The 138,633-nt window shown below is 66.1% G+C and overlaps 1 protein-coding gene across 5 annotated transcripts; it reads right to left on the bottom strand.

The window, feature by feature from the left end:
* Positions 1-2,124: 2,124 nt before the first annotated feature.
* Positions 2,125-97,809, bottom strand: RXRA (retinoid X receptor alpha). 5 transcript variants are annotated; one of them, XM_078436284.2, is made up of 10 exons: positions 97,679-97,809; positions 29,904-30,169; positions 24,438-24,588; positions 23,937-24,116; positions 15,991-16,160; positions 13,266-13,395; positions 11,359-11,491; positions 9,127-9,218; positions 7,323-7,428; positions 2,125-5,749 (listed from the first exon to the last, which is right to left on the bottom strand). In XM_078436284.2, the coding sequence occupies exons 1-10, from the start codon at positions 97,704-97,706 to the stop codon at positions 5,602-5,604; spliced, it is 1,404 nt and encodes a 467-aa protein (XP_078292410.1). In that variant the 5' UTR covers positions 97,707-97,809; the 3' UTR covers positions 2,125-5,601. The 5 variants fall into 5 exon arrangements, with proteins under 5 accessions (XP_078292410.1, XP_078292409.1, XP_078292412.1 ...); XM_078436283.2 differs by lacking the exon at positions 97,679-97,809 and adding an exon at positions 87,869-88,037; XM_078436286.2 differs by lacking the exon at positions 97,679-97,809 and adding an exon at positions 81,574-81,713.
* Positions 97,810-138,633: the final 40,824 nt, after the last annotated feature.

Consider the following 138,633-nt stretch of genomic DNA (forward strand, 5'->3'; position numbering starts at 1 on the left):
CCCTCTCCCGTTACCAACCCCAAGCCCTGCTGGGCCGATCCTGCTGGTGGCAAACCTATCAAGCCCAGCATCTCTGGTCCAGGTGACGGCCCCAGGCAGGTGTCACTGAGGCAGCTGGAGGCAGCGGGGAGGCCCGAGGCCAGGTGGCCGTGCTGTGTGGGCCCATGCGGAGCCCGGGGCCTCTGCTAGACTGCTGGAAACTCAATAGCGCACAGCGGTGCTCCCGCTCCGGGGGGTCACCAGGGCCCCTGCTCACCGCAGGAAGTTGGCGTCAGAACCTTGCCCACCTGGACTCACTTGCCTCCTGGCCCCATCCTTCAGCCTGACTCCTCTGTGCTCCCTCACCGGGATGGGGGGGGGGGGGCGGTAAGCACGCTGTCCCGGGTGTGCTCCCCAGAGCCTGCGTCCTGGAGAACCCTTGGGAGGACCCTGGGTTGGGGCAGGGTGGCCCCCACAGAGGTCAGCTCAGGCCCCCGGCCACCCGGGACTGACTCAGTCTGACAGAGAGGGCCAAGCAGCTCGGCCCCCGCCTGGAGCCCCCCCGCCCCGCCCTCCCCCCCCCCCCCCCCCCCCCGCCCCGGCTCATTAGGAAGACACAGGTCTGCCCTCCGAGCACCAGCGCAGGGCCTGGGGAATACTGCTTTCCTGGTCTCCCGCAAAGGACCCTCGAGGCCCCTCCTGGCTCTGCAGCTGTCCGGGCCGATCTCGGACGGGGACATTTACACCTGGGGCCCTCCCAGCCCACAGGAGCCCTGCCCACAGGACCACTCCCGAGGGCCTCGTCCAGAGCCGGGCTGGCACCTGCTCGGGGTACATGACCGCCGCTCAACAGTGGGTTTGGTCGCGTGGAAGGCAGGACAAGGGGTCCGTCAGCAGGGAGGAACCCTCCCAATTCTCCAGGCCCTCCCAGGACTGACCCTCCCTCCGGACCAAGGAAGCGGCCCCCCGTGGCTGGCATATACGTGCTTTTGACAGGAACAGAGCGTGGGCCAGTCCCGGCGAGGCCCAGAGTGGGGTGGCTGTGCTGCGGGGAGAGGTGGGGCTCCCCATGCCCGCCCCCTTCCAGGCTGAGCTTGTCCTGGCTGAGCTCCTGCGGGCAAGACCAAGGCCTTGACCCAGGGGAGGGTACACGGAGGGAGCAGCAGGCCTGACAGGCGTCTTAAACTGACATCAGACCACGTCGTCACTTGCTATAGTCCCACGGGTGCCCCCGACCCAGCCCTGGGGCCTGGGGAGCGACTCGAGGTGGCGGTGCGGCCGCCTCGTCAGTAAGCCCCGGGAGGGAGAAGGCGGGTGAGCCGCTCCCACTGCTACCGCCTCGCACGTCCTGGGGCTACTGAGGTCCTTGCACCCGTGTGCGGGTGTGTGCGTGTCCTGTGTGCACTGTGGGAACGTACGTGTGCGTGCACACGCGTGTCTTGCGGGTACGTGTCGCGTGGGGGGGCCAGTTGTGCACGTGCACACGTGGGTGAACACACGCACGTTGTGTGCTCGCGTGTCGTTTGTGTGCACGTGTGTGTGTGAGCACATTCGGGGGGGGGGTAACGAAAGGGGAGCCCCCGGCCTGTTGTCGGCTGCACGCGTTCCGGCCGGGAGCCGCCTTCACCCTCGGGCCAGCTGTCTGGTGCCACAGAGCAGGACCCCGCCCTCAGGGCTCGCAGAGCCTCCCTGGGAAGGTGCCCGCTAGACAGAGGGCACACGGGAGGGCACAGGCACCACCTCCAAACCGCGGCCCGGCCCGGCCCGCAGGCAGCGTGGACGCGAAGAGCATTTATCACACGGGACGCAGCAGACGGGGTGTCATCACCTCGTTATTAACGGGGCGGCGAGGTGACCTCCTTCGTCTTGTGGCCTGTGTGTGGACCGCTCCCCCCGTTCGGGCTCGGGCAGCCTGGGGCAAGGCAGGAGGCCGCTTGCCTGGTGCCCACGGATGTGGGGGGGGGGGGGCCCTCTCGGACCTCTGGCCCAGCCCCGGGGGATCCGGAGCCGAGCAGACCCAGGAAGGCCCCCCCCCACCGCAGCAGCCGGAGGCCCCGCTCGTGCGGCCGACTTCCAGACCCAAAGCGGGAGGCCTCCCCGCCCCCCCTCCCCGCCCCCAGAACAAACGAGAACCGAATGGGGATGTATTTTTAAACGCTCATATTTTGTTTCTCCTCTCAGTTTTTCTGTGTTTCTTTCCACGTTCTGACACCGTTGTTCGTCCGTGCCCGGCACCTGCGGTGCGGTGTTCAGAGAACGATCACGCAGGGAAGGAAGTTCACAGCCAAACAGAGTCTCGGGAAGGCCGGCTGGCAACGGGGGCGGGACAGCGCAAGGCTTTAAAGACCTCTCGGAAGGGGAAGAAAACCCTTGGACGTCTCGGGCCCACCCCCGCCCGAGGGGGACGTCTGCGCGCAGAGGTTCGTACAAAGCCCGTGCGCCGCGCCCCAGGCTTCGCGGGGGAAGCTGTCGCCTCCGTGTCCAGAAGCAGAAACAAAACAGGTCCCACCCCCCCATCATCCAAGTATACATGAGGGATAAAATTACATTTGTACAAAAATAGATTTTTTTTTTTTTTAACCTTTCCCGATGCTTTAGACGTTTTATCTCTGTATGTACTTGTCAACCTCTCTAAAGCGTTAGCTACGCGTCCCAGCTAAGGCATGGCTAAGGATTGGGGACTGATAAAGCTGCTTGCTCCAAAGCATCTTAAAATAGATGCACTCCTTGCCTTGACATATTCATTCGAACCCGGATTTCACCAGAGGAGGGGTCCTTATTACTTGCTTACGTGAAGCAAACGTACAGGAACACGGGAGGAGGGGGAAAGTCTGGATTAAAAATGAAAACAAAACGCTGGTAACTGCTACGCGTGTGCCGCGGGTCGACGGCGTGTGGCTCCACGCAGTTTCTCTCTGTACAGCACGGACATTTTACACCACACCCCTGCGAGGGCAGGGACCAGGCCACGCGCCCGAATTCCGTGATGGGGACAACATCAGCTGATTACCCACTGGCTGCACGTCCGGCCGGGCCCTCCTAGGGACCCCCGCAGAGGAGGGAGCCCTGCCGTGGCTCCCCGTGCTTGCCGCCGGCCCGAATCCTCTAGGAACGCCGAGACTTGGAAAGCCGAGGGCGTGGGGCCATCTTCCCCCAGAGACCGTGTGTTTCCAGGTGACAAGGGCAGGCTGGCTTCCAAGGAGACACTTGACGGGGGTTGTGGGGGGGGGGGGGGCAAGCCAGAGCCCGGCTTTGCGGACACCTTGCAGACGCGGGACGCGGTCATCTGGGCTCCTCTGCCGTGGGAACCCCGTCTGCATGTCAAAGTGGGGCAAGTGCGCGGAGGCACCTGCAGGCCGGGGCCCGGGCGGCGTCCAGCCCGGCCGAGGCGGGACGGGCAAGAGGTGGCTAACGAGCTGATGTTAGTGCTATCTTTAGAAAATTAAAGATTGTCCCACCAAAATAATAATAATAATAATAATAATAATAATTACAAAAAAAAATCACCTTAATGGAACCAGATTGGTAATACTATTAAAGGTCTGGTCACATAAAAATCCTACCTCTCTACTGAGCGACGGGCCGTCGCCCCATCTACCACCTTCTCAAACAGCACTGGATGGATGACAAGGACAGCAGACAGATGGAAGAGAAGGGCAGCCCAAGGGTCTGGGACGCTGTGCCTGCGGGCTGGGGGGGGGGGGGGGCGGGGCGCAGAGGGGCTGGGGGTTTCTGGCTGTCGAGGCAGCGGGAGCCCGGGGGCCTCAGTGCTTTACGGACTAACAGCCGGGGCCCCCGGGGCCCGGAACGATGACGTTCCCGCGTGCCCGAGGGGGCGGGATGGGGAGGACCGGGGGCACCAGGGATGCTGGGCGAGGGGCAGTCTACCACTTATTTCCACGACCGGGGACCCCGCGAGGGAGTCCCCAAGAGTCCCTGCGTCGCTGCTGGTCACAACGGAGCCCCCAAAGGCTGCTGAGATTTGGGGGAGCGTCTGGGAGCTGGGCAGGCCCCAGCACACCCCGCCTCTGCCGCCCGCCCAGCAGGGGACACCTCCCCACGTGATGGGGTGGACGGTGGAGAAAGGAGGGTTTTGTGCCACCTCAGGGCCTCTGCCTGGAGCCTCACTTTCCAGCTTGGCCGGGGACTCTGGAAGGAGAAGAGCCACAGCTACTTTCCCCACGGAGGCCTGAGGGCCAGCAGGCCTGCCTCTCCGCATCCTGCCTCAGGACCCCCCACCCAGGGTACAGGCCATCCCCTCAAGGGCCGAGAGGGCAGGAGCCGTCTGCATCCCCTCACCCCCCCATCCCTGCTCAGGCCCCCACCAGTGACAAACGCTGGGTTCGTGGAGTATGAGGCGTGAGAATGGAAAGTACTCAGACCAAAGGGAGGGCATTACAGTGCAAAAGAAGCCGGTTCAACCTGAGAGAGCCCCTGCACCCCCGAAGCTCGGAGCGTGCCCCCCCCCCCCCCCCCGCCCAGGAGGCAGCACCCCTGCCCGGGTCGGCAGAGAGGCTACGGAAGCAGGCGCTGGGCTGGACTGGGGAGCCATCAGCCGCAGCAGATGTCCGATGGAGCCCCGCGTAAGGCCGTTGCCCAGACAAGACAGCAGCCGGGCCGGCTGTCCCCGAGGGGCATCTAGCCACAGGCCCGAGGACGCTGGCACGCGACGTCCCCGATTCCGAGAGGCTCCTACACGCAACAGCCAGCCAGCCAAGGGGGCCGCTCTCCCAGCAGCTCCAGGAAGCGGCCCCACCGTCCTGCCGGGCCTCTGGCTCTCCATGCCCCCCCACCCCTGCGGGCCTCCCCTCCTCCCACCGCTGCGGGCCTCCCCGGAGGCCGTCTCTGCCCGCGAGGTCAGCTGAGTCACAGCAGCGTGGCCGGGACTTCTAGGAAGGCCGGGAAGCGGGCTCGCCCTCCAGGAACCGGGCGCGAGCCCGCCCCTCCTCACAGGCCGAAACAGAAGGCAGAACGGAGGACGGGCCACGCACCGGGTCTGGCTACCCTGGGTCGGACGGGGCTGTGCGAGCGAAGAAGCTGAAACCACGGTGATGCAGAGAGAAAACCGAGGTGGGAAGGTGGGCGACCCCGGTCCCGGCAGCCTCGAGGTGGCCCCAGAACCCTGCACGGAGGTCAGTTCCCGTTCCGGTCGGCTCGGGGGCCAAGTTGCAAGCCATCTTTGGGAAGGGGCTGCTGGCCCGTCCCTGCGAGGGAAGGGGAGCCCGGGGCCCCGGAGCCCCTCTCAAGTGCCCCGGGGCGGGGGGCGGTGCAGGTGGGGTCGTTGGCAGCCCACCACTGACGCCGGGCGGGGCGCGCTGGCTGGGGGGGCCCCTGACGGGTGGCGAAGGGGTCACTGCAGACACAGGAGGGTGGCGGGGATGTTCCGAACACCAGCGGCTGCTACAGCTCCAGGGCAGGCCGGCGGCCAGATGAGCCGCGCTGCCCTGAACGTAAGGAGGCGTCGGCAACTCTTAGGCTTAGCAGGCTGCGCCCCCACGTCGAACAGGCCAGGCGGAGAAGGGGCGGGGACGGGCCTCGGCCGGGACGAGCAGCTGGCGGCCAGGCGGGGTGGCCAGGCCGGGGGTGGGGGGGGCGGGCGGGCGCGAAGGACGGGCCGCGGGCCTAAGTCATTTGGTGTGGAGCTTCCAGCATCTCCATGAGGAAGGTGTCGATGGGCGTGTCCCCGATGAGTTTGAAGAAGAAAAGGTGTTCCAGGCACTTGAGGCCGATGGAGCGCAGAGCAGGAAGGCGCAGCAGCAGCTTGGCGAACCTGTGGGAGGGCCCGTGGAAGAGGAAGCGGTGGCCGCCTGCTGGGCGCCTGGGGACAGGACCCAGGTGGGTCCTGTGCCCACCGCCCACCGGTGCTGAGCCCGAGGGGGAGGTGGGGCCGCTCAGCCGGCCAGGGCCTGGGGGCGGGAACAGGCGGGGTGGACACAAGACCCCAAAGGAAGATCCAGGGAAGAGAGACCTGGGATGAAGAGTCAGGGCCAGGCAGTGGCTGGGCTGGTGCAGGCTGAGTCGGGCATTACGGGAAAGCTAAAATGTGTGGGTTCTCTCCAAGGGCAATAGGGAGCCACAGCAGGATTTTAAGTCGGGGAGAGAGCTACAAAAACGGATCTGAGTATCAGCAGTGCCTCTGGCCACAGCGGGGAGACTAAGGTGGGGCCGTTCGTGGGCCGGGCAGCAGGTCTGTGCTCGAGCAAGCCTCACCCCATAAAGCGCTGGCATCCCGGGTGCCCCATGCCAACGCCCACCCCTTCCCCAGAAATAGCTCTATTGGAGCTGGGCCAGAGGCATGATCCCCAGGCCCTGCCCGGCCCCTGGGGGTGGGGAGGGGCAGACTGACTGGGGGAGGGAAGGGGGAAGGCTGGGGCTCTTGGAGGAGGGTCACCAGGCTTAGCTGCTCTGCCACCAAGGATAGTGCCCTGTCCCCTCCGGGGATGTCCACAGCTGCCCCCCCCCAGCAACCACACGGACCCTCGAGAGGCTGCGGGGCCTCGTTAACTATTCACAGCGTCTGTATTTCAGGGGAGAAAGCCCTGGGGTTGGCTGCCATGCAACCCACGTTTTAAAGGCAAAAACGCAGCAGAGAGGCTGGACCGGGGCCAGAGAAAGCGGTTTTCTGCTGAGCTGGCGAGATGGGCTGCGGCGTGCAGCCAGGAAAAACAAGCAGGCCTGCCCTCCATCCTCCCCGGGAAGTTTCAGTTTAAACCAAACCAGATGAGGCTGGGAGGGAGCGGGGCACAGTCGGGTGCGCGAGCCAGCGGGCACCGCGGGGCGGGCGGCGGAGAGGGAGGTCTGGTGTCCGGGGCCGGGGGGCACACACCCTGCCAGGAGAGGCCCTTTCGGAGGGAGGGGCTAGAGTAGGACGACAGGCACAGCAGCAGCAAGCCACCTCCTGTGCGTCTGGCACTGTGGACCCAGAAATGAGGCCCAGCCCTTCCGGTGCCCCCCGTCAGGTGGGAGGCAAACTCTGAACACGTTTATGAGGCACCCGCTCTGTGCTGGCCTCCGTCCCTGCTGGGGGCTAGCACGCAAAGGCCCCGCCTCTAGGGGTTCCCTTCCGGGGCGGAGGAGACCACTGGCTTCGTTTTCATACCCCACGGAGACCAGCACCCGCCGCGTGCGGACCGTTTCCGGTGAGTTGCAGGGGTGTGACAGCGCATCCGCGGGGTCCCCACCCTCCGCACACCTTCCCTGACGGAGGCGGTGCCGCCTTCTAATTCCCACAGCCGTGCGGGAGAGCCGGTGGCAGTCCGGCCTGGGGCCGGGGGGTCTGGGGTGAGGCCCCGAGGGCCCCCGGGGCAGGGGGCCGGGGCAGGGGGCTGGGGCCGCGGGCTCACCTTCCCGGCTGCTCAGGGTACTTGTGTTTGCAGTATGCCTCCAGGGACGCGTAGACCTTCTCCCGCAGGGCCTCCACCTCCGCTGGGTTCGAGAGCCCCTTGGAGTCTGCAGGGGAAGGGGCTGCGGGTCAGAGGCCTTCGCCCAGGAGGCTGCACGGGACACCCGGGCACTCAGGCGAGCTCCCCGCTCGGACGAAGCCGGCAGCTGCGGGCGGGCTCTGGGTCCCGACTTGCCACTCGCTGGCCACGGGACCTCGGGCCCATCCCTGGACTTCGCGACACAGCTTCCCCATTGGGGCTCAAACGCAAGGGGACCGCCGTCCCCCCCCCCCCCCGGTTACCGTGGCAACCAGGCTAATGTCCCACCCTTGCTGCACTTGGGACTCCGTTCCTTTGAGGTGGATGAAAGCTCCGAACCTTCACCCCAGCAACACCCCAGAAACAGCCCCCCCCCCCCGAGTCCTGGGACCCTGAGGGCGGGAGCCCGGTCCGGAAGGGGCTCTGCCCGTGGACGGCGATGCCCGGGACCACAGCCACCAAAGCCTCCAGGGCCCGCCGGTGGGATCCGAGGCGCACAGGGTGTGCCGGGGCTCGGCTGGGTGAGCGTCGTGGGGCTTCCGGAACCAGTCAGAGCCCACCGGGCCAGGCAGCTCCGTCCAGCGTCCTCTCTGCCTCCTTGTCTCCCGGGGCTTCCCAAGGCCCCACAAGCCAACGTCAGACGAGCCCACCTCTCCCCGCAGCAGCCAGCACTTGGTGGTATCGCACTAGGGTTCACGAGGCCCTGGGTCTGGTCCCAGCCAAGTGTGGTCCAACCTGATGGCTTGGGGGCCGGAGGCTGGAGCCCACCACTGCCCGCTTGCTGCCGTCTGAAGCCGCCGCGGCCCCACAGCGGCTCAGCCACGGGACGGGCCTGCCGTCGGGTCGCCTTGGGCCCCGGGTCGGGGGGCGCTCACAGCAGCACTGCCCTGGCAGCCTGACATCCCAGCAGGTGCGCTGAGGTCCACGGCTTGAATGCCGCAGGAGGCCTGGGGTCCTGGGCCTCTCGGGGACGCGCCAGGCTTCTCCTTAGCTCAGCGCCCCCAGGCCCTGAGGAGGCCCCAGCTCCAGCCATCTCCTTCCTGTCCCCAGCAGCCCCACACCCAGGACTCGGGCAGCGAAGGGGCACCAGCGGCCGGGCCACGCACAACTTGAACGGGGACCCCACCCGGGCGGGGCCGAGATGTGTGGCCCGGCCTCCCATGCTGGCAGGATCACAGGCTTAGAGCATAAATCTGGGGGACAAGATGCCCCACAGAAACGGGGTCTCCCCTAAAGGAGACGTTCACGGATCCACAGGCGGATCCCTCAGCACTGGAGCGGCCGCCAGGCAGGAAGGCAGGGGGGCCCGCTAACCCCCCCCACCCCCGTCCCCGTCTTCACCACGGCCCGGCCAGCTCGCCCACCTCTCCCTAGAAGCCCGCGGCGGCCCCGAGCCTGCCCCCCTGCGTCCCCACCCGCCCCTGGCAGACCGTCCGGGCTCCAGACCTTCCCTACTAGAAGTCCACGAAGACGCTGCCGCTTCCAGTGACCGGGGTTCTGGCGGCCGGTGGTGCCACACCGCGGACGCGGGGCTCAGAGGGCTCGGCCACAGGCCACGCCGCACCGCGAAGGAGGAGCGCGAGTCACTGAGCCCCACTGCCCGCGGAGGCCGCCACGTTCTCACGCTCACGAGAGCCACGAGAAGAAGGCGGCGTGGCCGCTCCGCCAGCGAGGAGGCCACGAGCAATGGGCCGCGAGCGCCCGGGGCGAGCCAGGGGGGCCGTACCGGGGTTGAAGAGGACGATGGCGCGCAGGCAGCCCAGCTCCGTCTTGTCCATCTGCATGTCCCGCATCTTGGACACGAGCTCCGTCAGCACCCTGCGGAGGACGCAGCACCGCGGTCCCAGTCAGGCCGTGGCCTCGCCGGGGACCCCCGCGGCTTCCCCAGAGGACTCGCTCGGGAAGCGGCGTGGACGCCGGGCACAGCCGAGAACGGCCGGGCCACACCCGGGAGCCGCCCGGCCGGGGCCTGACGTCCCCCGCGCCCCCGCGTGTGGTCCCACCCGGAGACGGGCGGCTCCCTTTCCTTTCTCAGGACGGTCGGCAGGTGGCATTTGCCAGGAAGGGACCTGTGACAGCGGCACCGAGGGGAGCCAGGGACCCGGACACGGTGGGAAGAGTCCGCCGCCACGGCTCCCCACGGCTCGAAGCAGGGCCGTGGCGCACGGCACCCACACCGCTCCTGTGGGTCCCCAGGACGTGGCCCCCCCCTTGCTCCCTCCCAGGCGCCCGAGGGGGCTTCACTTCCAGACCAAGCCACGCCACCTGTCACAGGGCGAGCCCCGACCCAACCTCAGCTGGCCCAGCCCCTGCGGGCAGCGGGCTCCTGGGTCCCCGGGCTGCCTGCGCTCCCCGACCTCGTCGGCCTGCTCACTGGCCCCCAGAACTCGACGGCCGTGTCCAAGAAGTGGCAAGTGTCTGGCGAGGCTGGGCCACAGGGGACCAAGGACGGTGGCCTGGGAAGAACCTGGATGATGGCCCTGAGGAGCCGGGGAGCCCCCAAGGGTCTGCGGGCTGGAGAGGGGAAGATCCCAGGGAGCCTTGGGGACAGAGCGGGAGGGGACAGGCGCTTACACGCCCCACCACCTCTGCTGCGGCCAGCGGGGCCCCGAGGCAGGGGTCACCCGTTCCATTCGCTCGAAGGGCAAGGAGCGGATTCCTTCTGATGCCGCTCTGGGCCCACTCGGGGTACAGCCCCACGCCTCTGTCGCTGTCACCTCTCTAGCAGCTGTGACACAGAACTGGCGGCTGGGTGCACGGTTGGGGCTGCATTCCTAAAGCAAAGCAGATCCCAGCAGGCGATCCCCTCTAAAGAAGGCCTCTGTGGACAATGGTTGCACCCCGCAGCTGCCTTTGCTGGCACCTTGTACGTCAGCCTGTTAAAGGCCCTGAGAAGTCCTGCAGCAAAGACACACCTATATGCTGCTTAAACCAGCACTTGCCAGGGTACGTGGCCCCAGCCCCTGTTTGCACTTGACACATCCCGGGGAGCTCGAGGGCCGACTTCTTGGTTCTACCAGAACTGCCCTACAGGGCAGCGTGGTTCCTGCGTTTATTCTCCCGTGGGGGACGGCCGGGGGGCCCCGCTCACCTCTGACTTCAGGGCTCCCATACTCGGGCTCCCTGGGAGCCCTGCCACCACCTTCCCTCACTGCTCCCGTGCTGCGTCCCCCGCCCCAGGGAGACCCTACGACGCCTCTCCCAGCCCTTCCTCTGCAGCTGGCTCAACCAGACACCCAGGTGCCTGCAGCCGGGGACGGGCAGCTCCTGTCCTCCCTGCCGGGTGGAGCACAAGGGAGCTGTGTGTGTGGAGCGAGACTGGAGGCGTGGGGCTCCCCCACCCCTGCCAGCGCTGCCTCCCTGCGTGTATGCTACGGAGCGCAGGGGTGCGGGGAGGTGAAGGAGCAGCGGCCGACACGGCAGGGCGCTCTCAGGCTTCGACGTATTAAAAACACAGCAGCTGCTGTAAGACGGTGACTCCTCCTTTTCAGAAAGTGCAGTGCTCCTTCCGCAGCACAGGAGTTTAAAGAGAGCCAGGAGGGGACCCCCGGGGGGCTCCGTCGGTTAAGCTTCCGACTTCGGCTCGGGTCATGATCTCACGGTTCGTGGGTTCGAGCCCCGCGTCAGGCTCTGCGCTGACAGCTCGGAGCCCGGAGGCTGCTTCGGATTCTGTGTCTCCCTCCCTCTCTGCCCCTCCCCTGCTCGTTCTCCCTCTCTCTCCCTCTCTCTCTCTCTCTCTCAAAAATGAAAAACGTTAGAAAAAATTTTTTTAATAAAATAAAATAAAGAGAGGCGGGAGGAAATGCATCAAAACGTTAGGCTGCGGCTGCTGGGTGCCCCTCGCTGACAGACTTAGGGAGACGTGAACCTTCGTGCCTACACTTCCGTTTCCCCATCTGAAACCCGCGTGAACGGAACCCACGCTAAGCGGGACGGGAATGTGGGCCGGGGGCCCCACCTGTCAAAGATAGCGCCCACCCCGGCGCTGTGGGCGCTGTTCCGGTGGACGTGCAGCCCGGTGGCCAGGAGGATCCCGTCCTTCACGGCGATGGACCGGTGGGAGAAGGAGGCGATGAGCAGCTCGTTCCAGCCTGGGGGGAGGAGGGCGCAGGGTCACGCGGCTGCGTCCGGGCCCCGGGGCCACCCTTCCCCCCACGGGGCTGCCATCCAAAGGCAGCACGCTCTATCACAGGACCATCCCAAAGTGGGGTCTGGGGAACCCCTACACGAGCGTGCCACAGGAACAAGGTTCCCAAGCACCTATGTTTGGGAAATGCCTCTTTCTTCTACGATGCAAACTGGGGCAATAAAGGCCCTGAGAAGTCCTGCACAGAGCACCCGATTTGGCTCTGTTTAACCAGGTGCTCCCAAACTCATGTGCCCAGAGAAGTCTCTTCCCGCAAGGGTGCGCAAGCCACGGACGATGTGGGGGACTCTCTCCGGGGCGACCCCAGAGCTGCTTCCGCGAACCTTGTCTCAGCAGCGAACTCTCGCGTTAACGTGTGCCACCTGGGGCACCACCAAATAGTACGTTATCAAAGTGAAATAAGGCTGGGCCTCAGGCAAACCGGACCCTCTCTTTACATGAGTTCCCAGCGCAGACAGACCAGAGCAGGCATCTTGGGTCAGGAAATGGTACGGAAGAAAAAGCTGAAATGGAAACAATTTCTGTGCTTGGTTCTCACTGACTCCCGTGGAACTGGGAAGCCCGGAGCCTCTTCCCCAAGGACAGCGAAATTCACAGCCACACTCCCAAGGGCTCGGAAGGCTCCGGGCTCCGTGGCAGACGGGATCACGTGGACCATCCCGTTCAATACTGACTACAATCCTACAACAAAACCAGGAGTAGCCCCGTTTTACAGGAGGGGAAACTGAGGCACAGCAGGGGTTACCCCACCACAGTGAGTCAGGTCGAGAACGTGGGCCTCTGCCCACCTTTCCCCGATGGTTCTGGGTGTTGGGTTTTATGCCCCCACTAGAGTGGGAGCTCTTGGAGAAGGCGCCCCTCCCCTCCCCGCCAGGCTGGGGGCAGAGCCGGCCCCAAGAGCGCCTGTCCTCCCCAGCCGGCCCTAGCCCTGACACCGTGGGATCACTCAGGAGTCACTCTGCTCTCCCTGCTGCCCCGCGGGGCCTGCCCGGTCCCTTCCTACCTCTGGGCCTGGCTGCCTGCCTGGTCCCCTCCTACCTCTGGGCCCGGCTGCCCTCTGCCATTCGCTCAGGGCCCAGCCGGGGGCACGGCCGGGGTCAGGGTACGGCCTCAGCCGGTGGACACAGCACCACCCAGCATGTGCAGGTGGCCTGGTGGGGCAGGAGGCTGGCGGGGGGGGGGGGGGGGGGGTGCCCCTGCCAGCACCCTCTGAAGGAAGGCCCAGCATAGCTGGTTCCCCCGTCCCTGCTGTCCCTCTGGCAGGAACTTGCTCTGAGGACCCTAGTCTCACGGCAGAAACCGGTTTCCACCTGGCACGCCCATCACGTGTCAGGAACTGGGCCTGAGCTGAACCCCAGTGCCGACGCTCCCACCCACCTGCCGGCATCGCGACCCCCACCCACAGAAGGAGCTGAGGCCTCGGTGTGGGGAGAGGGCAGGACACACACACAACCCCCCCACCGGGGCAGCCCGTGACAGTCACAGGCCCCTCACCCTCTCCAGAGGTCCCCAGACAGCGCTTTACCTCTCAGAAGGCCGCTTAGAAACCCCAAACCCAATACCTCCTCCGGGAGGGCGGAGCGAGGCCAGACGGGGCAGGGAGCCCCGCGCTGCAGGAGGATGGGGCGTCCCGGGGTCTGGCCCAACCACGGGGCCCCAAGGCCCATGCCCTCTCCCCTCCGATGCCTTCCCCGGCCCCGACCGGACCGGCCACTTACCTGCCCTCAGCAGGATGACCTGGTCGTCTAGGGGCAGCTCTGAGAAGTGCGGGATCCGCTTGGCCCACTCGACCAGGGTAAAGAGCTGCTTGTCCGCTGCCTGGCAGATGTTGGTGACGGGGTCATTGGGCTGGGCGGGGGGGAGGGGCACACGGTGAGCGCCCTGCTGGGAACGAGGCCCGGACCGGGTCCCCCCACCCCCACCGCGGCACCTGCCCCGGGCTGAGGAAGGCCCCAAGACCAATGTGCGAACGGGGCCACTTTACATCTCCCTTTGGGGGCGTGCCCCGGTGGGACGACGACGACGGCGGAGGAGACCGGGTCAGAGACGGAGCGGTGAGCAGGAGAGACGCTCACTGGAGGACGCGAGCCAAGGACGCCTCCGGCACCCGGAAGGGCAAGGGGCGTCCTCCCCGGCAGGACCCAGCCCTGCCACACCCGACCCCAGTCCGCAGACGCGGATCAGGGACCGCGGCCCTCCAGGACCAGGACCGTAAGATACTAAGCACACTGCCGTCTCGAGCACTGGGTGCGGGGCCCGGTGACCCTGTGGCGCAATCAGGGAAAGAGCAAGGCAGGTGTGAAGCTGGACCTGGGCCGGGGGGCCCCGGGGGGCGGGGGACAGTGCTGGCCCCTCCGTGCCATTTCTTCCTCCCAGCTGTGGAGACGGTATCCAGATGCGGGCATCAGAGCCCCTTCTGCAAAGTTCTAGCCAGAAGGGACCTCTCCACTCATCGTCACCGATGAGGAAACGCAGGCAGGCCTCCCCGGCTCCTGGCAGGCGGAGCCTCGGGTCCTGAGCGAGGTGGGGCGGGGGCAGAAATCCGTCGCTCCGGGAACCACAAGGGCCGGGGCCCCCTGGCAGGGGCAAAGGCTCCTCTGAGGAGCTTCCCCAGACAGCGGCCACCTGCCCTAAAGGGAGGCGCGGTCTCAACACCCGGGGTCCCGCGGGAGGGGCCTGCTGAGGGCTTGCACGGGAAGCCGGGTGACAAACTGTCACAGAGGCCACCAGGCGGGGAAGGGCTGGGTGAGCAGGGCGGGACGCGGGCTGTAGGAATAGGCGTCAGCCAGGGCTTCTGGGGCTCATGGGACCCCCAGCCCAGGGTGACGGCCCCCAGCACACCCTTATACTTGCCCTCACCCCAAAATCCCTCTGCTGCTCAGGGCTGGCCTGCGTGGGGTCCCCAGCTCACGAGGGCGACACACCCAGTAGGTAGCCTTGTCCGAGGCCACCCCTGCCGGGCTCTGCGCCTCTGGCCCCGTCAGGTGGAAACGGGCCCGGGGAAGCCTTGTGGAGTGGGGGGGGGGGGGGGGGGGGGGCGGGGACGGACGTGGAGGAGCCTCAAAGCTCCTGGAGGCAGCCCAGGGAACCGGCCTCCCTGGCCACCGGCTGTTGGCCCCCTAGGAGCCCACGAGGGGCCCAGCGCAGCCCCTGAACCACTCCCGGGCAGTGGCCTCTGCAGCTGGCCGCACAGGTCACGTGTCCCAAGAGATGACAGCAGCCCCCCCCGCCCCCCGGCCCCAGGGTGCGAAAGGTACCCCTCCAGAGTGAGCCACCCTCCTGCTGCCTGAGGGACGGGGCCTAATGCGTTGTCCGAAGGGGGGCCAGGCCGACCCAGAGGAAGCTGTAACAAGGCCAGCCACAGGAAGGCAGGCTGGCGCCCCCCAATGCCAGCCCTCGGCACGGCCCGAAGCTCCCGGCCGGTTCTGAGGGCAGGGGGAGCAGGTGGCAGCTGGTTGTTCCTAATAACGTCTGCACTCGACAGAAGAAAAACGTTGGCAGCCCTTGGTCTATCTCCCGATTTTGTCCCGGAGCTTCTGTCCCACCGTGAACCCCTCGAAGCCGGCCCCCCCATCCCGGGGCCCTGAGGGGTGGGCTCGGTCCACAAGCAGAGTGCCGGATGCCTGCCTTCGGGCCCCGCGTGCACCTGCTCCCCGGTGGGCACCAGAGCGGAGGCCTGACAGGGGCTGTGGCCCTGGGCACCGGGCGCCCCCACGGGGGTCCAGGGAAGCCAGGTGGCCAGCCACGGTGGCCTCACAGTGCCGGGGCCTCATGAGCACACGGGACACGCGTAGCGGGGGTGAGGGCTGTGTGTCAGCACCCGCGGGCAGGCGGGGTCCCTGGCCGGGGCCGGAGAATTAACCCACCACGCACCCCGCCATCGGCTGCCGTGTGCCGGGGGCCGTGAAGGGAGCTCTGAGCCACGCCCTGGGGCCAGGCCCGCCTTCACAGGGCCGTAGAGGAAGGCCACAGGGGGCAAGGGCCCCGGGAAGAGAGACCCCTTAGCCCAGACAGACGCGTGAGGAGGAATCAGAGAGAGCTGCACGTGCAAGGGCCCTGGCGGTGCACTGGTGGACGAACAGGGCGTGTCCAGCACGGTGGGAGCCACGGCGAGCCGGGCGGAGGACGGAGGGAGAGAGGCCAGCGCCACCTCGGGGCTGGCCACAGGCTCTGGGCCCAGCCCCGACCCCCACGTGGGCGCACAGGCGAAACAGCAGAGTGGCCTGTACACCTGGGGCACATACGGGACCCCCGACACCCAGCTGAGCGCGGGCTGCAGGCCCCGTGGGGCAGGACAGCACGTGCGGGGTCCCGGGCATCAGCACGGCCGACAGATGGGGCCTCTCGCCCGCAACGCTCACAGGGGCCAGCGGTCCTCAGGCAACGCCGGCCCCTGCGGTCCCGGTGGGGAGAGGGGACCACGTGGGCAGGGGTGGCGCTCACCGAGTTGGGGTTCAGCCCCATGTTCGCGTCCACGTACGTCTCGGTCTTGGGCTCGACAGCCAGCTCCGCCTCCAGAATCTTCTCTACCGGCATGTCCTCGTTGGCACTGCTGGTGGACTCCACCTCATTCTCGTTCCGGTCCTTGCCCCGCTGCCTCTCCTCCTGCACGGCTGCAGGGTGAGGGAGGCCATGGTCAGCCCGCGACTCCCTGGGCAGCGCCCCCCCCACCCCGACCAGGGGCCAAGCCGTGTCGGCCCCGAGCCAGCGTGCCCGCCAGGGCCAGTGAGGGCCAGACCACGGCCCGGTCTCTGCCTCTCAGCAGCCACACACACTCACAGAGCACCCCGCCTCTCGTTAATTCGTCCGGCTAATTCCACATCAGGACCTGTCCGGGGCCAGGCATACACAGGCCAGGGCACACGGGGCCCAGCTCTCGTGCAGCTGACGGATGGTTCAGCAGGGAGCCTAACGTGCAGCGAGAAGGGTTTTGATGGACTATGGGCTCAGACAAAGCCAGGAAGGCTGCCCGGAAGAAGCGGCAAGAAAAGTAAAGAGGCACGAAAGACAAGGGCATAGGAGGCAGCGTGTGCAAAGGCCCAGAGCCAAATCAGAGATACTCCTGATGAATGGGCCTCTCACACCAGCTGGAGACCCAGTACAAGGGGTACACGGGAGCAGGGGCAAGTTCCTGTGCCACAGGAAAGGGACAGGATAGGACACACATCTCTGAAAGTCCCATCCAGCTGCAGAAAGAAAAGGGGGGCCCAGGGGAGACCAGGAGCTGGATGCCAACCCAGAGCATCAGCCAGGATGGCCTGGGGCAGCCCGGTAGGGAATGGGGCAGCCCTGGGGCTGGAGGGCTGAGCAGATGGGTGGACAGGGCATGGCCCAGTCCCCGGGAGCCCAGGGAGAGAAGCCGACGGAAGCAGGCAGAGAGGAGGGCATTCACTTGCACACTGCCCCAAGGAGACCCACGTGGACAGAAGGGAGGACGCCAGGGCACCGTGCGGATGGGCGTTTACAGACCTCAGACTTCAGAGTCCACGAAGCTCAAACTGCCCTTCCCAAGAGAGGCCGGGACCCAGGGGTCAGGCTGTCGACCCCACCCAGAGCCCCACAAGCACCCAAGATGGCTCCTCGGGGCTGCCGCAGCCTCCTGGGGGACCCCCACCTCCACCCCTCCTCTCCGGTAAGAGAACTAAGGGCCCTGGACTGGGGCAAACGAGTCAGCCGTAGGGAAAAGTCACAGCCTGCAGCCCGGTGCGGGGCCAGAAGGGCTGTCCACACGGCACTGTTTCAGCCTGAGCCAGCTAGGAGTGTCGGGAATGCCCAGATGCCGTCACAGCAGCGTCCCCCAGGCCCACCCTCCTATGGTCCCCCCTCCACCAGGCCCCTGGGGTGGCCTCGACCTCCTCAGGGCCGGCTCCTCGGCTCCCCCCGCCCCCAGACAAGGCCCTCGGTTTCTTGAAGACCCCATCACAGAGTGGGAGCTTGGTGAGGGGACTTCCAAGAGTGTAACACGGAGACCTTTGTCCCCAGGCCCATCTAAGCTGAGAGGAAGGGCCTGGAAACAGCCCCTCGCCACAGAGCCCAGAGGCAGGCCGACCCCTGGGAGGCCCCGAGGACCGAGAGAGCTGGACCCACCTCTTGCGGCCACATCCAAGCCCAGAGGGCTCCCAGTAAGAGGCAGAAGATAACCCTGGGCTGGGGGAGCCCCGCATGCCAGGCCCAGGTCCCCCACAGCACCCCAGGGGTACAGGCAGCTCACTCCCTTACTGGAAACCCGAGGGCTTTGAGACCTGGGCCGGTGCTCGTGGCACACAGTCCTCGGACTCAGCCCCTCGCAGCCCCCATGACTGCACCCGGCAGGCCGCTCTGCCGAGCCAAGTGCCCGACAAACCTCATGAGCCCCTCAGAACCCTCACCTGGATGGATGCCCAGACCACCCGACTCGGAGCAGCTCGCCTCACCATCCCGCTCCTGGATCGCAGGACCCGGGCCCCCACCGTCCCGCTCCTAGATCGCACCCTGAGCTGCAGCACCAGAGGCCCTGGCGAACGGCCAGCTCCTGGGGGGCCCGTGGGTAGAGCACGAAGATAAAATACAGTGACGTTTGCAAGGAGCCGAACCTGCAGCCCCCAGGTCACGCTCCTGCATAGGAGCCAGCTGAGGTCAGCTGACTCCAACCGCTGCAGGTCCTCTGGACCACTGCCCAGCTTCCGGCCAGCCCTGGAGGTGGGGGCTCAGCCAGGGGGCCTCACGGCCCTCCCGAGGATGCTGGCCAGACCCTCCTCCTCCAGCGGGCCTTTCCTTGTGCCATCCGGGTCTCCCACTCCCCATTGCTGACCAGTCCCTGATTTATATTCCCAAAGCCAGCTCAGAGCCCCTGCCCTGCAGACCTCAGCCCGGCATCCCGCCCTCACACCCTCACACTCTCAGGGCACTGCGCCCAGTGCCCTCTTTCCTGGTCCAATGTCCTGGGGCAGTGCCTTCTGGAGAGCGGAAGGTGCAGCCTGACCTGGGGCTTCCTGAGTCAATGGCCCCCTGGGCCTCAGATGGGCTCATTCTCCCCTCCAGGACATCTCTGTGGGGCACAGCACGTCCCCGGGTCTCACAGATGCCAGCTGTCACGAGACCACCTCCTTGAACCTCCAGACCCCACCCCGCTGCCCTGGCTCTGAGGGCCTGAACTCAGGCTGCCTTACCAAGTCCTCTCCCCTTTGGTTTCCTGATGGGTTTGGCAAATGCAACGGACGGGCAGGAGGGAGGAGGGCGGGAAGAGGCGTCCGTGGCTCTGGAGCCTCCACGCCCAGCCTCGGCTCTCACCTGCCACCTCCTCCCAAGGCCATGGCTCCTGGGGATCAGCCCTCCCCCGGGGATCCATGAGCCCCCGTTCCTCTCTCGCCGCTCCAGCCCGGGGGGCATGAGGGCTCCCTGACGGTGCTGGCCCCAAGGGTCCCACAGGCCTGCCTGGTTCCAGGAGCACAGCCCACAGTTCCCTGACAGCCCAAACGGACACCTCTGTACCACCCCGCGGGGCTCCCTGAGGGCAGGCGATGTCTGCCACGCTGGCCGGTGGCTATTTAGAGCCAACCCCGGGCCAGAGGCTATACTCTCCGAGACCCAGAGCACGGAAGAGGGCCTTTGCACTCACAGAGTGCGACTCAAGGACGGGGGCCAGCTCAGCGCCTGCAAATCACAGCAGCTGGGCCGAAGAGCCAGGCAGGAAGCCCAAGTCAGAGTTTCTGCAAGGCTGGCGCTTCCCAAAGGCCGACAGCAGGTGGGGGCTGCGGGGGGCGGGGGGAGCTCCAGCTGGCGCGCAGGTGGCGAGGAGGCACGGTCGTGCTCCGGGCCCTCTCCAGCCAGGCTTCCAGACCCCAACGTGTGGCAGGTGCCGGGCTGGGGCAGGGCACCTCCTCGTGGTCACCCTGCTGCCACCGTGCACGGACTGACACAGCCAGCAGCTGGGGTGACGGACACAGAGTCCAGGCAGGCCCGTGTCCCCGAGACCCTGGGGGGGGGGGGGGGTGGTCCCCGGGGGTCTGTGCTCTGGGCACAATCCGAAACCCTCAGGGCCAGCACACAGCCTAGAGGCATGCGCTTTGGCTCAACTGCCTCGTTCTTCCAGCTGGGGACGCAGGTCCAGAGCAGCACGGGGGCACGGCTGAGCTCACAGGACAGCGGGTGGCTCCGGGCGCCGTGGCCCTGCCCTGCCCCCGCCAGCTGTGTGGCCCCGCTTCCCCCCGCCCCGGAGGGAGCACCGCAGCCCCGGCCCCGGGCTGGCCCCGCGCGGCGCTCCCGCCTCCGGCCCCCACGCTCCCCACACGCCGGTCACAGATTTCCTCCCACTGCACAGGCGGGCGGACGGGGCGGCCCGAGTGTGGGGGCAGCGCCCGGGGTGGCAGCGGCGGGTGGGGGTCCCCGGCACCTGCCTCCTCGGCGGGGGCGGCGCGAATTAATTAGCCAATGCTTCGTGAAGCACTTTGAAGCCGTGGAGGGCCGGCACCTCTGAGCGGCATCATTATAAATATTATGGTTGTATTTGTAGATGGCGGAGGGGGCGGGAGGAGCCCGGGATTTATGTTTTGCCAGCTCAGTCACCTTCTAGACGTAGTCATGTTTGACTTACGTTCTGCCAGCGCCAAGGAGCCTCAGGCGGGAGGCGTCTGCGAGCACAGGGCCTCGTTCCCTGCCCCCCCCCCGCCCCCACCCTGGGCCTGAGCCTCCCCCCCCCCCCGAAGACCAGAGAGGGGGCCGCCAGACATGCGCCTGGGAGGGGGGCTCCACACCCGACAAGAGCGGGGTCCCAGGCATCAAGGGAGACGCTGACATGGGGGTCGGGGAGCGGGGGCCACCCCGACCCACTGCCGTGTCCGCTGCACCCCTGCGGGCCGTGGGGGCTGGGCGGGAAGCCAGGCGGGGGAGGGGGTGGCTATGGGAGCAGCACCCAGCCCCGCCGCCTCCTCTGTTTCCAGCACAGAGACAGGCAGGCCCGGCCCAACGCCCCTTCTTTAGCCGGGGCCACTGAGACCCAGAGAGGAGGTGTCCTGCCGGAGGGGCTCTCTAGCTCAGAGGACACGTTCCCCCTTCCTTCGGGACTCAATCCAGGACAGTCAAGGAGTCTATACTCGAGAGCAGCCACACACACACACACACACACACACACACACACACACACACGAGGCGCTGCCCTCTCTGCACCCCGGTCTTTGGGTTGGGAGACGGAGCACAGAAAGCAAAGGGAGGCAGGAAGGAAGCAGGGAGAGGCCTTCCTGGAGGAAGAAGAAGGAAGCAGAGAGGCATACAGAGGGGCGACCCCTCCAGCCTGGAACAGCACCACCCCTGGCGGGGGCCGGATCCCCCCGTCGGACCAGGAGTGCCAGCAGGCCCCCCGAGCCCTGCCCCCGCGTGCTCCAGCAGACAGGCCCGGGCTCAGCCTGGCGGACGGCTGGCACGTCCCCCCCGGAATGCCGTGGAGCGAGTCCCAGGTGGTGCGGGTACGTGCAGGCCCCGGCACTGCCCAACACAGACGGTATCTGCCTGCCTGCAGCGCCCCTCTCATCAGCCAGCACGCGGCAGGGCGGTCCCCATCCGTGCCCACCCCGACCGCGCCCTCCCGCACCGCACTGGGCAGCGCTGCCCGGGCCCGCGCCTGGGTCCGCACCCGTGACAGAGGCGTGATCGAGGGCCTCACTGACGGGCCCCGCGGCCCGGGCCAGCCTAGAAGCCAACGCCTCACATCCCACGCGCTCCTCTACGGCCCACGGTCCCGCTGCAGCAGCCTTGTCCCCAGAGCAGCAGACAGGAAAAGAGCTGTTTCGGGACCAGTTCCGGGGCGGGGGGGGGGGGAGCTGGGGGCAGTCCCCAGCCCCCGGTCACAGGCCTCTTGGCCTGGGAGACCGTGGAGCCCCCTGCGGGGCCAGCACTAAAGCCACACTGCGGCCACTGGTCACCCCTCCCAAGGGTGAGGCTGTGGCCTGGGCCCTGCCACAGAGCTACACACGGGAAAGCATGGGTAAGAGCGGCGTCTGAGGCACGACAGAGCTCCGGAGGAGGGTTTTTACTGCACGTTCGTGACTCATAAATCCAGTACGAGGCAAAGGGGAGGTGGGCCCTGACGGGATCAGGTATTTATCTAACGGCCCATAAATCAGGTCTCGAGGGCCGTGCGCCGCCTCGGGAATGCGCCCAAAGCACCAGACTTATCCGTCAGGCGAGGGAGACAAACGGGCTGGTGCCACCCCGGACCAAGCCAACGGCTGCAGACGGGATTCGGCCTGTGCTGGCCCGGAGACCCCCCAGGTGCCCACCCCTGCAGCCCGTCTCTCTGTGAGTGAAGTCAGGGCAGAATCCCCACACGACGGGCAAGGGGGCTAGAGCGAGTGTGGAGACGGGCCCGGTGCCCAGTGAGGCCCCGCACGAAGCAGCTGTTTCTAACAGCCGCTCGCAAGACCCGGTCACCGTGGGCGCCAGGAGGGGGGTCAGACCAGGTCTCCCCAGCCCTGGGACCCTGCAGCATCCACTCTCTCCCAGACCTTCGGGAGGTCAGGCAGCTGGGGTCTGAGGACGCTCAGGCTGAGGGGGCCCGAGAGGGATCCACATTTAGCAGACCGTCCCGGGGACCCACGGAGGGTGACTCTCTGGGGCCGGGAATGGCATCCAGGCCTCGCAGCATGCCGTATCTGCTGATGCCCTCGGCCTCTGCACACGCCATCCCTGCCGGCTAGGCACCCGGTCTACCCGACACCCTTCCGCTCTGAAGGCATCAGCCTGACATCTGCCTGCAGCTGGGTCACCGCCTCCTCTGTGTCCCCTGCCAGCGCTGAGCACACCTGGGGGCCCCGCCTGGTAACGTGACTATCCCTTGCAGTGGACGCATGCCCACGGCTCGCTGCTGCGTGCCCAGTGCCCAGCGTGGCGCCTGGCACCAGGAGCGCCGAGCTCGGCCAGTGAGTGGTCTCGGGCGCTGACCCGAGCTCGCTCTGTGCTGGGGTGTCCTCAAGGGAGCCCGAGCCTCCCCCCAGCCCGCTGGCACCTGGCCATCTGGCCAGTGCCCTACGCCCGGGGAACACACTCATCTACCACCCACCATGTGCCTGCCCCGCCCAAGTCCCCATCCCGGGAACACAGCTGCACGGGCCACCCCCGGCCAGCCCTCCCTGATTACAAAGGGCACCCAGAGGAACCAGGGCCGGGTGCACACCTCCTCTGGCCCCCTGGATAGCGTAAAGGAACCAGGACAGCACCGGGGGCCTGGGTCCCGCCTGGCATGTGGCCTCGGGCAAGCCCTGGGCCCTCTGGGCTTCAGCTCCTCCTCTGCCTGTCCGAGGAAGGGTGGGTGGGCAGACACTCCTCGAGGCCCCGGCCAGCCCCTGCAGCTCAGCGCTGCAGCTCCCGAGGCCCCTCCCTGGCCGGAAGCAGTGCCAGACGCGGGACATCCCGTCGTCCCGCTTGCCCTCGTGGCCTCGAGGAAGAGGTCCCACAGGACCACCTGGCCCGGCTGGGGTCTCAAGTTTCCTAACAAGGACGGGTGGGGTAAAACAGGAAATGAGACGAGAGCCGCAGGCACCCCGGGGGGACAGTCCTAGGTGGTGAGGCCCCACTGGAGGCCCCACGAGGAGGTCCGAGACCCACACCCTGACCCCAAGCAGCACTCCTCCAGCCCCGCGAGGCGCCGGCTGCGAGACTGAGCGCAGAGGCAGACTAACAGCGACCCAGGATGCAGGAGTCATCAAGCAGATGGGGAACCGAAGCCCACGGACGCACCGCAAGTTGGGGTCAAGGGCCCAGACCCAGGTCTGGCTGAACAACTGGAGATTTCAATGACCTCAGGTGACCTTCCCTACCTGCCCCGACCCCCTGCCCCTAACAAACAGTTGTCAATAAAATGGGCTCTGAATCCAAGGCGGAGACGCCCACTGAAGGAGGTCCGAGGGAGGGGAAGGCGGGGCGGGCCCCCCCCCCACCCCCCACCCCGCATGCAGCAGGGCTCAGCGGCACCCCCAGGGCGGCTGGGGCTCCCTGCTCCACTCCGCCCCCTCATCAGCGCTGTCCCCGCCACGGCGTCCCCGACTGTCCCCTTACCAGTCGGCTGCAACACGACCTCAGGACCCTCCCTCTCCCCATCTCCCACGTGCAGCCTCAGCCCTCGCCCGCCCAGGTCCCAGAGCCCACGCCCTGGGCCACCGGCACCTGAAGAGGCTTTGATCGCGTTCCCCGCGCGGGGCTGAGAGCCGCCAGCAGGCAGGATGGAGGCGGCCCCCGCTAAGCCCAGGGCCTGGCGAACAGCAGGCGCCGGGTGAAGAGCAGGCGGGCCTGGGCCCGGGGAGAGCCACGGGGGCTGGCCCCTGGAGGGAGGGAGCGAGCGCCCCGTCGGCTGCGGCAGCGGGCCGTGGGAGGGGCGGGGCCGTGGGAGGAGCTGCGGGGCCGGCACCGGGCGGGCCTACCTTCGCGCTTCATGCCCATGGCCAGGCACTTCTGGTAGCGGCAGTACTGGCAGCGGTTGCGTTGCCGCTTGTCGATCAGACAGTCCTTGTTGTCCCGGCAGGTGTAGGTCAGGTCCTTGCGCACCGTCCGCTTGAAGAAGCCCTTGCAGCCCTCGCAGCTGTACACCCCGTAGTGCTTGCCTGCGGGGAGCGGGGCCTTGAGCACGGCCCCCCGGGCGCGTGGGGCCTCCTCCAACCCCGCGGTCGGCGGCCGGGGTGCAGGGGCACGAGGCCGGGCCGGCCCCCTTCGCCGTCGACCCCCCCCCCCCCCCCCCCGCGACGGAGGCCTCCAGGCCCCGCCCACCGCCGTCCCCCTGCGGCCTCCCCTGCTCGCGATCCCTGTGCTGCGCAAAACCCCCTCCTGGGCCCAGCCAGCCGCCCGCCTCCCCGCACCGCTGCGCCCTGCCCGTGGTGGGGGGTGGGGGGGAGTCCTGCGGTCCCGCCGCAACCACGACGGCCTACCTGAGGAGCGGTCCCCGCAGATGGCACAGATGTGCTTGGTGAAGGACGCCATGTTCCCTGAGGGGTGGGCCGGGACTTTGAGGACACCATTGAGGCCCAGCGGGGGCTTGATGTCCTCGCTGCTGCTGACGGGGTTCATGGGCGAGCTGAGCTGAGGAGGGAAAACCGGGGGCGTCCAGGGGGGCACGTGCCAGCATCCCCCCCCACCAGCCCTACCGTAGGAAGGTGCCAATGAACCCCCCCCCCCACCTTGCAGAGAGGAAACCGAGGCTCAGAGAGGGGCGATGCCAGCCACGGGCCACACAGCACAGGAGCGGCAGGGCCCAGCCCCGCTGAGCCCTGCCCTGCCTTCAGGGACGACCCCCCCCCCCCCCCCCGCCATGGCCTCAGAGGAGGACCCCCCAGGGCCCTGCTTACACCCCGACTCTCACCCACCTCCCATCACTAAGCGAGCCCTGGACAGGGCAGCGTGAGCTCGCGCCCCTCCCCTGTGAGGCAGGCACTTTGTTTTGGGGACCCCCAACCCGCAGCTGGGCGCCGAGGCCTGGTCACAGCAAGGAAAGGGATCTGGGGTCCACCTCGGCAGCACACCGCCAGGTGGGGTGGGTGGGGGAAGCTCGGATCATGTGACCCAAGGAGAGCGGGACAGACAGCGCCCCGCCCCACCCGGAGGCTGACAGCCCGATGCTGCCCAGGAGGAAGCGTGGGAACCTCACCGTCACCCTGGCAACAGCTGCCGCTGCAATGACACAGCAGTTTTGGTTCCGCTGCATCCACCCCAGCTCTCCCGGCAGCGCTAGGGCCCAGGGGTGCTTCCCGCTGCGCCCACAGGCTGGCCTGTCTCCACTGGCGCCAGGACCCCGGCCCGGCGGCCCCCGGCCCCCCACTTCCGCAAACCCTGACAAAGGCGGAAACCGGGCGGTGTGCATGTCTCTGGGGAAGGACAGCAGGCGCCTGGCTGCCCCCGGGTAGCCCCGGGCCCCTCCTGCCAGCGGGAACCTCACCTCCTTCCTTCCCCATGGCCCCCGACCTCCACCGTTTTCTCACGGGGCAGCGAGAACTTGGTGCTCCGAGAACACGAAGCACAAGGCCCCCAATGCCTGTTTCCACGCTGGCCTGGGAGGCTGGGAGGGTCCTTCCAGCCCCCGTGGCTCTGGGGCCCTCCCCCGCCCGGGGCCCTGTGACTCTGAGTGCACTGACCACCCCCCCACCCCCCCCACCCGGGACTCCGGGGGGCTCCCAAGAAACCCCTGGGGGCCATCAGGTGAGAGGGCGCCACGGACCAGAGCGGCCTGTCCACTGGCACCAGGGCACTCTCTGCGCACCGTCCCCAGGCCTGGGAGCGTTTCCCACAGGAAAGGGGACAGAGAAGGGGCCGTTTGCGGAGGGCCCTGTGCCCAGGTGCGCCACACACGTTCGCCTCTGCCATGTCCCTGTCCCTTCCCAGATATGGATGTGGAGGCTCAGGAGGTCAGGGGCCCGGCAGGCAGGCCTCTGGGTAGCAGGCTGTGGGCACCAAGGCGATGCCCGCATGCTGCAGGGGGAACAGGCCCAGAGCCGCTCGGGGACCCCACCCGTCACACGCCATTCCCTAAGTGCCCAGCGACACAGGACATATAGCCCCGCGCAGCCCTGCAGAGCTCGCTGGCTCGGTGGGGACGGGGCGGAGGCGGGTGGTGGGGACAGCACAGCTTATGGCAGGGCCCCCGGATTATGCCCTCCTCCATCCACTGTGTGGCTTTGGGGAAATTATTCAATCATTCCGAGCCTGAGGTTCGTCGTGGGCCAAGCTGAGGGCCGCCGTCAGGAAAACTGAGCCGACACAGGGGCAGCTTGCTACACACACTCGGCCTCCAGGAGACGTCGCGGGCTGGGTCCCAGGCGGAGGGGCCGCTGAGCCGTTCGGGAAGGGCGCGACATGGGTGCAGAGGGGGCCGACGGGGGGGGGCGGGGGGGGGGGGGAGTCACTGAGGACATGGGAGCAGGAGGCCTGCCCCCGCTGCAGCCTTCCCCACGCTGTGGGAGCCCGGCCAGGACCCCACGTGGCTGGATCCACTCGAGGGCACCAGGGAGAGGAACCTGGGCATTTCCTCTTTCATGCTTGCCCACACCGTGCTGGGTGGGTGGCAGGCCACCTGCCCTGTCCCCCGTGTACATGCAGGCCCTAAGAACTGGTGACTGCCCTAGGTAAACTGAGGCAGGGCCACTGCAGTGAGGAAGGCAGGGCGGGCCCCACGTGGGAAGGAGCTCTAGGCGGGAAGGACCGTCAGTGCCGTGGCTGGCGGCCATGTGCCGGGGGCATCCCTGCCCTCCCGGCCTCAGGCTTCCCAGGGGCACAGCAGTCAGCCCAGAGGCCTCTGGGAGCCCTAGGAGACCCTGCACACGTGGGGAGACGAGGCTGGCTGTAGCCCCCACTCACCATAGGCCTGGGGCCACCCACATCGATCCTTTGCCTCAACTAGTAAACGGTGCCCATGAGGCCACCAGGGCCAGGCTGTGCGGGGTCAGGGGTCACACTTCGCCCTTCCCAGCTCCAAGCTGATGTGCCTTGGGCTGGCCCCCCCATTCTTTGAGGAGCTGTGCCCCCTCCCCCCTGCACCCCATCCACGGTGCCAATAGCCCCTGGCTAGGGCCTGGAGGCCATGTGGTGTGGCCAGGGTGGGGCCCAGTCCCATTTCCCCTTTCATATCCTTGGCATTTTTTTCAGTTCCCACTGGAGCCTACAGGACTCGCTGACAACCAGCAGCCTCATCAGGGCCCCGCCAGGGTCTCCTGCCGCCTCTGGAGGCTCCTCTCTTCTGCACCCACCACACTCTTCCTCCTGAGCCAACAGCAGGCTTCCCCCCCATCCGCGGCCAGAACTGGGGGTGGAGGCTCAGGCCTGCCGCTGCGAGACCAGGCCCTTGGCCTCGCCTGCCTCACAGGACCCGCGAGGCAGGGGCAAACCGTGGGGACGCCCTGTCCTTGAAGGCCTCACGGCCACGGGACTGCCGACAAAGAGCAGGCAGTGCCAGCCGGCCCACTGGCCTGAGCAGATCCCCCACCAGGGAAGGTCTGCTGGGCTGGCGAGGGCTACATGCTGTGGTGCCCACGGCAGGCCCGGTGGGGCCAGAGGGCTCTGGGGCGCGGTGGGGGTGCTCCTGGGCCCTGTGCTGAGCCCCCAGACCAGGAAAGAGGCACAGGGCATCCCGGGGGCCGGCGCCTGGGATCTGGACCCCCAGGCACCCATTTCTGGGCAGGGAGGGCAAAGCGAGGCAGACCGGGGGCGCTGGCGGGCCTTCTGGGCTGTGTGGACTCAAGCAGGCAGCCCTCGGCAGGGCGCCAGCCCTTCTCCGGCAGCAGAAATCGGAGAACCTCGCTGGTTCCGCCAACCATGACTTCGCGGTTGTGGTTTTGGGGCAGAGGGTGGGGCATGCCCCCCTTTGAACTCCACCCACACTCTTCGTGAATATGGGGAACCCCAGGTTTCCAGGATGAGCTGCTGAAGCCCAGAAGCTCCACTCACTCCAGGAAGGCGCTACCGGGAAACTGAGGCCTCGCCAGGACGGGCAGCCACAGGGGAGGCCGAGTGCGCGGCTCAGACCGTGGCAAAACTCACTGTGGCGCGACTGACTGATGGACAGAGGGACACGTGGGACGGGTGGCCACAGCACAGCAGTGACCATCTGGGGCACAGCGGGCTTGCTCCCCACACCCTCTCCCAGGCCTGACTCTTGCCCCGATCCCCTCATCAGCCTCAAGGGACCTGGGGCCCCTCACTCACACGCAACCTGGATTCAACCAGCACCACCAAGTGCCAGGAACCTGGCTGGGTGCCGAGAATAAGAGAGAACAGGACAGATGTGGTCCCCCAAACCCCTCACTCCCCAGTACTACCCCGCCCCCGCTCCCAGACGGGCAAACAGTGCCAAGTGGCAGGTGACCCCAAGGTCTGGGGGACACCACTGCCACGCCCAGGCTCCTGCTGTACACGAGCCCTCAGGGTGTCCAGGGCAGGTGGTAGGCCTACGACCAGCAAGGAGCCTCATGGGGCTGAGGGCCAGCAGGTGCCTGCCTCTGTCGCGGTCCCCAGGGGGGCAGGTGCAAGCTCAGTCTTCATCTGCCCCCTGGCTCGCTGTGCAGCCAGCAAGAATTGGGGGTGGGGCGGCTGTGCTAAAAATAACCTGGCCAGGCCCAGCAAAGCAGCCGAGCCTCCCTCAGGCCAGCACCTCAGGCCTCCTGCCTGCTCTGGGGGCCAGGTGATGCGAGAGGAGCACGGGAGCTCTGCACTGACACCTGAGACCCCAGCTCTTTTGCTCCCGTCCCCCAGACACAAAAGGTTGACAAGGTCACTCTGGAAAAGCCAGCAAGATTCTCCCCCCAAGGCCAGCTCTGGAGGCCCAGCGAGAGGGGCAGTGGGCTGGCTCCAGCTCGGTGGTACCCCGGGGCTAGCAGCGAAGGGGACTGCCCCGCAGGCAGGGGCTTGGGAGCCCATAGGATGTGGCTGTCACGAGGGCATGTGTGGCTCTGGACAGGGAAGCCTGCGCCCAAGTCTCTCCCCAGGAGGCTGTCCTGAGGCTCCGTGGAGATGTGCCCCGAGGCTCTCCACCACGGGGCTGTCATCTCGGGGCAAGAATGGCCGAACCCAGCCTTGGACTCGGACCTATTTCAGGAAGGACGGCTCGAGCCCCAGAGAGAGGGAGGTCCCGCTGGGATTCAGGCAGGCCCTCTGGCCACCCAGCAAGAAACCCAGCAGGAACCGCACGGAGCTGGGAGAGAGGACACCCCGCTGGGCCCCGGGGACCCGTCACCACCCAGGGATCTCCAGAAGAGCTCCGGACGGCTCTGCAGGGGTTTGGACGACAGGTGCCCAGGGGAGGGTGGACTGGGCCCCCATGGTCCCCACGGCAAGAACCAGACCGAGCCAGGCCCCGCCAGGCACCACTTCCTTCCTGATTCAGAAACAACCCTGAAAGCCAGACTGTTCCAAACCCACGCCCGTGGAAAATCCCACCGAGCCCTGACAGATGAGCTGAGGCCACCGTGGGGCCTGGGGCCCGGCCTGAGGAGGGCACATCGACACAGCGCCCGGAGACACCACCCGGGGCTCTGGGCCCGGGGTGCCGGAACCACCTGGTGTGGGCATGCGAGGCGGCCAGGAGGGAAGGGCCGAGAAGGGACAGGGGCTCAGGGGGGTGGGTGGGTGTGAATGCTGAGGAAGGCGGCACCCCGCCCTACAGAGCTCCGAGTCAGGGGAGCAAGGGAGCCCCCCGCGGGGTGGGGGTGGGGGGGGGCCACACTGGAGGAAACGACCAGCAGCGGGGAGGCCAGCTGATGACCTCGGAGAGTCGAGGGCCAGGGAGTCAGCCAGACCCGGGTCAAACTCAGGCCGAAGCCACCGCTCGCTCTGAGGCTCGGCTTCCCAGACATAAAGGGGGGAGAGGACCCCCCGAGGGTCCGCAGGATGGGGCCCGCCTCTGCGCTTACCTGGGGGCTGCTGGTGCCGAAGCCCAGGGTGGGCGTGGTGGGCACTGACATGGAGTGGGGGCCCATGGGGGAGCTGATGACCGAGAACGGTGGGCCCATGCCGTTGATGGGCGGGCTCAGGGTGCTGATGGGCGAGTGCAGCTGGCCGGGGGAGCCGAGCGAGGAGCCGATGCCGGGCCCCAGAGAGGGGTGCAGCGAGGGGGCGGCCATGGAGCCACGCCCCGTGGGGGAGTTGAGGGAAGAGGAGTTCACCTGGGTGGAGAAATCTGCAAGACAAGAACCCAGAGGCGGGCGGTCAGGAACCCACACGGCCCCGGCCTGCTCCACGCATGGCGCAGAGACCGCGGCGAGGCCGGGCCCCAGCGCCCCCGTGGCGATCGTAACGGCTCGGGCCGCAGATTCCCCCCAACACGAGGTCCGGCCGGGCCAGGGCGCCGGAAGCTCCCCCTCCGAGGTGGCCCCGGTGCCGGGGCTCAGGCTGGGCCGGGGGGGGGGGGGGGGGCGGGGGCAGACACCGAACAGGCAGGGAGATGGGAAGGCTGCCTGTCCGCCTGGGATGCCTGGTCACCACGAGCTGCCAGTCCCTTTGCCCAGATGCTCAAGGGGCTGAGGTAAAGGTGTGGGAACGACGGCACAAAGGACGAGACCGACGCCGTCAGGGTGCCCACGCCGTGGCAGAAACCAGTCCGTGTCCTCGGTGTACATTAATGCAAGGGAGGAGGGGGGAGGCCTGCGGCAGGCGCAATTATCACCCCATTTTACAGACGGCACATCCGGGCCTGTGTTCTTACAGTGCCCAGGGCACGGCGGCTCTGGCACCAGGAGGCGCCCCAGCAGCCGTGGCCCTCTGACCCACGAACCCCAGATAGATGCGCACTTCCTGTGTGCCCCAAATCCACGCGCTCCCGAGAGGGCCGGTGCTCAGAGCCGAGCAGCCCACGGAGGCTGTGGGGAGGGGCCGGGACCTCCCACACACAGACTTTCATCTCCGGGATTTCAAAGCCCGGCAAGCGCTAATTAGGCCTCCCCACCCCAGCCTGGGGGCTCAGCAGGAAGAAACCTCCCCGGAGGGGGGCTCTCAGGTGGCGAATGTGCTGCCCACAGGGCGAACACTCCAGCATTCCATCAGGAGGCCCGTGGACTCCACCTCCCCCCGGGCAAGCGGGGGCCCCTCTGGGCCTCAGCCTTCCCGTGGGCAAAATGTTCCCTCGGCCCTTCTCGCTCCAGCCCGCGGTGACCACAGGTGCTTCCGCCAGGTCGAGGGGGACCACAGACACGATGGCGTGGCCTCTGTCCACATGCACCCCAGGTCAGGGGGCTGCACCCCTCGACGGCCCCGTGGAAAACCCGCCTCCGCCAACCTTGCAGTGGCCGTGTCCTGAATGTTCCCTGTGCAAACGGTCTCGGGGGGGGGGGCGGGGGCATGCACCATCACACTTCAGGACAAAGCTGCCAACCGGCAGAGTCGGAGCCTGGCACTCGTGACTCCAGCCGAGACCCTCATGCAGGGATTTATGAACTTGTCCCTGGAGACGCTGGGGGGAGGGGGGGATCAGCCCAAAGGGCGCGGTGGGTGGCTCCGGCAGGAACACAGCAGGCTCTGCCACTCTGCCAGACGCCCTCCTCTGCGAGCCTATACCTGCCCCCATCGCGCAGCCCCCTGCCCGCTGGGCACTTCCCGCTCCGTGGAACCAGAGTCCCACAGTGGAGTCGGGGCTGGACGAGCCCGCCTGCCGCTGCTCGCCGTCCAACTCCACTAGTGGGCAGCTTCGTCCGATCCGTCTGAAATCCCAGCCGTTCACAAAAGTGGGGATCAACAGCTTTGCTGAACTTGAAAACCCAAACTGAAGAATTCCAGAGCCGGATGGTAGCAGCACCTGCTGGCAAGGATGGGTACTGCAGATCGGCCCTACTAGTCCTTAAGGGCCCCAGGTCCGCACCCGGGAACTCCCGCGGGAGGTCTGCGGTGGGGGGGGCAGGGCTGACGAGAGAGGACGGGCCGGGAGAGGCCAGGTGGTCGAGCACAGCAGACGCAGGCCCGGCTGCAGATCTTGGATCTCACGGAGCTCCCACGTCCCTGCCTACCCACTCGTGATAGCCGAGGATATTGAGGCACAGAGAAGGCGGCGGACCCGCCCAAAGACAGGAGCCCAGAAACCCGCAGCTGCCCCTGCACCAGGCGAGCACTGTGGCCTGCCTCTCCAGCCTGCAGTCGGAGGCTCGGCTTCCCCCTCCGCACGCCTGCTCCACAGGAGGTAGCCACGGCCTGGACCAAGGCTGTCCCCTCCACGCGGTCTAGAGAAGCACCTGTCCGACTTCTGGGTGGAAGGAAAAGGGGAGCAAGATGGACCCTGCAAAACAGGCTTGGCGGACGCCTCCCAGGGCAGCACAGAGAGAGAGGCAACGCAGCCAGGGGCGTCTGGGGCTCCCGGCCTCAGGACGGCGTCCCTGGGGGAGCCGCCCACCTTCCTTCCCACAAGTGGGAAGGAGACCATGATTCCAGGGCCGAGCAAGAGAAGCCACTCCTAGATTCCACCCCCCCTGCCAGGTACTCCTGGGGGCCCTTGGGCCCTGATCAGAGCAGGGCCCGCAGGGTTTCTCTGCGGCTGTCCTCCCTCCATAAGGGGCCGGGTGCAGCCGTAGCCACAGCCACCGGGAGGGGCCTCGGCTGCCACCAAGGCTCACAGCTGCAGGGGCCGGTGCCCCCCCCCCCCCCCGGGCTGCTGGTTGTTTGTTTGCTTGCTGCTCCCCCCCAGGAGAGGGAGGGAGAGGCAGGAGAAAGCTTGGCCGGAAGGGGGGAGGGCGGCAGGGAGGGAGGCCGGGAGGGAGGAGGCCTGTTTGACTGCCAGCTGCCAGCCTGCACCCCAAAGCTCCCCAGCCCCCCAAGGCATTGCCCGCACCCAGCCCGAGTCTGCGAACCAGGAGGAGGGGAGCCCACGGGGGAAGGAGCACCCCCCTCGAGCCTCTGCAGCAGGCACCCTGCCCACCCGGCCCGAGGCTGTGTGTTCAGTGTCCAGAAATCACTCCACCCTGCTGTGAGCCCCTGGGGCTGCTGGGTCCCAGGCCCCCACCCCCACCCCAGCCCGCCTCCTCAGGACCCCTGCTGCTCCCAGGCCCCCACTCTGGGTGCTTCCTGTTTACACAGAACATCCACAGAAGACACTTTCCCGGAGCCTGGGTGACAATGGGCTGGGTGTGTTTTCTGGAGTCTTCTGGAGAGAGACACTCTGGCCAGGAAGGGGAACATTAGAAAGAAAAGGCAAAAAAATGCCCAAACATCCTCGGCTCGCAGAGGTCCTGCCCACCCCCCTCCACGTGGGTGCAGGCCCCACCGCTGCCATCCGTCCCTACCCGCTGATAAGCGGAGGCGGCGATAAGGCCTTATTCTTTAAAAGTCATACTTTGGACCTGCTGGGGCCTTGTCACTGGCTGATCGCCACACACTTATCTGATCCTCGCTCAGTGGGGCTGGGGGTGGGGGGGGCGGGGCTGCAGGACATCAAGCTCAGACACGGGGGAGCCAGCTGACACCCGGCCCTCCCTGCCCAGGGGGGCGCAGAGGGGCGTGTGGGGAGGGGCGGCGCCCAAACGCCGAGCCTCACACCCTCAGCACCCCCGCACCTCACACCCCTTCCACCGCTCCCCGCCGCCATGCCCTCTTTGGGACGATGAGGCATCAGTGGGACTCGGGAGCTCATAGGGACCTCCACGAGACAGGCCTCTGTCCAAACGGACGGGAGGCCCAGCAGCCCCCGCACAGGCAAAGAGACCTGGACGGGCTGCCAGATTCAGTCCAGGAAGGCTGCACGGAAGAGGTGGTGGACGGATCTCTCCTTTAGCACAAAACATACTTGAGGCCACAAAACTGCATCTCACACACAAATACCTGGAAGGCAGCCTCAGAGCCACGGGCAGAGGTGGGAAGCCCTGGGCTCTCAGCCCCAGAGCAGGCGCCCAGAACCTCCCTGAGCCCCAGAGCCTGGGGGTTAAGAGCTACGCTTGATAAAGTTTGAAGCCGAGAACGGTCTCCTGGGGACCGACAACGGCACGGGCCGCTTCTTCGGGCGGTGGGCTCTCAGTCACGGCTGCTTACAAGCGGAAACCACTGCCACCACTCAGGAACAGGTGGCCTGAGGTCCCTTGGAGAGAGGGAAGAGACATCTCCGCTCTCCAAAATTCCACAGCCGCATGGGGTCCCGCCAGGACCCCCCCACCCTTGGGACCCCACGGCAGGAAGCCGGGGAAGCCCCACCGCCTCCTTTCCGGTGGCTGCATGGCAGGAGGGAGGCGGGGAGGAGGCAGGAAATGCCAGCCTCACCGCGGTGGGGTGGGGGCGTGCCCCGGGGGCTCCACCTCCCCCAGACAGCCAGGGAACCCCTGACTCTTAGAAAGGGGAGCTGGGGCTCCTCCAAGGCCCTTCTTGGCAGGACCGATCGGGGCAGGGTCCAAGCAGGCCACGGGCTGGGGCCGCGTGTTCAGTGGGAAGGAGGAGGACGCCGGGCGGGCCACGCAGGAAGCACAGAGTGGGGAGGGAGGGACAGGAGGTCCAAGTGAGGGAGCCCGGGGAGGGGTCCCACTTCGGGGAGGGGCAGGAAGGCCGGCGTGGGGGCGGGAGCGAAGGTGCCCAGGAGGAAGAGGGGCACAAATGTAGGGGAAGAACGTTGTAAGAACAAGAACAGTTCTGAGCACAAGCTCCCCCCACCCCTGCAACGCTGCGCCCCTGCCCGGGGACACCCCCCCCCCCGGAACCGAAACCCCACATCGAGGAGCTGGCAGGCCCTCAGGAGCGTCCCTAGACACCCACCTACAGCCCCCACCTTCCGGAAGGACTGCTTCCCCGAGGCCGCCAGGGGAGGGAGAAGTGGCGGCCTGGTGGGGACGCGGTGAGGACCGCGGCGCGTCTGGGTTTGGGGGAAGCTGCGAGTGGCTGGAACACAAGGAGGGGGAGGTGAGAAGCTCCCGCTGGCCCCACGGGGCGAGGGGCCTTCAGGAGCTGGGGCCGGCTGGGCAGATGGCCCCTGACATGCGGAGGCTCCAGCCGCAGGGAGAGCCGACCGCTGCCAGGACCCAGGGCCCCTGGCCTGTTTCCCCTTCTGCCAACAGAGTGCACCCAAGGCAGCAGCTACTGTGGTGGCCCCTGTGCCCCGTCCGTGCCTGCTTCCCACCCTGCAGAGGGTGGGCTGGGACCCAGGGGCCTGTTACCTCCAGCCCTCGGGGAGCATGGCCCACCCACGACCTCCTGGCCCAGTGTCAGCTTACGGCTCAGGTGGCTCAGGCTGAAATTTCAGCTCCTCTGGGGTCACTCTGCCCTCTCCCAAACCAGTGGTCCCAGCCCCAAGTCTCAGCCCCTGCTAAGGAGGACACAGGTGAGCTGGGCCTTTACAGAGGTGAGGAGAAACCCCAGCCTGCCTCTGTCCTGCCCCAAGCCCGGGGGCCTCGAGCACGAGGGTCTCTGTCCTGCCCCAAGCCCGGGGGCCTCGAGCAGGGTGGCGAATGTGCCAGGCAGGAAGCTTCGGGGGCCTCACCCTGCCGGGCTCAGCGAGCACACGGACCCAAGGGGGCCAGAACGTGGACCTGCCCAGCTCTACACAGGGTCCGGGGTGGCCCAGACCCACCCAGACCCCAGAGAAGAGAGGGAGGGAGAGGACGGGGACAGCAAGCCAAGACGTACATTCCTTCACCCTGCCCCCACGTGCCCACAGGAAACGGCCCCTGGGCACCCAACAGGGACTTCACCCCCATGGGTCCCATGGAGACCACCAGCTGGCCTCTCTAAAGTCCTATTTCCTGGCACGGCCCCACCCCGCCGTCTGCAACAGACAGGGATGCCTGGGGGCCCGGGAGGGGAGGGGTGGAGAGGGGGCAGGCAGGGTGGACACCGAAGGCCAAGGGACGGACATCATGACCCTGCCGGCCCCAAGGCCTTGTGTTGGCCCCAGAATGAGCAGCCACCATGGACCTAATAGGCAGAGGCTCTGCCCGAGACTCGGAAAGAGTCAGGGGCTCCTGAGAGCCTCAGGTGTCCTCACCTCAGAGTTGACGCCGGGTGGGCTGGGCCAGGTCAGGGCCCTGGGGCCCAGCTGAGCACGAGGCCTCAAGAACTCAGAAACGCCAAACCTGTCTTTAAGGCCCCCGACCCCCACCCACATCAGGCAAACCAGGGGCTCGGCTCCTTTCCCCACCCCAGAAGCAGCCACGCAGCTGGGCTCTCCTTCCTTGAATTCATACCCTGGCCCCCAGGATGTGATCAGGGGCTGAGAGCAGCAACGTCTGTGCTGATATCCACTGAGCACTCGATGACAGATACGTCTATATCATCACCATCACCATCACCACCATCACCATCATCACCATCAACCTCACCACCTAAGCAAACCCCTGTCCTGCCCCACGGCACGCATGAAAGCCTAAAGCCCAGAGAGACTGACGCTAAGTGGGTTTTGCCGCAAGCAGCGAAAGGGATGGGGTGTCGGGGTTCTGCTGGCCATACCGAGCAGGCCAGGGCTGGTGAGGGGCAGGGGAAGAAGAGTGGCGTGGCCGCCCTCGCCCAGCCACCTCGTACGGAAGGGGTATCGCAGCTGGGCCCGGGGGCGGCAGGTGTGGCTGGAGTCCAGCCACCGTGGAGGAAGTGAGCAGCACGGCCAAGTGGCAGGGGGTGGTCAGGAGGGGCTCCCCGTGAGCAGCCAGCCAGTGCCTGGGCCCGGGAGGTGCTGGAAAAAGAGCTGAGGACAGCACCAGTGCCCCGGGGCACTCCCGCGGGGGTCTTTGCCGGAGGCTGCCTGCCGGCGCCACACCAGGCCCAGCCACAGAGTCAACCAAATGCACCTGCACCCCTTCCCCTCATTCTGGCAGCAGGGGGTGTCATCACCCCCCCAGGCTGGCAGTGCTCTGATGGAGGCCCACGGCGAGCACTATCTGGGGTACCTGAGGACGAGCTGCACACCCAACCTAGGGAGGCACCGCTCGGACCACCACGGAGCAGAGAGGGCGGTGAGTCCCGGAGCGGCACACACCCCGAAGTCTTCGCAGCTTAGGGACACACGACACCAGGAGCACGGCGGGGCCGCGCTCCCGCCGGAGCCCTGCCTGTCTGGCCCAGCCCCGTCCTCGCCCGGCCACCCTTGTGTGCCCTGTGTGCCCGGGTGCGGCAGGGAGAAGACCCCACGGGCCGCTCACAGCTTCAAGGTAGCAGGTACCAGGACCTGTCGCACAGACAGCCCCAAACGCGGCTCAGGAAACCCCAACTCCCCACCTTCCCTTCCCTCTTCCCCGTGACTCCAGAGCCTCCCAGGACCCAGGGCAGGGCCGGTGTTTCCAGAAGCCACGTGACCACGGGCGATGGGCAGGGGGGCGCTGAGCACCAGCAGACAGGTGGTCTGCAGAGGCCTAGGGACTCGGAGGGGCAGTGGTCAGGACCGGCGGCGTCAGGTCAGTGGCTGTGGGACGGAAGTCCCATCCGAGGGCTCGGGCAGCCTCCTGTCCCCGGTGCCGTTCCTGCATCCATCCATCCATCCATCCAACAGGCAGAAACCTCAAAGATGCCCGGCCCCCGAGTGCAAGCCACACAGCCACCACCTAGGGCCCCCAAATCTTGAGGGGCTCCAAGGCATCTGATCTCACCAAGAGGTGCCCACATCCCTCCACCCCAGAGACAGACAGTCGAGGGGGCAACAAGGCTGCGGGTGGCCTCGCCGATGGGGCTACCCACCAGCCCAGCAACCCCGGCCAGCACTGCAGGGGGAGCCAGGAGAGGGCCCCAATCATCAGTGCAATGCTCCCAGGAAGATGCCAAGGAGCCCCGGACAGTCCACAGAGCTGGTTTCCAGCCCTGTGGCCAGAGACCCCCAGCAGGCTGGCCGGGCCCGCGTCCCCGGGCACAGCAGGCAGACCTCCCCACGCTGCGGCCAGACATCCAGGCCACGGCCCCGCTTGGCAGTCTAACACACGCTGCCTGCTGGACGGCCTGCCAGACGGGCCAAGAAGCAGCAGCCGTGGACGCCCCCAGACCTGCTGGAATGCCGGGGGAGGAGGCGCAGGGACAGAAACGGGGGGGGACAAGAGGAATGCAGAGGAACCGGCAGCCTGCCCGGATGAGCCTGCAGTCAGCACCCCGGCCGCTGCAAATCAGAGATCCCCACGCACGCGAGCCTGCCCCGCGGCCCCGCAGAGCGCTGTGCAGTCTCCCCGAAGACACCCCCGTATCGCAGAGGGCGAGTCTAAGCAGGACTCGACAGCACACCGGCCCCACACACCCCGTCTGATCACGGGAGCTCTCATCCAGCGTGCAGGGGGAGGGCTCGGTGGGAGAGGCTCCTCCCGAGCCAGAGCCAGAGCCCCCGGCCAGGACCCTTCACCCTCACGAAGACCCCCCCCCCCCCCACGGCCAGCGGGGCGACCGGGCACCGAGCCGCAGGCACAGAACCTGGCGCCCAGCAGCGACGCCCACTGTGGGGACGGAGCGCAGGGAGCGGGAAGCGCGCTCACCTCTCCGAGGCCAGGCGAGGGCTCCTGAGCTCCACGGCCTCCCCTCCAGGCTGTCCCTTCCACTGTCCCCAGCACCTGTGGGGCGCTGCCCAGACTGTGGAGGACGGTGGGCGGGAAGGGGGGATTCCTGGTGAAACCCCGCCTGCGGCGGGAGCGCTTGCGGGGGAGAGAGGGCCCCGAGTCTGCGGGCTGGTTGAACCAGTTTCTTCTCAACAGGAAAAGAAATGATTCTTGTTTCATTTTGAGCCACGTTGCCCTGGCTGGCGCAGAGGCCCTGCTCCGTCGGGGAACACGCCTGTGCGTCCTGCCCCGACAGCTGTTTGTTCTCACCCTCACGTGCATCCCCGTCGGGCCCTGGAACACATCTGCAGACACCAGGGCTGAGCCTGCCCACACCCCACCCGCCTGTGGTGGAGTGTGGGGGCCTCCAGGCAGGTGGCCGGGCAGGTCAGAGCTTTCCGGAAGGGCCAGGGAGAGGGGATGCTCCGGGTGAAACTCCTCTGGGCCTGGGGTGGGCTGGTCGCACCTGGAGACACTCCCACGTCCCCCCTCTGCCCAGGAGCACCACCGTTTCACGGCCGTGGACACGAATGCTCAGAGCCCGGGGCCGCACGGTGGGTGGGGCGGGGCCAGGCCAGGGGTCCCCGGGGAAGAGGGCGTCTGCTCAGCTCCCAAGGAGTTCCCGGAGGGCTTCCTTCCCATGACCCCCACTGCCACGTCCTGTGAGCCCTGGCCACGCTCCCCTCGGCAGAGGCTCACCCACGCCGCACCGACTCAGCCAGCGGCTCCCGGCCGGTGTCAGTCGCGTGCGGGGGCCCGCCTGGCGGGGCCCTGCAGACCGGAGACAGGGCCTCACCAGTGACACAGACCGAGAACCTGTCGTCTGCCTGCTGGAGCAGGGGCTTCCCCATCTCAGCTAGAGCCGGGGCACCTCCCTCCGCAGGCGAGGGCCTCTGTGGGTGCTCACCTGGATAGCACAAGCAGCCCAACCCCCGCTCCCCACCCACCGGGCCCTACAAGGCCAGGGCAGCCTCTTCAAAGGTCACCCTGGCACGCCACCCCCGCCCCACCCCTGCTGAAAACCCTGCCAGCTCTTCTCTGCTCTGGGCAAGAAGCTTCCGTGCAGGAGCCGCTCTGGGACCAGCACAGGCTGACCTGTGAGCCCCTCAGGGCCTGCGAGGCCGACGGGCTGGGCTGGGCTGGACTCCCAAGCTGAGATCTGCTGGGGACCCGCTGTGTGCCAGGCTCTGCCCATTACTTTCTCCTCTGGGCCCCCAGCAAGAGCAGGGAGCGGGGAGACAGAGGCCCCGAGGTGGCCGTGCGAGCACAGGGCCAGGCCCGGCTGACCCCAGAACCTCTACCCTGTCCTCACGATCCAACCACGCCCCCAGGACACTGACTCCTGATGTACCTGGGGAAGGGGGGGGGGGGGTGGTGAGGCCATGGAGAGGGACAGGCGGCATCTGTTCCCAAGCACCCAGGACAGGGCTACAGGGAGCACCCACGGGAGCGTCTAGCCCACAGGGTCCCCAGGCAGAAGCGGGGATAAAGAGACTGACAGACGGCCCAGGAGGGCTTCCTCCTGGGCTCTGGATGATCACGACCTCCATCTGCACAGCACTGCCCCCGGCAAACGCCCACCAGTCCCCCTGGTACAGAGACCCGGCCGCAGCCACCTCGGCACGGTGTCCCCATGGCCACCCCCGCCGCTGATCACCTGGCAGGATGGTCATGGTCCACCATCACTGCTAGAACCTACCATGGCTCCCCATTATACAGCCCCCAAATCCCAAAGCCCCCGGCCCATCCTGGAGCCCCGGGGAAGCCCCGTGGCTGCCCAGCGCTCCTGCCTGCTCGCCCCGCGGGGCCGGGGCCTCCACCCGCACACTCGCTGCCCCCGTGCCCCTTCCTGGCCCCCTCGGGCTCACCAACGTCCACTTCCCTGGGTGTCACGAGCAACCCCCAGGGGGTGGCCAAGGCCAGAGTCAATGTGGGGGAGGGAACCTGGGGAAAGTATGTTTCCACCGTTTGGTACTGTCCTTGGGAATATCTGAAAACAGCTTCTGCGAACTACCAACAACACGCGTTTTTGAATGCCTCGGGGTGGGGGGAGGGTAACAGGGCTGGGGGCCGGCCAGCCGCCACAAGACGAGTCAGGTGACCGAGTGTGCTCCCCGCGGCAGGGCTGAGGGGCCCAGGTGACCCGGGCCCCGCCCCGGGGCGCTGGAGCTCAGTGAGGCCGGGCGCAGAGGGCTGGGGGGAAGCCAGCCGGCAGACTGCTGCACCCAGCTCTCACCCCAGCCAGGGACAGCGGACGCCCTGTCAGCATGAGAGAGAAGCGGCGAGGGCCCAGAAACACGCCTTCTCAGACGTGGAACCCACCCCACTCCCCGAAACCCACACACAGTCCGTGCAGCAGCAGCCCCTGCCAAGTGGGAAAAGGGTCTGGATCCTTCCAGCAGACACACAGCTCGCCGGATGCCCGGGGAATCCCTACCACCTGGCCCCGCGGGCGCCCGGCTGTGTCAAGCTGGCTCCGTCAGAGATCTCCCACCCAGACGTCGGAAGACCCCATACCCAGGTGCAGAAACACCCCAGAGACAAGCAAAAAAAGCCTCAAGCACCCGCAACAGCCCCCACTGACGGACTCCAGGGCCCAAAACCCATGCACTCGACTCACGGAAGAAGTCCTTGCTCAGAGCCTGGGGACGCAACATCGCACACCAGGCGAACACGCCATTCCCCAGAGAATAAACGATCGGAAAGCACTAACCGTGGCAGCGAGAGGTGGGAGGTGGGGGACGATGGGATAAATCTAAACGTCCGACAAACGCCCAGCAGCCAGGCGCCCGCTCCAGGCAGACCCCGTGCTCACCTGCACGTGGCCGGAGCGATGTCCCCGAGCCGTCCGCAGGGGAGACAGCCAGCGGGCCCCGCGGGACACTTAGAAAGCCCGGCCCAGTCACCAAATGCCCACGATGACCCCTTGCCACGCACACGTGGGCTGCACCCACAACGCCCCGCTCGCACATCTCACACCCGCCTACCGCTTTCCAGCTGAGAGCCACCCAGCCGAGTGGGACGGGCTCGCCTGTCCCACATTGCCCAGCAGCAATGTTCTAACTTGGGTGCCAGGCCCAAAACCCATGGTTCCCAGAGACCGTCTTGCCCGGCGCCCGGCACTGTCCACACGGCACACCACGGGCCAGGCCACGGCCCTGGACACAGAGACGCAAGCAGGAGCCTGAGACGTTATGGGCTAAACGCCCACAAACCGCCAAAGGACTTTAATAAAAGGGCTGGAGGAGAAGGGTGCTTGGGCGGCTCAGTCAGCTGAGCGTCCGACTCCCGACTTGGGCTCAGGTCACGATCTCACAGTTCGTGAGTTCGAGCCCCCCGTCGGGCTCTGTGCTGACAGTGTGGAGCCGGCTTGGGATTCTCTCTCATCCTCCCTCTCTCTGCCCCTCCCCCACACACTGAGTAAATAAACTTAAGAAAAGGGCTGCAGGAGCAAGGTGGTCCGAGCTCCAGCCCCAGCCGCCCAGGTCTGTTTGAGCCCCTCGCAAGCCCCTATGTGGCCCTGGACAAGTCACCGCACGCCCCAGCCTCAGTTTCCCCTGAGCCTGGGCACAGAAGACGGCGTCCTCCCAGGGACGTCTAGGAAGGTAAGTCGGCAGCCTATACAGATCCTGGCACAGGTGAGGGATCAAGACGCAGGCATCCTCACAGCGAGCCGAAGAGACACACGGAGCGAGCCGGGAAGGCCAGAGGTGCACCCCCGTCACCACGAGGGGCTCGACTGGGAGCGGCTGGGGCTCCAGCCTCTCACTCCTCAGCAGAGAAGGGCTACCAGCCACCCCCACGGGCCTCCTCCCCACGTACCCCGCACTCAGGCCGCCGGGAATCCACACGCCCCGCCCCACCCCCGCCCCCGGTTAGACCCGTCCCACGGTCCCCATCTCATGTGCAAAAGGGGAGTGAGCCAGACCCCGAGGCGCCCTCCCCAGAGCTGGCCGCCCTCCCCGGAGCCCAGCGCGCACATATTGGGGGCAGGCCAGAAACCAGGAGTCCGAGCCCGAGGCCATCGGGTCTGCAGACCAGAGGACCCCAGTCACGGCCGTGCCCACGGGACCTCAGACGAGTCTCCTCGGTTTGCGCGTGTGAAGGACGAGGAGCTGAGAGAGGCAGCCAGGGATGCTGGTCAGAATCGGGAGGGAGCAAGATGCCCTCACCTGGGCCCCCAGGCAGACGTCCCACGAGCTGAGCCCCACACCCCGCAGGCAAGACACCGGCACCCTCCCAGGCCGGGTTGCCCCCAGGCCCGCCCGCCCGGCCCGGCCCTCACCTGCCGGCCACCTGCGGTCCCCTGCCCGCCAGGCCAGGCCCCCTCCCGAAAGAGAGGCCAGGAGGTGCAGCCTCATGGCGAGCGTGGGCGACAGGTCCCACCACGGGGGCGGCCCCATCAGCCCCCGGCCCGCTGGCTCGGGGTCCCACGGCCTCTGGCGGTGCAGTGTGGCGGCACACGAGCAGCGGGAGCTCGGGTGGGGAAGGAGGCCCGGGAGGACCGGCGTCTCTGCAAGGCAGCTGCGAGCCTCAGGAGCCAGTGGCGCTCACGCTGGCCCAGCGGGCGAGTTCCCCTTTCCCAGGGCCCGCCCGGCCCACCACCCTCACCCAGACACCTGTGACCACAGGCAGCTCCCATCGGCCGAAACCGGCACTTCTTGGAAGAGGACACGGACCCCAGCCTCGTTTCCTCAATCTGAGCCTGCAGATGGTGAGGCAGATGGGCAAACTGCCCGGCAGGGCCCGGGGCCGGCGGACGGGGCAAGGCCCCGACGCAGGCGGACCAGAGCCCCACCGGCTCCCCTGCCGGCCAGCTGCCGGCTGACCCGGCCAAGCCCCCTTCCCCGGCTGCACGCCGTGAGGATGGGGCGTGCTTGCCCACGTGGTGCCAGCCGCCCGGGGGGGGCTCCTTCGTCCTGACGGACCGTGCCCGTCCTGACCGACCTGCGATGCCGTCTTCCTGCACCCCAGCAGGAGTCACTGGGCACTGAGCCCTGGGAGTCTTCCTCTTGCGGGACTGAGTCCCAGCCAGGGCAGGGGGCGGAGGGGGGCGTGGGGGAGCAACGAGGAGCCCCACAGCCAGGGAAGCAGGGCCTGAGCCGGTCTGGGTGGACCCCACCTCCGGGGGCCACAGGGACTCAGCCTCTGAGGGGAGAGGGTCTTCGGGAAGGCTTCACGGCCCCCGGCCCCTCTTTCAGGCCACAGAATGCATCCCGGGGCCCATCAGCCCACGGCTCGGGGCCGGCGTTGGGAGTGGGGGCAGGGGGACCACAGCACGCAGACTTCGGCCCCACAGGCCCCCCGCCAGGCGAGGAGCCTGAGGCCCAACCAGGTCTATCCACGCGGGGCTGCCCTGCCCAGATGGCAGGGGCCCAGGCGGCCCCCAGACCACGCCAGCGCACCCCACACCTGTCCACCTGCTTGCACCACCCTCCGCCGGAAGGCCAGCCGGCCGTGGGACTGGGGCAGGCCCCTGCCCACGGGGCGCCCACCGGACTCCCGACGCCTGGCCCACCCCCAAGGCAGGCTCCCCCCGGCGCTCGCGTCCCCACGGCCTGTCACATCCTCCAAGCCGATCCTGTCACGTCACCAGGGACCCACGTCACGCTCAAGCCCCCATGAGTATCTGCCCAAGCTGGGGTTCCAGGATCCGGGGGGAAGGCCCCAGAAGTCGCACTGCAGACTGGAGGGGCCTGGGACTCCCACACCCACGGCGGGAAATGGCACGTCACTTCCTGCACTTCTTTTCGGTTTGCGTTTGGTTTGCGACGCACGTGTCGTTTTCATGACAGTGACACAAGCCACCTCTGCAGCAGCCTGACTTTAGCAAGACTCTGGCCACACACAAGACCCAGGCTACTGCTGTCCGCCCTCCAGGTTGGCCGCGATCCCTCATTCACTCCTGGTCGCACCCCCCAGCGCCCGTCCGCCTGGTTCAGGGCCCGGGACCATACCTGCGTAAGATCACCCGATGGACAGGTGCGGCGAGGCCCTGCCTGGAACCAGCACCACAAGCCCAGCCCAGGAGAGGCAACATGGCAGCCGAGCTGTGGCTGGTGGTCCACTGCGTGCCCCAGATCGTCCTCAGCTGCCTGTGGCCTGACCAGCAGGCCTACGCTCCCAGGGCAGGGCAGTCCCTGTGAGACCAGCCCCCTGGTCACCAGTCCCCACCGTGGCCCGCCCGTGTGCGGACACCTGGGGAGGCCAGCCGCCACCCACCCCCTCCCAACATACGCACACGAGCAACATCCATGTGGGTCACGTGGCCCCAGAGTCCTACCAGCACAGCCCCCGGGGCTCTCCCCCAACCAGACCCCGCCTTGAGTGGGCCCATCCAAAGGCACTCAAACAGTCGGCAAATGCCAGGAATGTGGTAGGTGCTAAGCAGAACCGGGAGTCTGGGGGGCGGACAGAAAAGCGGCAGGGGTGGGGGTGGGGGTGCCGCCCAGTGGGTGCGCATCTCCTCCGGGTAGGCGTTTCGCGACGTGAGACATCGTCCGTGGCTTGAGGTCGGCCGCGGAAGCATTCGCAGCACAGAAACCAGGAGACACCCCAGATCAGAGCTCCCCCACCCCACCCCACCCCGGAACCATGGGGACACCCCCTGCCGGCCTCAGCTTCCCTGTCTGTAACCAGAGGGGGTTGGCGGGACCTGAAAGGCTCCTCCCATCCCCCCAGCGCCCCTCAAGGCCGCAGACCCACTGTTCCTCCCGGGCTCAGGGCCCCTTCTCAGCCAGTCCCCTGCCTCCGGTCCGCCCGGCCAATGCGGCCACGTCCAAGATGGCGGCCCAGAGGCCTTCTGCCCACTCAGGCCCGCGGCCCAGCCTCCCCCTCCCACCAGCGGGCCAGATCCGCCCCAGCACCAGGCCCCAGCACCAGGCCCCGGGCCCCTGCAGCCCCCGCCGCCCGCCCCGGCCCCCGCGCCCTCCCGGCCCGGGTGCCCCGTGAACAGCAAACCGGACCTCAGCTTCCTTCCTCTGCACACGCGGCGGCCGTGAGGGAGCGGCGAGAAGGGCGAGGGCTGGGCAGGAGGTGCCAACCCCACCGCAGCCACTTGCTCCCGTGCTGCCAGGGGCGGGGGCTGCCGCACAGGCCAGCTGGCCTCCCCCATTCCCCCAGGGCCGGGGGGGTGAGGACTTGCCCGGGGAGGGTCCGGGACAGCTGTGCCCAAACAGCCCCCACGGAGGACCCCCTCAAGGCAGGGAGCCACCCCTCAAAGCCCTGACCAGGGCTGTTGAAGACCGCTGACCATCAGCTTGGAAACCTCAAATTCACCCAGGGGTCTCCCGTCCATCACCCGCACCAGGGCCAGCCCACCTCCCTCTCTCAGAGGGGCCACGGGGGCCTAGCCCCCCAGCCCTCTCCAGTCAGTATGCCCATGGGCCCCTCCTAGCCCCAGCCCTGGCCCTCTGAGCAGGCACAATCATTCACTGTGGGTCTTCCTGCCAGGAACACCTCCTCCAGGAAGCCCCCCTGCCCCAGCCAGAGTAAATGGCTGGGACAGAGCCTCAGCCCCAAAACCCTCTCAGAACACCAACTCCTACCCTGTGGTCGCCGGCTTAGGTCTGAGCCCAACAGCCCAGGCTGGTCATCTCCCACCCCCGCCCCTAGCCCAAGCTCGGCCCTCTGGTCACCACTCCCAGCCATCTACCTCTCGAAAACCTCTGAACCTCAGATCTGCTCCAGCTGCCCCCCTCCCCTCCAGGACCTCCCTCAACCAGCCCGGCCCACGTCTGCCCTTCACAGAGGTACCCGGATGGCCCTCCGAAGGTCTGGGGCTCTTTCCTGAAAAGCTGTGCCCAGGTCACAGAGCCGGCAAGAGGTTCTGCCAGGCTCAGGCCCTTACCGGTCTGTACCTCTCCCCACAGTGGGGGAGCACGAGCCTTCCGGCCCGCCCTTCAGGGGCTCTGCTGTCTCTGCAGCAAAGAGGGCCTTCAGCACAAGCTGTGGCTACCGTCTACCTTGGGACCTGCCGCTCCAAGGCCCCCGATCCCAGGACTGGTGGCCCTGAGCCCTGCAGAGGGCCTCTTCTGGCCCCTGGCCCCCAGAACCAGGTGCAAGGGATTGGCAGAAGGTGAGGCTACCTGGCCAGTTTTATCCCTGCCCGGCCCAGGAACAGGAGTGGGGCAGCACAGGGCTGGTAGCCGTGGGGCACAGGCCCAGGAGCCCACCCTTCAGGCCCACCGCACTGCCATACCTGCCCCCTGCACAACCAAGGACGCTGACCCACCCGACCCAGGGGCCAGACTCCGTGTTTTCTGCCTTCCTGCCTTCCCTCCTCCCTGCCCCATGGGCTTGCTGCCTAATCGTAAGGTGGGCGCAAAGCAGCCTCTGCTCCTTGGGCGGCACCGACCCGGGAGGCACCAACTTCTCACAACCAACCGCCCGGCCTCCCCGGCCCACAAGAGAGCCCCCCACCTCCCACCGCACAGCCTGGTGGGAGGCGGGGTCTCTGAGAGGGAGGCCACGCGCAGGCCCCCACACACCCGCTCCCCCTACTCCCCCGTGCCAGGTCAGCGGCACGTCTCAGCACGTTACCCCACAGCCTGGCCCCTGCCACCCCCGCTCCTAGGATCAGCGTGACTCACGGGGCTGGAACGCCGCCTGGCCCCCAACGCAGGCGGCCGCCCTCTGCACACACACCTGTCCAGACTCGATGCTGGCAGATGGCAGGAGGGCCCGGGAACTGGGTGTCCCCAATGCTGTGGGGCCGGCCAAGCACCGTGTCACGGAGGGGCTCCCAGGAGGGACGCGGGAAGGTCGTGTTCGGGCAAGTGGCTCAGGAAACGCAGCCCCTACAGGGCTGGAGGCCCGATCCCGAAAGCCCGAAGGCCCAAGGGCCTCCATGAAAGGGCCTAGAACTCAGATGGGGCCACCGCCTCCTTGACTCACCCGACCCAGAGGCCAGCAGGCCGACCGAGCAGGGAGGGTCCCAGACCCTCCAAGTCCAGGCACAGGGGCCACTGCCTCCCCCCACAGGAGGCCAGGCTTCAATCTAGGGGGCCAAGCAGATCTACAGGCCCCACCCCCACATGGAGTTTCCGCTCAGGCCAGGCCAAGGTCTCAGCTGTCCATCAGGGGTGTCCCCGTCACCTCCTGGGAACGAGGGAAGCTTAGAAGGGGCAAGAGACAGGAGAGCAAAGCCCAGCCAGCAGTCAGGGGCACATGGGAACACCCCCAAGCGGGCAGCCACATCTTGGCTCAAAGGGCCAGAGCTGGCCTCTGACACACAAGGGCCACCGACAGCAATGCCCATCACCCTGACTCACCACCTCAAAGGTGGGGGGCCACTGCGGCCCCTCCTGACCACAGGCCCCCCCAGGCCGTCCCTATAGATGGCCAGAGAACAAGGGAGTCCCCGTCCCGGGATGCCTCCAGGAGCACAGAGTGCCGGCCACCCAGGTCTCCCGTGCATGGGTCACAAAGGTGTCCTGAGATGGCCCCGACTTCACCCTTGGGGAGCCCACGGGAAGTGGGCAGAGACCTTGGAGGAAGATCTAAGGGGCCTCACTTAGTGCGGGTGAACGGGGCCAGGGACTGAAGGAGAAAAAAAGGAGAAGGTACGGGAAAGAATACGGCCAAGGACAAACAGGACAGGGATCAGCCAGGCATCCGGTCCTACTGCACACCTACGGCCCCCCTGGGCCGGTGAGACAGGAGGGGGCCAGGAGCCTGGCCCCAGGCCCCAGGAGCTGCGCCAGCAGGAGAGCCACTGACCGGGTGGTGAGCCCTGGCAGCAGGCCCTGCCCCACCCACACCCCCCGGGGAGGGAAGGAGAGGGGCTCACAGCCCCGCCCAAGGACAGAAGCGGGCCTCTCTTCCGGGCACAGGATGGAGTAGGACAATCTGACTCGAGGAAACAAAACAAAGTCACAGCCAAGGGCAGCCCTGCTCCCACCCTCCGCTCAGCTTGAGGGACTCACACAGGCAGCACGTGGCCAGGGGGCCAGGACGGCCGCCTGCGTGCAGGACCTCCGGTGACGGCTGGAGACAGACGGACGCACGGTCAGGCCAGCGCACCTCTGGGATCCGGAGCCCTCGGCGTGCAGAGAACAAGCCTCCCTCAGCAAACCCTGACTCTGAGGAGAGCCGCAGGGCAGTGCACCACCTGGGGGTCAGGGGGCCCCCTCTCCCTGGCTGGTGAACCTCGGCCCTGAGCTGGCGCTGGATGGGGAGGTGGGGGGGACCGCCACCTCCACCTGACCCGGGGCACTGCCACGGTCTGGCTGGCATCTACCGCCCTCCCAGCGGACAGCACCAGGGGACAGGGAACAACGCGCCCCAGCGTCCGGCTGCAAGCAAACAAACCAGCAAGTATCCTCAGTTCTCTCCAGGCCACGGTCCCCCCAGGGCAGACTATCACTTCCGCTCCACCTTGAGACAGGAGGGTGCAACCCGCCTGGGGTGGGGGTGGGGGGGTGGCATTAAAGCAGAGGAAGGTGTGGGGCCAGGGTCCCAGTGCAGGGCCCTGTGCATAACCATCACACTCGCAGTGGCCAGGCACCCCCGGGAGCTCAGGCCCTCGCCCGCACTCTCTCCCTGCCCTGGCCCTGCCGGGATCGCAGCTTCCTGCTGAGGGCGCCCCTAATCCCCAAAGGCAGTCGGCCAGGCCATGCCATCGGCAGCCCCACACCGGCCCTGCCACCCCTGCATTTCCCCAGGCCCCCTGGGGCCTTGCTCAGTGCCCCATCGCCTCCCCAGTGAGGCTGCGACCAATGAACACACACACACACACACACACACACACACACACACACACACGGGAGCAGAAAGGAGAGAGCAGAAGCCGTGAACAAAAACTCTAGATCTCCGGGAGAACAGGGCAAGATCCAACCAGGGGGAGACGGCACATGTGGACCAGGCCACGCAAGACTCTGCTTCGACCCACGGTGACGACACTGGGGGCAGGCTCCCCCGCAACCCCCCCCCCCCCAAAACAGACACCCAGCGTGGAGCCCGCGGCCATGGCGGAGAAGGCGGCGGTGCCCAGACCCCGGGGCCACCAGGCCGGCACAGGGCGGGCCTCACCAGGCACAGTCCTGCCTCCAGCACCAAGGACACTCACACACCACACCGCACAGGCAAGGGCTTCAGTAAGGACAGACACCTCAAGAGGCCCTTGACGTGAGGTCCAAGAAGAGACAGGGACACAGGGCGACAGCTGCTGTGATGCAGGTGATGGGGTTGGTGGGGGCCGTGTGGGGTCCCCAGGCCAAGAGGTCCCCAGAGCCGCACACAAGTGGGATGGATGTGCAGTGTTCATGGTGAGCACGTTCGGCCCCGAAGCAAGGGGCCGGCTGCCCACGGGGGCTGCACAACGGGGACCCTGCCCCGGAGCGAGCCCCTCGGTCAGGTGATCAGGAACTCGGGCCACCGCCCCTGCGCTAGGGGACGGCACAGGGTGACCGGGGGGTACCGGCCCAGCCCGTCAGTGGCCTGATATCCCGGGAACAGAGGAAGGGCCCCCCGGTCCCACAGCTCAGAAGCAACAAGCCTAGGGTTCCGCCCCCGCCAGGTCCCAGGCGCTAACCAAGACTGGCCGGGGCCCCTGCTCTCCGGTGCCGGCCCCTCACTAGGCTCGCCTCCAGGCCGGGGGTCTCAGGGCCCCCAGCAGGACCCGCCGGCCCCAGTCAGGGACAGCAGCCGAGAGTGCGCCGGGGAGGAAGGGAGGGTGTGGGCCCAGGACGCACAGACCACGCTCGGCCTGGAGGTGAACTCAGGCCAGCCCACCCGCCCGGCCAGCCACGGCAAAGTGAGGGTGGCCCGCAGCCACTCCAGCCCTCCACAGGCCCAGAAACTCCAGGGCCCCTGGCCCTCACTGCGGCTTCCGGCCTCTCTTGAACCCCACAGACAACGTGAAACCTACCGCCCCTCAGAGCCCAGACGGCTCGTTGGTCTCAGGTGCAGGATGCTGGCCAGGTCCTTCCCGCAAGCCCCTGTGCCCTCAGATGGCAAAAATGCGCCTGCCAGGTGCCCCAACGGCTCCTGTAAATGCCAGCCGGAGGGGTGCCAGAGTCCCCGGACTATCCCTGATGCGCAGGACCCCGCACTGGACGCTTTGGAACGTGCACCTCATTGAGGTCTTTCGAACGCTCTACGGGCATCACCGTCTTTTTACAGACACAGAGAGCGAGGCTCCGTCACACAAAGTTCAACCTACCCAAGGCACACAGCTGGTCAGTATGGGCCACACTATGAGATCAAGGCTGCCCGGGCAAAGGGGCGGGGGTGGGGGGGGGGGCAGGAGACAGCCGTGTTAGGAGACACAGCAGAGCGGGCAGCAGGGGCGCCGACGTGAGGGGTGCCGGCGGGAGCCTGTGCCCTCACGGGTGGGTGGAGACGACTGAGGCAGGGCAGTGAGGCCTAGACAGGCATGAGCACACGCACACGCCCCACAGGCACACCCTGCTGGGGGTCCGGTAGCCCCTGGAAACCCCAACCCCGGGCGAGGCCCTCGGGGAAGCGGGAGGGCAGCGACCAGCACGGGACCCCCAGGGTCCTGGGTCCTCTCCAGGAGCACCCTGGTCCTGTCCTCCACTGTCCATGAGTCCTACCAAAAGGCCAGGTCTCCTTCCTCCCCCAAAAGAGGGCAGGCCGCTTCTATGCAACCTCCCAACTTTGACAGAAACCAAAAATCTGGACTCCGTTTTTGTTTCAAACGTAAACGCCGGGATATGCCACGATCTGTCTGCGCTCGAGAAAGAGGCCGACCCCAAGCAAGACGCCCGCGGCACTAACCTTGGCGGTGGGGGGGGACGCGGTGGCTGCTTTTCGCTTTAGAGTCACAGGGTGGTTGGTGTGGGGTTTTGGGGGGGGGGGGGAGTGCTGTATAGAATCTCAGCATCCCCCTGTCAGCCGGCCCCTGGCACAAACCCCCGACCTAAAGCCCCTCCACACCAACACATATTTGATTTTCCCCAAAACTCCACCCACCCAGGAGCCCCTCCAACCCCGCCCCCAGGTGAGTTGGAAGAAGCCCTGGGAGCTCCCTGCCCGGACCCCCGCCCACTCGCCTCCCCCGGCCCGTGGTCCTCGGCCGTCAGGAGGAGAGGCCGCTCGGCAAACTCGAACGCCAGCCCATCCGAATGGTCCCTGCCTGGGCTGACCCAGACGTGAACCGGGGTTTACTCTGGGCCGGGGCCCGCGGGGGGGGGGGGGGGGGGGCGGCCTCTGCCAGCTGTCCAGGGCCAGCTCCCCCCAGCATGACCCAGAACTCCAGAAAGGGCCAAGGCCCACGAGGAGAACCCTCCCCCCCCCCGCCCCGCCCCGCCCCACCTCCCAGACCCAGACCGCACCAGCTGAGCACCCAAGAGCCGCTCCAATTCTGGAAGCAGGAAGGTTTCCTGTGGTACCCGGGCCGACCACGGCCACAGCGGCCACCACCCCACCCCCGCCCCCTGCCCTCCTCTTGCTCGTGCTGTCTGGGCCTGCCCACTCTCCTCCCCCAGCCTTGGGAACCAGGTCACTTCCAGGAACACGCCAGCTCTCTGGCCTCTAGGCTTGGACAGGGTGTTCCCTGGGCCGAAATTCCCTCTACGTGTCTCCTGGCTCTCTCCAACCCAATTTAAACAACACCTCCTCCAGGACGCCCTTATGATCCTCTTAGCCAGAGCAGGGACCCCCTCTACCACATACCCCTGAGAGGGCCCCCCTGCTGGCTTGTCTGAGGCTGCCAAGGTCTGGGGGCTCCTGAGGGTAGGAGCCCCAACTGGTCCACCAGGCGTCCCTGGGGCCTGGCGCGCAGAGGTCCCCCATGAAGTCTTCCAAATACGTGGACAGGGTGGTGGTGAGAGAGGTAGGAACGAGCCAGGGCAGAATGCAGGATTCACCAAGAACCAGCCAAGCAAGCAGCAGGTTTTAAAGAGATCCCAAAGCACCGACAAGCTGTGCAACCCCCAGCAGTTAAACAGCCCCTCTGAGTTTTTATTTCCTCTTCTGCAAAGAGAGGCCATCACACATGAAGAAAAGGGACTAGGACGCAAGCGGAGGAGACGAGGGGCCACAAAGCTGGCCTTTCCTCATCCGTCCCCACAGACGGTGAACACAGGTGGAGAGCGGCCAGCGGCCCACAGCCAGCAGACCGGGGCTCCACTCCTGGCCACATGACTCGTGGCCAGGTGGGGCCGCAGGCATCTGACTCAACCCCACTGGTCTCAGAGCCCCTGTCCTCAGAAAGGCTTCTGCTCCCTTCACACATCACGGAGTGCCCGCCAATGAGACACCTGCTCCCCACTGACACCCGTGCTAGGAATAGGCAGATAAACAAGGCCGGGCCCTGCCCCGGGACGCGTAGTCCAGACTCACACGGAGACCCTTCCAGGAGCCCACAGAGAAAAGGTACTCTTATCTGAGAGCAGACATCAAGGAAGGCTTCCTGTAAGAGGAACCACTTGCCTTCCTCCAGCTATAACACAGTAGATTCCTATGTTCCCCTCCAAACCAACCCCTGCACTCTGTGCAAACGGGACAGACACCCCTGCCACAACCCCAGGGAGGCCGGCAGACAGATGCAGGGACCCCTGCTAGCAGGAGGCATTGAGACCAGGCCCCAAGTCCCGTCCTACCCCCTCCTGGCCATAAGCCACAGGGAACGACGTCACCCCCCCTGGGCTAGGACGTTCTCATCTGGAACACAGTTCAGGACGGAAGCGGGGTGGCTGAGCGCGGCCCTGGCGCACGGCAGGTGCTCAATAACCAGGAGCCACTCCGGGGGCCACGGGCCTTCCCACCACGGCAGTCCCAGCCCAAGTGTCACCCACATCCTCCCCACCCCAACCACAGGGACTCCCACCTTACCAGAGCCCAGGTCTCCCGACACCCCCTTCTCCACGGCCCCAGGCTTGGCGGTTGCCTCGCTGTGTGGCCCAGACCCAGCCCATCATCGTCTCTGGGCACCTGCTTCCTCCTCCATAAGAGACCAGTCTCCAGCGCCCCTCCCCTGCTGACGAGCGACAGTCAGACGCCACAGCCAGGGTGAGGCCTGACCACAGGTTCCCAGAAGCCCGGGCCCCTCCGTCCCCGCAGCAGGGGCCTCGTTGTCCTGTGAGGCCCTGTCCTGCTCGCCTACACCCAGAGAGCCAGACCTTGGAAGTGTTCTCAACCAACTCTGTGCCCGGGTTGGCAGAGTCCCCGTGGGGACCCTGGGCCACTCGCCCGAGGTGGCCCACCTCAGAAGGGCAGAGCTGGGGTGTGCCCCCGAGATCACACTCTCCCACCATACCGTGTCCTCGCGGTCTGACCCAGAAGAACCCCAGGGAGGGTGGCCTTCACCGTCCAGAAGTGTGGGCGGGGTTTCCTGCCCACTGGCGGTGTGACCCCAGCAGGTCACTTGGGCTCTCGAAGCCCCATTTCCCCCCTAAACACCAAGCATGAGCATGCAAACCCTAGGGGTTATGGGAAGGCTCCACGATCCCCTCAAAGTCAAGGGCCTGGAGCACAGGGGGTGACCAGTCACCACAGCCATCGCGGCCGCTGTCTGCCCTCTTGCAGGGCGGTCCCAGGCACCAGGCCCTGCTCCAGGGCCCCCACTTTCCACCATCTCCTCAACAGGAGGTCGGCCCAGAAAGGGGCCCACGCTCAGCCAGGCCAGTCCCCAGGGGGCGCAGGGGCCGGGACCCTCGGCTGCACCATCGGCTACCTGACTGGTGCACGCCCACCAGGCTGGAGAGATGTCCTCGGGCTGCCTCCGCTCCTCCTTTCCTTTCCCTTCCCTTCCCTTCCCTTCTCCTCCCTGCCCTGCAGGCCGCAGCAGCACAGGCTCCAAGCTCTGGGTTCAAATCCTGCCCTTTCCCCCAGTCCAAAGCCCAGTGATCTATGGAAGATGGGCAGGTCACAAGGACTACGTGGGCCCGGAGTAATGTCACCCCCTCCTGATGCCACGAGCGCTGCCAGAGCCCCGGGCGGCCTCTCCTTGTCTCCTCGGGGAGGAAGCGGGGAGCCGGGCACCCCGGACAGGGAGGCGCAGGCTGCACCAGGCTCCCGACACCGGGTCCTGTGACGGGCTGGCAGGATGTTGGGAAACCCGTGAGCACTTATTTCAACACCACGGGCCACGTCAGCGACTGGTTTCAACACGCAGGCACCCGGGAAGGGCCATTGCCATCCTGTCAGGCCACCCGCCTGCCACGCCGTGCCACGCAGGGGGGATGCTGGCCTCGGGCACAGCGCTCTCGGCCCCCTCCCCTCACCGTCCCCCAACTTGGGTGATATCCTTGGTCCTCAGGGACTCGCGGACACAAGGGTTGGGTCATTTCAAAGGTGCAGAGGCCACCCCCAAAGCCGGTTTGCCACACCCCTGCACCGGGCTGCAGGCCCAGTGAGCCAGGGGGCACCAGGCCTAGCATCAGCCACCAGGCTCTGTCCCAGGCCTGTGAGCCACGGCTGTGAAACAGCGACAGGAGTCCCCTGCGGGCCTGCCGGGGCAAGGTCGGGGCCTCGGGGCACCCTGCCAGCCCAGACCTCGCCAGGCCATCTCAGCTGACACGGCGGCCGGTCAAGTTGAGCGAACACGCGCCCCTCTGCACAGCCCAGCCCAGGGCCTGCTTGAGGCCTATACCGCTTTGCTGAGTTATAAGCAAAATGAGAGTGGGGCCTGTGCTCCAGGAAAACGGTCCCACTGAACTCTCAGGGAGGTCCCGCCCCACAGAGGAGGACACTGAGGCCCCGCGAGGGCAAGGGACTCCCCCAAGGACATACCTGTAGGAGGGGGCCGGCAGGGACCCCACTCTGACCCACACCCAGCTGCCTCCATGGGGCCAGCTGGAGGGCAAAAATGTGGTTGGGGTGGGGGTCGGGTGGGAAAGCAGATCAGCTTTAGGGGTAAATCCCTGGGGAGCGGGGACCGTCTGCTACCGGCCTAGGGTCCTGCCACCTGCTGACCCCAGAGCCGGCCCAGGGGCCCCAGCTGCAACCAACTCCCCCCCCAGCTGTATCTCCAGCTCGGGGGCTAAGGTTCCCGGCACCGCCACCCACCATTCAGCTGGACGTGGCCTTGCCCCAGGCCCCTGGTACGCATCGCATCCCGAATGAGCTAGCAGAGCGGACCCCGGGCTGGCCACTGCCTCCCTCCGTGACTGCGGTACGCCCTCCACCACCTCCCCTCTTGGCCGTGTCCTCTCCTAGCAGGGCTGGCCCAGGAGCGTCCCTCCCTCCAACCCCCCCCCCCCCCCCCCAGCCCCCAGAGCCTGCCTCCGCCGGCCCCGCCCACCCTGCAGCCTCACCACCGGCTCCAAGGGGCCACATGTCTGTCTGGGCGCCCCCACCCCTGCGTCCCACACAAAGCACAGACGACTGCCGGGGACAGCTCAGGGTGACGAAGAAGGATGACTGGGGCTGCCAAGCTGCAACTGGCTCCCTGAAATCCCCAAGGGCTCAGCACAGCCAGGCTGCACCAACAGAGAGACACAGAACTCCAAACGAGGGGTGACTGGCCTGCCCTCCACACCCGATGGGGGGACACGGCAGAAAGCCCACTGCGGGAGACAGAGGGTGAACCAGCACGCAAAGGAGGGAATTAGGGGTCGAGGGGCAGGGAGGCCCGGTGTGGTTCTGGGGACCCGGAAGGGCTTCACGGAGAACCGGGAACAGGAGGGGCCGGTGGGGCCGAAGGCAGCCCGGCGCTCAGGGCAGGGGAGCAGCCGGCCAGAGGGGAGCCTGTGGGGGGAGAGCAGGCTCTGCCAGGCGGCAGTGGAGCCAGGGTTCAAGCTCAGGTCCGAGGACATCCAAACCATCAGCCCACACGGCCCCCTGAGGCCCCTGAAGGCATCCGCTGGTGAGGACGGGCGGGCCTCCTTCCTGTCCCCACATCAGGAGACCGAGGCCAGATCCAGGGAGTCAGGCAGTCAGGCGCCCCCCGCCACACGCCCAGCCGAGGCTGCCACCTGCTCCTCACACCGGCCCACGCGAGTCGGGGTCCCCGTGCGAGCGTACGTGTGTGTGTGCGTGCGTGCACACCCATGTGTTTGCGTGCAAGCTTCCGGGTTAGATGGGGCCTCGAGCTGGGAGGAGGGGTCTCCCGATTCGGCCTCCCCGACCCCCCTTGCCGCCTCCAGGCCATAAGGCTGCAGGAGGCGGTGGGGCAGCGTGGGGTCGGAGGCCCGCCTGGCCCGGGGGGAATGCGCTAAGGTCACCCAGCCGCCCCTGGTGGAACCGTGGACCAGGCCCATGACTCCCAAGCCCAGGCAGCACGTGCGGGGAAGGGGGCCCTGGGTGGGGAGCTCGTGGGGACAGCAGGGCCCAAAAGGCCCTCAGAGGTGTGGCGGCCACCAACCCCCACAGCCACACGTGCACACACACACGTGTGCACCACCCACAGAACAGCACACCTGCTCTCTCTCTCGAGGCAAGACAGCCAACTTTCCGGAACCTTCTGCTGCCTGGGCCTTTTCACTCCACAGGGAGCATCTCTACCGCATCAGAGCACAGGGAGGCCCCCTGGCAGGGGGTGACCGGCGCTGGGAGGGAGCCCCCAGGCCCACAGGGGCACCCTCATCAGAGCCCTGGGACTGCTGCCCTTCTTTCTGGAAGGAGGCCTGGCCACGCCCCCGTCAAGCCCTGAGCAGCCCTTCGAGGAGCCTGTGGGGGCACCAGGCAGCGAGGGAGCAAGAGCTGGGAGCAGGTAGGGCCACACACCCAGGCGTGTGGCCTCCCTCCCTCCTTCACTGGGAGGAGGCCGCTGCAGGGACAGGGGCCCGCTGAGACAAGGTCCACGACGAGGTGTAGTTTTACGGGGACCACCGCCCTGCTGTTCATCTTCTGCAGGCTGCTATTCCCCAGGATGGGGCTGGGGAAGCCCCCTGCTTCACCCCTCAGACACTGGGAAGAGTCCCCAGGGGCTGGGGAGACCTCCCCCACCAGATCCATACCCGCTGCAGCCAGGCTCCCGGGCGTCGCAGAAGCGGGGTGCCCTCGCGGGGCAGCCCAGGCCTGGAGTACAACCACACAGGCGGCCTCTCCGAGGAGGGGAGAGGTGGCCCCAGAGCGAGCCAAGCGGTGTTTGTTTAATGACAAATTACGCCAAGCAGGCAGAGAGCGTCTTATCGCAGAGTCTCCCGCAAGGCCGATACCATCAACTGATGTCAGGGAGCTCTGGGAACTATTAGCTTAATTAGCAGTTCCTGCCGGGTCAGCGAAAAGTGCTGGCTGAGCGGGGCTGCCAGAACCGGGCTGGGCAGGTCCTGGGGTGGCGCCTGGTGAGGGAGAAGCCGGCACGGCGTCGCCCCTCGAAGCCCTCCACCCGCCGGCGCTAAGGACGCGCTGTGTCCCTGGGCGGGTGTGTGCGCCCACACACGCCCACTGCCCGGGGGGCGGGGGGGGGGGGGGGGGCAAGTGAAGGCAGGCTCCACGCCCAGGACACACCCCAAAGGCCCCCGACGGCCTGGCAGGGGGCTAAGAGCCCGCCTGGGTTCACACCCGGTCTCCGGCGGCGGGTCCTGCTCTGCACCGCCCGCCCACCAAGGCCCAAGGCCGCCGCCCCGGCTGCCCCTCCAGGGCGCACGGCGTCCACAGCCCCGCAGGGCCCGCCGGGGCACTGCTCGGCCTCAAGCGAGGGATCCACCTCTCTGGGGCTCAGTTCCCCGCACGCCCACGTCGTCGCAGCTGTCGCGGGGACAGTGTCTCCGGGGCCCTTCACACCCTGAGGCTGGATTTCCAGGCGCTACTCCCCCGAAGCTGGAAGACCAGGCCAACAGAGACCCTCTCCAGCCCCACCGGGCTCCTCATGGGCGGGGAGGGGGGCACACCCCCTGGGGAGGGACGGTCGTCCCCGCCCTCCCACGGCCACACTGGCCCCAGGCCGGCCTCTCCCGTCCAGAGGGGCCCGGGGCTGGGGGGGGGGCGGGGGGGGGGGGCAGCCGCGGCCGGTGCTGGGGAGGGGGCCGCTTCCGCTGCCCCGGGAGCCCGCCGCGGCCGGCCGCTGTGCCGCCGACACCCCGAGGTAATGCGATCCAGATGTGGCCGGTGGTGCGAGAGGGGAGCGGCCCCGCGCCCTGCTGAGGGAGCTGGAAGGGGCCTGAGATAATGTGGGATTCCTGAGCCCGCGCCCAGGCCCGTGGACCCGGGAGGGTGGGAGAGCACAGGCCGCTGCCCCGCCCCACGCGTGCGCGCCCGAGACCACCCAGGCGGCACGGGAGCAGAGACACCCCCCACCCCGGGACCGCAGCCCCTCCGCTGCGGCCCCCGCGTCTCCGAGCCTCAGTCTCCCGTCTGTGCCCGGCAGGGGCACCTCTCCCGGGCTGCTGCTGAAGCACCCGGGGGCTGGCCCGAGATGCTGAGGAGGTGCCCACCCAACCCCTCCAGGAAGGAGGGGGTGCCAGCAAAATCCCGTGGTCTTGAGGCTCCAGCCAGGACAGAATACTGCTCCTAGAGGTCACTCACCTGACCCCTGACCCCCGATCCACCCCCCATAGAGGACCCAGCTTCATTGCTGAGCATTTGCATGTACCTCCCTGGCCAGCCCCACCCCACATGGGACTCTTTCCCCAAATCAGGCCTGAGCTGGGCAGGATGATGGGGTGGGGGGATTCTTCCTGCCTGACACATCTTCCTTTCCTTCCAAGTGCCCCTACTTGAGTCTGCCTGGCCCCTCACAGCCACGCCTGGCCAGGGTCTGCAGCCACTAAGGTCAAACCAACTGTCCCATCCCAGGTGCACTGAGGGTCAGTAAGAGCCCGGTCCACACACGGCACAAACCCCGGGGCCTGGCACTGGCCTCGTCCAGCTAGCAACAGCTGAAGAGGGTGGAGCAGGGGGCCTGGCCACACACGGCCCCAGAGCGCCCCATCCACGCTGAGGCCGGTGTGTGTAAGACCCCGGATGAGCCACGAACGGTCAGCTCTCTCGGAACGCGCGGTACAGCTGCTTTTCTCGGAGCAGGTGCACCTGCCGAAGTGTCCCCGAGGCTGGGATGGCTGATGCTCCGGGTGCTACCTCTCTGGCTCACCCGCCCAGGTACCACTGCCCCCAAAGCAAAGAACAGGTGGGCAGAGGGCCTTCTGGCCAGCTGCTGGTGGGCTACTGGGCTGTGGCCCTGAGTCTCCACCTCTTCGTCTTTAAAGGGGGTTCTCGGGAGGACCCTGTGAGACGGCACGCATGGATGCTCTCCCCGAGGCCTGGGGCGCAACCTGCACCCCGACCCCAGCTCCGTTCCCCACCCGAACCCGCACAGCCTTCACCATAGGAACCACCCCCCCCCCCCCCAGACACTGCAGGACTGGCCTTTCACACAGGGTGCCCGGGCACAGGGCACAGCTCTCTCCGGCCTGCCTGCTCTCCTCTGAGAGGCAGGGGAAGCAGCGAGAGGGGACAGACGTCCTCATCCATAATGCTCTCCAGCCGGGGCCAGGAGGCCAGCTCCGCCTCGGGCACTCAGGGCCCACCGCCACCACCTCCCTGACCCCGACCCAGGTCACCTCCAGCAGGAAGCCACCCAGAAGTCCCAGAGGAGGCGGAGGCCAAGGCCAGGCGAGCAGGACAAGGCCCCAGTGAGAATCCCAGTCCCACCCGTCGGGGCCTCAGCTTCCAAACTGTAAACTGCCCCGTTAGGCTGTTGCCACCCGAGCAGGGACAGTGCCCGTGACAGGCAGGTACCCGAAAGGGGCTTCTGTCATTAGTGTCAGCAAAGGCCCATCCTGGATCCTCTTAGCAGATCACCTGGCCTGTCCCCACTGGGGTTCCAGGCCCCCGCACGTCGGACGCTCACCTGACCTTCTGCCCCGCCCGGGGCCCATGAGGTCCCGCCCCACGGCTCCTACACCCTGTCCCTGAGCACCTGCACCTCCGACAAGACGCCGTGAACCTTGGAAGCTCAGCTCAGTGAGAAGAGGCCTTAATTCAGCTTGACATTTGGAGGGAAAGAAAGATCAGTCACAACACCACTCCTAAAACGAGTGGGGATTACAGAACGTAGGGAGCCCGAGGCTCACTCCAGAGTCCGCGGCCTGAACCCGCGTGCGCTGGAAAGCGGGCGCCGCCCTGGACGTGAGGAGGCCCAGCGCGCCCTCCCGACCGGGCGCCCTCAGCGTCCGCGTCCGCGTCAGCAAGGGGCAGCGCGGGGCCGTCCCGAGGACCCAGGGGCCACGCCGACCGCGCCCAGGCAGACGGGCAGCCGTGCCACCGCATTAGCCGAGCGCCGACGCGCACTCAGTACCCGGCCCGGCTCGGGATGCCCGGCTCCTGGCGGCGTCCTCGCCGCAGCTTCACACGGCCCTGTGGCCGCGGGCACCACCTGGGGCCTTCCTGGAGATGGTGGCAGAAAGTCACAGAACCCAGACGGCAGCAAACAGCCACGCAGACACAGGAGCCCCCGCAGGGGTGAGGGGTGAGAAGCGGGCCAGAACTCGGTAGAGAGCCTGCGTGCCGGGTCCACCTCGAGCCCGCCAGGGATGGGCGCTCAGACGGGAAACCGGTGAGCGGCGAAATCAGCGGATCCTCTAAATGGGCGCTTTCCACCCCTCCCCTCCTGGCAGGGAAGGGGTGGGCGGACGGCCCCGTGGGCTCCGCAGGGAAGGGGACGCCTCGGAAGCAGGCCGGCCGTGGCTGGATGTGTGGGGACGGAGAGCCACGAGGTCCTGCCGCCCCACTGGCCCGCAGCCATCACTCGGGTTACACCCATCACCAGACATGGTGCCCCCCGGCTGGGTCTGTGTCCCCAGGCGGAGCGCTGCAGAAACGAGCACCCGGCACCGCCAGGAGGGGAGGCGGGTGGGAGGGAGGGGCTCCTGGTGGTATAACAGTGTCAGCAGAGCCTGGTCAGGAAGAAAGGGGTGTGGGAGGGAGGCAGGGCACGGGCTCGGGTGGGCGGTGAGAGCGAGGTGAAGTCCCATGGCCTGGCTCAGCTACGGCCAGCAAGGGCCACACAGAAAGTGGTGGTGGGCCCGGCTCCCACACAGACCCCAAGTCTCACTCCGGAGGGGCCTCTTGCCTCTCCTGCTCAGAGGGACTGGCCGCAGGGGCCCCTGTGCCCAGCCTGGCGTGGCTCCTGCCCCCTCGGGGCTCACAGCCAGGTGGGGACAAGCCACCAAAGCCATGGAGCTTGGGACACAAGGGAGAGATGCTGGGGGCTGTGGGAGCATCCGACGGGGACCCCAACTTGGGAAGGGGTCCAGGAGATGCCCCATCCAGCAGAGCCCCCTGTGGGGCTGGTCCAGGCTGCGGGACGCGTGCACCTGGGCTGAGGCTCCAGGCGGGGCAGGGGCTAGGGATGCAGGTTAGCCCAAGGACAACGGGGACCCACAGAAGGCAGGCGGGGCGGCACCACCGCAGCATGGACAAGCACCGCTCGCCATCCGTCCGGAGCCGCGTCCCCTCCCAACCCACACGGGAAGTGGGACAAAGGCCAGGAGAGGCGGTGCCAGCCAGGGGCGAGCTCAGGGCTGGGAGCGGGCCAAGTTCGATGGCTGCACTGCGGGGCTGTCCCTACAGGAGCCAAGACGCCCGCCCAGCAAGGCTGTGGGAGCATCCCGGCTCCCCAGGGTGCTCGCTGCAGGGGACACTGTTGTCCCCAGTCTGCAGACTGGCAGGGGAATCTCCAGCCCGGGTTAGACCAGGAGGACACCCAAGGTGCCCAGGCTCTGAGCTCTTGTTCTGGAAGCTTCTACCACCACCTGGTCACTTAGGCGGAAGGAAGGCAGCCCTGAGAGCCACAAGCCTGTTCCCAAACAAGGAACCTCCAGAGCCATTAGGTGCTTGCTTGGCAATTAAGAGGCACAGATTATGGTGCCACAAAGCTCGTTACCAACGAATGACCGTGTGACCACCAGCAGCAAACAGTCCCTGATGAATTGTGTTAGAGGCGTTCGTCGCCGGGAGCCCGAGCACCTCCATGCCTGCAGCCCTATCTGTCACCTGCACCCGCCCGACACTGTGTCCCAGCCCCAGACAGCCCGCACCCCCCACCGGAGGGACCGGGGCTGGATGGAGCATGGACGCCACACGGGGACATTTAGGGAGAGAAGGATGCGGTGGGATGCACGGGACAGTGGGGCAGGTCCTCAGATGAGCCTCTGCACGCAGTAGGCCCTCAGCTCGAGCTGGTCATGGGACCCAGGGTGGTGTCCGGGGGGGGGGGGGGGGGGGGAACAGCACAGAGACAGCCACCTGCCTCGAGGGAGGCCTCAGTTTCCCCATCTGTGAAATGAGAACAGGATCTCTGAGTTCCCCTCTGGCTCTGAGACCAGGTGCCTGACCCAGAGAAAGTTCCAGAATCATTAGCCGATAAACAAATCAGCAAAACGGTTACTGCGTTAACGTGATGAGTCAGATGGCAGGGCACATGGGAAAGTCAAGTCTGACACCAAAAGGCCCGCTCTCTGCCATCAGATAAGACCTGGCGAGAGCCGGGGAGAGGAGGAGCTTACGAAAGGCAGTGGGGGGCCCAAGCCAGGCACGGTGTGGGGGCTCCTCCGGCTAGAGGCACCCCAGAAAACTTGCCAGGCTTCCTGGATTCCAAGACCACCCGGAGGGGGCTCCCGGACCCCAGACCAGAAAGACAGGGCTCAGCCGGGGCTCTGACAGCCACTGGGGAAGGGACCCCTCCCCCCAGCCTCCCGTGCCCCAGATCGCGGTCCCAGCGGGCCCTGCCTTCCTGAGCGCCCAGCGCCCACTGGGGCCTGCCCACCTCAGCCCGGATGGAGGTCCCAGGCCGTGGCCCTGCTGGGGGCAGCCCCTGCTCACACTGCCCCCCAGGGCCTGGATGGTGAGACCCCAGCCAGCGGCCTCAGATCCCAGGTCTGGCCCCACACGAGGCAGGCCCGGCGGCCAAAGCGCCGCCTGCCCGACGCCCGAGCAGGTTCCTCCGTCGCTAATGAAGCTTCCACACACCCGAGCCGTGAGCCACGGTGGCAGCGGCACCTGCAGGGGCGTGGGCACCCACACCGGGGAAAGGAAGCGGGCTCAGAGGGGCCACACTCGCACCCGAGGCTGGTGCAGGGCCACCGGGCACCATCCCGCGACCAGCAGGGGTGGCAGTGGGAAAGAACAGCTGCTTCCTGCCCGCTCTGCCCCCACCCCTGACAACAGGCGAGTGTGCGGCGAGTACGACGCTGGCCCAGCACCCCGCGGTTCCCGGGGATCCCGGGCCACCCCCAGGCAAGGCGCGGTGAAAGCAGGGCCTCAGGGAAAGGCCTCCTCCAAAGTGGCCGAGAGGAAACCGGCCTGCCGTGTGCAGCCTGCAGCGGCACTTAGCCCTGGGAATGACGTCACTGCACCACTGCCCTGCCTGGCTCCCCGCCCCCTTGCCGGCCTTGGGACCCCGGGCAGCTCCAGAACCTTCTGCCGCCCTTTGGTGGGGCGATGAGGAAGCCGGGCTGCACGAGCCCCTTCCCTGCACAGGCCAGGCCCGTCCAGGGCCCCTTCCAGGCTGCCCTGCCCGAGAGGGAAACAGATGGGAGGCGGCCTGGGGCCCGGGCCAGGGCACCAAGAGCTGTCACAGGACCTTCCACACCCCAGTGAGAGCGGGGGTGCAGCCTGCCAGCTGCTCCCACCAGGGCTCAACCCTACCTTGTCCTGGACCCCGATGCCACACGCACCCAGCCCTCTCCTGGGATTCGGGCCACAAACGATTCTCTGTATTCAGCGGACTCAGTGAGCCGTCTTCATCCAGGCCAGGAAAAACCAATCCAGGCCCACTGATGGGGAGAGGGGGTTAGCTACCTCCCCGGGGGTCCCACCCTCAGTGGCCCAGCACCTCTAGCAGACAGAGCCACACTCCAGCGTCCCCTGAGGCGAGAATGAGGGGCTGGGGGGCTGGGAGAGGGCAACCACCATGACTAATTAGCTCATTACTGCCGCGTAATTATCTCAGGGCCGCACTCCAAAACACAAGAGGCCCAAGGGCGCCCCGTCAAAGCCACTGAACCCGACACGCCCTCGTCAGGGTCTGCATGGCCTTGGGTGTCCCCTGCTGGGCCTCAGTTTCCCCAGCTGCAGAGTGAGACCAGTGGCTTTCAAATCTGGCCCTAAGGTGCCCTCAGATGGAGCAGGGACCCCCCCCCCCCCCCAGAGCCCAACCCAAAGGAACACTTGCCCCCTCGCTCTCACCTACGATGGCCCGGGACAGCTCTCCACGGCCACTTCTGCACCTTGCTCCTCACCCAGCCCCCACCCGGCCCCCCGACTCTCTGGCTGCAGACCCGAACTCTTCCTGGGCCTTCCCCAAGCTTCTCCCGTACCCAGGCATGCTCAGTAAATGCCCCCTGAACAGAACGGGCCCCACTGTCATGGCGGGGGTCGGGGGAGGCTTGGCCCACGAGGGCTCCACCTGCACCTCCCTTCTCCTGTCCTGGGACCCCCACCCCTCCCCTGAGCCCAGGGCCGCCCATCGCAGGGCTTCCGCTCCCCCCACCCCCACCCCGCTGCCTGAGCAGCACGTTCTCACACACAGGCCAGGCTCAGACCTGCCAACACTCCCAAGGCGGCCGCGCCACCTCGCGGAGACCCCAGCCCTGGCCCAGGCCCGCCCCAGGAACAGCCTGTCTCCGCCAGGGCTGAAGGGGCTGACTGATGACCAGGCCCAGGAGAGCGAGGGAGGGAGGGCCCAAGGCAGCTCTTCTCTGCTGGAACCACACCCAAACAGAAGCCTGGAAAGCCAGATCCCGGGATTCCTGGAGAATTCTCTGCGACTGGACCGTCTGGTCCCCGCACACAACGCTTCCACGATTCCCGCAGGGTCAAGTCCAGACTTCATACGGGGCCCCTGAGACCTGCCAGGCCTCAGCTCTTGACCTCCCCGCGCACACCCAGGACTCCTCTCTGCACAGGCCTCTGCATAGGCTGCTCCCTCGTCTGGACCTACTGTCGCTTCTTCCAGGAAGCCTTCCCAAAAGCTCCACCCCAGCCCAGGTTAGCGGAGACGCTTTTGCCCAAGTCCCGTCCCTCACCTCAACTACACCCTGCACCCTTGCCCACCTCCTGCCTGAAGACGGTGGCCGCTGACAGTCTGACGGGCCTCTCGGCCGGCTTGCGGCTCATTGAGGCGGGATCCTCACCGGGCAAGGACACCCCGGCCAGGCTGGACAGTCTGCGACTTCAGCCCCGACGGGGAAAAGAGCTCACTCGTGGCCCAGGACGGGGGTGGGGCACCAGGGTGGCCTCTCAGAAGCGACACGCGGCCTCCTGTGGGGACCGCCGTGAAGGAGAGGACCCTCGGGTGGCGGGTGACCAGGGTCTGTCCATGGGAACGCACGGAGGCATCACCGCTCACTCCAGCCATGTCCCAGACTATCAAAAGGATCCCACGATCCATTTCCCCCACGCTAGCAGACAGAGCCACACTCCAGCCACTCCGTGTCCCCGGGGCACCCTTTCACTGGGTGGCCCAGGTCACAGTTGGTATCTTCTGCCTCCTCCTCGGCTGTCACTTCTCCCTGCTAAACTCGGGTTTGCTACAAACTGTCCCCGAGGTCTTGTCCTATGATAAGACAGGTCAAAGGTCACCAGGGCAAAACTGATAAACTTACTAAGAAACCATGATTTACGAGTTTCTAAGAACAGAGGATCCGAGCTGAGGGTAGCCCTTTTTGCCTCCTTCTGGCACATGTCTGTGTTCCAGAAGGTTCTAACAGAAATCTGACTTCTGGCTGGGTAGGGCATTTTCTACCCCAAATCTGCTCTCGATTATGTCCACCAGCCAGTCCCCTGCTCTGTGCAAAGCCCCCTTTCTCAGGACCCGCAAGGAGCCTACATGAGCCGCCCGCTCTAGGCAGTGACCTCCGGCCAGGTTCTTCCCTCCACCCCGGGCAGGAACCAAACCTGTCCGACTGGCCCAGACAGTCCTCGCCTGACAACTATCTCTCCATCGCATTTCCCCACGGCACCAAGCAAGAGATTGCAACAGGCCCCGGAACAGATAAGAAGACTCAGGGTGTGGGCTGGGGGCTGGGGGCGGATTCTTGTTTTGTTCTCTTTCTGCCCTAGATGCACCTCCACTGCTCCCCAGCCCTGCGAGGGGCCCGAGGCCTCCTGGGGGTGCCCTGCAGGAGCCTGGGTGCTGGGGCTCCGGGGCCGCCTGCCCGCTGGGTGCCGGGTAGGGAGGAGACAGGCGAGCGGGCCCCAGGGAGCCGCCCTCCGTGACAAGCTGGGGGCTGAGCCAGCCCCAGGGCAGGGTGAGGCTGGCGCGGTGTGGCCATACCCCTGAGAAAGCAGCTCTTTCCCAACTGTGAGGACACACCTGCCACCAGCCACGCGGTGCCCTTCCCTTCCAGCTGGCCCACGATGAGAAGGTCCACCATATGCCCAGTCTGGGGCTCTAGGGTGTCGGGTCCAAGAGCCACCGAACAGGACCATCACCAGCGCTCTCAGGCCCTTCACTGGGGGACAGGGGCTGGTGCCCTCGGGTGAGGCACTAACTCTCCCCGAGCCTTCTCTGGATAGAGGGGCGTCTGGCCCAGGCACGCTCACCTGCACGGCTCTGCGGCGGGTACACAGCGGGGTCCCTCGGCCCCCTTGGTCTGGAGGTCCGTCAGGGACCGTTCTCATGGGCCCGGCCCGACCGCCCGCATGTGTCCCAGGCATGAGCTGGACAATTCCTTTCCACTCGACAAAAACCCAACACACAACTCTTTTCCCCCCAGTTCACTGCTGAGGAAAGCCTGGCTCAGGCCGTCTGAGTCACCTGCCCACACGCCCTGCTCCCCAGTGGGGGTCGCCCACAACAGACCGACGTAGTCCACAGGGTGGGGTGCTGGGAAGTCGGGTGAAGGTGGGGCGGCTCCCAAGGAAAGCCCCCGCCTGCCCCAGCCCCCAGCCCCCCAGGACGGCCAGCAGGGTTCGTGGTCTTCCAGCCCCGAGAGGAGGGAGACCTGGCCTCGGACAGGCCCTGCCGCTCTGCGGGAGGGCGGGAGGGCAGGGGGGCGGGGGGGGGGGGGGTGTTACATCAAGGCCCAGCAGCCGTCCCCGAGGGCAGGTGGCCACTCCAGAACCCAGCCACAGTCCAGCCTCCCCCACTCAGGGCTTCTCTGACCCTTGGGAGCAGGCCGACCTCAAAACCTCCGGTCTCCCAGGACCAGGGTGCCACAAAGCTTTCCAAAATGTGCAGACTCCTGGGCAGGGCAGAGCTCAGGGCCCCGGGAGGAAACCCCAGCAGCGTTCCAACCTGTACGAGACAGCCGGGTCCCTACCTGCCTCCGTGGTGTGGCAAGGGCCCGCCGCCCTTCCAGGCTGCCGTGCATGGAAATAGAAGCTGGGTGCGTCCCCCCACCCCCAACAGCCCTCATCCGGCCCTGGCCACAGAGGGCACTCTGAAACCTCCCTGCGGACAGCTGCTTCACCAAGCCCCTTGTTCTGGGCCTGGGCCTCTCCCTCCCTGCGCCAGCCGGGACGTGCAGCCCCGGGGAGGAGAGAGTGACCCACACTGACCAACAGCGACCCCTGGGCCGGGCTGAGCCGTGAGCACTCGAGCATCGTTCGCCAACCCAGCCCTCCCGAGGGCAAGACCAGGACGCGGAGGCCAGGAAGGCACGGGGGTGAGGGTGCTTTCCAACACCTCCTAGACCCACAGCGAGGCTCGGGCTGGTTTTCGCTGACAGGCCGGGGCCCGCCGGACAAGGGCTCCCTGCCCCCTCCAAGCTGGACAAGCCGCATGTCCCACCCAGCACTGCTCGCGCTGACCCGGGGAACCCGCGGCACAGATCCCAGGGCCAGGGGACCGCGCTTCTGCCAGATGAGGACGGACCCGGGGGGGGGGGGGGGGGGGGGGAAAGAGACAGAGACACGGGCAGCGGGGGCCTCCCCAGCAAAGCCGCTGCCCCTCTCACCCGGGGGTGGTGCCCAAGCACTGTGCAGGCAGAGGGGAGCCCGACATAGAGGAGGGCTCAGGGATGCCCAGCCCCAGCCCCACCCTGGACCCCAAAGGCCAACATGGGCAGATGAGAGAGGGATATGCGTTCTTCACGGAATTCTGCGTCCTGAGCCTTTCTACGACGGAGACCCCACACATGCAGCTTCCTGAGAGCAGGGACGCCAGTCTCTCTGGGGGTCACTCTGGTCCAAACACGCCAGAACTCTGGGGCAGGCTCCCAAACTCCCCAGTGACACTTCCTGTGGCCCCTGCAAGGACAGAGTGCACGGATCCACAGACAGAAGCCACAGATGGAGGGCTGGGATAATCATCGCCTGAGGAACACGGAGGGCCCGGGGCCCGGGAGGGCGGTCTGACCCAGATCTGAGGCTCACGGCGACAACAGAGCTCCTGAAGACTGGAATCTCACGGATGCCCGGCGCTCACGCGGAGCCGTGCAGAGGGCGCCCAGGAACGCGACCCGGATGCCCTGAGCCGGTGGGTCTCGGCCTGATGGCACGTTAGGACCCGTCAGGGAGTCGCCGAGAAGCCCCAGCGCCCAGGAGCATCCCCGGGGCTGCCGGTCTAGTAGGTGTGGGGTATGGCCCGGGCACAGGGTGCTTTGCAAACTCCACCCGTGGCCCCGAAGGGCAGCCACGGCGAGCGCCACGGGCTGGCCCACGCGAGGCTGCAGTTAGGGCGGGAGATCCGTTCACCCCGGCACCTCCTCTGGAAGGCCTCCTCCGCCGGGCTGCTCGAGGACAGAGGACGTGGAACCTGAGGCAGTGAGCAGCTGACGATTCTGCACGAGACAGGACGACGGACACAGCCCCCTGGCTCAGCTCTCGGTGGAGGAGCCCGGCTGCAGGAGCAGCGGGGGGCCGAGGACCCCGGCCAGCCCCGCAGGGCACGTGCCTCTTCCTGTGCCGTCCTCCCGGGCACACGCCGCCAACCTGGCACGGCACACCCTCCTGCCAGGGCCCAGACCCAGACTCCTCGCTGCTGAGCCCCGTTTATTCAGCCCACCGGAGCAAGGGTGCCGGCCGCACGCGCCTACTGTCTTCCCAGGTAGAGGCGTGGGGGCAGACATGTTATGGAGGCAAGAGGTCACGGTCTAGTCCTGGCTCTCTTTCTCCAGGGGCCTGGGGGCCACTGCTCTCGGAGGCGGCACCTCCCCCTCACCCCGACCTTATCCAAACCAGCACCTTCGGAACACTTTCCCCCGACCGGCAAGGACCGTGGATGTGTGCGGAGCCGTCCCCGAGTCTGGCCAACGTCACCCGGCCCAACAGAGGTCAGGAATCCCGGGGGGCTTGACTTACCAAAAAGGTCCACCCAGCCCTGTGAACGGATCCCGTTCCGAAGGCACCCCTTCCCTTCCCGAGGCCTGGCATCACCCACACAGAGGGCCCCTCGAGCCCCCTGCCCAGAGACAGACCAGGAGGGGCGGACCACCTGCTGACCTGGAGAAGGAGGGGCGTGCCCAGGCGCCACCTCCAGGAGGCCCGGAGCGTGCTGGGGACGCACAGGTTCCAAGAAGGTGACAGGACACCTCTGGGTAAAGCCAGCGCTCTTGAAAGCAGGTGAAGGTCTGCTTAAAGCAAGGAATGCCAGGCCGCGAGAAGGGAGACCGGCCCAACGCGTACAAGCGTGAGCACACGTGCACGTGGACAGACGTAGGCACGCACGTGCACAGGTGCACGCCTACAGCCCAGGCCACCCGGGCTCCCCAGGACCCCACAGCCCAGGCCGCCAGCATCTCGGCCTCCCGGGGACGTTCGGGAGCACACCTCCAGCACCCCTTCCCCGCCGAGCCAGCTCAGGGGGACCCCGGCCCCCAGAGCCCCCTCTGGGCCTGCCCTGCCCAGCCTGCGCCACACGGCCCGAACCCCCGCGCTCGGCGACCAAAACCGCAGGACCCGCCAGGTGTAAAATGCCCGGTGACGCCCACGACAGGAAGAGGGGCTGAGTCCCCAGGGAAAGAAAACAAAGGCAAGGAGAAGGCGGGACCGCGGGCTCCCTGCTGCAGGTACGGGTACGGTCGGGAGAAAGAGCAAATGTGCACCAGCCCCGCTTCGGGTGACTCGGCCCCCACCTCCCCCTACCCGCCAGAGAGGCCAACCGAGGCCTCAACGTCCCCAAAGGGAGTGGGGCCCCCTTGCTCTCCCAGCTGACTGTGCAAACAGCAAGCAGGACCCTCTCTGCGCCCCCGCAGGACACACACGTGGACATTAAGAACTGAACGCAGAGCCGCACCCCCAGGCGGGCACCGCCCCCCCCCCCCCCCCCCCGCCCCAACCCCTCGGCACCTGCACCGGGAAACCGATGCCCCGCCCGTCAGCAGCCAGGATCGGCTCCAACCGGCCGAAGGAAAACAAGAGAGGCCCAGCAGGAGAATGGCTGGAGGCTGGGTGGTCCAGACAGTCAGCCTTCTGCAGTCTGCTGCCTGGCGAGGGGCCACTTCTGCCCGCCGCTGGGCAGGAGGGAGGCGGGGAGGGGCAGGGCAGCCCGGCCAAGCCCGGCGCGCCCGCCGGGGGGCCTGGAGCGGGGCCCCTGCACCCTCCCTGGTGCCTGAGATGCACCCAGGGGCCCTGATGCCGTCTTTCGGACGCCCCCGGCAAGCAGCCACCTGGCTGGATGCCCCCACCTCCGTGTCCTCCTGACCCGGCGCACCCGACAGGAACCCTGACGTGCTCTCCTGGAGCGGTGGCACTTCCCATTCAAGCACAAGCTCCCGAGGCCTGGAGGCCGCGTGTCAGCCGGCCAGCCCCTCTGGTCTTGCCAGGCACCCGTCAATCCACCTGGGCAGCCCCGGAAAGAGGCCTTCTCTCCCTCGGCCCCAGGGCCCAGAACACCGTCCCCCTGCTGCACCCGAGCCCTGACTACCCTTCCCACATCACACCTGGGACCCTCACCGTCCCCAAGCTGCCCGTGTGACCTCACGCCCCCCTGGAGGGCTGCCAGGGCTCCGGCTCTCCGGGCGCCAGGCCACGCAGGCACGACAGGTCTCCCGACTGGCGGGAAGCCAGACCTCAGCCACCCAGGCCCTCTCCAGCCCCACACGTGCACACGCACAGACGTGCTCACACACAGAGACTGGACTCTCCCACCCAACCCTACGTATATGCACAGACCAGAACGACCCCACCAACGCGTGCCAGCACGCGCCCAGGCCCCACCACAGCCTCTGCGTGGCCTCCACCGAAGACTCGCAGGCCCCCCCGCACGCCCGCTCTGACAGCCCTCCTGTGCACCGTCGCCTCTCGCTCGTCCGGACGGTCAAGGATTCATTCACGGCAGCAGATTGGTTCTTACGTCTTAATTAAAGAAGGCCGCGCAACGGCATTTTCAACAGCGACGTCACATTCTAAGAGACATGGCTCCGTCACCGAGAAAGATGCTCCAACGGGCCGGACACAGAGGCGGCGCCCCTCCTCCGCCCTCCGGGAGCAGCCCTGCTTCAATTTTTAATCCGTTGATGAAATATTCACAGGCCAGGGAGGGGATCGCATTTCCCGAGGTGTCGGTTCCCTGCCCTCTCCAGGGGCTCCCCCAGCCAGGAGGACACCAAGTTCGGGGGGATGAGGTCAGGGCGGCCTGGGGGAGCAGAGCCCAGGGGGCAGAGGCTAGATGCCCGCTGGCCCCACAGCCAGCATCCCGCCCGTCACCTGGGTCGTGGGTGCTGCCTTTCCCGTGTCCCGGCTCTGGGTGCCTCGCGAGCCGTGCCAGTGGTCGGGGGCCTCTAGTGGGTGAGTCCCCGCGGGGAGTCTCCAGCAAGACCTCCCTGGCCACAGTCCTGCCACGGCTGGACCTCCGACGCCAGCCCGACCCTCCGGAAGGACCAGCCCCATTCCTAGCACCGCAGTTTCCGAAGCAAAGCGTCACAGGGCCTGGCCCCTAATGCCAACACTCCCTCACGATCGGTCAGTTACGCCTCAAGGTTGAGTGCGCTGTCCCTGTTTTACGGGAGGGGACACTGAGGCAGGAGAAGAGAGGCCCTGCCCGCCGTCCCTGGGCGCCTGCCCAGCCTTGCCGAGGAGCAGAAGCATGGCCAAGCTGTCAAGTGCGGGCCCTGTCCCCTCACAGAGCCACCACACGGCCCACAGGGGACGGTGCTTCAACCGGCAGTGGGACCCTCAGCTCCCCAGAACGTGTCCCCACGTGCACTGGTAGCAGGGCAAGGACACCCGGCCTCCCTCCCTCCCACCTCCACCTCTCAGCAGAGAACAAAAACATCTCAGATGAGCAGCCCCTAGTGTGGCCAGGAGACTCCCGCCTGGAAGGAGAGGAGGGGGAGGGGGAGGAGAGGGAGGAGGAAGGGGAGGAGGGGGGAGGGGAGGGGGAGGAGAAGAGGGAGGGGAGGAGGGAGAGGATGGGAGGAGGGGGAAGTGGAAGGGGAAGAGCAGGAGGGGAGGGGAGGAGGGGGGAGAACAGAGACGAGGGGGAGGGGGGAGGACGGAGAGGAGGGGGAGGGAGAGGAGAGGGAGGAGGAAGGGAGGAGGGGGAGGGGGAGGGGAAGAGGGAGGGGAGGAGGGAGAGGATGGGAGGAGGGGGACGAGGACGGGGAAGAGCAGGAGGGGAGGGGAGGAGGGAGCGGGGGAGAAGGGGACGGAGGGGGAGGACAGAGACGAGGGGGAGGGGGGAGGACGGAGAGGAGGAGGAAGGGGGAGGACGGAGAGGAGGAGGAGGGAGAGGAGAGGGAGGAGGAAGGGGAGGAGGGGGGAGGGGGAGGGGAAGAGGGAGGGGAGGAGGGAGAGGATGGGAGGAGGGGGAGGAGGACGGGGAAGAGCGGGGGGGGAGGGGAGGAGGGAGCGGGGGAGAAGGGGGCGGAGGGGGAGGACAGAGACGAGGGGGAGGGGGGGGACGGAGAGGAGGGGGAGGGGGGAGGACGGAGAGGAGGGGGAGGGGGGAGGACGGAGAGGAGGGGGAGCAGCGGCAGCGGTGGCGGAAGGACAGGTGGAGCAGAGCCATGCTGCAGCCCAGGCCGCCCGGAGAGCAGGGCTCCCCACGCGGCAAGCGCCCCCCACTTCCGCACAGGCACCCGGAGCCGGGCCCGGGGGACACAGCCGCCGGCCCCGCGCAACCCTTCCCGGGCCGTCACCAGGTCCTCACCGGACAGAAACCACGGGCCTCCAAGGAGGAGCACGAGCCCCTCCAGCCGCCGACACACCGTCCACACGGTTCCGCACCGCCTGTCGAGACGCCCTCCCTTGCAGATGGGGAAACTGAGACTCCGAGGGGCAAAGGGCCCCCCGAGTCCCAGCTGGTCAGTGGGGGCCAGGGCCCGGGCCCGGGGTCTCTGATGCCCACCCCCTCCCTCACCGGCCTCACTCCCTCCCTGCCAGGCGCCGGGCGGCTTCCACGCCTCCTGCCACGCGAGCCTGACGCTGACCAGCTGCCCAGTCACCCCGGACGGGTCGTTCAATCAAAGCGCGCGGTGGGCGTGACGCCTCCTGGTACCTTCGGGCAGAGGAGCCCGGCCGGCCATCTGCTGGGCCCGCTTTTCCCCGCGCCCACGGACCCCGGGCCCGCGCGTGCTCCGGACAGAGGCGTGAGTCAGGGCTCCGGGGTGCAGGGCAGGGGCCCAGCAGTGCCAGGGACCTCCAGGCAGGCCAGGCCAGGAGGACAGGGGACTGCTGGGGTCGGGACTCTGCCACAGACGACCGCCGGCCCGCCTCTGGGCAGCCTTCCGCAGCGGGCGGCACTCGCGGGCTCGGATCCGTGCACACACAGCCGCGGCTCGGCGTGTCCCGTGGCCAAATACGCACCCAGACCCCAGGGCGCAGGCAGCCCCAGGTGGGGCTACGGACCCCCAACGTCGCGAGACCAGATGGCTGGCCGGAGGGATCCGCGCCCTCCCGATCTTGCCGGCCTGCCCCACGCACGCCCAGCCAGACGCTGGCGCCGGTCCCCGCATGCCCTCTGCTCATGAAGAGCTTCAGGGGCTGAGGGACCCCCGCCCCCAGCCCCACCGCCGTGGTCACCACCGCCTCTCAGATGCAGGCACTTCGCACCCAGAGGCACGACTCCCTCAGTCCCACGGAACCTCAGAGGCACAGCTCATGAGGGCACCGGCCCCCCCCCCCACCCCGGCCCCGGGGCACACCCCAGCCCCCCAGCCGAGGCCCACCGACACACAGCCCACCCGAGCAGCCCGCCTTCCTTCGCTCCCTCCCAGACACCGGCCCCCGCCTCCAGAGCCCCCCACAGGCCTGGTCCACGCCCCACTTCCCCGCCCACGGGTGCCCTCTCTCCGCTCCCACCAAACCTGGCCAAGCCCATCACCCGGGCCGAGGTGCTCCCTGCCCAGAGCTCCCCTGATCGGAACCACCAACAACGCACAGGTGACGAGGCACAAGGCCCGCGGACTGTCACCAGGCACGACCCACCTGGGGCACGACCGGGTCTCCGACGTGCCTGCGCCCCTGGCCCCCGGAGCCTCTCTCCGTGGTGAGACGGCACGGCCCACGCTCAGCCAGGCAGAGCCGGTGTCGGGGGAGAAGCCCGCCCTCGCCGGGGCCCGGCTGCGCCCCTCGGTGCCCCGCATCCCCGGGAGGTGCCCCAGCGAGCTTCCGCTGCCTGACAGCCAAGGGCCAGACACACCAGAGCCCCGGGACCCCCGGACCAGGCGCGGGTCTGACGCGCGGGAGCGACCTCTCTCAGGAGGGGAGGTGACTGTCTGAGGAAGAGTCCCCACAGCCGCCGACCTCCGCTAAACCGAGCTCCACGGTGCGTGTGGCTTCCCCGGCCACGACCCACCCCAAACTGCGGCCACCCTCCCCGCACCCATCCCCCCACGGACACCGCGCCACCACGCCAGCAAAGGCCGCTGCCACTCTCCGGAGTCAGCGGACAGAACGCCGCCCCTAGAACATTCTGCGCTCTGACCGCAGACCCCGGAGTCCCAAGCCCGGGCGGCGACGGCTGCTGCTCCAGCCTCCACGTGGCCCCGTGAGGCCCTGCCGTCCCCAAGGCCCACCCAGAACGCCGGACCCCGCCCCCGCCACACCCCACAAACAGCACCCCCACCCGGACCCAAACCTCTCAGGCAGCTCAAGCCCCCGGAACCCCGCCCTGGCCTGTCGATCGTGGCTCTAATGACAGCCCGGGTTCACGAGCCACCCCCCGCCACCTCCTCACAGCCTCTCACCCAGGCCAGGGTCCCCCAGACTCCCGCAGAGTCCCGCTCCCCGCTGAGCCCCATGAGGACTTTGCATGGCTCTCGGGACAGGCCCAGCAGCCCCACCTGTACCCCAGCCGGCTTCGTCTCCCGCCGGCCCCGGCCCCTGCCCCCGCCTCGTGGGGGGACCTGGCATCCGCCTGCACGCTGACCCTCGCAGGCCGGGCTCGCTCCCATGTCAGGGCCTTTGCACGTGCTGCCTCTCAGCCCGGAATGCTCTTCCTCCACGCCTCTGCCTGCCACCTCTTCCCCTGCTGCAACCCCACCGCGAACATCACCCCCACACACCCGGGGCTTGACCATAGTCACCACAGGCCCCGGGGCCGTCTTGGCCTAGCCCCTGAGCTCCTCTGGAGACGGGGGTGCAGGAGTCAGCGGAGAGCCTCCTTCTGGGGCCTTCCTCCTCAGCAGATGCCCCAACGCTCCCGCGGCGGCCCCTGGCGCTCCGGCTCCCCGACCGTCCGGGCGGAGGGCGTGGTACCTGCCCCTCGCTCTCTGGCCCCCAGGGCCGGCAGAAGCACCAGGCTCAGGGGCGTGGAGACAAAGGCAGGCTGACCACCAGGAGCCCACAATTAATCTTGGTCAACACCACGGTGAGGTGGGTCGTCCTCCGCCCCACGATTTACATTTTTATTAAATCACGACGGAAAATTAGAAATACGATGACTTCGCTCAATTTTTAACCCCTTCTCCACCAGGCTCTGCACCCAGCTGCCCGTGCCATCCGTCCAAGAGCGATTCCTAGGCTCCCACCTCACCTCTGCCTGCCTATCGCCTCCACGGTGACCTCCTGGGGCCCTCCCCGTGACCTCAGTGATGGCCAGGGGCCCTCCCCCACAGCCCAGGTCCAGCCCAGGACGTGCAGCCGGGAGGCGGCTCCTCTCAAACCCTCCCCCGAGGCCTCAATCCAGGCCAAACACCTCCCCTTCAGGCCTCAGTTTCCCCCTTCTACAAACTAAGAATCAGGACGTGGGTGGAGGGGTCCCGGCCAGGCCCCCCGCGTCTCTCATCTATCCAGACACTGCCCAGCTCGGCCTCCCGAACCCCCGAGGCCCCCGAGAGCGCTCACTACGCAGAGCCCAGCAATGCTGCGTGGGCCGTCTGCCAGAGGCAGCACCTTCCCTTCACCCCTCCCGAAGGGCACCCCACGGTCTCGGCAAGGTTACGAGCGGGAGGAGGCAGAGGGCAGGGGCAGTCGCAGACCCCAGAAGTGGGGGCTCAGCCGCGTTCTCGCTGCACCCACCGTGAAGACGTGTGGATGCCAGGATACAGGCCAGGATACGGTCCCTGGGGCGGCCACAGTCCCAGAGCACACCCGCCAGTCAGGGGGACAGACGGCAGCCCCATCAACAAACCCTCAGAGGCTGAGGTGGCTGAGGTTCACGGTGGGGGTGAGGCCACGGCAGTGAAGGGGTCTGTGGGGGGGCGACACCCAAGCGAGACCAGAAGGAAGGAAATGGGCCACAGGGCGATACGAGGAAGGGCATTCGGGGAAGGCGCAGCACGTGCAAAGGCCATGAGCAAGGAGAGGGCTGGGAACATTCTAGCAACAGAGAGCAGGTCAGTACAGCTGGTCCACCCCCCAGCAGGGACGAGTGCCAGGGCCAGAGCTGGGACTCCAACCTAAGGACCATGCCAGCGTGGGAGAGATCTAAAACGCACGGCACGATCAGGGCCAAGCGGTCGGGGACAAGTGTGCAATGCAAGCAGGGGGTCCCTAACAGCACATCACGCCCCCACGTGCCCCCCCAGAGCTGCTGCCTGCCCCCAACTTGGTCCCTACGGGGAAGGCGGGGAAAAGACACCACCAGAGGCAGAAGACACTGGGCCTCCGGGGTGGGGAAGAGCCTCCCAAGTGGGGGTTATCGAGGAGGGCTTCCTGTAGGAGGGGGCACCTGGGCACAGCACGCCAAGCGGGTGCGGTCGCCCTGCCGCTGTCCCGCCGTGCGGCGCCCGCTCGTGCTTATCTGTGCCGGGAGCTGACCCAGATTTAGTCATGAATGAAGCGAGTGAGTCGAGACTCTAATTACGTTTCACTCTCCCTCGTCACGCATCGCGCACTGACGGTGAGTGGGGGGGCGGGGGGAGGAAAACCATGCAGCGCAACTCATTTCAGCTTCAGTCGTTCCCTCCCTCCTTGCGCAGGCCAACCCCCCACCCCGGGGAAGAACCTGTTTTAGCTCATGTTTTGCGAATACCTTAAGGGATCAAGCAGGCAGCTGGCACCGTGGGGGTTGGGGGGGGGGGGCACTCAAGCGGCCATCAGGCACGGAATCAAGACCCGCAGGCGCGGCCAGGCCCAGAACGCGAGGTCAGAGTGACAATGGCACGTACCCACCAGACCCTGCTTGCGGGGGGCCACCCAGACCCCGAATGCAGCTCTTCAAACCCAGGCTCCACACCCGGCACGGCCACCCCCACGCTGGTCCCAGGGTGGTCACGAGGTGCGCCCACCGCTGGTGGCCACGGGGCCGCGAAACCCCGTCTCTGCATTGAGCCCAAACCCTCAACCTCCTCCCCAGCACCTCCACCCCCAGGAGCAGGTGCAGCCCCAGGCAGTGCGGACATGGGCCCCAAGACACCCCGACGGGGGCTGGTCTCCCCACCTGACAGTGTGGAAAGTGAGGCCCTTGCCCCAAACCGCCCCCTACCGAGTACTCACGGACGACCCCTGGGGCGCATCCACGTCCCTCCCCTCCGCAGACCCTCCGTCGGTGGTCCAGACAGAGGAGCCACCACACACACTGGACTGGGGCAGACGGAGCCTCAGGGGGCCGGAGGCACCCTCTCCAAGGAGCTCGAGCAAAGGTCCTGTGACCACCAGCCCAAATGCCCTGCTGGGCAGCCCCAGGCCCCAGGAGGCTGGCCCCGCTAGAGGGCTTCAACGCTCCCTTCCACACGTACGTCTGACCATGGGGTCCAGCACGGACGCCGAGGGGGCTCCGAGCCCCACCCTGCCACTACCACCGGGGTGATGGTTCGCCATCACTGCTGCTGAGGGCCGGAGGAGACCCAGCCCGGGAGGGCCCCTCCGAGGAGGCCGCGTACGTGCGCACCGGACAGAGCAGGAAGCTTGCAGGTGAGGAGGCGCGGGGCCCAGAGGCAGAAGCAAGCCTTGCTCCTGAAGACCGAGGGGTGTCCCAGGTGGCGGCAGGAGGGGCAGGGCGGGCAGAAGGAGAGCCAGGCCGGGAGGCAGTGAGAACTTCCTCCTGTGAGCACTGGGGAGCCACAGAGGGTGGTACGCAGGGGAAGGGCAGTCGGGGGTCGGGGGTCGGGGGGACACCCTGGCTCCAGCCCCAGCCCCCATCTTCTGCTGGGAACCCAGGGGCAGGAAGCAACCCCACTTCCCACCTTGGAGAGAGCAATCTGGGCCCTGTGGCGGATGCCCAGGGTTGGGGTTTTTGTGGAGAAACCTCCGGTTTCCCCTACCCTGCGGCTGCTGAGTCAGGAGCACAGGGGTGGGACCCGAATCACAGACCCTTCCAGCCGTGTGGGCAGGAAGCCAAGTCCGCTGGCCCCAGGCCCTGCCAAGCACCCACAGCACGCTAGCCAGATCCCAGCTGAGCGAGCCAGCTCCGGGCCCCCTGCCACCACAGCGGCCACCCCCCACCCCGAGGACCATAAGCCACACCGTCCTGGCTCCTCAGCGCCGGACGGGAACGCCTGGGGCTGGGGAAACTGAGGCGCGGGGTGAGCCAAGGCAGACTTGTCCGCGTGTGGCCCGATCCCCTCCCGGGGCGCGGAGCAGAGGTGCGGTGGCAGGGACCCTCACAGGGCAGGGACACGCAGCTCAGGTCCGGGGACCAGCTGCAAGGGGGGGAGGAGGCTCACTGGAATCGGGGTGCAGGGCTGGAAGAGCCGGGGCCGGGCAGGCACGCCCAGCAGAGGGAAGGGCCTGCTCAAAGGCTCAGAGGTGGGAGCGGCCAGAGAGAGGCTCGCTCTGCCAGCGGGGACCCCCGGGAGACCGCCAGGTCCCGGCCAAGGGGGACCTGGGCCGCCCTGGTGGGGCCGTGAGGACGGGCAAAGGGCGGGAGGGCACTGCTGGAAGGAGGGCAGGAGGGCAGGAGGGCAGGAGGGCGGGGGACGTCACATCTGCTGACCAAGCCCCCACCCCCGCCCGCCTTCGGGGAGAAATGCTCTTTCCCACAGTTACGAAAGATCCTCTTTGCTTTGCCGGAAGAAGGGGAACCCAACCCAGAATCACTCCCCTGCAGGGCTCGGTGCTCGCTCCCTGAAGCTGGGGGCCGGGACGCTGCACAGGGAGAGACCCGCGGGGACTACACGGGGGACGGACCCCCCAAGTCCATGCCAAGGTCACACCAGGCAACGGGTCTCGCTTCCCGCCCCCGGAGATCCCTGGTGCCCGGGATGGTTCTGGAGCCAGCTGCCCCTGAAACCGCCCCCTCCTAGGGGAGAACTCTGGCCCAGCCCGACACCGAGTGCCCCCCACCTTCCTGGTGCCACCGGGCACTGACGGGCAATCCCTCCCAGGCCCGGGCCCCAGAGCGAGAAACTCCTCTCCCCACCCCACAGACGAGGACACCGAGGTTCAGAGGGGCCCCCTGCCACCAATCCTCCCTGCTCCCAGGCAAGAACTGAAGGTCTGTCCCTACTCAGGCCCTCCCCAGTGGCCAGTGTCACTGCCCCACCTCACAGGTTTTAACAAAGTCCAGGCCCCGAGAGGGCGATACTGGCCCAGGCCACACAGCTAAGGTGTGACTGCAGCTGCCCCAGCTCCCCAGGGCCACCCGACCCACACAGGGCTTCCCAGGCCCCAGGAGCCCCCCACCCTGTAGACCCACCGCCCAGATGTCCCCTGCCCACATACGCCACCTCCCAAGGGCAGGGCGGGGATAAATCCCGTCATCTCTGGGCCCCTCCAGGGAGGGAGCACCCCTCACCCGCCGCAGCTGCGGGATTCGGTCTCCTGGCCACTAACCGAAGGGATCACCAACAGTCCCGGCACCCACACGTGCACCCGAGAGCCACCCACATCACCCACACGGTGGGATCTCGGCCGAGGACTCTCCCGAGCCAGCCAGGACAGGAAGGGCCAGGAGGGAGGCCGGGCAGGCCCGTCCACTGCCTCCTGGGGCCAGAAGCCCCCAGACCCACGCGGCAGGCCTGAGCGCCGCTGGGGCTCCCACGTCAGCCCGGGAGACCACACCTGTGCCCTGCAGAAAACGGGCCGCAGGCCCTACCTGGAGCTCACCCCGCCCCTCCAGGATGGCAGAGGGTCCCAGTGGACCTCGGCAGGGTGCAGTTCGGGACCCGTGGCCTCTCGGCACCCGTCGCTACCGCCAGTGATGGAGAAACAGAGACAAACAGGCACCCCCGGGGCGGGGCCAGACCCGGACAGCCCCACACCAAGCCTGTGTCCTTCATCAGTCACCCCGGCAGCCCCCCCGACCATGGAGCCCTAAGCCCCCGTCCAGACCCACCCGTCCGCTCTCCGGCCGGCCCCCGGCCACCTGGTCCGGCTCGCACCACGAGCATCGGCAGGGTGGGCCTGTCCGCGTGGGAAACGTCTGTATCCCGTGTCCCCATCCGGGCAAGCAGCGCCCCGACGTCAGGGCCACGCAGGCCTTCCATTCTGATGCTGCAGCCCTCCACCTCGTGCGTGGCCCCCAGCAGGTCCTGGGTAAACCTGCTGCCTTCCCTCAAGCCCCTCCCCCACCCACCACCACCACCAAAGGCCCGGCACGGGCAGCACGGGGCGGGGTCCCAAGCTGCCACCCGTGGGACCGTGGCAGCAGCATTCCGGCTTCCTAGGCCTCAGCTTCCTGGTCTGACGAAGGAGACAAGGAGAGGGCGGGGACGGCCACCCCACACCCCGAGCTGTGTGACCTTGAGAATCTGCCCAGCCTCTCTGAGCCCAGGCCTCACCTGCAGCAGCTCTGGCACCGGCCGCACCAGGCACCTGGTGGGCTACAGCCTGGCTGGTCCCGCACCCCAGCCCCACTCAGCCTGGGAGCCCGGAGGGTCGGGTGCCTTCTCTGGCCTGGTCTCACAGTTCGGGACCCCAATCCAGCAAATGCCGGCACACCACCCAGCTGTGCTCACACAGGCAGGTACGGTCCCCAAGGCCCCTCACCCCAGGCTGGGCCACGAGCCCCCGGGGAGTCGCCCCCTAACCTGAGGTCTCCACGTGGCCCCTAGCCAGCAGCACCCACCTCCGATGCTCCAACAACCCCCACCCTGGGGCGGGGGGCTTTACTGGCCCCACAGCATGGCCGGTCTCTCAGCAGGTTGGCCCAGGGCCCTTGGTGGACACGGTCTGAACAAGGCCAAGTCCAGCCCTGCCCTCGGCCCGCCCTGTCCAGTCCAAGGCAGGCACATGGCACATTTATTCACCCACGTGTCCACAGCCCACCCCACCCAGCACACACACCTATACCGGTCCTGCCTTCCCCTCTGTCACGGCCACCGCCGGCCTCAACCTCCAGCTGAGAACCAGGCAGGGGTGTGAGGTGACTGAGTCACGCACCAAGGCGCCCCCGCCCCCCCCCCCCCCCCCCCCCGGCAACCCCGCCGGTGGCTGGTTTCAGAGGATGCAAAGGGGCCACTATGGAACTGTCTGGAGAGGGAGTGAGCTCCCCATCGCCAAGTGAGTGCAAGCCAAGGCCAGAGTCCCTCCCTCCACCCGGAGCCACACACACTCATCTTCTCTGAGGCCCCAGGCCCGGGCCAGGAAGCCGGGTGGAGCCTGGAGGGCGGGGGCCTATCTGACCCAGAGCTGCTAAAAAGAGCCAACGGGGAAGTAAAAATAGGAAATAAAAATAAAATTGCTCCAGCCAGCCCCGGCTGTTTGTGTAGGAAACAAGGCATCTACGGCCCCACCGGGCGGGCTCAGCCACCGGGCCCCTCCCAGACGAGGAATGTCTCCCCCAGCCTCCAGCTGCCACCAAGACGTGCCTCAAAGAGGAATCCCGAGAACCCCGTTCAAACCCCAGCTCTGCCACCAACCAGCCGGGTGGCCCTGGGCAAGGAGCCGAGCCCCCCTTGTCACCAGTGGGGTACAAACCCACCTCCTGGGTACCGAGAAAGGCACCACATGCAAGGTTCCTGGTACCCCACACGCCTCTCCGCCAGGTTCTCCCCCAGGTGTGTTCCCCTCTGCCAGTTCCCCATCGGCTCGCTCACCCCACCGCCCCAGGGGGGCAGTCAGAAAATAAGAGCGCCGGCTAGAGTAAGACATTGAACCTGGCCCCCGGCTTGGCCAGCTCACCACGGACGGGGCAATCGGACCTAAATGTCCTCACAGAACAATCGGAGGAAACCTGCCTTCCTATCCTTTCCTACTGGGCCCATCCAGGATGGGCACTAGGCTCATTCATACTAAAGTGAGCATGACTGACCCTACCTGCAGGACTGGCTCGCCCTCCAGGGTGTATAGACCTAGCTGCCCGGAAGACGGTGAGCGGATCCTGGAGCTGAGACACCCAGCCAGAGGGCAAGGGGGGTCCACCTGGGCCGAGGCACAGCTCATGCGTGCGGCCCCCTCCCCCTCCTCAGCTCTGTGAGGACCCTCCCCTACTGGCTCCATTCAGTAAGGCACCCGCTGGGTCAGTGCTCACCGACTGGTCGAGGGTGCCAAGGCGGGAGCTCAAAGGGGCTCTGAGGGCGGCCCCCGGCCAGCGATGCTTGCCACAGCCTGGGCCCGCGGCAGTGGGCACGCGCCACGGGCGGGCCCCAGCAGCCCCCATTACTCCCAGGAGCCCTCGCGGGCCACCACTGGATCTGACGCTCACAGCCCCCTCCCGGGGGGGAACTAACGTAGGCTCCGGGGGGCGGGGGGGGCTGGCCAGGGAAGTCTAACGGGGAGGCGCCCAGCCTCACCCAGCGTCAGCCGGCCCCAAAGCGCCCTCCCTGCGACGGTCTGCCAGCTTCCCAGAACACACCTCTGCTTCCGACCCTCTCCATCCTCTGGCCTCCACGAGTAAACCCCAGGTCTTCACGCAGCTCAGCCGCCCGCCAGCCCCCACCCGGCTCACGCCTGCCCGGCCTCCCGGCAGACACCTGTCAGCCCTCGCCGAGGGAGCCAGCCCACAGGGCGGGGGCGAGCCCGTGTGCTGCCCGGCCAGCAGGAGGTAGGGGCAGAGGGCACACGGGACACACACACACGTGCACACTCAGGCACGCACACTCCTACGGGCTCACGCACTCACACGTTCTCGCACACGTGCGTGCAGCGCGCTGACTCCAGACAGGGGTGACCCTGCCGGGTCCCCCTGCCCCGTGTGGCTCTGCCTCCGAGTCCCTGAGGAGAGTCTGGGAAGGACGGGGGCCCCCAAGGGTGGGGGTGGGGAAGAAAGACGGAGCGGTGGGCAACGTGCCCTCCACCCGATCCCGGCCTTTCTGCCCAGCACCCTCCAGCCGACAGACCCTCGGCACCTGCCGGAAAATGTGGGGCAGGAGCCCCCATGGCTGGGAGCAGAGGACAAGAGGTAGACCCTGGGCCCCGTGACCGCCGGGTCCTGAGGCCAAGCCTGGGGTCAGAGACACCAGCAGCCCACCTACCCCAGGCACGTGGGCTGGGGACCCAGATCCCAGCTTGCGGTCCCAGGTGCTGGCTGGTGTGGGCCACCAAGCACCAAGCGTGAGTCCAGGCAGCCAGGGGGACAGCAGTGGTGACAGCAGTCACCTTGTTCTCTGAAACTGGGGGGGGGGGGGGGGGGGGGGGGGGAGAGGGGCGGACACCCAGAGACGGAAAGTCAGCAGGGCAGGGAGGCCCAGGCCCAGGCCAGACCATCTCCTCGCTCTGGGGTCCCTGAGACACCCCCAGGTCCCCACGAGGTCTGATCGCTACCCCAAGGCCATGATCTGCCCGGCCCCTGCCCCTCTCCCACCGGGCTGAACGGGACACAGGGCCCGACCTCCATGCAGGACCGTAGTGATGGCCAAGGGGGTGAGGGACACTGGCCGGCCCCTCCGATAAGAAGCTCTGCGGCTTATCGGCCACGTCCAGGGTCAGCGTGGGCTCCGGAGCCGCCCCTCCCCCACTCGGGCCCAGTGCAGGACACGCAGTAACTGCCCATGAGCAGATAGGTCTCAGGGACGGGCTGTGGGCAGGGAGGGCACTCGGGAGGGCACGCCTCTCCCAAGACTTGCAGCCAGCGAAGGCGTAAGGAGACGTGACCTCGCCCTGTGACCCTGGGGCCGGTGGGAGGGGCCAGGGATACGGCCGGGGCTGGGGGCCGGTCAACCTGGAGCGAGCGCTGCCCGCGGTCCCATGCTGGGAGGACTCAGCCCTAACTCCTGACGGCCGTGGCCTGTTCTCTAAATTCCACCAGACGCAGCCAGAGGTGGTCGGCAGGAATCACCCGCCTGGCGGTGGTGGGTTCCGGGCGGAGGGCCAGGCCCGCAGGCCCGCCCACCCCTCCAGCCCGAGGAGGGTCACCGGGAGAGGCTGTGCTCCCCACTGGGCCTGCAGCGCCCCGTGTCCTATAACCCTCAGGCACCCTGGAGCTCGCGTGACCCTACGTGCAGGTGTGGACCCTAAGCTGGGACCCAAACCAGGCCGCGAGGCCAAGGCGCGTGCTCCGCACTGCCCAGCTGCCTGGGCTCAGGTGGCCGCGGCCCGGGACAGTTCTCCCGCGTCTCAGGTGCCTGGGGCTGGCCCTCCCGGCACGCGCCAGAGAGGCGCCCGGTGAGGAGCGTGCCGGGTGCGGTGCAGGGGGACCCGGTGTCCGGCCCGGTGACCCAGGACGCGCCACACTCTGGCGGTGACCCCAGCTGTAGCGGGGGGGGGGGGGGGAACAACCTCTCTCGCGACAGCTGCCACATTCTTCCAACGGGCCATCAAAGAGCAGAGATCCTGGGCTGGGGGCAGAGGGGACGAGGCACGGGAGCCCCGCCGGCGCGGAGGGAAGTCCCAGCACGTCTCCGCACCCCTCCTCAGGGTGGGGCCGGGGGGGCTGCCTCTAGGAAGAGGCCACTGCAGCTCTGTGGCCACAGACCCACGAGTACCATGGGCACAACTCCCCAGCAGGTGCCGAGAAATGAAAGGGAAAGGGGAGGGGGGTCCGGGGGGGTCCCGCCTCCAAGGCCCGGCTCAAACAGCACCTCTCCCTGCAGGCGCAGCCCGGTGGGGGGGGGGGGGGGGGGGGGGGGGTCCCACCCCAGCTGGGTTCAGGACCGCCCCTCCGGGTACCCCCTCCCGCCGCCTGGGCTTGCCGACCCCTGGGGCACCGCCCACCACGGCCCGGGCCTCTCCCCCGCACTGCGGGCCCACACGGCCACTGCCTGACCTCTCCCGGGGGTCAGAACACCTCCCCGGCCAACAACCCGACCGCCCCCCAGACCTGCCCCCTCTACCGCTCTCCTTGTCTGGTAAAAGGCACATCATTCTTTCAGGCACTCGGGCCAAGAGCCCCGAGACCACGGCCGCCCGGCTAGGCTCCCCCGGCCTGCGCTCCGGCCCCGCTCCTCACACAGCCGCAGAGCCTCCTAGGAAGCACAGGCCAGTGCCGCCCTCCCTGGCCCAGGAGCCTCCCCTGGCTCCAACTCCCTGGAGGCAGAGGACGCAGAGCCTCCCCCATGCCCTCTGATCCCTGCTCCGCTCCGCTCTAGCCACACAGGCGGATTCAGGGAGCTGCGCTCTGGGGTGGCCCCTGACAAAACAAAGCTCGCGTGCACGTCTGAAGACACAGAAACCGACTTCTCGCAGGTAAACTCCCATTCATCCCTCACGACCCAACTCACAGGGCCCAACCCACCACACGCCAGGGCAGGCTGGTAACACTTCTTCTGTGCCCCGCCTGCCCTCGGTACCTCTTCCTACCGGACTCACACCATCTCCTTCCCCAGAAGGAGAGCAGGGATCACATCAGGCCAGTCAGCCTCAGCTCCCCTCTCACTCCAGGCGACCTGCCCCGACACACCAGCGGCCCCACTTTGCAGACAAGAAAACCGAGGCCCCGAAAGGCTTTAAACATCGGGCCCAAGGCGACCCGCTGTCGACTGGCAGCACTGGGTCCCTCCCTGTTCTCTGACCCCATCGGGGGATGGGCCTCACTCAACTCTGCCTCCCCAGCAGGGCCAGATGTCCACGGACACACAGCCAGTCAGACGAACAGACAAGAACAGCAGGCGGGCGGGAGATTTGCTCCGGACCTCTTGGCCGGGCCTTAATCCCCTCCCCCCCCCCCCCAACGACCCAGTTTCAACAAGACGTGCTGAGCAGCAGAGGAAGGAACCGGGTCCCGACAGGGCTGGTCATGGGGGGGCTGAGGGGCCTTCCCCACATGCATCTGTGCACCTGGGCCCACGGGAAACCCAAGATCTCCCCGGCAGCGGGCAGCCGCCGGCATCTACGGGGGTCCACCGGGGGGCTCGCCCCGTGGGCAGGAACGCACACGGCCGCAGGCTCCCTCAAGGGCGCCCAGGGGACCCTCCAGGGCAGGGGCCTGGCCCACTGTCCGGCCTCTCCCTGCCCCCCTCCCAGGCTACACACAACGGGACCCCCCTCCCTCGACAGCCGGCAGACCCTGGAAAAAGAGTGATTCGCGCCACAGCAGCAATTGTGAAAGCCAACTTCGTGAGGGGCAGGCTCCCCCCACCACCTCTCTGAAGGGCAGAGGGCAGGGGAGGCACCTGCGGGAAGCACTAATTCAATCAACAAACATTTCGCAAGGCTGGGCAGCGCCTGGCACCGTGGCTTCGGCCGCAAACGGGACCAGAAGCCACCCCACGGATGAGGAGGGGCGCTCCACGGGCCGGGGGCCCGCGGGGGGCAGAGCCGCTCCCAGGCAGCACGGCTGCCAAGGGTCCCGGCCGGGAGCAGCCGCCAGCCGCCGCACTTCCCACCTCCGGCCCCGACATCCTTCCTTCCATTTGACAAACGAGGAAACCCAGATAAAGAGGGAGGAAGTAACGTGCTCCCTGTCACAGAGTTCACGTGGCAGAGCCGGAACGGGACAGGCAGGCGGGCCACCCGTCCCCCGGGGCCCCCGGTCTCGAGGGGTCAGCCTCTCGGGGGTAAGGCTCCCTGGGGTCCCAGCCTTGGGGGCAGGCGGGCCCCGCAGGTCAGGAGGGCTGGTACCCTGACCCCGTATCCCCGAGACAGAAGAAGGAAGAGGGAGGTCCCGGCTGCCCTCCCCTGGCTGACCCCCCATTTGGGCCCAGGAAGGCCGAAGCCAGCACTGCCCTGCCCCAGGGGTCACGCACCCAAGGCCTGTGGTCCCCACCTCCCAGCCCTCCTCCCGACCTTGGTCCTAGGCAGAAAGTCCAGGAGCAGGGGTGGGGTGAGCCACCTCCCGTGGACTCTGGCCCCATCGGTTTTCTCCTCCAGGCAGTGCTCACGCAGGAGGCCCCTGGGAAATGACACCTAGCTGCCACGGGGGAAGGGGCAGGCGTGCAGCAGGGGGCACCGCGGGGATGGACCAGGGATACGGGGACGGCCAGGCGGGGTGGGGAAGGGACCCCCGGCACCTCCACCCGGAGGGGGACGCGGCAACGGCCACTCACCCCGGGAACCAGAGCTCTGCGCCGGCGTAACACGCGGTGGGCCAGCACGGGTCATGCTCCGGACAGGGGCATGTCAGGGCCTGGAGGTAGAGGGGACATGCGGCCAGCGGGCAACCGGCTCCGAGGGGCTGCCTACAGCCGGAATGGGGTCCAGCAGGTGAGAGCCAGGCCTACCGCCACCCTTGACTCCTCACGGGGTTAATTATTCCCAGACCAGCTGACCAACCCCTCCCCCCCAAACCAATGCTCCCATGGTTCCTCACCAGCACAGACAGACCTGAAACCCAGCCATCACGGGGCAAGCCGCAGGGGCCCGGCCACACAGTCGGATCCTTCCGAAGTTCTCCAGGGAGAACGCCCGGCCACACGGGCATCCCCTCCCCACACCCTTGGCTGGAGCCAGAAATCCCCAGGGAGAGTCCACCCCTTCTCTCTACCTGGACTCCCTTCCCAAGCCTACCCAGCAAACTCCTATTCGTGCCTCAAAACCCAACTGCAATAATACCTTTTCCGTGAAGCCTCCCCAGGCGGTTTACAGGTGAGGAAACTGAAGGCCAGACAGGCAAATCTGCCAACCCGGGGCCACACAGCCCCCACCTCAGAGCTGGCACTCACTCCTCACACAGGACGGCCTTCGCCAGCAAGCTACAAACACGAGAGGGCGAGGAAGAAGGAGTGGTGCTTCATGAGGCCGGAGAGGCTACGGAGCCACGCGCCACTGAGCAGAGGCCTGGCCTCCATGCTGGGGGCAATGGGGAGCCATGGAGTGTTCCAGGCAGGGGAGGTCAGAGCCCAGGAAGAGCCTGGCTTGGCCTCGGGTGGTGACAGCATGCCCCCGCCGCCCCCTACGATGCCCAGCCGTTCCTAAGGCTCACCATTTCCCCATTACGAGCAGCTCACCCCGAAGTGTTTGGCCCTAACTCTCCCAGCTCAGAACCAGAGCCCCACCCCTAGCCAGCTCAGAGCCCACGCTTCCCAGCACACGGGCAGCCCACCCCCAGCCCGGGGCCCGTCCCCCTCGGCCCAGGGAGGGCACAGAGCCAGTTCCGGAGAAGCTGGTCCACAGCTGTGACGCCCCAATCAGACGGCCACGAGCTTACGGGAACAAGGCCAAGGTGCCAGGAGGGAAGGGCAGAAGCCTCCGGCAGCCAGAGAAGCCCAGGGAAACCGAGGCCAAGAAGGAAGAAGGCGCCTGCCCAGGCATGCAGCAAGCCGGTTCGGGGAGCACGGCACCGCCCACCCCAGCCCTGCGCCGCACCTCTGCAGGAAGCGGCTCTTGGGCCCCGAGGAGGCAGGGGTGGGCGACCAGCCACCCACCCGAGCGGGCTGAGACAAGGGGGCTCCAGGGACGCCCCCCACCCAGCGCCCCTCCCGAGAGCGGCAGCCACAGCCTCCGCCGGGAGGACCCCAAAGTTGTTCTGGACAAAGCCAAGCCACAGGGGGTACCAGGTGGGCACCAACTGTCCCAGGGAAGGACGCCCGCCTCGCCTCAGACCCCGGAGCTAGCCTTCGGGGCCAACCTTCCCGAGCCTGAAACCTCCACCGCAGAATACAGATGAAACAGCCCCCACGCACGGGACCGTCCACGGACACGGCTGAGCGGGAACACGGCTCAGGACGTGGCCCCCACGGCGGCCACCGCCGTCACCTCGACGGTCACTGGCCAACGCTGCCCGTGCCCGGCCCCGCCTCTGAGGGGCCAACAACCAGCAAAGCGGGTCCCGCGGGCACGAGGCCTGGGTTCACTGGAGAGTGGGGGCCAGACCCACCCCCCCAGCCCCTCGCCAGGACACTGGGTGCGGCCCGCACAGCGTGGGAATCCAGCTGCCGCCGACAGTCAGTCGCGGGGTCTTCTCCGTCCTGGTCCTGAATCAGCCGGGCGCTGCCTGGACCCCCGTGCCGGGGGCCGCGTGACTGCACACGCCTGAAAGGGCCCTGCTCTCAGGAAGCCTCGGGGACCACGGAAGGCGGGGTGGGCGGCCAGCACGTCAGGAGCCCCCAGCAGGCGGCCTCTAGTCCCCCGAGCGCACCGAGCCGGCTCACCCTCCCGGGTCCCCACGAGGCAGCACGATGGCCCCGCGACGGGCACGGGGGAACGGCAGGGCCAAGGGCCGGGGGTCCGACGGCGGGGCCCGAGCGCCCAGCACGACTGCACTCTGTGCACAAACCGGCTCAGGCTGGGGCAACACGCGGGCCTCCAGAAGGCCACGGCTGAGGACGCGACTTTAGGGCAGATGCCACAGACAGCGCGGGGGGGGCGGGGGGTGTCCAGGCGGGGGGCACGGCACCAGCCAGGCCTGACGCGCGCCTGCTCCCCAGAGCTTCGGACGAGGCGGCCGTCCATCGGGAGCCCGCGAGCGCAGCGACTCGGGCCACCTGGGCTGTCACCGCCTGACCTCTGCCCGGGGCCGGTGCGGACACTTAAGCTAAATTGGTCAATTATGGGATACTTAGATCCCTCCCCGGGGCTTCCCAGCCTCCCTCGGTTCTGGGCCGCAGCACCAGGAAGCCTGTTGAATCAGTAACCTCATTACAGCCGGGCGGCCGCACCCGGGCCCGGCTTTGAACTCCACGGGTTTATCCGCTGCGCTGCAGGATTTACACGCCGCCTGGCCCAGGCCCAACGCGCGCTCCCCTTCTCTTGTCTCCCCTCTCCTGAGGCCCATCGCCACCAGCACTGCGTCCCAAGCACCTCAGGGAAACCGAGGCACGGCTGGAAACCACCGCTGCTCAGATGGGCCCACGGAGGTGCAGAGAGGCTAGGGCCAGGCCCTCAGTCACCCCAGGAGCAGGGTCTCAGACCAAGGGTTCCCCTTTTCACCCCCAGCCCCAGCTAGCAGAGGTAGAGTCCTCAGGAACTCAGAGCCAAGGGCCAATTGTGAACATCTCAGGAGGGGACCTGGACGTAATGCCTCACACTGAGGCCCCAGGGGCTCCAGCCCCACAAAAGCCTCCCAGTGTCCCATTCCTCGGCCCCAAGGCCAGTCCCAACACGGCCCTCGGGTACCTGCTCTGACCCCAGGAGGCCCGGCCACCCTGCCCGCCATGGTCACCCCATCCCCTCAACTTGATCGGGTATGCTGGGCCTGACTCCTCTTCCGGGACTGGGCTTGAGCCCTCTTGACCACCCTAGTGTCTCATTCTCTTTCCCAGAGCCCCACTAGCACCCCAGGCCCTGGGACATCTCAGTTAACGTAGGGCAGGGAGCACGGGCTGGAGGGCATTGCCCCTGAAGGACAGGCCAAGGGCCCCAGGGCCCGGAAGGAGGGGAGCAGGGGTGGGGAGGGAGACAACCACTCTCCCAACCCCGTGACCAGGGGAAGGCAGAGAGACCCGCAGCCAGCCCAGAGGCCCGGCCTGACCCTCAGGAGGCTGCTACTCGGGGCGGCCCGGCCAGGGCAAGGTCAGCAGCCCACACCCGCCACGTCAGGTTCCAGGCCCACCTGGGACCCCTCCTCCTTCCAGCCCCGGCCTGCCTCCGGCCCACCCTCTGCACAGAGCTGGACGCCTAATTCCGGCCGCAAACATCACCATGCCCACGGTGCCCCGTGGCCCCGGGCCCCCACACATCTACCTGCATCCCAGGCCCTCGCCGGGACACGTGACATGCCGTCTCCTTTCACAAGCCACCATGTCTCCCAGCTGCAGCCACGCAGGCCTGGAGGACTGGCCTCGGGCCTTTGCCTGGGCTGTCCCTGCCACCTGGAGTCCCCTCCCCTTGCCACCTGTTGCAAGGCCGCCTCTCCTCCAGACTCACGACAGGGACCAGCTCCAACAGGAAACTCTGCCTGCCCTCTGCTCCTCAGGCCCACCCCGGTGGGACGGCAGGACAGGCCAGCACCCAGCAGGTACAGCCCAGGTGCCGTGCAGACCGAGTCCAGCCAGCAGGCCCGGGTCCCCCTAAGGAAAAGCTCGTGGAGACTTTGTTAGGATAGGCCGGCAAGGCCCGGCGTGTGCACGTGTGCCTGCATTTGAGTGAGCGCGCGTGTGTGTGCATGTGCACGCGTGCGTATAAACGCGTGTTGGCGGGTGTGTGCAAGTGTGCATCTGTGGGCACGCACCTGTGCGTGCATACGCGTGTGTTTGTGTGTGCGCAGGCATGCGTGCACACGGGGGTGCATACGCGTGTGTGCACGTGCCCGTGTTTATGTGTGTGCGCTCGTGTGTGCGTGTATGCACATGCGTCTCCGTGCACGCGTACTTCACGCGTGTGAGTGTGTGCGCGGGCAATGGTGATCACAGAGACAACCAAGGCCCCGCCCTGCCCCGGAGGCCCGGTGTGGCCATTCTAGCCCAGCGACCACCACGCAGTTCCCTCAGGAATTTGTTCCTGGACGGCTCGGTCCTGGCGGGGTGAGGAGGCGGGCACCGGGCCACAGGGGTCCTCAGGCTGTGCCTCTGGCTGCCGACCCCACCCACGGCTTTCTGGCCCATCAACAGCCCCTATCCTGCCCCACCTCCAGCCAAGGACAACCCTGGATGAGGATCGGGGGGGGGGGGGGGGGGTCTCTGCTGCCCAGAGAGCCTTCAGTGGGTACAAGGGGACAGAAGGGACACAGTGAAGTTTCAGTCCTCCCCCAAGTCCCACGGAACAGAGCACTCATTCACCTGTGGGCCCAAGATCCGTAACAGAGCTCCTAGGCAGCCCAGTCGGGGCACAGATCCGGGCCCCAGGACGCAGCCTGAGGGCCCCAGCGTCTTCTGAAAATGCTACCTGACGCTCAAGAGGCCTGAGGGAACAGCACTCCCGATCCTGGGGAACGGTCCTGACCCAGAGGCCCAGCAAAGGCCACATCAGCCCTCATGGGAGAGCTCAATTTCCCCATGTGCTCAGTGGGCCTGCCTCCTTGCAGCCTCCATGAGGTCCTGAAAATCAAGTCCCAAGGACACAGCAGGTGCCCCAAGACCGGAGCCATCAGCACCCTCGAAAGGGGCAGCCCAGGGCCCAGAACTCGGGAGAGGTTCAGACAAACGGGGTGGGCAGGGACCACGGAGGCCCGTCTGGCTTCTGGAGATGAGGAAATCAGGCCCCCAGCGGCCCCCTCGCTCACCCGGGGGCACAGAGACCCAGAGATGCAGGGACGCGGGGACACAGATCTCAGGGACACGGAACACCTCCTGGTGGAGCACCGGGCAGGGCCCGGCTGCGAGGGCCAGAGCCATCGGACAGGGAGAATGTGAGCGTGAGCGTGCACACATCCGGGCCCTGCACGCTCGTGTGCGCCGCCCCCCCCCACCCCCCCAGGCCAGGCCGATCTCATCTAGCTGCTTTCTGCCCCATTTCGCGCTCGCTCAACTGCCGAGCGCCATAACTGCTCTGTAACTCCAGGGTGCGATCTCCCCGTGCGTGCGGCCCCGGGCACAACCGTGAGCCTCAGAACGCCTCGCGCCAGGATGGGAGGACGGGGAGGGGTGCCCGCGTGTCCGCTGCCCCACCCGCCTGCCGGGGGCCTCCAGGAGAGGGCCGGGGGTGAAGGCGCCCGGCAGAGGGGCCACAGCGCTCACTCAACTCACCGAGGCCGGGGCGGCCCTCCCTTCCGCGTCTGCTGCCTGCACGTGAGAGCACCGGCCGTGGTCTCCGCTCCGGGGTCCCGTGGGATCCAGCTCTCCGGGCCCGGGCCCGCCCCGACCCAGGCAGAAGTCCCGGGGAGCCCTTGGCCACAGACCTCACCGTCGAAGCGGGGCCGTCAGGACGAAACGGGCTGCCTTCCCCAGCACCCGCGTCCATTTTACAGATGCACGCCGAGGCTTGAAAGACAGACAGGCAGGCCCCACGCACACACACGGCAAAGAGAGGACCGGACCCCTGGCGCGTGACCACCGGCCCAGCAACAGGACACAGACCCCCACGAACGTGCTGCTCCTGGTCCCTCCCACCCCCAGGGACGGTCGGGTCGTTCCAGAGAGAGCAGGCGTGGGGAGCAAGTGACAGAGTGGCGTGATAGGAGGGGGGGGAGGAGACGGAGGGGAGGGGGCTGGAACTGCATCGCACCGAACATAAATGTCGCGGGCAGGGCTGCACAGAGGAGGGAATGTACAGGCGGGACCAGCTCTCCCCACCCCCGCTTCCATAGCATCCCTCAAATCAACACGCTTAATGGTGTCCGGACAAAGGTCTGGAAGGGGGTCCCCAAAGGGGCACCAGCCCACCAGCCACCCAGGCTCTGAGTCCACACACACAGGGTTGGAGGGCCCGGACCCCTTCCCCATCCGTAGCACCACCAGTGGCCAGTTCCCATGGGAATGGACACCTCAAAGCCCCAGCCACCAAAGCCCACAACGGAAGACACACTTGGAGCCAGCAGAGAAGGGAAGGAGCAGGTCTAGGCTTACAAAGCCTCAGCCCGATGACGGCGCCCAGACTGGGCCGGCTCAGCGGCCCCTGCCCTGTGTCTAGCGGAGAGCAGCTGAGCTGGGCCCAGGAGCCCCTTCCAGAGGACGGGCCTCCCTCGCCACTCGAGACCACGGCCCTAAAACACACCGTGGTGGCAAGAGCCACGAGGCCCAAGATGCTAGAACTCTGTGGGAGGCTCCACGGGGTCTGGGCCTTTAGGGGATTTTAGGACCCCCCCCCCCCCCGCCCCACGCCACCTCTGTGCTGCCCAAGTCTGGCCCACCTGGAATCACCGCGGGGCCACTGTCCTGACGCCCAAGCCCCTGGCATGGGCACCCGGCCCCGCCCCATCACCCACTCTGTGCCCGCACAGTCCCCTCCCAGGAGAGGAAACAGAGGGAGTGAGGTGGGGGCCAGGGAGAGCAGGTAGAGGGCTTCCTGGAGGAGGTTCAGTTCCCCCACAGGCCCCGAAGGACGCGCACAGCTGGAAACACGACCCAAACTCCCCAGCAGCCGCCCCTGTGCGAGCAAGTCCACTGGCTCAACCCTGCCTAACCCCAGCTCCCGGCCGACGGCGCTCCCAGCACGGCCCTTCCCGGGGCCAGCCCATTCCACCCACGTCTGGGCAGAGGGGGTCAGGGGTGCACGCCGGGCCCAGGCCCGACAGCTAGATGCAGGCAAGTACGCAGGCCGCAAGGCCTCGGCCACGGTCAGGCCGCACCGAGGGCTGTTTTTCTCGCCCTGACACTTCTCCTGTCAACAAACAGAGCCCCCTCCGGAGTTTACCAAAACAAACGCCCCAACAGTCGGCAGTGCCCAGGCCTAGACAGAACTGCCTCAGCAGGCCGGACTCCAAGCCCGGACTCCAAGCCCAGCCTCCCAAGAGTCATGTGACCCTGTTATTTCGGGAGGCCCCGGAATGTGCTCTATTTTGGGTCCCTCGGGGCCCTGACGTTACCAGAAGCCCCTCACCAGGGCTCCCAGCTCACTCGGGTCCCTGAGAGTCCCCCAGAGGATGGCCGGGGGGGGGGCCTATCACTCTGCTACTGGCTGCCCCATCCCCCCGGGCAAGTGAGCCACTACCAGCCCAGCGGGGTCTGGCCAGGCCTGAGACCTCTGGCTGCCTGTGCAGGCCCGGCCTTCTAGCCCCACCGCCCAGGTGGGTGCCAATGCAGGCCTCCTCCGTGGGTTGTGGGGGGCACCGAGGGGCAGGGGCAGGAAGCAGGGGTTGCCCTGGGCCACTTACCAGCACCAGTATCTGTACCTTGGGCTCGTCCCTGCCCTCACCAGGGAGCTCAGCGGGCAGTAGCTGGGGGACACCCAGGGAGGTGACGGCCAAGTGCCCAGACCCGCCAAGCCTGGAGAGGCCCTCTCTGCCCAGGGCCCGACACGAGAACGAGGCAGGTGGGTCAGCCTTCCCAGCAGCGCAGGGCTGACCTAGGGTGCCAGCCGGGCCCCGGACGAGTGCGCGGGGCCTTCCGAAACTCACCCCAGGAGGGATCAGGCCGTGTTTACAAAAGAGCCTGGGCAAGTAGCTGCTTCAACAGGCCTTCAACCCCACTACACTTCAGAGCAGGCCACAGCTCAGAAAACAAATAAAATGTCATCAGAGCCCAGGACTCTCCACTCAAGCCTGGGGCTGGGACTCCTGGGCAGGCCACCAGCCTGGTGGAGGCGAAGCCCGAGTCTCTGAGGGACCCGTCCAGGTTCCCGGGGCCAGGGCTCAGAGGCAGGACCTCGCCTCTTCGGGGGGACTCCAGCACGGCAATCCTGCAACCTGGGCCCTGCACATGTCAAGTCCCAGGACCCTCCCAGGACGTCAGAGACCCAGACCTTTCCTGCTCCCAGTACCCAGCCAGGGCCCTGCCACGTTGGGGGCGGGGAGCCAAGACAGAGCAGAGCATTCTTGTTCCAGAAAGGACCCTCCAGGACAGCCTAGCTCTGTGTGCGTGCGAGCGCGCAAAGCTTTCACGGGGGAAACGGAGCCGCTGTCGGCCCACACGGGGCCCCGCCACCCCACACTTAGCTTTCTTTTCTCTTCCCCACACACCGGCACCCACCTAGGGGTGCGGATCCAAAATTTACCACTTTGTATCCTGTGGCCTCAGTTTCTCAAAGCCAGTCTGCAAAATGGGCAGGAGTGCCCACCCCTGGGGGCTCTGGGAGGAGCTTGGCGCCTGCAGAAGTCATCACCTTAGAGGCAGAGAGGGGGTGTTCCCAGATCTGACCACCCGTATCCCAGTGTCCCTGCAGCGCGCCCTGTTTGTGAGGTGGGGGCGGGGGGCGGCTGGGGTGCTCAAATCCTCACCCTGACACCCGGGGTTGGGGGGCACCTGCTGGCTCCCCGCCACCTCCCAGTCTCAGCAAACGTTCCCACAGCTGTGCCCGGTTCTGGCTGCCAACCTGGTGGCCAAACTGCGCCCCAGGCTGCAGGGGGGCGGGCAGGCAGGAGGGACGACTGACCGAGGGGTTTCATTCATAATCAGCTGTTTGAATTTCCATTCAGCACAGATCCTTCACCCAGCCTCACAGCCTGGCTGCCGGCCCCACCACCAAATTAATATCCTTCCCGGCGCTCGTTCATAAAGTCTCCCCACCCCCTCCCCCCTTCCCTGCCTCTCACTGGCTCCCAAACCCCAGGGAGGGCAGCGGCCGCCGCGGGGGGGGGAGAGGGGGGGAGACGCCTGGCCAAGCCCCTTCCTCCTGCTACGTGGGTCAGGGCCTGGAGTCGGGGTGGGGGGACAGTCTGGGGTAGGGAAGCCGCTGGGCGGGATGGCAGCAGGAGGACAGGAAAACTGAGCCTCCGCGCCTCAGGGGGGTCCTCCCCCCAAGTGCAGGGCCAGCCCCCCCCCCCGGAGAGCGCCCCGCACGGCAGCCGGGTGCGCCGGAGTGAGGGGCCCCATTTCTGGAATGGGGCCTTCCCGGGTCTGAGGCTCCCGGTGCTAAGGCCCCCTCGTTGACCCTGCCCACCCGCGCCCTGCTCCGGGGGAGGAGGGGTCCCGCGCGTTCCAGGGCCGGCGGCCTGCTGGCCTCGGCAGCCCGGGCGGCGGCGCACAGGCCGTCCCGGTGCCAGGGCGGCCGCAGGCTGGGAGCGCACAAGTTGCTCCGCCCGCCCCGGCCCGGCCCCTGCGCAGCTCGGCTGGAGCTGCGCGCCCGGGGCCGCGGGCGGACCGGCGTAGCCCGGGGAGTGGGGGGCATGGGAGGGGGGGGGGAACCGGGGTGGGACCCCCTTCCCCAGCCGCCCGCCGCCCCCCTCTTCGCCCCGCCGCCGGCCCGCTGCCCGCTCCCGCCCCGAGACCGAGTGGCGGCCCGGCGCCCGCGCCCCCCGCCCCGGCCGGCCCGGGAAAAGTTGCCCGGCCGCCCGCCCCGGGCCGGCGCCCCAACAACTCGGCCAGGGCCGCGCGGAGGGGGGCGCGGGGCCGAGCGGCCGGGAACGCGCCCCGCCGCCCCGCCGGCCCGGCCCCGCGAGCACTCACCGAGCGGCAGGAAATGTTTGGTGTCCATGTCGGCGGCGACCGCGGCCGGCGGCGGGACGGCGGGCGAGCGCGGCGGCCCCCGGCGCGGCCGGCCGGGCCCGGGCGGCGGGAGCCGGCGGCGGCGGGGCGGCGGCGGCGCGCGGAGGCCGCGGCGCGGCGAGTTGTTGCAAAAGTCGCCCAACAATGTAAACTACTTGAGCTGCGCGCCGCCGCCGCGCGCCCGCGCCCGCGCCCCCGCCGCGCGCGCGCCCGCGCCCGCTCCGCTCCGACCGCGGCGGCGCCGGCGGGGGGGCGGCGGGGGGCCCGCGACGGGCGCGGACTCGGCGCAGCGCCGCCGCCGCCGCCGCCGCCGCCCCGCCCGGCCCGGCCGCCCCCGCCCGGCGCGCGCCCCCCCGCGGACCCCGCGCCCCCCGCCCCCGCGCGCGCCGGGCCGCGAGCGCGGAGCGGGCGCCGCGCAAACTTGCGAGTTGGCCGCGGCCGGGCCGCCCGGGAGCCGCGCGGGGGCGGCGGGGGAGGGGAGCGCGCGCGCGCGCGCGGGGTTCCCTCCCCGCTGTCCCCAGCCCTCCGCGCGGAGGGGGGAGGCGGGCGGGCGGGCGGCGGAGCCCTAGGCGGCCCGGCCATTGTCTGGGCGGCCACACAAAGCGGCCGGCTGCGCCGCGCGCTGCCCCCGCCCGCCGCCACGTGGGGAAACTGAGGCTGGCGGTGGCCCGAGCTCCAGCGGGCGCACGGGCTAGGCCTCCGCCAAGGAGTCCTCCAGTTTCTGGACGCGTCCTCCGGCCGGCCCCCACTTTCACGCCCATGGAAAGCCGCGGTCCCCGGGTACCCTCTGCCATGCCCCGCGGCCGGCCCCACCGGGCAGCCGGGCCAGGCCGGGGCTCGCGCTCCCTGCACGCTGGCCGGACTTCGGGGACCCCTCTTTAGAAGCACCGGGCTGGGGAGGAGCTGCCGTGAGTTGGGCGCTGACTTTGGGGCCGGTGGCTACTTCCCTACCCTGACTTTTAAATTTGTGATTTGTTTAAAAACGGAAGGAAGCACGCTGGCCCTGAGACCGGGACCGCCTGGCAGCAGGCCTTGGGGTGCATGAGTTACCTGCATGGGGTGACCCTCCCTCAGCACATGCAGCCCAGGGGCGCCCCCTCCCCACCAGCCCCCGGGAGCCTGGAGCACTGCTCCAGGATCTTTCCCGTGGAGACCCACCCAGGCTCCGGGAGGTGGAGGGGCTTACCGAAGCCACGCTGGCTGTGCGCGGTGGTCCTGGGGCCGCCCTGGCCTGATGTGGAGGGAGATGATGACTGGATGTGGACGGCCTTGCTGCCCAGAGAGACCCCAGCCCTGACAAGGAAAGGGGGATCCTGCCTGGTGCACCCCTGAACAAGCCTTGAGACCCTGCTGGGTTTTACCTTCCCCTCTGTGAAATGGGGAGTAACAGGACCCACCTCCCACCTGACGGTCAGGAGCTGGGTCTCTGGAGGGCCATTTGGGCCTGTCCAGGAGGGAGGCTCTCATTCCACTTGGGGCAGGAGGATGGTGGGGGGTGGGGGACAAACACTGTTGGAGAGCTACCCCCCACAGCAGAACCCCCCCCCCCCAGGCTGGTCCTGTCCCCCTGGCTCCTGCTTGATCCACACTCCCCTCCCCTGCCGCAGAAAGCCTCCCCTTTGCTGGCCCTTGAGCCCCCCACCTGTGCCTGTAACCCCCCCGCCCCCCCAACCTGCACAGCTCCCTGCCTTCCCTTTAGCCTCGGCCTGTTAAACTGTGGCCTTCAGCCACTGTCTTCACACCCTCCTCACTGCCTGGGACACAGCTTCAAAAACTCACTTCCTCCTGCCAGGGCCGGGGGCAGGCAAGCACACAGGGAAAGTTCCGAGAAGGAGCAGAGGCACTGACATGGAGAGCAGTTCTCAGGCCTGCCTCTATCGCCCCCCGCGCATCCTTGGCCATGGTGCACGGTCAGGTCCCTTTGGGCCCTGTCCTCCCGGCCGGCATCATCAGACCCCACCACTCCCGCTACAGAAGAGGCCAGATGCCCTTTTCTTGCAGGGACCGCGCTGGGCACAACTGACCAGGAAGAAGCTCCCCAGGACCACAGCCCGCACTCCTCTGCCTGACACGGTCATCCAACAACCCAGGGGCAGTGGACAGTACAAGCCACCTGACTGACGAGAACACGAGGCTGAGAGAGGGGATGTACGGGAACATGTCACACAGCAGTGAGGACAAAGTCTGGATTGAACCCAGGGCCCGTCCTTGGACTCTGTGCCAGCAAGGGTGCAAGCCTTCACAGGCCCCGTGGGGGCCTGGGTGACCATCAGTGACGCTGCCTCCCTACCACCTCCTGTATGGACAGCCCATCCACAGTCCAAGGCTCTGGGCCTCAGGACAGAGAGGGTGAGGGTGAGAGTGAGTGGGGAGGAGCAGGAGAGAGAGAGATAAGTAATCCCTGCTGTCCAATGTCGTGGATCATTCCTTCATTCAACAAACGTCCGTTGAGCCCTTGCTCAGGCGGCGGTGTGGTCCCAGATGGACAGGCATGGGCCAGATCCCAGCGCTGCCCCTTTCCAGCCGTGCAGCCAGGCCAGGTCACCCCCCTCCCGATGCCTCAGCTTCCTCATTTGCAAAGCAGGGACAACATGCCCTCCTGCCTGAGTCACCGCGATGACGACATGAGAGGGCACCAAGTGAGCTCGGTTGCCACTTGTCCTGCCGCCACTATCATTAGGTGATGAATTAGGCCCTCTGGGAGCCCCAGCCCCGAGGAGAGCCGGGATGTGTCCGCAGGGAACTCTCTTTTAGGTGCAGAGTAATGGGCACGCAGGAAGAGGCGCGGACAGTGACCGGAGGGCCAGGCCACGTGCAGCCGGGGGCCCCGGGCGCTTCCGGGTCCGGCTGGTCCTCCAGCTGGGTTTTGAAGGAGGGAAGTTTTCACCGGGTAGAGGCAGGGGTGAGGACACTCCAGGCGGCCGGACCGGACCCGTGTGAGCGCTGGCCTGGCCGGGAGGGGAGGTAGTGAGCTCCTGGAAGGAACGGCAGGCAGCCCGCTCGGCCGGCAGGTCGCAGCTCGCTGGGCGCTGTGGGAAAGCCGGTCCTGGAGGCCTGGGAGGCTGGGCTCAGGCATCTGAAGTCACCTCTGACAGTGGGCAGCCTGGCTCCCCGCCCCTCCCCAGCCCCGCCCCTGCCACGGAAAACTCGACGCTGGAACCATGGGGGCCTGGAGCCAGGGAGCCACACGCAGGCGAATTTCCATGTGGGCTCCCCGCCCCAGGGAAGGCACAGAGGCCAGGAGGCCGGGGGGGTGAGGGCCCCTCTGTTCCTAAGACAGATCCAAGGAGGGGTCGTCCAGCCCCAGCCTGCGAGCATGTGGACAGGGGAGCGAGTGCGGGGTCCCGGGCCTCAGACCCGCTTGTACTCCCGCCCCAGGGCCCACAGATGCCGACCGACCACAGGTGCCCTCAGCCTTGCCTTCTGGTGAAGGGGTACAGGGCGCGGGGTGCCCTGGAGCCACCACCAGCGGCCACGGGGCCGCAGCAAATCCGGCTCCTTGGTGGAAAATGCCTGTGCCCTTTCTATTTCTAGGTTTCGCTCCCCTGAAACCGGGGATCTTTGTGGAGGTGCTCCCACAGGCCACCGCCCGGGACGGCGGCTGCCCCATTTGGTGTAGCCGGGTCCAAACTAACCATGGAAAAAAACGCCCCCAGCCTTCCTGCCATGTAGTCCGCAGCCAAAAAATGTTTTTATAGTAATATCCCATCTATTTACAACCTGAGATCTAAGAGGGTTTTGTTTTTTGTTTGGGGCTTTTTTTTTTTTTCTTTTAAACGATCCCTGAAGGATGCTTTTTAAGGTATTTTGGTCTATTTCATGTGCCTGTCTCGGCAGAGTCTGGTAAACAGTCTCCGGAATCACTTGGTGAATAATATTTTTTAAAGGCCCACGTCTGCCGGGCAGGGGCCCCTGAGGCTAGTGTCTGGGTGGACAGCTCCCAGCAGTTCAGGGGACACCAAGGGGCACCTCGGCCACTTCTGGCTCCTTCCCGTAAACAGGGTCCACGTGATCCTGAGCTGGTGACCAGCAGGACCTCACAGGGGCTTAGGCTCGTCCTCATGGGTGGGTGGCCTGCCTCTGTCCCCAAACACCCAGCCCAGAGTGCCCTCTCTCACTGACTCCGCGGCTCTTCTGGGGGTGACGCTCTCTGTGCTGAGAGGTGACTCAAGTTGAGAGGTGGTGAAGCCCAGAGAGGCAAGGGCTCGCCCCAGATCACACAGGGAGGCCTGATGGAGCTCCCCTCAGTCTCCCCCTGTCACCCCCTCAGTCTGGAGGACACGAAAAGTTGCCTGTGTCCTCGGCCTCCAGTGTTGTGCTTAGCGGAGAGAAGGAGCAAGGATGGGAGAAGATGGGAGGGGGGGAGGGGAGGGGAGGGGAGGGGATGGGAGGAGAGAGGAGGGGACCTGGGGAGGGGAGGGAGGTGGGAGAGGAGGGGGAAAGGCAGAGGACAGAGATAAGGGGAGGGGAGGGGAGCGGAAGGGGGAGAGGAGGGGGGAAAGGAGAGGACAGAGAGGGGACGGGAGGGTGCCTTCTGTGGCCGGGTTTGGCCCTCTGTGGAAAGCCAGCAGCCCTGCAGTTCCCACACCACACCTGTCCACAGCTCCTGGCCCCAAAGGACAGCTGGCCTTGCGCACCCAGGCCTGGCAGACCGAACCCCAGAAAGAGAGGATGGGTGCTGTGTGAATCAGGTGCCCTGAGGGTTGCTCCCTCACGGGGGGCGGAAGCCCGGTTCCAAACCTCCAGGGAGCCGAGGGTGGTTTGGGCAAAGCCATTCAAGTGAGCCAGGCCTGAGGGGGGAGGGGCTGGTTTGGGGAGAAGGGCCAGGATTTGGGAGGACTGGTGGGTTCCTTCCAGGGCCCTCCAAAGAGACGCTCCATCTGGATTCCGAGGCTGCCTGGAAGCCGTCCCAGCTGCCTGGGAGGGGTGGGGGGGAGCAGCCGCAGGCTGGAGAGGGCCTGTGATTCCGTGAGGTCTGAGTCAGGAGAGGACACCGGTGCTTCCTAGGTGCCTCTCGGTGCCAGGCCTCGGCACCCTGCCGGGCCCTGTCTCCCCCAGACACCCGGCCCTGCATCTCCCCGTTTCACAGATGGGGACACTGAGGCTGAAGGGAGCCTGGCTCCAGGCCGTGCGGGGGCTTCAGCACCAGGGGCGTCAGCTGCTTACCCGGGAAGCCTCGGGACAACCACCGGCTCCGGACCCCTGCCTGGAGCTAACTGTTCCAGCGCCCAGCTCCTCACAGTGTGGGGGGGTCAGCTGGGCAGCACGGGGCGGGCAGAGTCCAGAGAGGAGGGCCAGGCAGCAACACTGGAAGGCTGGGTGCTGGGGTGGGTACCGGAAGGGGCGGCCACCAGCCCTCACGTGGCTCTCTCTCGGGTCCACGGCCTCCCATAAAACGGAAGAGAGGAGCCACCAGCCACAGAACCTTCCCGGCACACGGGGAGAACCTGTGCACGGCGGGATCCGTCCCAGGAGCCGCGGGGATCGGCCACAGCGTCCCAGCCCTGGCGTCGGCCCCAACCTCGCCTGACCGGAGAGGGCGCGCCCCTCCCGGCCCCTCCCCTCCGTGCCCTCTCCAGACGCCGCCCCGTCCGGCAAGAAGGCGATGTGTTTTATCGGGGGCATTTGTTATCGACGATTGCCTCATGAATCTCCCTCTATACACATGCATATACATAAGAGGTGGGTAAGTATGCAGGGAAAAGCCACCGAGCCCAATCTCACTGATGGAGTCAACTTGCCCCCATAAAGATAACGGGAAATGATTCATAATATTTATTTGACAGACATGATATGAACCGTAATAGCCTGTTGGGATTAAAAATATCCGTACGTCTCTGTCATCCACCAATGTGGTTTAAATATTATATATGTGGCCACTGGGGCAACAGGGAGCTGGGAGCGGTTATTGATAGCGGCCATAAAAAGGAGTCGTTTTGCACTGAAGGATGGGGAAAGTAACCGAGGAGTTGGCCCCAATGCTCCTTGGGGCTCGCATCGAAAGAACCTGCACTTGAGACGACGCTCCCCGCCCCCCAGACTGCCAGCACCCGGGGGCTCGGTCGGGGGCGGTGGTGTCACGGGAGGGCCAGCCCCAGCTCCGGGCTGCAGTGCAGGGTCCCCACAGGGGAGGCCACCGAAGGCCCAGGCCCCACCCTCTCTGGCCGGAGACCCCCACAGGTCAGCCTGTCCCCAGCCTCCACCCAGCAGAAGAGAGCATCAGCCCCCTCCCCGCCGCCCTGTGAGTCAGTCACTCCCCTGCTTAAAAACCCTTCCAAGCTCCCCACTGCCTTCGGGATAAAGTCCAAACTCCTAAGAGAACCTCAGCCCTTCCCACGAGCCGCACCCCACCCCCCAGGCCGGCAGCAGGGCAGGACTGCTGCTCTGGACCACGGTCCCCAGCTGGCCACCCCACAGCACACTCCAAGGCCCAGCTCCGACGGGCCCCTCTCGGCAGTTTGCAGACCACCCTCCCCCAGCACGCACAACCCCCCAAGCCTGGCTGGGGCTTCTCTGTGCCCCACGGCAACCTGCACCCCGTGTGCCTCCGTGTGGCCTGTTTCCTTGATATTCCCAAGGCCAGGGACGCAGGATCGGCAGCTTTCCATTCCTCCCACGGAAAGTCCCCCCATGGTCACCAAGGGGGTGCGGGGAGGACACCGTTTTAAAGGGGCCTGGGCCCTGCCGGTGGCCACGCAATGGCTCCCCCTCCAAGCCCTGGGGGTGGGCCTCAAGATCCTCGTTTATTGTCCACCTAGGTGCTCCTAGACTTAGAGAAGTATTTCTCTCCCAGGACTTCGGTTTACCTCTCAGTGCAGCGACCCTTCAGCATGGGGATGTCAAGGCCCCTTGAATACCTCACAGGAAGCCTTTTAGGGTTTGCTTTGGGAAGTGCCCATGGGCATTGTCACCGAGAAAACCTCGGGGAGGGTTAACCCCCTCCACCACCACCCTACCTCACCCCACCCGCCTGGCCCCCAGCCCTATCAGGGAGCCCGGACCCCAGGCTGATGAATTACCGCTCCTGGTGACAATGGGCCTTTGTTTGTCCCACTAATGAGGGTCCCAGCTCCCTAAAGGAGCAGCCTCTGGGCTGAGACACCGGCAGGAGGGGCGGGGCAGTCCTGGAAATGAGGTCACCCGGGAGGAGGGGCCGGGCCCCACTGCACACAGCGCCTGGGGTCTGCGCCCTGGGAGAGGACAGACGGACGGATGGGAAAGGTAACAACCAGGCCAGAGCGTCGCTGATGAGCCAAAGGACACAGAGCACGTGTTTCCCAGCCTGCAGGCACAGACCTTCATTTTACCCCTTTTAGGGAGACCTGGTTCTTGCTAGGGACCCCCAACTGATGCTCTCAGCCGCCTGCTGTGTAGGCAGCGCTGGTCACGTGTGGGGCTCCCAGACAGGAGCTCCTGCTGTCCGCGTGTTGAACCCCCCGGGGTCTCCCTCAAGCAGGAGACACTCGCACTTCGGGCTCCCTCTGCTTCACCCACAGACCCTGCCAGAGCCCCGCGTGCAGTGGGCATTTGTGGCCCCGGCCCCGGTCCTCGCCCTCTTCCCTGGGATGTGAGCATCAGGGCCTCCACCGGCCTAGGGGCAGTGGAAATTCAGAAGTGGTAGGGGGGAATGGAGACCAGGAGGTGACTGGTCCCATGCCCGGCCCGGACGGCTTCCCCGGGCTCAGTGCGCGTCAGACAGGCTTAATGACATTTGACTTTTTTTCCCCCCTTAAAAAGATTTTCTTCAGGGTCATAAACTATTTCTACGGACGAGTGACCTAGGAAACACACACGCACCAGTGTGCCTTTGGACAAGACACCCTCCTACCCCTCCCTCCCCACTCCAGCATCGAGGTGGACACAAGATTGGAGAAATGAATATGGCAGGTGGAACAGAGGGAAACCCGCAGAAAGGTCGGAGTATAACATTTTGCTTGGTTCCGTTTCCTCGGTGATCCTGGTCTGGAAGGGCCGGTGTAAGACAGGGGAGGGGCCGCGCCCTGGTTGGGGCCAGCTGGGGGCTCCCCCGAACCTGCCCATTATCCCGTCTACTCCAGAGGGGCCGTCCAGTCACCGCGGAGTCACAGACGCCCGAATCAGGAGGGAACCCCAACCGACGGGGGGGGCGGGGAGTGATGGGACTGACCCTGCGGGGTTCAAGTGTGGATCAAATGAGATAATGTCTGCAAAGCCGCCAGCCCAGGCCTGCCCCAAGCTGGCGCTGAATAAACGGCCTGGCTAATAGGATCATCAGGCCCGGCTGGGGTGCAGCTCCCCACGCACATTCGGTCAGGGCACCGCTCAGCCCAGAGCCCAGCAGTTGCCTGGAAAGGCAACTTGCCCGAGGCCAGGCCCCAGCATTGCCCGATGGAGGCCCCGTGGCAGAAATTTCCAGATTGTGCTGGTGTTTATATGTCGGTCCCTGGTATCCCAGGTCTCTTCTAGTGACGTCTGTCCACAGATGGGGTGATGGCGGGTGGCTCGGGCCCTCGGGAGCCGAGCTGGTTAAGGGCTTTTCCCCACCAGCTGCGTCGTGCTGGGCGGGCTTCTGGGTCTCGGCTCTTGAGGAACACAATTCCTGGGCAGGCAGGAGGGGACAGAAGGGCCTCCCAGTGGGCCCCGGGAGCCTGTCCGAGCTGGCTGGAGGGCACAGGGTCAGCAGCAGAGAGCCGAGCTCCTGCCTGGCCAACGGCACACTGCATCCGCCGTGGGCAGAGAGCGTGGCCGAGAGCCCCTGGGGGAGCCGCTGTCCCCACACAACACCCGTGACCACTGGTGCCAAGGACCTGGCTGGCACACCACAGCCCAGCTGCCGGCCCTCTCAGCAAACCGATCAGAGAAACATTCGCCGGAGGGCATGCCATCACCCTCTTGGTCTGACTGGTGTCGCTTCCTGGGGTTCAGACTCAGTGAGGCGCTCCCCCGCCCTCGACTTCCTCTGTTAAATAAGCCTGCCTCCCACGCCCCACCGGTGTGGGGTTCCAGAGCTCTCTCCCGGGGATGCCCTGGTCATCACGATGCCCCTCGGGGCAGGGAGGGGTGCCTGGAGCAGAGCAGGAACCACGCCCGAGTCCGAGCCCGGTGCCCCCCATGCCGTGAAGGGTCCTAGGGAAATAATCTCGGAGGACATCCTGGGGGCAAAGGTGCTGGGGGAGGCCGGCCGGCAGCCGGGAGGCGGCACGCTGCCTGGACAGCCACTGGGTTAGCCGGTTAAATAACGATTGGCCAGTTAAATACACAGTTGTGCAAAAACAGTGTCTTGCCAAGTGAAAACACAGCGGCTTAAAGTTACATACAGAAGGATTCCAGTTAAGAACGCTCGCCCAAGAGTCTGGCGAGAACCCCCCACCCCCGACCACCGCTTATTCGCGGGGGTGAGTTCCAGCCACAGAGCCGGGGGACGGGGGGAGGGCGGCGTCCAGATCTTCCTCCATACTTTTCCTCGTTTTCTGTAATGAGCCTTTATTTCTTTATAATCAGAAAAAAGTAGGGTTAACAAAAGTTTGTCTGCAATGCGTCTGAAACCCCAGCTCAGGTCCCGTCTCCCCTCTCAGAACCCCCAGCCGGCCCCCACCCCCGTGGCGCCCATGTGGCAGCCTCACGGGCTCTGGGAGCAGTGGTCATCTCCCTGGAGCCCTCTCCTCTCCTCTCTGCACCCCCCTCCTTGTCACAGGGGACTCCTTGTGCCCACCATCCAGCCTCCCTCCGGGGACAGGCTCTGAGCCACCCGAGTCGTTCTGGAAACATCCATGACTACTTTGTACAGATAGGAATATGCTCTCCCTCCCCTCGATCGGCCGTGAGGGGGTTTGTCCGATACGCCCACCTGTCACTGGGCCAGGCGGAATTAACAATACACTTAATTTCACAAGCATGGAAGGTTGTATCTAAATGGCCAAAATATTTGGACCACGGCAGATAAGTGAGATCATTTCAGTGGTTTTCAAAGCTGACACAGAAGCCACTTGGCCTTTGTTCCCAGCTGTCTGTTGCCAACACAGCCAACGGTGGAGCTCGTCCGAAAGGTTCCGAGCTGCAGGATGGAGCCCGGGACCCCAGCACCACGCAGATGCCACCGGGGGATGGGGGGCAACGAAGAGGGAGAACACAGCCCAGGCCCCTCTTCCCTTCGCCCCCAGGTGACACACTGTGTGACACCCCATGGGCCAGGTCCCACCATGCCACCCTGTGGCCCCCCGGAGAGGGGGCAGGACACAAGACCAAGAAGAAAGAAATGAGGGTCAGAGACACCCAGAGGGCGTTCTTAGGGCCCTCTGGCCAGGTGTTGGGGCACAGGGCTCCGAGGGCCTCAAGGTGGGCCAGGTCTGGCCAGGGGACGTGGGTGGGCGGACTGGGGACCCGGTACTCAGTGGGGAGCCTCAGGTTCGGAAGGGCTTTGTTCGCCCAGCCAGGGGGCTGCTGAAAGGTGGGACGGAGTCTGGCGGTCTGAGCCCAGGGGGACCCGCCCTCAGGGGGGTGCCATCGTTGGCCCCACTTTGCCAGGAAGAGCCAGGCTTGGAGATGCCAGGCGGCTTGCCTTACACCGGAGCTGTGCTAGGGCCCTGTCGGGAGCCTGGTGCCCCGAGGGCAGAGCCGGGCCGGGCTGGCCGCTGCAGGAGGTTGGGTGCACGCCCCCACCCCCAGCCCCACCCCAGGGCGGCGCGGGGGCTGGGCCCACACTGTCCTGAGCCCCGAGAGAGCCTTGCCCAGACCGCCTTCCAGAGAACTAGCGAGCAAGATGCTCCCAGACCACCGGAAGTGGAACTCGGAGGCCCAGGAGAAAGGAGGGGCTTGTCCAAGGCCAGAAGCTTCCAGCAGAGGCTGGGCCCCTCCCTCTGACCCCCCCCCCGCCCCCTTCAGCAAGCTGCAGAGGATTAGTGCCTCCTGGGGCCCATGCCGCCTGCCCCCCCTGCCCCCCCACGAATGCTTGAGCTCTTTATCAGGCTGCTGCCCCAGGAGCGGCTTTGTCTGGGAGCCACCTCACCCAAGAAGGAGCCAAGCAAAGGGCTAACAGGATTTCTCAGCCCTGTCACTCTGGCCATGAACCCCCTCGGCCCTCCCAAGAGGAATTAACGCTACCTCTCCCCCCTCCGCCCAGGCCACCGGCCCTGAGTGCCTCCTGCTACCTCTGTATCTGCAGCACACTGGTCGTTGAGCCGGACTTCAGGCCCCTGTGACCCGAAGGGGTCACGGGTGCCAGGACAGACGGCAAGTCTCCCGTGGGTCGGGCAGCCCTCGGCCCTGCTGTTGGGGGGCCCACGGAGCGGGGTGCAGACAGAGCAGGGCCTTCCACGCAGCCCCTGGTTGAACCCCTGTTCCACCACGCCTCACGTGCCGGGGGCTGGCACCTTGGCCGCCTTGACCCTGTTTCCTCCTCCGGACAGAGAGGGCCTTGGACCCTTCTGGAAGGCAGCTGTGAGCTCAGAGATGCAGGGCATGGTGATACCTGCTCAGTGTCACCGCCGTGACTGGATGAGTGACGCTCCAAGGATGTGACTCTGAGTGTCACGTCTCGTTAAAGTGGCCCCTGTGCCGGGGACTGGGTTTCCTGGGTCCTACGATGACAGCTGCCTGAAGGGACCGGAGCTGCCCCCACGGGTGTCCCGGGGTCTTTCCCTGGGCTGGCATCCGCGCTGGTCTCCCCGGCGAGGCTGTGGCTGGCCTCCTCTGGCCCAGAGTGACACCCTAAAGGTCCCCTTTGGCTTTTTCCCTCCCACATGGGACCCACGGGGCAAGACCTCTGTGCCTCCATTACCCACATTCTCCGGGGCTCCGCAGGGCAGGCTGCAGGGATCTATGGCTTGGCCTGAGGGGCCCGGCCGACCCGGCTGTGTGTCCTGTCTCTGAGACTCGGTTTCCTCACCCACAAAGGGGGCGTGGCAACCCCTCCAGTCATAGGTCCAACGATCGTGGCACGGTGCACGTGCAGAGCAAGCACTCTATAGGTCTTGCTTCAAACAAAAATAACACTTGACTGTTGGGAGAAGAAACGGGACCCCCGGTCACCCCCGCAAACTCATCTGTGGGGGAGGCTCTTCTCCCGGGAGCTGTGCGTCCACGCTGAGCTCCTCCAGCCCGGCGGCTGGCTCCCCGCCTTCACTAGGGTCCTTTCTGGAGGAGGCGCCCCCTCTGACGGTGGGGGGGGCCTGGGACCAGCCCCTGGCCGGCGTGCCCAGCAGGAACGTGCAGCTTCCGCATCCGCCACAAGCCGACTGGTCACCAAGAGCGCGCCCAGTGCATGGGGGACATGGCGGGTTTGTGTCGGACTTCCTGCTCCCCCAGGGATGAGCCCTGTGACGGGGGGCCGGGACCAGACCCCCGGCACGTCTGAGCCTCCGCTCCTCATCGGTGAAATGGGGAGCAGGACCTCTGCAAGGCTGGCTGCGAGGAGAAGGGAGGGTTTTCGTGATGATCAATCAGGCTGAGTGACCCACAGCCTAGGTGAGGAGGCAAGACAGACTCTCAATTGAAAGAAGGACAGGCTAATGGCAGGGAGGGCCTGCCATCAACCAGGAGGGCCAAGACATTGCCTTGACCAATGAGGAGACAGGCCCAGAGAGAGGAATGGACTCAGGTACAAGGCGCTGTGACCAGGGGCCTGGAGCAATGACGCAAGAGGAGTCCCAAGGCCGGCAGTGACAGTGGCCAGAGCACAGATGGCAACACAGCTTCTGAGGAGGAGGGTGGTGAGTCTGAAATGGGTGGGGTGAGCGGAACCATCTAGCAGGTGACCCCGCCCTCTCCACAGTGGCCCAAGGAACTCACAGCATCACTGGGCGACTTCTTGCCTTGTGCCTGGAACTAGGATCACGGGTACAGCCTGTCCTCTCCAAATACAGGCAATACATTTGCAATCCGAAAATAACCCCATGTATCAAAATTTATAGGTGCAGCTAAAGCAGTACTGAGAGGGAAACTTATAGCTTTTAATGCTTATATTAGAAAAGAAGAAAGATCTAAAATCAAAGACCAAAGGTTTCACCTTAAGATGAGTTTGAAAAAAAAAAAAAAAGAGCAAACTAAATCCAAAGTAAGTAAAAGGGGCGCCTGGGGGGCTCAGTCGGTTAAGCGTCCGACTTCGGCTCGGGTCATGATCTCGCGGTTCGTGGGTTCGAGCCCCACGTCGGACTCTGTGCTGACAGCTCGGAGCCTGGAGGCTGCTTTGGATTCTGTGTCTCCCTTTCTCTCTGCCTCACATTCTCTCTATCTCTCTCTCTCTCTCTCTCTCTCTCTCCCTCTCAAAAATAGATAAACATTAAAAAAAATTAAATAAAAGGAATGAAATAAAGAGAAGTCAATGAAACAGAAACAGACCACAGAGATAATGAACAAAGACAAAAACTGAGACTTCGAGATTAACAAAATGGACAGAGCCCTGGCTACTATGATCAGGAAGAAAAAAGAGCACGAAAATCGCCAGTATCAGGAATAAGGAGAGGTTATCAGCACAGATCCTACAAATATCAGTAAGAAAATGCTATAGATAACTTTTTGCCAAGAAATACGACAATGCAGATGAAACGAACACATTTATTGGAAGAGAGACCTTACAAGATTGACACAAGAAGGAATAGAAGATCTGATCAGCCCTATAGCTTATTACAGAGCTTGAACTTGGGACGCCTGGGTGGTTCAGCTGATTAAGCGTCCGACTTCGGCTCAGGTCATGATCTCACGGTTCTTGAGTTCAAGCCCTGCGTCGGGCTCTGTGCGGACAGCTCAGAGCCTGGAGCCTGAATCGGATTCTGTGTCTCCCTCTCTCTCTCTCTGCCCCTCCCCTGCTTGCGCTCTGTGTGTGTCTCTCTCTCAAAGATAAAATAAAACATTAAACAAAATTTTTTCATGTTTTTTCAAAGATTTTATAAGAATCTGTATTGAATTTTTAACAAATTAAATCCAGCAATATATAAAAGGGATACCTCATGATCAACTGAGATGTATCTCAGGGACACAATGTTGGTTTAACATTGGAAAGACAACCAACAAAATTCACCCTATTAACAGACTAAAGGAGAAAGCTCCTGTAAATATACGATTATTTAAAAGATTCAGAAAAGCGTTGATAAAATTCATCACCCAATCATGACAGAAACTCTCAGAAGATTGGGTTGGAAGTCAGAGAAGTTCCACAAACTGAAAAAGAGAATCTGTAGAAAATGAGTGACGTAGGGGGCACCCAACTGGCTCAGTCGGTGGTGCGTGTGGCTCTTGATCTCAGGGTCATGAGTTCAAGCCCCACACTGGGCATAGAGTTTACTGTAAAAAAAAAAAATACAGGGGCGCCTGGGTGACTCAGTCGGTAGAGTGTCCGACTTTGGCTCAGGTCATGATCTCGCGGTTCGGGAGTTCAAGCCCCACGTCTGTGTTGTCAGTGCAGAGCCTGCTTTGGATCCTCTGTCTCCCTCTCTGCCCCTTCCCCGCTCACACACTCTCTCTCTCTCTCAAAAATAAGTAAAAACCGTCACAAAATTAAAAAAAAATTAAATACAGAAGGAAAAGAGCAACTTATAACCAACATCACCCCCTTTCCTGAAGTCAGGAAAAAGCAGGGGTACGAGTGGCTTTTGTACGTGTTAAAAAGATGACCCTTGTCCCCAAATAGCAAGCCACGGGCTCTGCTGCCCCTGCACAACCCCCCCCCCCACCCATGCAGGTCGCCCAGCACTTGGCTGCATTTTCTTCCCAAGCCCCCAAAATAAAATACCGTTACCTCTGTGTGCTAGACCTGCCTGACCGGAGGACCCTGAACTTCACCTACGGGGTGGCATATGGTTAGATCCCGGCTGCGGCCAAACCCTGGGGCCCTGAGGCTCAGAAAGGCAACCCCTCGCCCTTAAAGTAAAAACCCTTGGGACTCCTTATGGGGTGGCCCCGTGAAGGCACAGGGGGCATGGGCTGGGGGTCAGGCAGACCCAGCTCAGATCCTGCCCAGCATCGGGACTTCGGTCTGGCCCCTGAAAATCTCATCTAGGGCGGGAAAGGAAGCTGTCTTCCCCAGGCCAGTTCCGAGGCACCACCGTCTGTGCTCTGGGGCACTGGCACCTCCTGCTCTGGCCCAGCACACACTCCCACTCCGTCCACACAACCTACTCCCCTTTTCCTCTCAGGCAGCAAACTCGGGACTCCTCAGTGGCTCCCTCTTTAGCAGGGCCTGGCGGGAGAGAGTACCAGGCTGTGGTCGGCTTGGAGACCGCCGGGGGCTGTCGAGGTGGCACCCTTCGGCGTATCCTGTCCTCTGGGGCTGCCCTGCGAGGAGTGGGCGTGCTTGGGGGCCCTGGTGGTGCCCCGCTGGGGCCTGGGGGTAGTTCTTGGCTCGTACTGTGCTGGGCTCTTTCCGGCCCATACGTGGCCTTCCTGTGACCACCAGCTTCAAAGCACACGTGCCTTCCCCCAGGCTGAGAAGTCAGAGGGCTGAACTGCTCTTTGTAGAAAGTGGATCCGTATCGGCACAAGCCACAGGTAGGGGACGTAGGTGTGTGACGGTAGGCCAAGCGACACCTGTAGACACATGCTCGTCTGGGATGTGGCTGCGACCAGACCACCCAGACCCTTTGCTCCAGTCGGCTGTCGCTGGCCAACACCAGATATAAGAGGCTTACGATCTTTCACAACGTAGAGGTCAGGAATCCCGGCAGGGGTCCCACTCAGCAGCCCTTCTGCTCCACGTGGCATTGGCTGGGTTCACTTGGTGGCATCCAGCTGGCGGTCAGGCTGGTCTGGAGAGTCCAAGATGGCTTTACTCACAAGTGTGGTTCTTTGGTAGCTTGACCAAAAGACTGGACTGAGCTGGGACTATCACCCAGATTGCCTACACGGGGCCTCTCCGGTGCGGTGTCTGGGGATAGTTCGATACCTTGCGTCACAACTTAGGCTGCTCAGAACGTTCTAAGAGGCCTGTGGGTCAGGGAGGCTCCGAGGCATCATCTGACCTAGACTTCGAGGTCACATGGCATCACTTCTGCCATGTCCTATGGGTCAAGCAAGCTGTAGAGCCAGCCCAAATTCAAGGGGAGAGGTATTAGACTCCGCCTCTCGGTAAGGGAGGGATCGCTTTGGAGGGGCTCTTTGGCAAGGCTGTTCTTTTGCTTGGCCGTACAGAGAACCCACGAGAAAGGTGGTTTATCCTGTCCGTCAACATCACCGTTGTCACCACCATCGCCCTGTGCTGTGCGTCTCTGAGACCAAGGCTGTTCGAATCCCTGTGGAACACGTGAAGAAACCCAGGCATGGAGTAGTTTGCCCCGTGTGACCCTGATGGAAGCATCGGGCCCCGGGTGCAAGTGTTTCTACCCCACGCCCTGCCCACCCGCCTTCCCTTTAAGCACCTGCTCCCGTGGTCTCCCCAGAACTCTCACCACGGGCGGCCCGCAAATCCTCACCACAAACTCGCCAGGGAGGCTTTGTCACCCACCAAGTAGAGTCGAGGAGGTCGGGGCACAGAGAGGGACGGCCGGGGTGTGGCTGGAGGCCCGGTTTCCGGTCTCCAACATTCGTCCTTGTTCTGCCGCAGCTGTCCGAGATGGGGAGCCCGGCGGAAGCGGGGGATGCAGAGCAGGTGCTGGCGGTTCTGTCTACGTGAATCGAGTTAACTGGATAATTGCCACTTCACGGTGCTCGGTGTTGACACAACCTTGAACTTGGCCCTTCACGGGAGCTGACCTCTGAGCCTCCCGGAGGCTCCCCTGGATGGCAGGTAGGGCCTCCTGCTCTCCCAGGACAGGGGCGGTGGGGCTCCCAATGGAGGAGAAGGGCTGAATGACTATCCCAGGCCGCCAAGCCACCGTGGACGAGGTGACAAGACGAGCCTCGCATCTGCCTGCTGCCTCCAGCCCTGACAACTAAATCACCCCAAAGAGACGTGTGTGATTTCATTTCTATTCTGTTTGCAGGAGGGGGAAAATCAATGTTTGCTAAATGAAAAGGAAAAAGATCGGCAGGAGGAAAATGTATTTTCAACTTTTAATAGGGCATTATCGACGATGGCGAGTCAAAAGGAAAGCAGCAGGCCCGTCTGGCCGTGGGGCTCGGCTGGGGTGGGGTGCCAGGATCAGTGGGGAACAGTTAGCCCCGTCTGCCACGCCCGGGGTGGCCCCCAGCCTCTGGATGAGCTCCAGCTGGATGCCCCACATGGGCGGCGGTGGGGGCAGTGGGAGAGCAGGGAAGGCGCCCCTCCGCTCCCGGGAAGGAAATCAGAGCCAGGCTGGGGCCTTCCTGCACAGTCCACACCCTGCTTGGGCCACAAAGTGCGCCGAGGAGGGCAAGAAGGATCGGGCGTGAGGTGCCCCTGGCGGGAGGCACGCCGTCCCCTCGGTCTCCTGTGGCTTCAGATGCCTACGCGGGGGGCCTGTTTGGGCGACGTGGATCGGCAAGGGTCCGGTGTAACTCGTTCCTTGACTCTGGTGCCTCTTTAGAAAAAGGCGTTGAACTTGCATGTGGTGGGCACAGGGGGACACGACGGCCGGGACCAGGGCAGAGACGCCCCGTCTGCGGGGTTTCCGGGTTGGTAATTACAGCGGTGGCCGGTGAGCAGGAGGCTGGCACAGGGGAGCTGTGGTCCGGGGTGCGGGCGCCAAGACTGGAGGGACTTCCCGAGGGAGGGACGCCTCTGTGGGAGCTTGTTTTCCGCTGAGGAAGTGCACGAACGGAGCCCCGGAGACCAGGAGGGCCAGCGAGGCTGAGGAACGGGCCGGGCTCCTCGGGGTCCCGCTGCAGGGAGAGGGGCAGGGGGTGAGCCGTGGGCCTCGGGGGTCGTGCCCAGACCCGCCGCCGCCCTCTCTCCGCCAGGAGTCCTCCTCAGGGGCTCGGACACACATCCACGTCGGGGCAGGTCCGGGCTTCGTGGGGCACGAGGCATACACACTTTGCAGGCCTCTTGAAGAAGATCAATCCAAAATCCCGACTGCAGAGTTAGGTCCAGGGCCCGACAAGCAGCCCCTGCGGGTGACCGGTGTTCTGGCTGAGTCTCAGGGGACAGAAGGTCAGCGTAGAGCGTTCCCCCCGAGCTGACACAGTGAGGCAGGCCAGAGCCAGGGAGGACGCGAGGGAAAGGCATCTGCAAACTGTAGAGTGCAGGGCACGTGTGTGTATTTGGTCAGACGTCCCTGTGATAACATTATGCCATCTGCCCGAGATGTGCCCTCTCTCCGCATGTGGTCCCAGGGGGCACGAGTTTGGAAGTTGTTTCCTTTTGAGACAACAAAAAGTGGGGGCGGCCTGGGGGGCTCAGCCAGTTAAGCGTCTGACTCTTGATTTCAGCTCAGGTCACGATCTCGCGGTCGTGGGCTCGAGCCCCGTGTCGGGTTCTGCACTGACAGCGTGGAGCCCGCTTGGGATTCTCTCTCTCTCCCTCTCTCTGCCGCTCCCTCTGCTCAAGCGTTCTCACGCTCTCTCTCCCTGTCTCTCAGAATAAATACACTTTAAAAAAATAAAAAATAAATAAACCACAACAAAAAAGAGTCATTCATTGAAAAAGTCTAGAAAGCATACAAAAGTAAAGGATAAGAGGCAAAATAAAAATACCAACAATCTCATCGTAAGTACTTTGGCTTTTCCACTAGTCTTTTTTTCTGTGAATGTATTTATTATATTATATTGTATTATTACATTACATTATATATTTTATATATTATCTTTATTGTTTAATCTAGAGCTCATGCTATATTTACCATTTTTACACTATTTTTCCTTTTTTTTCCCTTAAGTTTATTTATTTTGAGAGAGAGAGAGAGAAAGAGAGAGAGAGAGCTGTCAGCACAGAGCCCAACGCGGGGCTCGAACCCAAGAACCGCGAGATCATGACCTGAGCCGGAACCAAGAGTCGGGTGCTTAACCGACTGAGCCCCCCGGGTGTCCTGCACCCTATTTTTTCTAGAAAGATTACATCCTGCGTATTTCCCTGTCTCATTAAATACCCCAACTACTATTTATAACGGTTCCAGTGGGGTCCAGCAGACAGATGTAATCAACTACTCCCGGAACTAAGGACCTCCGAATGTGCGTCTTGGTTATCGCGCCCTGGCGGTGGAACCCTGGGTCAGAGGTTGCTCATGGCCACCTGCCGCCACATGGCCGTTGGTCCAGCCCGTCCAGCCCGGTGCGGCCAGGAAGGGACCGGCCACCCGCTTGCACCGCACTCTGACAATTTTGTGTGTGTGTGTGTGTCATCTTGGGGTTTCGATTTGCATTTCTCGTACGACCAGGGCACGTGAGTACTGGTTCACGTTCGCGTCCACAGCCCCGATCAGAACCCAGGGAGACGGAATTTACAAGACCTGGGGCCGTCTGTCACTGTCTTTTGCCCACACCTCCCCCCGGATGCGCATCCGCTGGGGTCCCCTGCGCTGGCAGTCCCAAGCAGGGTCATTTGAGGAGCGCTCACAGGGGTGAGTATTTGTAGGGCCCTACTAGGCTTGAAGGGGCAAGGGGGAGGGTGCTGTGACCCAAACCCAGAGACGCAGAGGGCTGGGGGAGGGGCCGGCGTTTTCCTACGGATTTGTGGACGCTCTTTATCACCTGAAATCCCAGCACGGGGCACGACCTCCTGTCACCCTCCCCGAGGGAGGAGCACGAGCCGTCCTGCACCCCGCTGGACGTGAGCGGGGACGTTCTTGCCATAGATGCTCGGGGATGCCGGCCTCCCTGCCTGCTAAAGAGACTGTCAGGCAGCTTTAAAAATGTCGCCTCAGGCAGAGAGATGGTCCCAAGGCTCAGTGTAGCATGAGTCATGGCAGGGCATTATCGTCGATTTACTTGTGGGGACGCGAAACAGCAATCAATCGGGGAGGGCTGGGGAGGCTGCGCTCACGGACTCCAGAAAGATTTGGGTTTCCAAGGCGATTTCGTGAGTTCCCGCTGGTGGTGGGCGACCTCCCAGATGGTGCCCCTGCCTCCCGGTGCCTCCCCTTTGGTGGGGCCTCCCCGAGTGACCAACAGGGCCCAGTGGGGATGGCGCCATGTGACTCTGGGCTGGGTAGCGGGACGTTTGGCTGCCGCCCCTCCCTCTCTCTCCGCCACTGGCTCTGGGGGAAGCGGGCCGCGGTGGGGCGGGGACACGCGAGGTCCAGCGGGGAGGAAGTGAGGCCTCCCGCCAACGGCCAGCACCAACCTGCCAGGGATGCTCGCCCCTTGGGAGCAGACTCTGAGCCCCCGATGAAGTCACGTCCGCCCAGCCGACACCTCGAGAGCCGGCGTTCCCGGCTAAGCGGCCCGCAAATTCCGGACCCCCAGAAACCGTGGGAGAGAAGCAATGGTCATTGTCGTCTCGGGCATTTGGGGAGCTAATCTTGTGACGATGGATGACCGGCACAGTGCGTGACCGCAGACCTAGGGACGGTTGGAAACCCAGGCTTGGCGTCCAAACCCTGGGTCTCTGGGTGCACCCATTAGATAGAAGCACCCATCAACCCAGGGAAAAGAGCTGGGGACTGAGGGTCGGCCATGGGGTCACCGTCCCCTCCAACACCCGTCTGCCTCCCTCGACGCGAGCCAGGGTCACACCCGCACCCAGTCCCAAAAACACCAGGCACAGGACCCGCTCTGCTGTCTCTTTGGCCACATAGGAGAGTGTGGCCCCTGGCTGACCGCCGCCACCCTGCGTGGCTTTTTGCGTGTGTGTATTTTTTAGCTCGCGGCGTAATCCACGAGCCAAGAACGTCACCCTTTTAACGCGTACCTACAGTTCAGCGGCTTTTAGCGTACGGACAGTCATGCAACGACCGCCACGAATCTCAGACCGTCTCCGTCACCCAAAAATGAGGCCCCGTCCCACGTGTAGTCCCTCCCCCTCCCCAGCCCCTAGCAGCCACCCTTCTGCTTTCCGTGTCTGTGCCTTTGCCCGCTCTGGACACTTCACGGACGTCGAGTTACGCTGTAGGTGGCCTCTCGCGTCTGGCCTCTTTCGCCGAGATGACGTTTCTGAAGTCAATCCACACGGCGGCGGGTCAGGGCTTCGCCCTCCTTGCGGCTGAGCGATAGTCCACTGTGTGGACGCGGGCACCTCTGTTTGCATTCACCGCTGGAGGACGGCGGCTGTTACCGTCTCTGGCGACCGTGAAGGGAGCTGCCCCCGGAAGGAGGAACCAGCCAGAGAAGCCAGCCAACAGTCCTCTCGTTAGGGGAAATGTCAAGCCCCACATGGACATTTTAAGGCCGATTTGTGAATCGACCCCCCGGGAGGGAGACTATGCCCTTTCAATTTCCAAAAGCACTTCCTGTCCCCGAGCAAAGGCCAGGCCGGCCTGGAGGCGGGAGTGCCGGGTTCCAAACCCCCCTTTCCTGATGCTCAAAGGAGGGTGCAGCTTTCCGATGGGCCGGCTGCGGCTCGGTGTCCCCATGGGGGACGGGGGCGGCTCCAAGGGGCCGGGGGGTCAGGGAGGGGCCCTTGCCGGGACAGAGCTCCTCCTGACCTGGCCGCTGTGCCCCAGTCTCTTCATCCGCAAAATGGGAAGATGACACCCACATCCCAGGGCCGTCGTAGAGGCCAGTGAGCCCACGCTGGGGGGACGCACGACGCGTGGCCGGCGGCTTCGGCGTGCGGGTAGTGAACTGGCAGGCCGCGGTGAGAAGGAACGGGTGATGAACGGGTCACACGTGAATGAGCCCTGGGATCAGCGAGTGACGGAGCACAGGTTCACCTACGAGTGCTGGCGGCCACCTCTTGTCCTCGCGGCCAGAGTGGGTGCTGGCCTGGGGGTCCCCTCTTTCCCTCCCACACCGGGGCTGGGCCTCGGTGACCCCAGGAGATGGCGGGGGGGGGGGAGGGGGCGGGGAGGGAGCAGACGCAGACTAGAATTCGGGTCGAGGCTGTCGGCCGGCACCCACAAGCCCAGGTCAGGGCACGGGCGAGCCGCCTTTGGCCCTCTGTGTGACACCTCCTCCTGGAGGCCTTCGGGAGTGCCAGAGCTGGGGGGGGGGGGGGGGGGCTGCCCCTCTCCCAGGGCGGGGTTCATCCATCTTGGTCTGACCCTATTAAAATGCATTATAAAGGGAAGAAAAGACTGGGCCAGAAGGTGACGGGGGCAGAAGATGTGCTGGCCAGGCTTTGGGTTGCTCCTCTTCCAGAAGGACCTCAGCAGCCAAGATAAAAGGGGCCTGGGGCTTTGTTCTCATGGGCTGGGGGAGGCCGAGCTCAATGGGCTGACCCTGGGGGAAGGAGTCACCCTCAAACCCCCAGCTGCCTGGGTACCCCGTCCCCCCGCTCAGGCGGCCCCGTCAGACCCACTGCGGGAAAATCATCCGGCCGCTCCTGCAGAGATGGGGCTCCAGAACCCTCCTGCCCCCAGAGCTGGTGCCCAGCTGTCTCGTGACAGCCGCCCCCGGGCAGGACCTCCCCCAGAGTGGCACCGTGGGAGCTGACCCACGAGTAGCAGCGTCCTGGTGCCGGGGCGGGGGCGCAGCCGCGCGGAAGCAGCCGGCCCCACACGTGCGGGCACTGCCACCACCAGGAGGTAAAGCCACCCGGCCTGCTGACGGGCCAGACCCATAGTCTGGATGCCACTTCCCCCTGGGGGCCCCCACCTATGGCCCAGGCCGGGGGCGAGGCCTTTTATGACGGCGATGGCTTTGACCCTCAAAATCGCACGTTCTGATTTGAATTCTGTCCCTCCTCCAAAAAGATACGTGAAAGTCCTCAGCACCCCCTCCACGTGGCTCACAATGTGGCCAGATTCGGAAATGAGGTCATTCGGTGTGGACGTACCCAGTGCGGGTGCGGTCGTGCAGGGGAAGGGCGGGCCCCGGGCTGATCTGACGGTGGCCGCGTGAAGACAGAGACACGCGGGAGAGGGGCACGTCAGGCAGAGGCCCAGACGGGGGCAGCCCCAGCCAGGAGCATTGGCCTGAAGGGGCAGGACGCATCGTCCCCGGCAGGCAGAGAGTGCGGCCCCTGGATTTGGGACTCCGGCCTCCAGACCTGGGACACACGATGCTTCTGTGGTTTTACGTCGCTGGGTCTGAGGACGCTCAGACAGCCCTGCCCACCCCCCCCCACCCCGTGCAGCTCCGTGCGGAGCCCAGGGGGGCCCAAGACCAGGCCCTGCGGGATGCAGCCAGTGGGGAGGCTGGGGCCCCTGGGGCAGCCACTTCTTCTGGAGGACACAGGACCCCTTCTTGTCACAATGCCCTGAGAAGGTGTTCACGCAGCAGGGCAGGGGCCGTGGCTCTTGGGTTTGGGAAAATGACACCCTCCCTCCCCCATCCCGCGGTGTGCTGTGAAGACTGTGCACAAACAGGGCTTTGCTGGGCCATGAACTCAGTCGGCACACCTGTATCTCAGAGTCAGAAAGCCCAGAGGCTGCCTCCTGTCCCTTCTTAGGTGCCCTGCAAACCCGCAGTCTCCAGGTCCAAAGCTGAGGGTCCTGGATACATTGTATCTGCAGAGGGGGGCCCTGCAGGCGGGCTAGTCAGGGCTGCGGCGAGCTGAGCTCCTGTGGAAGCTTTTTAAGGTGTTTGTTGTAACTCAGGCCGGTCAGCAAGCTGCGCCTGGGTCCCCTACCCCGGGGACAGGGTCCCGCAGATCGGCGCCCGCACTCACTTCCCACGTGAGCGTCTCCGCGAGGCCGGGGCTCCCGTGTCTGTGAAATGCTGACCCTGGGATGGACGGTCCACGGTGCAGGCCCTGCCCCGGCAGAGTTCACACTCTGGGAGGAGGGAGGTGGGGGTCACACCCAACGTGTTAGGGGCGGCCTGAATTCAGAGCAGGGGGCCCCCACTGGCCTGGGGAACCAGGGGAGGCTTCGGAGAGTAAGTGCCAGGCCTAAAGGATGAGCAGCGTTGGTCAGGTGTGCAGGGAAGGGTGTACCGGGCACGGACACAGGGGACGGAGGCTGGAGAAGACGCGGCTCATGAGAGACAGGTCTCGCTAGAGGGGAGAGTGAGGGGGGTTGTAGGAGAGAGGGGCACGGCCAGGTCCCAGGGTGCCTGGCCAGTCACGTGGTACATAATATGGGTTTTTCTCTGAGGGCACTGGGGAGCCACAGAAGGCTTTAGAGGAGAGGAGGAGGGTCACTGTCTGCTATGAACTTCTAGAAGTCGCTCTAGATGCCAAGTGGAGATGGGGGAGGCAGCAGGCACGTAGGCAGAGAGCCCCTCAAGGACTCCGAGATGCAGTCGTGGGGGCCCCCGGGCCGAGTCAGTGGTATGGACATGGGGAAAAGCGGACAGGCCAGCGAGAACACTTTCGGGCTCTGGCTGTGTCTGACCGGCCTGTTCTCTGGAAAGACTCTGCCCCAAATCGGGGACCAGCCACCCCCTGCGCCCACAGGCTGGTTCCTGGCCGACACCCTGTGGGGATTTGGGATTTCGGTCTACACAGTTAGTCTGCCCGGGGTGGGCCACGAGCTCGTGTTTTCTTAGGCGCTGGGACTGCAGGCCCACGGGATGTCCCCAGAACACTCCCAGCAGAGCGGGTGGAGCCCGCAAGGTTCAGCATGGTCCTCGTCAGAAAGTGCTTTGTGTGTGCTGCGACTCGACACTGGGGAGAAAGGGCCCAGGAAGAGGCCTTTGTTTCACCGCGGAGGGAAACGCAGGCAGGAACGTTATGATTATGTGACGGCTAATTTTCTGTGTCCCCTTGACTGAGCCATGGGGTGCCCGGATATTTGGCCACGTGTTATTCTGACTGTTTCTATGAGGGCATTTCTGGAGGAGATGAACACTTGAATCCGTGGCTTGAGTAAAGCAGATGGCCCTCGCCAACGGCGGTGGGCCTCGTCTAATCAGCTGAAGGCATGAACTGGAGGCGGCTGAGACTAACTCTCCCTGAGTAAGAGCGAATTCTCCAGCGACTGCCTTCATACTTTATCTGCACCCGCTGGCCCGCTTTGCAGATCAGATCTGGACTCGCGAGCCTCAAGCCTTTGTGTGCCGATTCCTTACAATAAATTGTTTCCTCCGTCTGTGCGTGGCCTCCTGGCCTGTGTCTCTGGAGAGCCCTGGTTAGCGGCACAAGGCCCCCCACCCCACAGGCTGTCCGGGACGGAAGCCGTTCTGCAAAGCTGAGGGTCGGTCCAGGCCTTCTTCCCGCGGCCTTCGGACACCGGCCTCCAGGAGCAAGCAAAGCCCGTGCGGCGGCCCCGCGGGTGGGGGCGGGACCCCGGAAGAGACGGTGGTCTTTGATCGCGGCGCGTCTGGGGTCGCCAGCTGAGCGCCGGGCGTCATCGCAGAGACCGGCCAGAGCGGGCTGCGCCGTAAACCGGCCCACGGGTGGGATGTGGCTTTGCTCGGGTTTGGAAAGAGGCCGTGTGCGGGAGACAGACCTGGTAAGAGGTGGCCTCAGGCGGCGTGTTGGAGAGGACCCTACGGGGGCCCTCGCTGGTGGTCTTCGGGGAGAGGCACTTGTCCCACGTCTGATGGCCAAGCTGGGGTCAGGAGCCGGCCAGGCCGCTTTTACTCCTCCTCGCCGTGGGCCCCGGTGGGCGGGGCGACCCCCGGCCCACCCTCCTCCCTGCCCACCTAGACTTTCATCACGGACGCCTCTCCCGGAAAGGAGTGACTCTGCCGCAGGGTGGCTCAGACGGCCGCGTGCGACCGTCTTGCCGGCCTTGTCTCGTCCGGCTCGCAGCCCGGCACCCGGCAAGCCCGGGGTCAGCGTGTGGGAAGCGGGGCTCAGTGACCCACGTCGCCTCTGCCTCCACCCCCCCCCCAAAACCGCGTTCTACCAGCTGACCCCTGGTGGCCTGGGGTCTCGTGAGCTGCCCCCACCGTCCACCTGGTCCGCCAGGACGGCCGCTCTGTTGGTTCCGCGCATCGAGAACCAATACGCGTAGCTGCGTATCTTCTGCGCAAGATTCCTTCGAAGATTCACACCCGCAGCTCAAACCACCAAATCGGGTACGCTGAGCCTCGGGGCACGGACACGTCTCCCGCCAGGTGACGGCACCGCCTGAGGAACGGGAGCCAGGCCTCCCGGCCAGGGCACCCGCCTCCGTGTCCTGGGGTCAGGGCCTCGGGGATCAGGTGTCTGTGAAAACAATCCCCAGAGAACCACCCAAAGCTCCGTTTCCAGCCGGGGCTAGGGTTCCAGAGGTCGCCCCGAGCCCGACACGCACACGACGTATCGAATAAACCCCTTTCCCTCTCAGCACCTCTGGGAGATTGGGGGGTGTTGGTCAGTCCTCTGGTCTGTCAGGACTCCGGTCCTGTTGGCTCAGGGCTGGGGACACAGCCCCAGGCTTCAGCGAGTTTCCCGTCTGTTCAAAGATGGCCTGAAGCTGCCCTTTCCGTCCGGAATGATGTCATTTGCACTTGTGACAGGGCTTCGAAGGAGAAGGGGCCAGAGGGCCTGTGCAGCCCTCCTGCCCCGTCCCCTGAAAACTCCCCCTGACCAGGGCACAGGCGTCGTGGGCAGCGTCTACGTGGCCCTCGGCCGTGTCACAGTCGCTGTCTGGCCATGCCCACTCTTCCCGCCATGCCCCTTCCGCTGCAGGCCCGCCCCCCCCCCCCCCCGCCCCCAGCCCCTGACTCAGCCTCCTGGACGGAGCTCACCTGACTCTCAGGAGGCACTGGCCGGACCCCGCACCTGAGATGCCCTCGGCCTCCACGCCGTGAGTGGCACCTGGTGGCAGGTCCCCAGCCTCCCCGAACCAGCCGCGCGGCTGCACCTACGTGTCAGTTGCCAGAAAGCCCACGTTGCTGGTCTTTCCTGTTGGCTGCTAAGTGCCTCCCAAGGTGCTCTGGGGCACAGACCCCTTCGGCTCGGAGGCGTGGGCAACCCCCTCTGCCCCGCACTTCCTGTAGCATTTGCCTCCCCCAGACACGGGGCTTTGGACGTGAAGCCCGTGGCCGCCCGGGCCCGGGCCCGGGCCGCCCGTGGCACCCCGTGGCCGCCCGTCAGGGTGTTTCCACGTGCGGTAGCAAAACATCTGCTCCCGCTTTGGATCTGGGGGTGCTGCACAGGACGAAGGCTGCCGTCCAGGCCGGCAGATTCCGGATGGAAGCGGGACGCAGAAACCCACCTGAGGCAAAAGTACACAAGTGGGAACAGTCGCTGGTGACGGGGCTGAGGCCAGGACTCCCCCCAGCGCCCCACGGCTCCGCGAGACTTGGGGTGCTGGGGGCTTCTGCTCCTACCTACGGCGGGGGGAAGCCCCAGGACCCAGCTCCGTCTCCGTCCTCCCCTGCCCAGCACCACCACACCCCCTCCCCTGGGGACGCCCTTGTTCCCCGGGCTGCAGGAATCCTCATTCCTTCCGGAGTCAACTCCCCGCCCCCCACCCAGTCCCTCCCTGCCTCCCACCCCGGTCTCCTGCACGGATCCTGATGGGCGGATGTGCAGTTTTTAACTCCTACCTGGTTGTGGATAAATCAAGAATCTCAACGCAACCACAAAATCCTCCCCCCAGCCTGATCTGATGGATTTGACCTCCGATGTCAGTGCAAACACACCCCCACTCACACACAAGCTGACGGAGCACCTGCTACGCGCAGAGGCACCTGGGGCTCGTGCAGGGCGGGTGCCCCAGCTGGGGACGAGCACAGCCTGGGAGCCCCGCAGCCTCCGGTCACCTCCCAGCCCTGCCCCTGTCTGGCCGTGTGACCTCCCTGGTCTGGCTCACAGCAGGTGCTTGATGAGAGAGTGTGGACACATGACAGAGGTGACAAGGCAGCCTGCCCTCCCCGAAGGGACCAGACCGTCTCGTGGGGGCGTGACGGAAGACAGCTCAGTCTGGAGCCTGGGGAACAATCTGGATCTCCCCGCCGGGTGCTCCGAGGAGACGGGGGCCAGCAGGAAGCCAGAGCCTCCCCCCCACCCCCCGCCCCCCGGCAGCTCATACCAAGCTCTGTAGCACCTGTTCGCTGATGCCCCTCCCAGGCCCCAAGGCAGGAGTGGGGACACTGAGGCACAGAGAGGGGAAGCGAGTCGCCCAAAGCCCCCCTGGCCCGGATTTGAAGCTGGGCCTGTTCGATTCCCGAGCCTACTTGCTCGCTGCTGCTGCTGCCTCTTCTGGCAGGGACGGAGACACGGTGCCTCCATGGGGAGAGTCAGCCCTGGGTGCCCATCTCACCCCCACCACGGAGCAGGGTTGCTGGCGGGGGGTGGGGGGTGCTCCCGGGCTCAGGCTCAGAGCCTCCGCCCAAGACTGAGCACTTTTACGTGTCAGGAACAAATGTAGCCGGTGAGCTGGCGGGTAGATAGGTCACTGCCTTCTCTGGCGGAGCCTGGGTCCACTCCTCGGTCAAGGGCCGCGGTGGGTGCCGGGAACTGCCAGGGCTGCTGGCCCTCCTTGGGGAGGGACTGGGGACGTGGCTCCAGGCCCCTGGGTACCCGTGATTCGTTCGTGCCTCTGCCCCTGCCGCATGGATGCCCGGGGCAGAGAGGGAGGCCCCTGGTGGCTCCAGGCTGCCCCGAAGCCCCATCGGAGCCAGCATGCCGCCCCCCCACCCCGGCAGGTGGGGGCCCTACAGGACCCACATGAAGCTGGGGACCCTGAGCCCGGCCCTCGTGTCTCAAGTGCAAACACACAGTAAGTGTCTAGATCAGCACATAGTGGAACACAGTCCACGCGGGGGAACGGACGTGCTCACAGCCATCTCCACAGCCACTTAGAACAAACCCACACACTTGCACACCAACACGCCCATGATGGCTAACTTCCAGGGCCAACGTGACTGGGCCACGCGGTGTCCCGATATCTGGGTGTGCGTGGGAGGCTTCTGGATGAGCTGAGCATTGGAATCCGCCGACGGAATCAAGGCGCTCGCTCTCCCCGGTGTGGGTGGGCCTCACCCAATCTGTCGAGGGCCCGGAGAGAACAAAAAGGCCGGCTTGAGCTGAGACGTCGGTCTCCTCCTGCCCGCCCCCTGGGACTTACTTCACCGGCGCCCCTGGCTGTCAAGCCCGAGGACCCGGGCCAATGGAAGGCGGGAGGACTTCTTAACCTCTACAATCACATGAGCGGATGCCGTGTACTAAGCCTCTCCCCTCCCTCTCTCTGCACACACACACAAACACACACACACACGCTCTTGTGCGGGCACGGATGACGGTGCACTGGGGACTCTCTGAGTCTCCGTTAAGCCTCCCAGAGAGCAGGGGACACCAGCTCGGCCATTGGCACTGTCTCATGCGACATGCCTGGGGCTCAGATTCGGCTGCTCGCCAACGGCAGATCCGGGACTTCCCGTCCCAGGGAGGGGCTCCTCCGAATCTTGCCGCAAACTCCCAAGGGCCCGCGCTTCACCTGTAGACACTGTCACGCACGTGTGCATCACAGCACGGAGACGGGCCAAAAGGCATGTGGGCCCGGGCCCCTGGGTGCCCCAGATACGCCAGGGTATGCGGGTACACGTGCACCCCCCAGGCCCGTGTGCGCCCCAGGCACGCTCACAGCTGCCGCAGACGTCCACGCGGAAGCCACGCGCACTCGTGCGGGAGCAGGACCTCATGCCCCGCCCCTCCCTCCCCGCACAGCGACGCCCAACCCCTGCCGGAACCGGTGGAAGACAGAGGCCCACCCCACCCTCTCTCCGTCCCCAAAGCGATGACATCTTTCTCGGCGCCTGCCGTCAGCGGCCAGGCTGATGGATCGCGCCGTGCGGTGACTCAGCAGCCGGCGGCCAGTCTATGAAACGGCGTTCATTCTGCCAGGGTCACCCTGGCGCGTCCATCAGAAGGCGAAGTCGTGCAGCCCCCCGGCGGCCTTTTGGGGAAGGTGAAACGTGGGCCCGACACAGACCCCGGCTCCGGGAGCTTTGAGGGACAGTCCGAGACCTAGGCAGCGCCCCGGGGGGATGCACCCCCAAATCCCAGCTCCTCCAGTGGGGGGCAAGAGAGCCCCCAGAGCAGTCCCACCCCAAGATCGGCCCCAGAGAGGGTCAGAAGGGCCCCCGGCGCGTGCCCTGGGCTCGGCGCGGGAACCATATTCTCCAACCCAAGTGCATGCCCCCGCCGGCATTATCGCATCTCCCGTGGGGCATAGGGAAGGCCCACGTCTGATGAACGAGCTGCCGTCATACCCACGACAACAGTAGCGACAGCATCCGCCTGTGCTGACAGGGGAGCCCCCCCCAAGAGCAGACACCTGGGCCTGACTCCCTGGCTCGAGTCCCGCCCTCCCCGCTCAGCAGCTCCGTGGCCCCGGGTTGGTGATGTCACTGCTCTGTGCCTCAGTTTCCACGTTTGCACAGGGGGCCGATAACTGAACCCTCGCTGGGTCCGCCAGAGGAGCCAAAGTTAACGTCGTCAAGTGTCGTGCCCTAGTTGGGGTGAGGGTCTCCCGGGGCTCGGCGTGCAGCCGAAAACAGGCTCCAATGCAGCCTCGCGCCAGCCCTGGGGGCTCTGTGGTCTTTACCCCATTCTCCAGGCGAGCGGAGGCCCAGGAAGGCCCGAGACCTGCCAGGGGACGTGCCATTCACCCAGGACACCGGCGAGGGGGTCGCCAAAGCCCTGTGCTTAATACTCACAGTCCGGGATCTGAATTCGCCCCGAGGCTGGAAAAGTAGCCCCAGGGCTACAGCTAAAACCTCAGAATCGTGGGATTTCATTGGTTCCTGGGACAATATTTCTCAAATCAAAGCCACTCCAGAAAAATCCACAGGGTGCATTTGCCCTCAAAAGAGGTGATCATTTGTAGGATTTTGCTCTCTGAGCAGGTCTGGGCCACCACCGGCCTGGGCTCCGGGAGGCCTGGCTGCCTGCCCCAGGCCACCAGAGCCGGCTCCCGGCGGCGCTGTCCTGTCCTGCCCCACCCCGGGGCTCGGAGAAGCCATCTGAGTCTGCCCACCGCCCCACCCAGAAGGCCAACACTGACGGACGGCCTTGTTTCCTTCCCGCTGCCCCTGGAACGGGGCATCATCCACCTGACGTTGCCCCACGGCCAGGAGCCCAGAGATCATGGCCATGGGGCTGCCCACTTCGACGGGTCAGACCCCGGCATGGCCGCTCGGCCACGGAGTCTGGCCAAGGTCAGTCTGCGCTCTGGGTTTGCTCGGCCAGAGCCCCCTGGCCATCCCCAAGCGCCCTGGCCCACCCTTTCTGTCAAGACCCCCGTGACTCCGAGATTCTCCTGCAGGAGAAGCCCCCTTTGTCTCCCCTGCCCCACGGAGGGGAAGGGGGCGGCTGTCGCTTCCTCTGGGTGGGGGAGGGCTCGGTTTTATTAACCCCCAGGGACTGAGTCCCCCGCCCCAGCCGGCCTCGAGCCCAGGTGCGTGAGTGTCACCAAGATAAAAGAGACGTAATTAAGTTCCAATCAGCAGAGTGATTTGTTATCATAATGTAATATTCCCCTCCAGCCCCTGGGCCCGCAGATCCGTCTCCGTCAGGCCTGCCCGGGTGGGGGCCTCCGTGCGCCCGGGCTCCAGGCCTTTCCTGCCACCCTGGGCCCAGCTGCTAGAGGACCAACCGCCCGCCTGCCCCCGCTCTGGGCCACACTCGTCCCTCCCCCACTCCAAGCTGCCCAAGGTGATAATGAAGTCATTTTTCTAAGGAATGTTCACCTGAAAGACAGCCCCGTCCGCACGCCGGCGGCTAATCGAGCTGGGAAGGCAGGCCCAGGGGAGCAGGGGGGCGGAGGGCGGCGGGAAAGGTGGGGGCGAGGAGGGCCGCTGGGTCGCCGTGCTGCCGCTCGGGGTGATTTATGGGGGGGCTCCCCCCGGAGCCAAGCCGCTGTCTCCGCCTCTGCCCCGGCCGGAAGCAGCCGCTGTGTCAGAAGGGAGAAAACCCGGGGCCAGACGGGGCCCCCCAGCAGCCTGGCCCCCGGTGGGCAGGCTCCAGCCCGAGCGCTGGGGGTAAGGCGGCGCCCCGTCTCACTTCTGGAAAGCATACAGGCACCCCATCTCTGGCGCCCCCTCCAGCATGCACCTCTGGGCGGACCTGGACGGTCCCCTTACTCTCTTCTTGCTAAACACTCGCTGTTCCCACACCTTTGCTCAGTCCCAGCATGGATAGGAGCCCTGGGGCCGGGGGGGGGGGGGGCCCAGACAGGCCCTGGTTCGTGCCTGGGGGCCCCTGGCTCACGACGTGCCCCCCACGGGGCCATCGCGCCTCCCCGAGGCTCAGTTTCCCCTTCTTAGAAATGAGCACCAAGACCAGGGCGGGAGGTTGTCGTGAGGACAGAGAGCCCGGGCGTGGGGCCCGAGGGCTCAGGGCTTTGGTACAATCGAGAGTGGGAGCGGCTAGGAAGGAATAACCCACAGGGCAGCGGACTCCTGGAGGCCAGGGGTGGGGAGGGGGCCTCGGGACAGTCTGTTTACAACTTTCTGCTTTTCTGTGGCTTCCACGTTGCTAAAATGGGTCTGTTGACTCTCGGCGGGGGAAGCATGGGCTGTGTGTGGCCAGGATCCTGGCGGGCGGAGGCGGCCGTGGGCAGCCGCAGCGGGCTGGCGGGTGGGCCCCACCTGGGAGGCGGCCGGGCGGCGTCTCCGAGCGCAGAGCGCGTCCCGGCGCCTCGGCTCGCAGGCTGCAGCCCCCGTCGAGGGGAACGGGCTGTCGGGTGACGCGTCGGCATTAATACCAGTACCCCCGTGCCAGCTGTGCACGAGCCATCTCGAGCCTGGGCTCCGGCAGGGCTGTGCCCGTGCCTCTGGCACGCCATCATCATAAGGGGCCCGTTCTACCCCCGATTTTCTTGGTGCCACGTGATTCCCCCAACACCCCAGGCAGGTGCATGGCTGTGCATGTCACGGGGATAGGAAATGAGGCCCAGAGAGGCTGAGTGACTGCCCACAGTCACACAGCTCCAAGGGGTAAAACCCAGATTCAGACCCGAGTGGACAGATCAGATCCGGTCACCCAGCCTCCCCAGGGTGTAGTAAGGGTTCCGTGACCCAAGCTGGAATCCTGTCCGGGCCCCGGCCCAGCACCCAGCACACCCTTCACTGCCAGAGCTGTTTGGGGACAGGTGACAGACACTGGGCCCCACGTAGGGCTGACAGAGGGCTCGGAGAGACCACACAGACCAAGAGGGGGCTGCAGCTCGGTCAGGCAGGACTGGAGCGGGTAGAGCAGGGGGAGGGAGGGTCTGGAGAGGACCCGCCTGGCCCCAGCAAGCAAGCAGACGAGTGGCCACCCCGAGGAACAGAATGTGAGAGTCCCCTCCCCTTGAAGAATGCCGTAAGGCTCTTTGCGGGCCCCCTCCCAGCCCTGCCCCAGGCTGGACCTATCGTTAGGGAAGATATCTCCCGTGGCCTGGGGTGGGGGGTGGGGCTGGTGCTCAGCCAGCCACAGGGGCCTGACTGGCCAGGCTGTGCTCTCCGGGGGGTGGTACCAGAACCCTGCACCTGTTTGTGAAAAATGCAGGTGACCAGGCCCCACCCCAGACCCCACTGGCACACGCAGTTGGAGATGGGGCCCTGGAAGCTGGGATCGCTGAGGCCCCAGGGATTGGAGCGTCTCTGCCCGGTGCCCGCAAAGCCATGCCTAGGCTGTCCGCCCCCCCCTCAGCATAATGCCAGTGTGGGGCTGGGCCTTGACTGGGCAGCCTGGAGCCTCTGGGGTGTGGCGCCACGTTCCTTGGGGCAGCCAGCTGGGAGGGTCCCGTGAGTGAAGCAGGCTGGCTGGTGGGGAGGGCAGGCAGAGAGAGATGCTGAGCCGCACCCCTCCAGGGACCCTGTCGATACCCACAGGCTGGTGGGGCCGGCGAATCTGGGCGTCAGCTACTGAGGTCTCGATCATACCTCGCTGCGGGATGGCCAGGCTGGCCTCGGCACCGGCTGCCATCGGCTGGTCGTGGCTGCACAAGGAGGGCTGGGAGCCAGGCTCAGCAAAAGGAGCCGTGCTCGATTAGTCATGTCTGCCATGGGTGCAGGAGGGGAACCTGGGCTTGCCGTGTCCTTCCCAGGGGTGAGCTGTCACGGAGAGGCCCTCCACCCTGCTGACACACAGCCAGGGCGTGGGACGCAGCTCAGCTCTCCTATCCCCTCACACGTGGCTCCCGTGGCTCCCTTCCGGGGCTTCTGTGACACGTCCTATGGTACATCCACCAGCTGCCTGTCCAGCTGACCGTCTGTGCATCTATCCACCTGCCCAGGAAGCTCTAGCCAAGGCCTGTGGGGACAAAGGAGCTAGAGGGAGAGCCGTGGCCTTGCACTGTGGCCTGCCTCCAGACAGCACACGCAGCAACTTAGGTCCCTGCCCTCAGGGACCACCCTGGAGCCCGTGAGATGCCCAAGACGGCCCAGTCAGGGTCCTCCTGGCTCCGCAAGGGCCCGTGAGCCCCGGGAGGAGTCCGCGAGATGAGACAGCAGGAGGGAACGGGGGGTGCAGACACACCTCCCAGGGCAAGGAAAGTGCAGTAGATACCCGGAGACGGGCACAAGGTCACTGTGGGCACAGGAGGGGTCCTGAGGATGAGCTCTTGGTAATGGCCCTGGCCTCCGGTCAGACCAGCCCGGGTCAAATCCAGCTCCCTCCCACCGCATCCGTGGGGCTGCTGAAATCTCAGCCTCGGCGTCTGACTCCGTGAAACGAAGACGCTGGTCCCGGCCCGACCGAAGTCATGTGCGCGCACGGTGCGGGGCACGGGGCTGGCCACACGCGCGCCGAAAGCGAAGGGAGAGGTCCCCGGCTCCCAGGGCGGTCTCGTCTGCTGCGAGAGGCCAAGGCTCGGCAGCCTGGGTGGCCGCCAACTTGGGGGAGGCGTCCTGCCAGCTCCTGGGTGCAAAAGAGAACGTGTCAGGGAAAGCACCCAAACCCTCGCAGGAGGGAAATAACGTGATCGGCAGGGGAAAGCGGCAGCTTGTGCCAAGATGGTTATAGCAACGCTATTCATCCAGCCAGGACCTGGAGCCCTCCCAGGTGCCCAACAATGGGGAGTAGGGAAGCCAGCGCCCGGAAGGCAGCTGTGCGGACCCTGTGGGCACACGGCGCTCGGTGGAACTCGCAGCAGAGGCAGGGGGTGGGCAAGATGGGACGGGTGGGCAGCCGCCCGAGGCCGGAGGGATGGAGGGCACAGGCAGGGGGAGCCCACGGCGGGCGTGGTGCTTGGGGGCGCCCTGTGCCCCTGCCCTGCAGGAAGCCCATGTGTGCGGCCGCTCTCTGCAGAGCAGGGAGGGGGTTTCAGAGTCCCATTTGGGGACGGAAGCCAGCCGGTCATTAACGGTGGTGCCGACGAGGCCGGTACTCCCGCCTCCCTCACCTCCCCAACGGGGGGGTGGGGGTGACTTTCCACTAAAAGCCAGAGGACAAGGGTCTGGCCCTCGCCTGGCTGGCGGGGCATCCAGGAAGGGGCAGTTGCTGCTTCGTTGGACAGCGAGGGTGTTGTGGAGGGTGCTCCTCATGGACCCCAAAGACGCAGACGGCCTGGGGCCCTGCTCGCCTGGAAATCGGGGCGCCCCGCGCCTTTCTCCCCGAGCCACCTCCTCCCGTGGGAGCCGACACCTGAGTGTGCTGGGCAGGAGCTGCCTGCACTCCTTTGGCACTCTTGCCCGGGCTGGTGCCCCAGGTGCAGAGGGGGCGGGGCGAGGAGGAGGAATCCAGAACTCCCCACTCCCGGCCCAGGCCAAAGCCAGCAGGGGGGTGGGGGGCCGGGTGGGGGAGACCCTCCCGGAAGGGCATGGGCCCCGCAGGGAGACTCAGGAGCCGGTCAGGTGGAAAGGACGCACCTGTGTGTGGCCGCCTTCGAACAGGCCAGGGCAGGGCAGGCCCCCGAAGGGACCTCCTCAGGGGGGGGGGCTACCGCCGGGAGTGGGGCTCGGGGAGACCGCCGGGGACTCGGCTGTGCACGACGCAGCCTTGAGCAATCGGGACGCCCTCGGGAGCCCTCACAAAGTGCCAGGCCCCGTGCGCCCACCTCACGGAGCCGGGAGGGCACAGAGGAGCCGGGCCGAGACCCGGCCCTTCGTGGGACAGAGAGCTGCCCCTGGTGCACTGTGGCCATGTTCCTTCAGGACCTGAGGCTTGGGAAGTCCCCTCTTGGTCATTGCTTGATCTGGTTCGCCCTCAGCACCACCTTTTTACAAACCTTACAAATAAGAGAGCTGAGTCTGGGCGAGTTCTGGCAGAGAAGAGTGAGGGAATCCATTCAAACCCACGTCTCCAGCGGCCCCGGTTCCCTCTACGGAAACTCTCTGCCACCGCCCACAGCTCCTGGATTGCGAAGCCCAGGAGGGGAGGGCCCCGGCCCCCCGCCCCAGTCGTGCCGCTGCGCCCAGCGCTCTGCCAGCACCCAGATGGGCGCATCACCCTAGCCACGCTCGTCCGCGAGTCCCCCGGCCCCCGGGCCGCGGCGCCTCATCCCTCCCTCCTCTGGCCTGGCTGGCCCCGGGGCGGCTCCCCCGGAACCCGATAGAAGGGCTGAGCACGTACAACCATTTTCTCGGATGAATTATAATTTTCCTTCATTTCCCCTTCAAAACACACTAATTAAACAGACATTGTTAAGACAGCCAATTGAAATTCAAAAAAGCATCCTCTTTCCAAAGAACACGTCCATTTCTTTGGCGGCGATTGTGTGCATTGTGGACCCCGTGCACGGACGCACGCACGTGCTCGCACAGACGGGCGCACACGCGCACACAGGCCGGCTTCGGGCGCCCAGCCTCACCTGCTCCCGTCCTCTCACGTCCAGGCCGGATGGAATCGTTTCTTTTTCCCAGTGTTTGGCACGGTGCCCAGGACACAGACCAGCTCAGCGCTGGTGCTGGAGGGACCCTCGAGGAGCCGAGCGGTGCCCCTCCTGAGGCGCGGCCCCCCCCCCCCCCCCCCCCGTTCCACGGGTCCCTTCCCCTGCCGGCTGCTCACACGAGATGCAGCGTCGGCTTCAGGCCCCCATCTCCCTCTTACCTGAGCCCGCACGGAGGCTTCTGGACCCAGCCTGCGTGGGTCCTAGCCACGGGTCCTAGCCACGCTTGTCCGCGAGTCCCAGGCCCAGCCTCCACCAGCCCGGGGAGACCCTGACCCCAGCCTCCCGGGTGGCAGGCCAAGGGCTCCCGACTGATAACAAACCTCAGCCTCCAAAACCGGGAAGGAGCTGGGCCTCCAGGTAACTGGGGGACTCAGCTGGGGGCATCCGCCTTTAAATATAACTCCTCGATTTTTTTTTTTAAATCAAAGTGTAGCAAACACACAGGAAGGTGGCTTCTGACAAGGCGGCACTCTGCATAGGCACTACTCAGGCAAGAACCAGCCCCAGAAGTGGCCCCAGAGCCCCCAGCGTCCCCCCCCTCCCCGGGCCCCGTCCTGACTCCTAACAGCTGGGATCACTCTTGCCCATTTTAACTTCAGACGATGGGTTTTGCTCACTTGCTACTTTGCGCCCGGCTGCTGTCGCAAGACCCTGCGTGAGGTCCCCGTGCGGTGCATGGGTGTGGCCCCACGTGGATTTATCGATCTGTGCCATTGCAAGGACACCTGGGGCCTCGACAGCGTGGAGCCCTCGTGGGCAGGGCCCCGGTGGCCCCCCAGCGCGTGCACATTTGCATCTCCCTTCCGTCATCGGCGGGTGACCCCCCGGCCGCTGGGGACAGGCCTGGCACGTGCCCCTTGCTCCCAGTCTCCTCCGTGCAAGGCACGGGGCTCTCAGGGGGTGCCTCCTGCCACCCGAGCCCTGTCCCCTCTCCCTCCTAGACGTTTCGCCCGCCCCTCCTGGCTCGCGGTCTCGCCCGCGCACCCGTTCTCCTGGCGAACATCAGAGCTGCGATTTCTCAAAGGTTGGGGGCGAAGTCACGTTCAGCAAGGGGGTGGGGGGCTCAGGCATGCAGGGCCTCGCAGGGCTTGCGGCGTCCCGTCCCCGAGCTCCTGCTCCAGGGTCCGGCCGTCATGGTGCCCAGAGCTGCCCTGCCGGCCCCCTGGCTGGCGTCCTCAGGCTGAGACCACTCGAGGGGTTCCCACACCCTCTCTGGCTGGGAAGGTGGACGTTCCCAAGCGAGGATCCTTGACCAGGGTGTCAGCCGAGATTCGGAGACTGGTGACTCAGACTCTGAGGAAACTCAGGCCGCCCAACCCTCGGGCTCTCCTTGCCCCTGCCCTGCACCCTCGCCCCGGAGACCAGAGCCCTGCCAGCCCCACCCACCCAAGGGCCAGGCACGTGACGCTGGAGGCGATTCACCCCCTGCGTGGGCAGGGGAGGGGTCTGTGGGCTCCCAGCAGCCCCTTCCTCACCGGAGCCCTCGGTGCCAGGGCCGGGAGGGGCGGGTCCACACAATGTCTCCAGGGAAGAGGGGTCAGGTGCACACACGCCACCCTCCCCGAGGCCCTGTGGAGTCCGACAGCCCCTGGGACGCATAGCACTTCTAAGACAACACCTCATGCTCCTGGGACCCAGCCAGGGACCGTCCCCACTGTCGGAGACCTCAGCTCCCTGGGGCCCAGCTGACGCGCTCTGGCCGAGGGGCTTGGGGGGGCTCCCAGCTCCATCCATTCCGGTTTCTGGACCCCAGGGGAGCGAATCTCCTAGACGGTGCCATTCCCAGGAGAGAGGAGGTATGTGGTGGTGCCCACAGACCCGAGGACAAACCCCACACGGTCCCGGCCCCGGGTCCTGGCCACAGCGGCCTCCTAGGCTGAGAAGCTCAGATGGCCCCAGGGGCCGGGCCTGGGGGGTCCCCTGAAAGAGACCCACCGCACGGCTGGGTTTGGGAGGGCCCGAGCCACCTTCCCCGTCCGCTCTGTGGCAAACAGCAATCCAGTCAGCACTGAGCGAGCGCCTGCTGCGTACTGGGCACGGGGCCTGCCACCAGTGCCGGAAACGCATGACGCACGTGCTCAGGTGTGGAAGCTCACGGGGCTGGATGAGCACAGGGAGGGAGGGCTGCCTGGAGGAGGCAACGTAGCCATGCTGGCGGGGGTGAAGGAGGTGGGGTCCAGGTGGGGTATTCCCACAGAGGAAGAGCTCATACAAGGACCAGGAGGCTGCAGCTGGAGCCTGAACGCGTGAGACAGTGTGTGGATATGCGTGTGAGTGAGTGTGAATGAGTGTCTGTGAGAGTGGGTGAGTGTGTGAGAAGGAAGGAGAGGGGAAAGAGGGAAGGGGAGGGGGGAGAGGGAGGGGAAGGGGGAGAGACAGAGGGGAAGGGGAGAGGGGAGAGAGGGAGGGGAGAGAGGGAGAGAGAAGGGGAGAGGGGAGGGAGAGAGGAGAGAGAGGGAGGGGAAGGAGAGAGGGGAGGGGGGAAGAGGAGAGGAGAGGAGAGAGGAAGGGGAGAAGGAGGGGGAGAGAGGGGAAGGGGAGGAGGGGAGGGGAGCCAGCGGCCACGTAGCCCATCTGTTAAGAGGACCCCGCGGCGGCCGTGGGGCTCAGGGAAGCCATAAATCCCAGGCCCCCCCCGCCAGCTTCCTCCCCTCCTTGAAACAACAGATACAATTTCGTTGGGGGCCGTGCGGACTCCCCGAGGGCTCTCTGATAAAAAGCCACTTCTTCAAGACATCAAACCCAATTCTCTCGGGCGACCACAGGGTCAGGTGTCCCTCCTGGGGACGGAGCGGGAGGCGGCCCGATGTCCAGGTGGGCCCACCGGCCCGTCCGCTGGGCGGAGAGGTCAACGCCGAGGCCTCCTTGAGTCCGAGGGATGGCCGGCTAGGGTCGGCTCCCGTCTGCTTGGTCACCGCTAGCGACGAGGGGCTCACTCCTCATCAGAGCCGGCAGATCCACTCTGGGATGACGCTTCCGGAAGGAACCCTTCCCAGAGCTGCTTCAGATCTGCCTCCTTGGCGCGTTCCGGACCCTGGCCCCTTCCGGGGACGCACCGAGCCGGCCGCTCCTGGTTCGCCTTGGTCGGACTGGGAGCCTGTGTGGTGACCCCCGGAAGCTAGGACCCACTGGGAGACGGAGAGGGGGCCCTCGGCGGGGGCGGGGCAACACTCAGAGGTTTGCGCAAAGCCCTGGGGAGGTGAGCCCGGCTGTGAGGCCAGCGGGGAGCTGGCCTGACCGTGCCCGCCTCGCTCTTTCCGGGTGGGGTGCTCTCTCCGGCTGGGGATCCCCGCCGCGGTCCTGCCTGCGGGTCCCCCGCGCCCCGGTTCCCCACCTCCCGTCCCCCACCGCCCACGGAAGTACTGCCCGTGTCCACCCCACAGGGAAGAGCCTGGGGCCCTGGGGGCCTCCCAGCAAGGGGTGGGGGCACGGCGGGGCCCCAAGGAGATCCCTCAGTCTGTCCTGGCATCTTATGCGATAATTAGGCACCTCCTGGGTGCCTGGCCCTGGGTCCTTCCTTCTAGGTGTGACTTCAGTGGCCCCTCACGATAGGGGTGGGGCAGTTTATGCTGACCCCGTTCCACAGAGGAGGAGACTGACGTTACAGGGGACTGCATGGCCCCCTCCATTGCGGGGGAGGTCCCTGCCCCACCTGGAGGTGAGGCTATACCTCTGAACTCTGGGCTCCAGTCTGGTGAGGCCGGGAGGGAGGGGAATGGGTCACTGCTCAGCAGATTCCAAGGGTCCGGTAGACTTGCCCTTTTCCATCTGGCAGACGGGGAGCTCCTTGAGGGCAGACACTGAGCAGAGTGAGGGTCCTCGCCTCCGCTTGAACAACTGGGTGCCCTCTCTCTACCTCAGAAGACCGTTCCATAAAACGGAGGTTCCCGTGAAGATCCAGTGAGGACACAAGGGTCACGTCGGGAGGACCCCGGTGAGGACAGCTGAGGGACACCTGGCCTCACACCCCCCCCCCTCCCAGAAGTGCCCATCTGGACACCAGTGTGGGCCCGACCCTCATGACGGGCCCCGGGGACCTCTGCCAGCCTCATGCCTGCCTGACTTGAGAACTGGGACCCCGGCGCTCCTTCGTGGGGCCTGGGAGAGGCCGAGTCCTTCCCCAGGTCAGCCGGCGCCCGCCCCGAGTAGCCCTTTCCCTCCGTGGGTCCCACGGGCCTCCAGGGGAGCCGAGCCCCCCGCCGGTGTGCATCAGCAACATCCTGAAGGAATCCCATCGGCCCAGAAAGTTTACCTCCTGGGTCGCCCAAAGCCTCGGAATGAGTGGGGTCGGGGGGGGGCCTTTCGTTCATTCCCTCATTCCCTCACTTGTTCCTCGAACATTTGACACCCGCCTGTGCT

Source organism: Panthera onca, chromosome D4 (assembly GCF_046562875.1).
Source record: "Panthera onca isolate mPanOnc1 chromosome D4, mPanOnc1 haplotype 2, whole genome shotgun sequence".
NCBI lineage: Eukaryota > Metazoa > Chordata > Mammalia > Carnivora > Felidae > Panthera > Panthera onca.

Bases quoted from the DNA above. Each gene is read 5' to 3' on its own strand.
- RXRA (XM_078436283.2), bottom strand. From the start codon at position 87,923: ATGACCCGTGCTGGCCCACCGCGTGTTACGCCGGCGCAGAGCTCTGGT. The intron at 16,161-23,936 runs GTAGGCCCGCCC...CTCACCCTGCAG, and splicing joins CATGGGCATGAAGCGCGAAG to CCGTGCAGGAGGAGAGGCAG. The intron at 13,396-15,990 runs GTGAGCGCCACC...CCCCCCGCCCAG, and splicing joins TGGGGCTGAACCCCAACTCG to CCCAATGACCCCGTCACCAA.